The sequence below is a fragment of the Salvia splendens genome, chromosome 3 (genome assembly GCF_004379255.2).
Source record: "Salvia splendens isolate huo1 chromosome 3, SspV2, whole genome shotgun sequence".
Taxonomy (NCBI): Eukaryota; Viridiplantae; Streptophyta; class Magnoliopsida; order Lamiales; family Lamiaceae; genus Salvia; species Salvia splendens.
The window spans coordinates 38,447,093-38,557,801 of record NC_056034.1 but is presented as its reverse complement, the minus strand read 5'-3'; the positions used below and the strand labels follow the sequence as shown (position 1 = coordinate 38,557,801).

The following is a 110,709-nucleotide window of genomic DNA, read 5'->3' as shown; positions in this document are numbered from 1 at the left end:
ACCGTTTATGAAGCCGGCTTGGAATGCGGGCTTCGTTTCCCTCTTCCCCCTGCCTTTGTAGAGCTGCTAGATTTTTTTCAACTCCCTTTAGGTCAGGTGACTCCGAACTCTTGGAGGCACTTATCGGCCTTTGCTGCCGAACTGCGTAGGCTAGATAAGGATCTGTCTCTGCGGGCAATCCTTAATTTCTTCCAGTTTAAGCGGAAAGGATCTTGGTTTTACTTGATCCCTTTACAGCCTTTTAGGGCCTTCTGCAAAACCAAGTGGCCAAAGTGGCAACATCGCTTCTTTTTTTATAATAGGACAGCGGCTCCGGGCTTTCCCTGGAGAGGGCCGAAGTCCGTGATTCCTCATCCTCGGTTAGAACCGTTGGACGAGCTCGAGGGCGAGCTCAATAAGATTCCTATGATTAGGAAGCAGTACCTGGAGTCTGAGCTCGTCAAGGGCGACTTCGTGTTCGACTCCTCGTCTTCGGACGAAGAGACTGAGGGTGAGGAATTCTTTTTTATGCATTACTGCCTTGACGACGAAAACTAACCTTGTTTTCTTGCTTTTTGGCAGTGAACTTGCTAAACAAGCTCGGTCGCAAATCCTCCGAATCTAAGGAATCGGAGAGGCCGAAAACCACCAGCTCGGCGTCTGATGCCGAGAAGAATCCGAAGAGGCAAAAGACCTCTTCGGATCCAAAGAAGCCGGAGTCGACTTCGGCAAGTAGGAAGGGGAAGACCCAGAAGCCCCCAAGAGCGCCGGAGAAAGACGTGGTCTACGAAGAGACTGAGGGTGAGGAATTCTTTTTTATGCATTACTGCCTTGACGACGAAAACTAACCTTGTTTTCTTGCTTTTTGGCAGTGAACTTGCTAAACAAGCTCGGTCGCAAATCCTCCGAATCTAAGGAATCGGAGAGGCCGAAAACCACCAGCTCGGCGTCTGATGCCGAGAAGAATCCGAAGAGGCAAAAGACCTCTTCGGATCCAAAGAAGCCGGAGTCGACTTCGGCAAGTAGGAAGGGGAAGACCCAGAAGCCCCCAAGAGCGCCGGAGAAAGACGTGGTCTTGGCGCCTCCTTCGGAACACATCTGTGAGCCCTTTTTATGGCCCACGGACTTCGCCGAGGTGAATTCTCTTCTTGATTTTCTGGCCTTGCTTTTTTCCTGTATTTTTTGTGGCCCCTCGGTTGACTTTTTCCTTTTTCCATTTTCAGAGGAACGATATGCTCTCCAAGCTCGTCGCCGTTGAACTCTCCAAAGCGTCCAACGATTATGCTGAGATGCAGAGGAAGTTGGCGGCTGCTCGTCACCAGGCCGAACAGGCTAAGGCAGACTTTGAGAAGGCCAGAGCTGCTAGGATCTCGGCCCAGGATGAAGCCCAGTTTGCCAAAAACCAGCTCGTCATCCAGCGAGAGCAGACGAAACGGAGGGATGCTGCCGCCGTGGTTGCCCAAGGGGAGGTTCTCCGTGCTTTCGCGGAGAAACTCTTTCTGAGCAATCAATTTTCGGCCTTTGTCGGTGATCTGCTGAAACTGATGACCGATAATGCCGAGCAGGGGCCCGAAGTCGTCCTGCCGCTGTACGGCCGAGAGATAGCAGCTCGTCTCCAGAGTCTGCCGCTCCTTGAGGAGCTTGCTTCGTCCTCGGTCCTGCTTTCTGCTGACCGAGTTCGTAGTTGCCGAGCTGACTGGGACGAGAATATGGAGGCTATCTTTGCCTCCTTAGGGCCAGTTTCACCCGCTCCAATTTTCCACGGAGAGGGTGAGACCGAGCAGCTTGATCAGCAGACCGGAGACGGGCAGGCCGAGCAAGAGGTGCTGCTGATCGGTGATGGGGGCACCGAGCAGGCTGGGGGGAGCAGGGAGGCCGAGGCTGAAGCTGAGGCAGACAAGGAGAAGGAAGCTGAACCTCACCGAGGAGCCGGAGACGAAGCTGGCGGAGTATGATTTCGTCTCCCTTCTCTTGGTTTAGTTTCTTCCTTCTTGTAAAATGGCCTTGAAGCCCTCCTTGTGTAAAAAAATTTTTTCTTATGAATGAAAAAATTCTTCTTTCTGCACTTGTGTCTTCGTATAGCTTTTCGTACTCTCTTTTACTCCTGTTGTGGTTTACTACCTGCTCAGTAAACTGAAATGCCGAACTGACATAGGCTGCTTTGTATTCTTAACTCTTAAGGAGCTGGAGGTACTTCACTGGAAACGGCTGTACTCTTCCGCTTTAGACGAAGCTGAGAAAAAAGCCATAGCTGACCAGATGAAGAATGACGAACTCTTGGCTTGTTTAGTGAAGCTGGAGGCCGACAATAAGGACTTAGAGTCCGAAAAGAAAGATCTGGAGGCCGAGCTGAACACTGCCGTCGCTGAGAGGACTGCGTATGAGGATTTCATCAGCAGGCGCGGGGGAATGACCATCTCTGAAGTTCAGGAACGAGTTGACGAACTGTGGGAGGAATATCATGTACTCCGGAGGAACAATGCGCTGGAGAGCTCGGCTTGCCAACAAGTTGTGAAATCATTGCGGCGCTGGGCTTCTCGGTACGACATCGTTCTTTCCCGGCGTCCTTCAATCGAGAGATTCCTTAGGCATTTCCCGCCAACAGATGCTCATACTCCTGCTCAAACCTCTGATCCACTTGCTCAAAATCCTACTCCAAATCAGCAACGAACTCAGGAGCAACCGGAAACGTCAAGACGAGAACGGACTCAGGAGCAACCGGAAACGTCAAGACAAGGACGGACTGAAGTTCGTAGAGGAGCTGTGATTATGAGTGAGCAAGATCAACAAATGCTTCGTGAAGAGACTCTTCGCCGCCGAGGTGCCAGTACTTCCCGGACTCAAGGAAGAGGCGGTAGGTCGATCAGAGCATCTCGTCGACCTGCTTATTCTTCAGCTGCCCGGAACGCCCGAACTCGGCTTCACGAGGATTTTGTGAATAGATGGCTCAACTTTAGCAACCAGGGACAGTAGAATAGTCCTTTGTAATAGCGTAACGCCTTCTCGTATGGCAGCGGAGTTGTATGCCGAACAAGTTTTAATAAATGAAATCTTCATTTCGCTTCTATCACTGCGTATTTACAGCTCAGCGAAAAAATTTCATCGTGCTCGTCCTCGGTCTTATGAAGTAAAGTTCTTTGACCGGACTCGTCCTCGGTCTTATGAAGTAAGCTTCTTTGACCGGACTCGTCTTTGGTCTTATGAAGTAAATTTCTTTGACCGGACTCGTCTTTGGTCTTATGAAGTAAATTTCTTTGACCGGACTAAGCTTGTGTCCTAATTTGGCGAGTTTTATCGCGTGGATCGGACTTTCCCTTGTCCTAATTCGGCGAGTTTTATCGCGTGGATCGGACTTTCCCTTGTCCTAATTCGGCGAGTTTTATCGCGTGGATCGGACTTTCCCTTGTCCTAATTCGGCGAGTTTTATCGCGTGGATCGGACTTTCCCTTTGTTGAAGTTCGTTTCAGACGAACTGCTTGTTTCTTAAGCTGAATTGTGGTCTTGTATCCTCCTTAGAAGCTTGGACTCACAATCGTTGGCTTATATATGTTCTAAAAAGGGGATCAGCCTTCGAAGAACAAGATACCTCAGTAACATTTGTAAGAGACGACACGCACATAGACAGACAAAACGCACATAGACAGACAAAACGCACATAGACAAACAAAACGCACATAGACAAACAAAACGCACAAGTAAAAAACAAAGAAAGCACATACCCCTAGGACCGAACTAGACACAAGACTGACTGACCGGACTGTCTCTTACAAATGGAACTTCATGAGGTTGGAAATGTACCATGTTCGGGGTACTTGTTCTCCTGACATGTGAGTCAATTTATAAGACCCTTTGTCGAGGACTTCTGACACCCGATATGGACCTTCCCATGTGGGTTCGAGTTTGCCCAGCTTTTCTGCTCGGCTTACTTCGTTGTTTCTCAAGACGAGATCTCCCACTTGAAATTGCAGCTTTTTCACCTTTTGGTTATAATACCGGGCTACTTGCTCCTTGTACTTGGCTGCTTTTATGCAGGCCAAATCTCTTCTTTCTTCGGCCAGATCTAGTTCGGCTCTCAGTCCGTCATCATTCATTTCTGAGGAGAAATTTAGAGTTCGGGGACTGGGTACGCCGATCTCAACCGGAATCACGGCTTCAGTGCCGTACACCATCGAGTTCGGCTCCGGTGTGACTTCGGTCATTTCGCCTGCCTCTGACTCCGGCTGCTGTGATTGCTATGTTTGATGGTGCCGATCTGATTGCTCGGCACTTTTAAGCGCAATCTGCAAACACTCGCTCTTTTTTGATCACCTCGGATGACCGCTATCCCTCCTTTAGTGGGGAAGGAGTTCGGCGAGGAAGCCTCTGATCGCTATGATCGGGCTTCTTTTTGTCTTCTCTAGATGAGCTGTCTAAAGACCGTTTTCGACGGTCTGCCTCATCAGCACGAGAAAACTGGTCCGCAATGTCCCACATTTCTTGAGCTGTTTGCGGACTGCATTCCACGAGCTTTCTGTAGAGAGCTCCGGGCAGGATTCCATTTTGGAATGCCGAAATGACAAGTAGATCATTGAGATCATCTACTTGTAGGCATTCCTTGTGGAATCTCGTCATAAAGTCGCTGATCTTTTCGTCACGACCTTGACGTATAGAAAGCAGCTGAGCCGAAGTGATTCGGGCTTCCGCTTTCTGAAAGAACCTCCTGTGGAAAGCATCCATTAGATCTCGGTAAGATCTAATGCTGCCTTGGGGGAGGCTATCGAACCACCTTCTTGCGTTCCCGATAAGCAGCTCGGGAAACAGCTTGCACATATGGACCTCATTGAGACCCTGGTTCACCATGTTATACTGATAGCGTCCCAGGAAGTCATGAGGATTCACTAACCCGTCATAAGTCATTGACGGAGTTCGGTAGTTCTGTGGTAAGGGAGTTCGGGTGATATCGTCCGAGAACGGAGTCTTCAATGCTCCGTACATGGCGAACCCGACATCTCTTCGGTATGGAGGAGATGGAGTTCTCCTGTGATTCCGGTACCGAGGAGGAACAGGAACATGTCGGGGTTGAGGATTCTTCTTCCTGGAAGACACGGCACTACTGCGGTAGTGACTTTCATGTCTGGATGAGGAGGGAGAATCCACCGTTTTCGTCTCAGGCTTTTGGCCTGTTTGCAGGAATGTTAAGAATTCATCCTGCTTCTCGGCCAAAAACAACTTGACAGCCTCGTTCAAATCGGGCTGCTGGGAAGACTCGGTGCGATGAGTCTTTGAGCGGCTTGTTCCTTCTCCGTGAGAACTGGAAGTAGATTTCTCCCGAGGCTGTTTTCCAGACCTGCGGGCTGGACTAGCTTCCTCATGGTTATCACGAACGGTATTAGGGGTGTTACGTGATCTGGTATGCATTTTTTTGGTGGAAGAGGATCAAAAACTCGCTTTATCACAAATTTGGTTCTCTGTTTCCCACAGACGGCGCCAGTGATGGCTGGGCGAATTTTTGATGGTAGTAAATGCAGATAATGAATATAGATCACGACACAAGGAATTACGTGGTTCGATTTACTGAGGTAAATCTACGTCCACGGGAAGAAAGGAGGGCAAGATTGTATTGCTTGATCTGGTTTTCCAACTTACAAATACAGACTTGCTATATGATTTTTTACGTCTAGAGAGCTCTCCCCTAGTCTATCTGATCTAAGTTCTATTTATACATTGAACTAAGATCGTGGCTTGCATCACCACTAACTAGGTCGTGGCTTACATCACCACTAAGTAGGTCGTGGCTTACATCATCAGTAAGTAGGTCGTGGCTTACATCATCAGTAATTAGGTCGTGGATGTCGTGGAGGTCGTGAGATCCTGCATGGGTCCACTATCTCTTTGTTTGGTCCGCTATCCTGCATGAGATCCTGTATGAGTTGACACCACTATCTCCCAGTTCGGTCGAATAATGAGACCGAACTGCTGAACTATTGCCGAGCAGCTTTTGCCAATCTGAGAGTAGAGCTTGATTGGTCGGCTTTTACCGAGCTGTAGGCTGGGGCCGAAATCTTTGGTAATGCCGAACTGATACTCTTCCTTGGAGACCGAACTGCTGAGCTATTGCCGAGCAGCTTTTGCCAATCTGAGAGTAGAGCTTGATTGGTCGGCTTTTACCGAGCTGTAGGCTGAGGCCGAACTCTTTGGTAATGCCGAACTGATACTCTTCCTTGGGCTTTGGGCTGATGGGCCGTTACTGCTATTGGGCTTGTTTAGTACGTACCCCATCACACAGCAATCAATATCATTATAAATCTTTCTTTTCATCTAAAGGTTGATGAATTTGATACATGAATCCTCCCGTGATCCAGTAATCCGCTTCCTCTCTTCCTGCAGGAGCTCTCAGAGCTTCGAAATTTTTAATGTCACTTGCCATTTTCTCTAGTCATTTGAAATTTGGTGGGAGTATCTTTCAAGTTAGTATGTTCTACTTGGCCTTTCTCTGATGTTTAATTATCACAGTTGCCAATGCATGAAAATGGAATGGCAGTGTATGGCAATATCCTCATAATTGTAAACAGTTTATTTCATTTATTTGCTCTAGACCCCCTTTCACACATTTCCAAGAGTATCAATATTCACTTTTTGCTTGAGGGGGAGTGGCCTGTCTTCACCTGCCTTGTCTCCCGCTAATCTTGCATTAATACAAATTTGATGATTTAGTAGGTGGCCTTGGAATAAGAGGCACAAGTTATTTCCAAAGCTACATAATTTGATTTGGTAAATAGAAATAGAAATTTATTTTATAAACCAAGCTTACTATAGAATTTATACTCATAATCAATATCTAATGGTACAAAGTTTGTGTACCGTGGCTTAGTTGTTTCAACTGATTCATTATATATGGACTTGAAATTTGTCAATACCTTTTAAATTGATAATACTCCATATATCAACAGTGATTTTTCATATGACCGTTGTGATTGTAACTAACATGGTTGAGATGAAAGTGTAACTAATATGGTCATAAAGTGCGAATGGAAGGTTGAAATAAATAAGGTTGAAATTGCGTAGTAGTACTATGCTAGAATCATAAATGAATTTAAAAGTGCACCTACAAACTTAAATATTGGTGTTTAGAGCCCAAAAAAGAAAGGGGAAATTTTCAATTACGGTAAAAAAAATAGTATTATTTATAAATAATCACATAAGCTTTAATAAGAAATTGATAAAATAAGAGAGAATAAGAAAAGTAGATAACATAAAAGAGATATGGAAAATAGGTAAAAAAATTAACTGAAGATGAATCCTACTTGTATATACTATTAGTTTTAAAATAAAATGTGAGTAAAAAAATGTTAATAGAAGGTGGGGTTTATTATTATTTATGAAATATTGTAATCAATCTCCTGAAGTGGGACATCCATTTGATACTCACGGAGGAAGAGTAGAAATGTATATATTTGAACGTAGTAAAAGACTCATAATACTTGAAAGAGTATGGATTAATACTCCTCAAAATAGAAAATGTGGTGTGTGGCGGTGCGTGGGTAGTGTTGTCATTTAAAAAATACTCTTACGTAGTGAACCAAGCACTCTAGCAACTCTTTCTGTTCTAGTCTCTTCAATTTTATTCCAACACTCTCATCTTTCACTTCATTTCAATTCATGGCGTCCGGACAAGCAGATCAAGAACACCCACAGCCTCCCTCTCTTCAGTATCAGGTACCAAACAACTTGCAACAAAATTAATTTATATAAATAAGTAAAAAACAACAACTGATATGTCTCTCTTTGTTGCCACCTTTATGTTTTATAGCAAGTGTTCTAAAATCTCTTTCTCTCTTGATTTTCAGACATGGGTTCTGAAAGTTTCCATCCACTGTCAAGGCTGCAAAAGAAAAGTCAAGAAAGTGCTCCAAAGCATCGAAGGTAATACTAATGTTTTTGCATGTTTCAAAGGTTCAATTAATGGATGCTTATTCTCTGTTTAATCCTTGTTTTTAGGTGTTTATACAATAAATATTGAAGCGCAGCAGCAAAAAGTAACCGTGACCGGAAACGTGGATGCGCAGACCCTCATCAAGAAGCTGGTGAAGACTGGCAAACATGCAGAGCTTTGGCCAGAGAATCCCAAGCCCAAGGACAAGAAAGGAAACGACAAAGAAGCCGATTCAAAAACTGCCCAAAACACCGAAGACGAAGAGGACGACCCGCCGCCGGATAACGGCAACGTCAAGATCAGCTCCCCGCGGCTCTCCGGCGGACCTACCGTCAAGTTCGTGCTCGACCAGCCGCCGGAAAATGCCTCCGCCGGGGACAAGCCGCCGCCGCCTGAGAATAAAGGTAAAAAGAAGAAAAGGCGAGGGCGAAAAGGGAATAACAGTAGTGGAGGAAATAATAATAGTGCGGGAGCAGCGGGTAATGGTGCGGCGTCGAGCACAGGATTGGAGATTCCGAGGGTGGGAATCACGCAAGCCGTTGATCAAATCAATGAGAGCCCTCCACCGCAGAATGCGGCGTATCCGAGTTATGGTGCGCCGCAGCAAGCGTATGTGATGAGCTACAATGCGGCGTATCCTAGCGTGCCAGGTGCGCCGGGGTACTACGTGGCACCGTCGCCGTATGCGTACACGTATGGACCGGAGGAGTACGTGGCGCAACCGCAGCCGTTGGATTCGTTCGAGGTGTTGAGCGATGAGAATCCGAATGGATGTTGCGTCATATGATAGTTTTATGTGTTTTTTTTGCGAATGTATATAGAATTTTGAATATGTTAGTGTCTAATGTTGCATTAAAACGTTTTAATGCTCATTTTGCTGTGGAATTTCAGATTTAGTACTGCCAAACTTGCTAGGTCACATAAGAAAGGTATTTCCTGTGAACTTTAAAAAATGGTGAAGAATACCATCAACTTTAATAGAGATTTTAGTAGATGTGTGGAATTTTCATGAAATAAATTTTTTAGCCAAATTTATTAATTTTGGGAAATATGATTATAATTGTAGTTAGAGTTAAAACAACATTGCATTTTGTCCCATTTTCGAGGGTTATATACGACGTCATGCGAGCCACGTCATTTAAACTTGGCTAGAAAATTTATTTCATGAGAAATTTACGCATCTATCAAAGTTCAGGTATTTTTCACCATTTTAAAAGTTGGTGGAAAATACTAGATTTTAGGAAAAGTTCATGATTTTTAAGACTATTTTCCTATGTTATTTCGATTTATTATACTCACTCCGTCCCTGAAAAGTATGAATTATTTTCTTTTTAGTTCATCATTGAAAAGTACTCCGAACTTTCTGATTGAAATTATACCAACGAACCTTACTATTCTTTTTTATGAACATAATCTATTGGCACTAGATTGATATTTTATCTCATATTCTTGTATACTTGTGATAAAATGATATCTCAATTTATTATAGAAAAAGGACTTCTCTCGTGCTCCCACTGCCGCCGCCGCCTCCTCCCAGCATGCCTTCCTCTTCTTCTGGTCGGGTCAAATTTGGTTTCGGGTCGAATTTGGCCCGGTGCACCGTGAGGGTGAGCGTAGCAAAGTGTCCCTCATTATATATCGAAGTCCACAAAGAGGTTGGGTCACTTATCACATGTAGTGCAGTAAATAAATAGGAGATGGAAAATTATTCCAAGGAATCATATATGTATAGAAAGTGAGGGAAACTTTTGCAGGCAGATGATGATGGATGGGTGAGGAACAATTCAGCCTCACCAATCAATACAGAATATTCACAAACATCTCTACCCAATATTTTACCTAACATATTATACACAACTTGTTTTTTAACAACCTTAAAATAAAATCAGTAACATGAAAATTGGTTGGCAAATGCTCATTCAACAAAGCCTTTTTTTTACCTATTTATTCCCATAAACTTTTTGACAATTAAAAAAAAATCCAAATTTGTCACTTTTTGATAAATGATTTTCACTCTGTATACTTATTCTACTACACATTCCTTAAAAACCAATGTTGAAATCAAAGTGGGACTTTCCAAGGAGCATGATTAAAGCCAAGTAGCATTAGATCATGAACTATATGCCGTACAAAAAAGTGTTGATATCTCTCATTGAATGATCCAATGAAACACAAAGGGAGTGGTCTCTAATCTCTATTCCGCTCTCACCAATGCCTTATAGGTCGAGAAGTCGCACCAACACAAGGAATCGAGCATAAAACAAAAGGCAGCGCCTTGTTTTATGCTCGAAATAGATATAAATAACCAAAGAGAATCTTAGCATTGCTGTAACAGAACCACCTTTCTGCAAATATCATTTTTATCCATAAAAATATTCCACAAATTCAACATTCTTCATCATCAAGCTTCTTGACTCATAAGAAGATATATTCCTTCCACATACAAAAAATCAATGTGCAAATACACGATTTTTGCAATGAACAACACGTTTTAAAGAAGATATATGTACGAACCGAGTTTATTTCAAACCTTTTTGTCTAAGGAGGGAATCTAAAGCTAAGAAGCTGCAAAAAGTTTGACCTGAATGGTCTGTTTCACAGACACAGCGTTGACGCCTTCGACGTCCGTTTGTTCGTCCCCAAGACGATCACCATGACTGTGACATCGTCATGATATTTCCGCCTTCTGCCAGCAGGGATGCTCATCAGCTCTTCCATGCTAAAACCTGTTCCGTAATAATATAATATATATATTTAGCGCGATATTTTCAGAAAAGTCATGTAACTCATAAGAGACTTATTCAAGATTTTTGTCTAGTTCAATTATTGTTTGAAAAGTAGATGATGTAATATCAATATATGCAACAAATCATAGGAGATTATGCAAGTTTCAAAGACGATTATTTAATCTGGCCTACCATATAATATTGCTGTCAAGATCATTACAATATAATTTAGAAGGGGGAAGTCAATACTCAAAAAAGGAAGTGACGATGTCGTTATACAGGAGGCAACAACTATTGAACAACCTAGGTGACATAACTGAATCAAGTAGATCGAATTAAAAAATATTAGCAGAAGAGTATATTTTTATGATGATTGCAAGCACCGAATATTAAATACAGCATCATAGTCTGCAATCACATCAAACAAAACAAAAAAAATTTAAGTGGTGATCGCATACCTGCTGAATCTGCAGCTCTTGCAGCGAGCTGCTCGACTAGGAACTTCGCTGGATCGCCAGAAGGGTTCCTTAGCATGTACAAATGCACGAGGTTCACGACTTCATCATTGGTGAAAAAGTCAAACAAGCCATCGCTCCCGAGCACAACAAAGTGATCAGAGTCCGATACTTCATGCGCAATAAGAGATGGTTCCATAGATACATAAGGAGGACTTATGAGATTACGGACACTAAGAATACCCATCAAAGCATCATTCATGTCTTTCTGCAGAAAACAAGAGTTGAGTGATAATGATAAGATAAATCAAGGAGCAAAAGTTGACTCTACATATAAACCATTCAACGAACAAACTAGGTTGTCCAAAGATGTACCTTTTTCAAGTAACCAACTCCAAAAGCTCTCGTAACCTTAAGCTTTCCTTTCACTTTCCCAGCCACGAGCGTAGAAGGGTCGTCGGGATGTTCATTCAGAACTCTGATTCTCTCGTCTTCGTTGTCGACAGTATGACTATCAGTAAGCTGGACGGCTCGCAGTCCCTTGCTGCCCCTGGTGCCATTCCCTTTATCATAGGTAGCCAAGACTGCTCGACTATCACCAAGATTGAGCAAGTACAAGTTTTTTCCATGGAGTAGAGTGAGCAACACGCAAGATCCGATAGATACTAGATCAGGACGGTCATCCATTTCCTGTTCGACCATGTGAAGAAACTCACTTTCCACTTGATTGAGCGCATGTTGGAGGCTGCTAAGCACGCTCTGCTGGAAAAATCTGTTCCCGTTTTGCGTGTACAAACAATCAGTGCCTTTTGACAAATCCTGATCCATATCCCAGTCTAGCAAGTTGAGGTGAGAGGTGATTGTCTCATACAATGTTCCAGCCAGAAAATCAGCTGCGTCCCTTCCATTAAAGCCGTCGTAGATGCCACAGAAAAGCCAACCGTTCTCTTCAGAGCAAACAGCTTGAACTCTGTCTTCGCCAGCTGCCCCTCCGGCAATTTGTAGCTCCATTGCATTGAGAAAGCTTTCGCTTCTCGAAGGAGCGCTCATGGACTTTAGCGAAAAGGAATCATAATCAAGTGTCTCACTTGGTGAGGACGGGCTGAGGCTCAAGATCGTCATGTTGCTCTGGAAAGAAGACGACAGCAGGTCCATTTTCGTTAGAGATGGAATCCTCCGGAAGGAATTAGGAGAGTCCAGAGTCGGGAGTATCTCAGAGGCAATCAGCCCATTGCAAATATTTGTGTTAGCTAACGTAGCATTAGCACTCAATGCAGCACCAGAGAGGCAAGAGAAAGAACTATTGGCTCTTCGGAGTCCACCAGAAGACGGGATATCAATATAATTACGCCTATCCCAAGAACTATCATTCTTACCGTTGCAATGATAACCAAAACTGACTTTAATCTCTCCTTCAGAATTGCTTATGGTTTCAGCATGTATCATCATGGCTGATAAGGAGAAAAACACAAAGATCTTTATCAGTAGATTTCGTTTACGATAGGTAACAGGAGAAGAGGAAATTGTTACAGAAAATACATGGCAAATAACACACTTCTAGAAGACTTCAGCTGAATATGCAGATCCAGAAACTTAACGAGCAACGAGTTCATTATTGCTACAATCGAAAGAAATTGCTCTTTACGACAAGTACTGAACAGTCAACGGAGAATACATCAAGAACTATAGGGATATGAAATCTTGCTATGTCTCCAAATAGTCTGGTCCTATAAAAAGGATTATGTTACATGAGGCTGATTATAATGCAAAACTGTCAAACTAAAAACTTCATCAATATATTTGGGGATTTGCAGAGCATTGATCATCAGTATCTTACTGCTAGATTGCAACATACAATCAAGAAACAGGAATTTTCAGGTATGTGGAGTAATATTTTTGTCAAAATTTATTGAAAAATCTCCAGAGGATACAAGATCTAATTTTTAAGGATATAGCAACTGAAACCACACGATGTTCAGTAATTTATACACAAATCAAATGAAAATTCACACAATCCAAATTACTCCCTAAATAAGAACACCAAAAGGGCTAAACACAAAACACGAAAAACAGCAAAATAATCACTATATAAACACCACATCATCACTCCAGACAACAAAAAGAACTAAAATTTTACACATATTGCAATACACAACTCACCTTCTTGATTGTACCCAAAACCTTCAAACCTCGGAATGCCAACTCTCTCTCTCTCTCTCTCTCTCTCTCTCTCTGCGGTTGGTAAAGATGCAAAACTGTGAATAGCACCAACACACACTGTGTAGGAAAAGTGTAATAAAAGCACAAAGGCAAATATTTTTTGGAAGTATTAGGCGATACACGAGGAGTAATGAGAGGGAGAGGGGAAACGGAGAGGAGGGAGCGTGCTAAATATAGAGGAATTTTGAAGAGAGGTCAAAATGTGCTATGATTCATCAATACAGGTATCAAGAATCAGTCTGAATCCCTTATTAAAAAATTTCCCCCTTCTTTCTTTGCAAATAAACTTCTTTTTCTTCTCTCTTTTTCCAGATGCTCATCAATTCTCTGCAATCCACTCTTTTTCCTCCCTATCTCCACTTTCTCTCACCTCTCTCCTTTTGTTGCTTTGATCAGCATAAATAATATATAATCACCATAAAAAATTCATTCTTCATTATGTAAGTAAAGAATATTATAATAAAAAAAATCATCTTTAATTTCTTATTGGGCATTAAGTAACAATTAAAATCTAAACAATCATTAGCATTAATTAGATTTACGAAGATCTGGATATGCATTAAAATATTGCGTTTTTATGTGTGCAAGTGGAGTATACCAATTTATTGGTATGCAAGTAGAAGAAAAATCTTTCTTGTTTAATATCGTTTAAGCACCAACATAATAATTCAGCTTTTGTTTTACTCTATTGTTTCAATGAAAACATCTGACTTATACAAACTGCAAGTTTTGTTCTCGACATTTCATTCAAGGAGTATTTTCAACTATGTAAGTTTATAAACAAGATAACACCTAGTCTAATTTCATCAAGTGAAAAAGAAAAGAATGCATATGATAATCATATTTTGTGTCCCAGCGGTATGTATTTTCTAAAATATGTCAAATCGAGTACTTTTTTCAGAGCATCCGCATCGAGCGCATCCGCATCGGTGCTCGATGCGGAGGACGGCGTCCGTGCCGCTGGCACGGCATGCCCCTGTCCGCCGTTGTGCTCTTGCCAACAACACGGCTCTGGTCGATACATCGAGCATGTCTGTGCCGCTGAGCAGGGCGACGTGGTGCGTTTCTATTGGCCGTTGGCATTTTTTTCTTTTTTTTAAAATCGAAAAAATAACAAAAATAAACAAATATATTTTGAATTTTTTTTAATTTTTTTAATCTCAAAATCATCTATAAATACACGCATTCATCATCCATTTGAGCGAAATTCGGTCACGAGTAATGAGTTTTTTTAATTTTATGAATTTAATCATGTAATTTTTAAATTTTTGGATTTAAATTATGTAATTTTTAATTTTTAGGACTTTAATTATGAAATTTTTAATTTTTTAGTAATTAGTAATAGTATTTTAGGTATTTTTAATGCATTTTAATATTGTGGAAATATTTTTATTTAAATTGAATAATAGAATGGTGGGAACCTTGAGCATGTCATTGGGGAAGAGTAAGAATGTGGGTGTTGTGCTCTTGCCAAAATTGACCGGGAGTAAAAAATAATAAAAGTGGGTCCGGGCCCACATCCATGCTCTTTGATGGGGATGCACCCAGCTTCTTAAATCTGAGTAAAATAATAATAATAATAATAATAATAATAATAATAATAATAATAATAATAATAATAATAATAATAATAATAATAATAATAATAATAATAATAATAATAATAATAATAATAATAATAATAATAATAATAATAATAATAATAATAATAATAATAATAATAATAATAATAATAATAATAATAATAATAATAATAATAATAATAATAATAATAATAATAATAATAATAATAATAATAATAATAGGGACAAAAGATGATGGTATTCTGTGAAACTGAAGCCCCAAATTAAATGTAGAACGCATGTCCATGCCATTTATTTGTGGCCCATGTTTAATCAATCTCAAAGTAACTATCACAAGCATGGACTCTTGAGTAAGGATAACAAAATCAAGTCCACAAACTATTCTTCTTTTTATCGTCAAAGAAATCACATCATAAATTCATAATACACTGACTACTTGGGGACGTGCATTGAATGTAACATTCCGCCTAAAATTATACTGTACTAGTAGAAATAATGTGTGTAATTTTGTGTGGTTTGAGTTCTCCATCTCCTAACACAATGTATTTAGATCTCTATTAATATTATGACTAAAAAAATCCGACTTTTCAAACGCCCATCATCTTGATTCTACACTACTATCTCCACTAATAGATGATAATTATGGTCCATATCTGTAAAATGTCATCACGCATTACGTCACAAAAAAATGGCTGGCCTACAAATTCAAAAATTTGGCAAGAAAATCAGTTATGTTTAACATGGTTAGAAATTGTCCTACATACCTAATTTGGATAACTGATGGAAAATCAAATACGGACAAGAACTGTACGCGACTTAAACAACATTGTGTGTTAAGATACAAAACGACATTTCTCTCATCTCCCACTTTAACCCTAAACCTTATCTCTCTCGGTAGAATTGATTATCTTCTTGTAAAGAAGTGAAATGTTCGACAGGAAACGATCAATTTTGCCTTATGTTTCTTTGAAGTTTTTGGATATCCACCGTCTTATCAAGCCCAAACATGTTCCATGTAGATTGGACATCCACCGTCTTATTATTAAAATTGAAATAGGAATTGAACTAAATATTAGCATTCCTAATGTTTCTTACAAGTATTTACATATCTAGTCTTCATCAAGCAGCAAGCATGTTCCATGGAAGATGTTTCATGATTAAAAAAAACCATTAAAAAAATACTACTCCGTTATAGATGCCAAAAAAACATACTCCACTACTGAAAAGCACATGCAGCGTATATTGAGCACAAAATGTTGTAATATTAGAATTCAATGATAATGGCAAAAAATTGCATCCACATCAAAGTCACTAACACAAATTGCAAAAAAAGAGAAACATCCAAGATTAAGCTTGTTTTTCAAACCATGAACATAATAACGGTCTACTGTTGTCGGGCCTCGACTTTCTTCTTTTGCCAGAGGCGATCCAAAGCACTGTCGGCGTCACCCTGAAGTGAGAGATCAGGAACAAGTTAAGTTCCAAAAGCATTTTTTGATGTGGGGGCAGCATAACAAAACTAATCAATAGTGGGAGTGCATCAGGTAAAGAGTGAGTGCATCAGGTAAAGATGCATATTAGAAAAATTGTTGCAGAAACTGAGTTCATGATTCAGTTTGCAATATTAGTATAAAAGCAGTTCAGTGAACATATTGAACTCTCGATAAAAGGAGTACGTTGATGCAAACAAACCAAGTCCAAAAGCATTAAACTAGCTAATGTATACTAGTAATAATTAAAACATAAACTACACGATAACCGGAGAAATGACTTAAATAAGATTTAAACACATTTTATTCAAATTGTAGAAACAATGGACAAGTTAGTCTACAAATAAATGGCATTTAACATCACATGATTCAGCTAACAAAGTACCTGAGCACGGATGAAACCACAGAGGGCAAAAGTAGAGAATTGGCCAGTGTAAATGCCCCTCTCGTCGACATGTCCGATGTTAAGCTGCACGGAAGCATGATCCTTGGAGGTGATCAGACGGTTGGTAGCGGAGCTACAAACATAATAGACAAATATCAGTTTCTGGTCACAAATACAGACAATATTGGCACTCTAAAATTGTTATGACACTCCAGATTGAGACGGAAAAAAAAACTAAACAACAAGAGATGAAGAATTTAGAATGTAACATAAAAACATCAATGCACATGTAGTATTATACCATTTCCGTGGGATGTAAAGATCCATGTTTTGACCCTCTTCATTCTGCATTTTGACAGGTCTCTTCGAACACTACTTGGACTGTACAAAAGAGAAAATATTCGAATATAAATACATGTGGATAATTGGAAATATTGCAGACTATGAGAAATTCCAAACAGTCGTTCTAATTTATGAAGACATCTATCATAATGTATTCCAGGAGAAATTCAACTTCAATTATACGCAATAAAATCGACCTAAAATCAATTGGCTTAATTTTCAATTCCATATGAACATGATACAAGGCCAGTAAAAATTGGAACAAAAAATACGGGGGGGGGGGGGGAATTACCATGAAAAACTTCATCAACAATGATTGCATCTAGCTTGGTAAAATTCGAGGGCGTAAGCTTACCTGATTAATGTCTCAGCTGGTGAAGAAGAGCAGTCAACACGCAGCAGAAGATGAACGACGAGTAAAACCCTAATCTCTTGATTCCTGCAATTTATAAGCCCGAATATGCGTACTATGTATTGGGCCGATAATTAGGCCCAGATCTATACATTTTAAAATTCAGCCCATAATATATATTAGTAGTAGTACTAGTAGTTATAAATTTGAAAATTATAAATTTAGTCCATCTTTCACTTTGGGCTTAGATTTTGGATCCCTTAATTTTCCAACAATGTTTTTTTATTTAGACTATCTTCATCATACACCAAATCTCATTTTTTGTGTAAAAAAATTTTCCAATCATTTACACCATTTTTTAGTATGTACTCTCACAATTTTTTTCAGTACACTCAAATTTGGTGTTGTTCCCTGAATAAATGCAAACATGGGGTTGAATTAGCAGTATGATTGGAAAAGTTTTCTACATCAAAATGAAATTTGATGTATGCTTGGAGATAGCCTAAAATTCCATGCCTAAAAGAAATCAATTAGATGCAATGTAGACAAAGAGAGTATGTAGGATTCAATCCATAATCTCTCGGTTTGGAGAAACTCCAACCCATTATAGGCCTTGTGAGTGAAGTGTAAATAACTCGCAAGATGAAGTAGTACTATTAAAAATCAAGGTTTTAAAGTTATAATAAGACAAAGGATATTTATTGAATTAATTAGGAGAGATGATAAAGAAAGAATAAAGTATGAAATAAAGTAAAATAATAGAAATTAGATATTTTGCTAAAAATGAAAAAAAAAAAGAAAAATCAGTCACTTATTGTGGAACGAAGAGAGTGTAATTTTTCACTAGCAGGCATTGCATGAAAATTAAATTGGTGGAATTTCTTGCAAACATGTCATGGCATAATTTTACGTAAATGATGATTGCATTTTAACAATTTTTTCTGCATGTAACAATACGTATAATTTTGGTAAGCATCATTTTTACTAAACGAAAGCTCATTTTAATGAACTTGAAATGAAGTACAGAGCTGAACCAATTTGCATAATTGCAAACAATCTCCGACTAGAAAACACAGTTGAATATCAATCACAAGATTGTGCTCCTAGTGATTCTTGTATAGTTTCTCCTCAAAGATAGCACTAAAAATATCACTGGCACTCAAAAATAACACTCAAAGATAGCACTAGCAACTATCTCCTCCAGATTTTGGTTCTTCTTTAATCTTCGCTGGAGCTGAAGGCGATGGAGAGCCTTCCTGACCCATCTCGGTTCTAAGATCGTTGATGCTCTGCTCCAACTCATCAATCCGGTTACCCATTTCGTCAAGTGCAGCTTTGTTAAGGAACTCAAGCCAAAACTACCAATTGAACATGAATGGAAAGACAAAGATGCAGTGTTCAATTACCAATTTGAGGGCTCGTCTCTGATGCCATGTGTACCTTACGACTTGTATTGTTTAATGTAGTGAATGTTTGTCAAACATGCTTGAGATATCATGAGTACTACAGATTCCACGATTACCCATTTCCAAGATCAATCAATTATTTACTCTTGTGTTCATAAATAAAACCAGGCAGCATCCACAAAAAATGAAGAAGCAACTATGTATAGTACTGAAGGATATTTTTAGAGATGATAGATTCTGACATTGTGTGAAATCTTGATTGCTGCACAAGAAGAAGGTAAATAAAATAGGAAGCATCCAAAAGCCAAAATACATAAATTGAAACTTAGCTTTATAACAATAGTCACTCACCATTTGCTGAAGAAGATTTTGCACCTAAAAAGTCAAAAGTAGAAATATTAGCACAAGTAATACTGGCAAGTGGACAATATTCTAATCACAAACATGTGAGGTGGAATGAACAAATACTCAATCTTCCTCAGCATAAAAGAAAAGGCAACAAAAGAAAATATTCAAAGAACACAATGAGATGTTGAGACTCATCATACATGCAATAAAACAGAAACTACTAACGGAATACTAAACTACACTTAATTAATATCTTGAATGAATGAAAATTACAAACATATCAATCACAAATTTTAGCATGTGTGAGAGATCTTACAAATGCAGTCATGTCAGCGGTGCTTTGTTTAGCATCATCTTGACCGTCCTGCAATTTAAGTATAATATTATAAGGAATACCACAACGTCTAGTAAGTAAAGTAAAAGTTAATGTGACAGAACAGTTAAAACAAGCATTCATTTTGAAGACAAATGTTTTGTAAAAGAAACTATCAACTCGATATTGAATATCAAAAATTCCACTAGAGTGCCCCGTGGGTAGAACAAGAGTACTTTACGGACATCTTATAAAACTGTAAATATGAAATACTGTATATAAAAGACACGAGCATGTATCTAAGTAAGGTAGTATTCATATCATTAATAAGTGAAAGAAACACTGTAACCCTTTATCAGAACACGAGAAGTTAAGAACGCACTGTATGAAACAATTCCATCAACATCACATAATATGAGTTATGGCTTTCATTATACCTAACTCACTGAAGAAGAGGAAATTCAGACAACTCGTGATATCGCACAGATGTGTTGTATGGTACACAACAAAAATATTCTAATCATACAAATTATTATACGAACCATTAGATGCAAAATAAGAATATCAACTTCTATTTTGTGATGCACCCTTATTCTCCAACAACATTAGTCACTTCTGCATTACACCAATCCTCTGTAGTATAGGTAGATCCACAATCACAAAAAAAAAAGTAATAAACAATCGATTATTCAAATTACAGTTAGCTCAATTATATTGCCCCCATGCAACCTCGACATTTTCAATATGAAATGACAACAAATTGCACATTTTCAATATGAAATGACAACAATTTGATCAATTATGCAATCGAGCAATTCCATATAAATCACATCCAAAACAACCGGTGTAATCCAAAATGTATAAGCTAAACCGGTAAAAAGCAAACGAAAAGAGAATCCAGATGCACGATCAACGACTATAGATGGAAACCCAAAAGAGAATGATTGGGGGAGTAATTTACCATTCTTGGGAACGAAAGCCTTGCTGGAAATGCCCTAGAGAGAGAAATTGAGATAAAAGTTTGTTAGATTTTGAATTGTGAGATTTCAGTTTGTGACTGAGCTTTAATTTGAAAGATGATTGAGCTAACATGTTTTGGGCCGGCTTTCTAGTAATTAGGCCTTCATATTCGTGGGGGGCTCATATTTTTAAGAAATTAGGCCTTTATTTTTTGGAAGTTAATATTTTAATGAGATGGATCTAGTAACTATTTTTCTACTATCTCTCCTCTATTTAATTTTGCAGTAAATTTGTCAGCCCCTACCAAAAGACCAAAAGTCCAAAACTATCAGTATTGATAGTAATGGGGTGATTGTTTAAGATATGATCTATTGCTGAAAAGTTCAGCAATTTTCAACCCCTCTTCAAAATATTGCAATAATAACATATGTTTTCAATTCATTGCAAAGTAGACACATCTGATGTATTTCGACAACATTGTTTCAAGAGTGATATGCGGCACATTATGTCATTTTATAGTAGTAAATTTAGATTGTGTTTATTCCACTACAAATTTGAAGTAGGTGTTAAACGTGTTTGCATCAAAATTAATTTGTTGTGAATCTTTTGTCAATTAATTTACTGCATATGGCAGTATAGAATGTATAGATTGAAGCTTTTGCGGACACACACATCGAGTCTTGAGCTGGCAACGGGGGATTAAATATTAATGAAGCATCTTACTTTTGGCTCTTTATAATCGAAATTTTAAGATATGGGAACAACACATGCTGCTTTTGCTTTAGCATGCCCCTCCAACAAGAATACACGAATTATTGTTTTACCTGCCCAAACTTAGTCATTTCAATTACTGCTTTGGATCATATCACTCTACCAATCATTATGTATATTGAACACTTTCTTCATAAATTATCGCATAAATATGAAAAATCAAACCTATCACCTTTAAGAGCATTCACAATAGATGCCCTAGTGGGAGCCCTAGTGATTGCCACATTAGCATGTCCCTTTTTTCTGCAATGGTGGAGCCCCAGTGGATGTCATATTAATTAAACTTAATTTGCTTTTAATTTTTAATATTATTGTTTTTTATTTTTATTTTAAATTACTAAAATATCAAAATATATTATATTAAACACTACAAAATTTGAAAAAACAACTACATTACTTAATTAAAAAAAACTACATCATACTTAGCAAAAAAAGCATCACTAAACTAAATTACTAAATTACTTAAAAAAAACTTTAAAAAAACCAATTAGGGTTTAAATAATTTAAAAAATAAAATAAAAAACGCAAAAAACCGAAGAGATCGGGCTCGGGCTCGGGGCTGCAATGGATGCCCAATCAGGTACCTGATCGATCGGGCGCGAGATCAGGACGACCGATCTTTCTGTCGCGTGGCTCGGGCTCGAGCGCTTGCAGTGGATGCCCGAGGATGCCCGAGCCCGATCTCGGGCGATCGGACGTTAGATCGGGCATCCACTGTGGATGCTCTAAAGATTGAAACAATGGAGTACTAATATTTCTTTGATTTGGGGAGAAGGGTGTTGTATTTGATATTTAAATGCAAACCACTCTCTTCAAGAATCTGGCCGAGTTTTGGGGTGTTTTGAATAATCATTTGATATAAGGGATATAAATGTAATTATATTATAGTTTGGTTTTTATCATTAGGCGAGTTTTGGGAAGTTAAATTATATTATGTGGACATTAAATATTATGTGGACATTAAATATAAGGGATATAAATGCAATTATATTATAGTTTGGTTTTTATCATTAGGCGAGTTTTGGGAAGTTAATCATATTATGTGGACATTAAATATGTCAACCATTTAGGTAAACTAATTAATTGAGTCGTTTATTCTTGCAAACTGATATTAATCTCTTGCTATTAGTTGCCTCTAAGATTGTGTAGCTCCATTTTCCTTTTATATATTGATCTCCTTGGACTGCGCATTAACTTTCAAACGTTAATATGTACGTTAAATTTTTGAATAACTGATTATATCTAAAATTCAAGATATGAATGAAAATGGTTGTAAGCGTTTTTTAAACGCTATTCTCACTAAATAATGGTGTTTTTAAATAATCAATGACACAATCATATTGAATTATTTCCGTAGATGAAGGTTATAAAAGGGCATGTATCAACAGTATATTTCAGATTACCTTTTCCTGCCGTGAGTTTATAGCTTTTTCATGGATTGTTCTTGCACAAAAAAAATGATGTAATCAACATAGGACATCCATCATCAATGGTATATCAGTCTTACTATTTCTATGTTTAATTATCTTATACTCCCTCCATCCCCAATTAGAAGTCACTCTTTGACTGGACACGAGTTTTAAGAAAGTGTTTTAATGTGTGGTGTAATAAATAGTGTTAGGTAGTAGAATGTGAGACATCTTTGACTTTTAGGGTATTTTTGATGTCCAAATATAGTAAGTAAGAAGAGTGACTCTTAATCGGGGACGGACCGAAATAGAAATGAGTGACTCTTAATCGGGGACGGGGGAGTAGAGGTTAGTTTTATTAGGATTTCTTCTTTGCACCATAGAGATGTCGTGTAAATGTTGTAGATACTAAATACAAGATCCACACATGAGAGAATGTCGTCAATTTTATAAAGTTTTGATGTATTGTGTTGGAGGATGTAGGGTAGTCAACCGTAGAGAATTATTTTGATGTTTTCTGTTTAAATTGATTATGTAGAAGATATACAGAAATCTGAAGGGAAGATAAGGTGTTGGTGGCATCATTCGTTGTCGGCAAATCTTTTTGGCAATTATCATGCAGGTGTTGGATTCTTCTATATTTGGGACGAGAATGGATGGATGATGATTTCATTTATTTGTGTTATACCATATTAATGTATTGATTTAATCATCGTATTTTTTAGTAGGTTTTATAATTTATGGTGCGAATTATATATGTGTACAATATCGGCTCTTACTATAGGTTTGTTATTTTATGGTGATCCATTATGTATTTATAAAATAATTTTTGTATTGATGTATTGATGACAGGTCTAATAGTTCTTTTATTCTCTATTTAATTTTGTATAGTTTATAGCGTAGTAAGTCACAATGTGACATGAAAAATTTGTCAGATAGTATTTAATTATTTTTTTCGCTCAATTTTGTTTATTTCTATAACATAATTTATTGATTAATCGTTAACATTTAACAATTTTGTGTTGCTTTTTTTGATTTCATGATACATAACTTTTTACACTTATAGCCTATATTTTGTTAAGAAAAAAAATAAATGGTTGAAAATAGTTATGTTATTTAAGTATAAGAAAAAATAAGACATCTTAATTATAAAAGTAATATTTAAAAAAGTATATAATGGTGTAATCATGATAATTGTAGTGACAAAGATTTAAGCATAATTTTAGAAAATTTGTACTGTTATAAATTCATTATAGCGATAAAAGATTCTAATTATACTACATTTGTAGAATATTTTGAATTTAAGTAAAATTATTATTTAACTGCATATATTTATATAATGAATTTTTAGTATATATTTTATGCTTTTAGAATTCACATGATGATATGTGTATCATTCCGAAAATTATTTCACAGTGTAAAATAAGTATGAGGAAAATCAAATGGATCGTGCAACGCACGGGTGTGATACTAGTAGAATATAAAAAAGAAAAAAAGAAAAAATATAGTAATGTTTTTTCATTTTTTATTAAAATAAAATTATTTACATCACAAAATCTTTTGTAAATTACGAGTGTGTGCTTTCATAATCAGCCAAACGAGGTTCAACAATTAGGACCAATCAGTAACAACAGGTCACCGATTGCACTGCAGTATGCAACAGTTGATACAATCTCCAACTATTTACATTAAACTAAAACCCATTTTAGTGTAAATGTCAAATCAAATATTGTGATTTTGCTTCAAGCATTTTTACCCTAATCTCAAACTTAAAAAAATATTTTCTTATTATGTTTTTTTTTCAACACAAATTTGAAAATTTTTTAGATTTGGATTTAGTGCAAACTTAAAAGATAGGTATTTTTTCCTAAAAATTCATTATTGATTTTAGAGTATTATTTGAGCTAATTATGTATTGTATTTTAGATTTGAGCGTAGCATCAAAGATGGTATGATCACGGGGTCATCGGCGCCTCAAACAAAAACCAGTGTAGCAAAAAGCCATTGAGCACTAAAACCTCCTCTCCCACTCTCTCAGTGAAAACCCTAACTGTTTCTCTTTTTGGACGCGGATACATTCCTTGCTTCCTTTTTCCGATTTTAATTATTTTTTTAGGTAGAATCAGCTGAATTATTCTTTGCTCAAATGGACAACAATAAGCTTGGGGAACAGGACTTTTTGGTGGCCTCAATCTCGCAGCTCTCGATTTCCGGAAGCGCCTCGCCGCCGGTGGTGGCGCGGTTCCGTTCCAACTCGCTTTTATTCACCTACGAGTTCGATTCCGACAACGCGGTTCAGTTCGTTCTCAGCAACTGCCAGGTTCGAAGGTGTTTGTTTGTTTTATGTATTGAATTTTGTGGGCGGATACTAAGCCTGCTGAAACGAAGAATGTAGTGTGTGCCTGTAGTTATGTTATGTTAAGTTATCTGAATTGCATTGTGTGTTTGTGTTGTGTTTCATCCATGATTATGGTGAATTTTTTTTCTTTTTCTATTTTAACCTGCATTTGAACGAATTTTTATTGACATATTAAAATTTTCGACACTTAGATAGAGTTAGAGTATTTCAAGACTGTTTAATGTAGGAAAAATGGAAGAACTTTTTGTCGTTTTCCTTGTCTACGTTGTGTTTAGTGCATAAGCTCGTGGAAGATAAATGATATTTAACCAAAAAAGGTACTTCGTGTTAAGTATGTGAATGGAACGAAATCATGAACCTGTTTGGTATTTACTTATTTAAAAAATATAGCATGGAATTGACTTGTACAGTTCTTGAAAATGTTGACGAATCTATACTAATCTAAAGTGCCAGTTTGTTAAAAGGACTTATTTGCCCTTTTTGGCGGGAAACTTCAAAGCATCTTTATTTACCCTTATGGTCATTTTAAAAATGGGAGTTGCTGTGTACTTATTTTTTTTGTCCATTTAGTTGTTTATCTATTACAAATAATACACTATTAAATGCAGAAATTGTGTCTGCACATGTGAATCTGTGAAAATTTAATAAACAATGTAAATTCCATGTTCCCAATGCTGCTGATAGTTGTGCTCATGTTAATACACCACTCCTTCCATATGTACCTGATAATAAAAATCACATTTGTTAGGTGGTTGATTATATCTAAGAAATAAAGTATAATCATTCTATATAACCTTTTGTATTTCATTTGTGCAGTACACGTTGTGCAACATTTTTTTTAATTACAAACTCAATAATGTCACTGTTTGACTGACAGAAATCATATATTAAATCCAAATGCAAATATTGCCATAAAGAATCATGAAATTATTATCTTAAATCAATTAACTCTAAATGCAAATCATGACATAAAGAATCATGAAATTATTACCTTAAATAAATTCATAACCTTTGCACTTAGACGGTGAGAGTTTCAAAATTTCTCATCCTTAAATCCTTTGGTAACCTGTGTATAAACTATAATTGTTAGTATATTATCTTCTGTAAATCTGTTCCTAATCATTTCATAAAACTGTTATTGTTAATATAGTGATACAAAGTATCTAACCTTTGCACTTCAAACTGTGTAGAGATACATAGTTTCTCATCCTCAAATATTTGGTAATCTGTGCATAAAACTGTTATTATTAGTAAATTAGTAATACTAAAGCATAGATGAAAGCAATATACGTAAAGAGTGGTGTATTAACATGAGCACAACTATATCCAAAAGTTATAATACAGAAATGGTGTATTAATAAATATCCATATTGCTTTCAAAGATGTAATAGATCTATTAACTTTTGATTATCTAACCTTTACTTTCAAAAGTTTCCTAATCCTTTGTCTTAGTATTACTAATACAAAAGCAATTTTAGCCGTTAATATACTTAAACCTGAAATCCAAAATTGTGCTCTAGAATTAAACTAATTAATAGTGTATTATTTGTAATAGATAATGTGCTCCAGAATTAAACCTGAAAATCCAAAATTGTGCTCCAGAACAGTGTTGTTAAAATCGCGCCCCGAGCGCGCTTGGGTCGCGGGTCGCAAGGGTCGAGACCGACGTCGCCCCATTGTGGGTGGGTGGGTCGAGATTCAGGGGTCGCCACTGGGGCGGCTGGGGCGAGCGGCTGGGGCGAGCAGCTGGGTCGATCGGCTGGGGCGAGCGGCTGGAAGAAGAAGATCGTCGGCCATGGCAGCTCAGAAATGGGTCTGTGAGAATGAAGAGAGACGAAGGGATGAGAATGAAGAGAGAAGAAGGGGAATGAAGAGAGAAGAAGGGGGTTTACCGAGACAAAAATTTTAAAAGGAAAGTAGGTGGAAGCTATAGCTAGGGCTCTAGTACCTATAAAAGTTAATAATCATTTTCTTCGACTTCATTTTTAAATATTAGTATTAATATTGGTTCATATTCTCTATTCCTTGAATATGATTAGTTCCTATTTAAATAAAAAAATACCTTTAATTACCAATCAAAATTACATTCAAATCTAATTAAATATATTGTGATGTTCTAATTAAATTAAATATATGTTGATTTTTATTTATTGTGTTATGAGTTATGAATTATTTTGATATTTTGATCATTTCTATTTTCCATTTTATCTCTATTCACATGAATTGAGTCTACATTTATATTATTTGATACATTATAAACATTAGAGCAATATATTTATTTTATTTAATATTAAAAGGCAAAAAAATTAACCTAGCTTTGTGGGTCTCTCGACCCCGTCGACTCGTCGACCCGCGACCCGAATTTTCACCTCATCGACCCGGTGCGCCCCGCGACCCTAACAACACTGCTCCAGAATCATGTAAATCTGTTCCTAATCATTTCATAAAACTATTATTGTTAATATAGTGATACAAAATATCTAACCACTTTAAACTGTGAAGAGATACATAGTTTCTCATCCTCAAATATTTGATAATATGTGCATAAAACTGTTATTATTAGTAAATTAATTACTTAAACCTGAAATCCAAAATTGTACTATAGAATTAAACTAATTAAATCTGAAATCCTAGATTGATAAATCTGATCGATATATTTTGTAATCAGATTTAGAAAGTAGATTTGCATAGTTTGTGCTCTAGAATTGTGTATTATATTTGTATCTATTACCTTTTGATTAGCACCGATTTTCCACATCTGCAGGTGTAGCTGAAGAGTTTCTCATGGATGAATCACTCTTCTGCACCTTTCCAAGCTCTGTGTAGGTAGATACCAGCCTGTGTCGATATTTTCATCTCACTTTTTCGTTTGGGTAGAGAGGATGCAGCTGCTTTTTTTAGGGTTTCAATGAACCTCTTTTGTATTCCTGCAAAATAGGATTTCTTTAAATACACAAATATCCAGTAATAACACATTTATTGGACAGTTAAATGGGACATTTAATGAATGAATAGCTTTTAATGATGCTTTCGTTTTCCCAGATACAACTGCCACTCTTTTTAATTCCTTTTTTAAATAGCTGGGCTGTTTAATAACCCTGATTTTGTCAGATAGTCTCACACTCTAATTATAAATCTGTTAAAATATTATTTGTTATATATTTTATGGTAGATAAATGAAAGGTTCATATATTTCAATGCTTCATGTGAATGGAGTTATCAAATCATATTTTGGCTTTAGTTTTTCCAGAACTCTTACCATGCTTTTAAAAGATCTTCTTGGCATTCCTTTCCTTTCTTTTATCTCCTTCTTCAGTAGTATAATACCTGCACAAAAGTAGACTTTTATCTCCATCTAAGAAGTTTACTCCTTCAAGTTCAGGTACTTATTTAGCAACAGTATAAGTTCTCTATTTTGACTAGAATTTGACACAGATATGATTTTTTTACAATCTGTGAAGCCTGCTATGATTAATAATTAAACATGCTTTGAAAAAACAATTGATTTATGTGTTATGAAGTTGTTAAACGTTTTTGAGCCAGGTGTTTAAAGCCAGGTATGAATGCTTTCGAATTTTTTCTCAGATCTGTGTAGGTTTTCACCAATATGTGACAATCATGTACAAAAATCATGAATACAAAGGTTGGGAAAAGGATTTAGTTACCTTCAGTTTACGTCCTCTGTTAGTTTACAAACCCATATGACATTCCACCGCTTTCATCGGCGCCCTTTCCGTTCATTTTGTTGCCTCATATCTGCTATTGTACAGATGAGAACAGATCTGCTATCGTGTAGAAAAACAATGAGTGTTCTATGAGAACAGATCTGAAATCTAAATCAATTACGAATCGTTTAAAATTCATGAATCAAGAAATGGATTTTACCTTTAGTATAGATTTGTGGAGAAACTCTTCGATGTGTAGGAACAAATCCGTTTAGGGTTTTCGAGAGGTAGTATTTCGCTGAATGGAGTGAAACTACTTCATGGTGCGAGTCGATTTTAATCCGTCGCCGATTCATACAAGGATTATCACCGATTGGGGACTTTGTGATCATCATCTAATGGGAGAGGGATGAAGGATCGAACGCCGCTATTGAGGAGAAGAACCGATTCTGCAAATATCTTATTATTCGGTAAGTTAGGTTTAGTTGATTTAATTAATGAATAAATTAATAGCTTAAGGTTTAGGGATTAATTGTAGTTAAATTGTTTGGGACAATTTTATTGTTTTCGGCCTCTTATTTAATTTATTCTTTGTCCATTTTTTTTTATCTATTTGGGTTGTTTTGTTTTAGATTTTTTAATTGAAGGGTTTGGGCTTTTTTTAAACTTAATTTAGGCGAAATCATATATTTTTTTGGGTGCATCATATTTTCTGGGCCTGTTTTAATATAATGTATTTATATAAATGAATAAGAACTTGACAAATTTCCTTTGGCTGTGTCGTATGTAATGACCATTAACAAAAGTCAAGGTCAATCTCTGTCTCATGTTGGATTATTTTTACGAAAATCAGTCTCCAGTTATGGACAGTTATATGTTGTTATATCTAGAGTTACGAGTCGTGGAGATCTCAAGATTTTAGTTTGTGGAGATGAAGAGGATAATAGAAGCGATGCTACTGTTAATGTTGTTTACAAAGAAATTTTTCAAAACTTATGAACTATTGGTTGGTTTGTTGTTGTTTTCTAATTCTTCTATTTAATCTCTACTCAAATAACATGTTCTTTATTTGTGTATCTTTTTCTAACTAACTCATACTCATTGACCATTAGTCATACATCTCTTATTTGTCATTTATTTTACTCCATTTATATCATAAATTAAAATTGTACAAAATTGATTGCCGAATATGAAATATTTCATTTATAGTTGATGAGTAAATTCTTCATTTATTATAAATGTTTTATTTATAATCACATTTATGTTTTTGTAAATCTTTATATTATTTTTACTTCTTAATTTCTATATTTCATTAAAATTAATATTCATTATTTAAAAATTATATGCCCCGTGCATAGCACGGGTGTAAATACTAGTTTCTATATAAAAGGGAGAGTGGACTTAACTATTGACCCTTTCCTTCAATGTTTATATATAGTGGAAAACTTTTCTTTGATAACATATGAAAAGTATTGCGGACTTGTACGTATTGAATTCACAATTAGTTCAGTTTATATGAAGTTATCAAGACGGTTCATTTATTATGTTTTGGTTTTTATTCCAGCTTTACAAGCTTGGTCCGGCTCAATCATTATGTATGTCTGAAGCTTCCGATGCAAGCAAAGAGGTATGAGATATATCATTGCCTGTGTATCATATATGGTGTTGTCTAGTTCATATGCAAATGGAGGTGGGACTAGTTCTTCTCTTTCGAGGGTCAAAACCAATGCCTGCTTTGAACTTCCAGTGTTTTATCAATGTAAATAATTCATGAAGTATATTCCGAGATGATGAGTGGAGGCATGGTGCTTGCTCTATATTTGCCTCAAAGTGAATAACCATATATGATATATCACTGTATATTTGCTGGTACTCGCTAAAATATGATAACTTTTTCTCCCCGTTTCTGCATCATATATGAATGAGGTATTTTTCTGTTGGGGTTTGTCCTTTGAATCAGAAAAGCTATTCCAGGGGCATCACCATAGAGTTTAGAAATGAGGAGGAAAGTAGGGGCTTCCATTGTGCATTTGAGCAATGGAAGAAGGAAGTGGTTATTCAAGGTTGGTACTTGGTATACGAAATGAGGATGTGACCTCTTTATTTATTTTCTAAGTATTTGTTAGCTTGTTTGCTAATGCTCGTTATGTACTGGTTTATTTTATTCATGTAAAGATTTGATAATGCTATTTCCTTGTAAGATAGTTCAAACCTGGGTCATCTCATCTTGCATGTCTTGAGTATAATCAGCGTTGTTAAAAGTGCACTCCAGGCGTGCTTGTGGCGCGGGCCGCCAACTGAATCGCCCTGAGATGGCTGGGGCAAGCCATATTCACAGAGCGAGCCTAAGGCAACTTGGGGCGGCTGGGGCAAGTAAAATTATTAAATTCGAAAACCCTAAAGTCTTCAAATCTTATCAAATAACTCAATCATAATTAATGTTCAAATCTTATCATTTAAATCTGATCCTAATCCCTTCAAATCACCAAAAGTATCACCAAAAACAATAAATTTTCCATTTCAAAAAAAAAACTGCTCCAGCTCTCTCCCCTTCTAAAGACATTATTTATTCCTTATTACCCTCTTCTCAATTAATTCTTTCTTCTTCTGCTCAAATTCTTTTTTGTATAGCAAGAAAAGAAGAATTCTAATCTATAGTGTGCCCCAATTCATAGGGCGCACGCCCCAGATTTTTACATAATCGTCCTGTTGCACTCCACATCCCTAACTTGATTTCCATTGCGCTGTACATTAAATTGTTGTAAGTCCCAAGTCTGGTTAAATGACATAGGAAGTTTAGTGAAATAACTTGATTTCCCTAGATAATTCTAAATTCTAAATGTATGTGAGACAGTGAGAGATAAAAATGGAGTAAATATCGAGCAGATGGAGTAGGAAAACTCTCTGACTCATATGTCAATTCCTCTGTTCCAGGATCATGTTTGCCGAATGAAATGACATCATCATCTGCAAGCAAGTTTGATGATAAAATAGAGGAATCTTCTGCCAAAATGTACTTCCATTACTACGGACAGCTTCTTCATCAACAAAATATGATGCAGGACTATGTGAGGACAGGTTACTCTCTCCTTCGAGCTGTTCTGCAGTACCTTTTTGGTTTGTCATTTATATCCAAGCTCTTGTAACTTGTGGCCTTTTCATTTCCTGTCTAAAAATTTTGCAGATAAGTGCTTGTTGCATTTTCTTGTAGCTGTAGTATATTGTTGGAAACACCCCCTCTGGTGACATGGTTGAAATTTCTACTACAGGATCTTATTATGCTGCAGTTCTTCAAAATCGCACTGATTTCACCGATCGTGTAGTGGTTGATGTTGGGGCTGGTAGTGGCATCTTGTCTTTATTTGCTGCTCAGGTTCAGTGATACACCTGATGCTTTTGAAAACCTTGCATCATGAATATCAGAACTTTATAATCTATAAATTCTAATATGCTTTTCTCAGGCTGGTGCAAAGCATGTTTATGCTGTAGAAGCATCAGACATGGCAGATTATGCGCGCAAACTCATATCTGGAAACCCTTCACTCAGTGAAAGAATATCAGTAAGTGTTGTCCTGTCATACTTTTACCTGTTTGTGTGATTAACCATTTTCCTCTCCCATTATCAATTTTTTGTCACATATTTTTGCTTAATAGGTAATTAAGGGCAAAGTTGAAGAGGTTGAACTACCCGAGAAAGCAGATATATTGATATCTGAACCGATGGGTATACTTAATTATTGTTCTTCTGTCATCCATCATATGATAAGTCCCTTGATGAATGGAGATGTAGATAACTAGCTAAGACAAATAAGAAACACTAGTGGAGCGTTTTCTTTATTCAGAATGTGACCAAACACGTTTACTGAAAACTGACTTTGTTCTGCAGGCACGTTGCTAATAAATGAGAGGATGCTAGAATCGTACATAATTGCCAGAGATAGGTTCCTTGTTCCAAAAGGGAAAATGTTTCCAACAATTGGAAGGTAGGGGTTGCCCAAGATCCCACCTTGTGTTAATTGCTATTGTTACGGGTTTTGTCAATTAAAGGATGTTAGAATCATATATACTGCCATTGATAACCGTTTCCTTATAAAAAAGAGATTTTGTACTGCAGAAGTTTCCCATCTTCTTCCTCATAGATGGTCCTCCCAGACTGCATTTTCATCTTTTATGCAACTTAGTCAAGTGTTTGCAATACTACTAGATCAATTTTGATTTTAAATATAAACCTCCATATATATCTGCATAGATAATCTATAATCCCTGAATTTATATTTTCCTTACCCTCTTGTGCTGATATTTGTTATTATTTGCTATTGTAGAATACATATGGCACCATTTAGTGATGAGTACTTGTATATAGAAATTGCAAATAAGGTAAGCATCTCTTACTGCCATGGTTGTCTATAATTCTCTGCAAATGATCAACAAGAGATATCTTGAATAAATTTATTATATGTGAAGGTTGAATATGTTATAGAAGCTAAATTATTTATTACTTCTGTATCTATATTGTTTTACTATTTGGATAAGATACAAATAAATTTTTCTGTTCTCAATTCAGGCCTTGTTCTGGCAGCAACAAAATTATTATGGTGTTAATTTGATGCCTTTACATGGAACTGCCTTTCAAGGATACTTCTCACAGGTTCATTCTCATTCCATTTGTCTGCTTCTTTTCTCTGCATCTACTTTATTGATGTAGATTGTAGGCTTCTAATATCTGTTAAACCAGTCTTTTAGTTTTTACATGTACGAATACTATCGTCCGACATCATCAAAATTCATTTACTGTGGTGAAGAGCTTGATCTTCATTTTGTGCTCTCTATAGATTGTGATGTTTCAAGTATGAACTATAGATGCACTTTTTATTAGCACCTAATACTATACTACAAGTGAAAAGTGTAATTATAGTATAGTTAATGTTTATCATGTCCACAAAGACTAAAATGTAGACTCTAAGTATTATACTACTGAAATTAAACTTTATATACTCCCTCCGTCCCACCATAAGCTACTAATATTCCTTTTTGGGACACCCCACTCCTAAAGTGAGCCATTTCCTTTTTTTGGCAAAATATAACACAATTATCCTCTCTCTCTTCTACTTTATTCTCTCTCCACTTAACTATTTAAACATTATTTTCTTAAATTTTGTGCCCAAAAGATGTCTCACTTATGGTGAGACAGAGGGAGTACTATTTAGATTACAAGAAATAGTTTCGTCTTCGTCTTCCTTGAATGCCTTGATTCTTCTTGCTTGATTGATCCCAGAGCTCTCAGGTGAATTATGGATGTGTTTTGACTGTTGTATTAACTTATGGGAGACTTCAAGATATGTTAAAACCGAGCTTTGGGTCTTCTTTTATATTCTTTACTATAATCACGTTGCTGTTATCTCTACGATTCATCCTACACTCTTTCACCTATTTGGATTCAGAATAGTTAGGGATAATCTGTCCATATAATATATGTGATCATATTCAAATTTGACTCCTCTGAGAAATTGCAGCCAGTTGTGGACGCTTTTGATCCTAGGTTATTGGTGGCTCCTGCAATCTCACATGTGATAGATTTCACCTCTGCTAAGGTAAACGCCACTGGCTCCTCTAGCTGCTTGTATATATCATATTTGCATACATGATACTACATTTCTAAGATCTTCTATAGAAACAACTCCGCAAACAAAAGAAAAAGTACTTCTGTGGCCAAACAAAATTCTAAGCTGATGGTTGAAATGTCACTATTAACAGGAGGAAGATCTGTATGAATGACATTCCATTGAGGTTTGTATCTTCAACCGGCACCAGAGTGCATGGATTGGCCTGTTGGTTTGACGTATTGTTTGGTGGGAGGTAGTTAGTTCACTGCAACATTTGTGTGCACATCAGTACCTCGAGTCTGGCTCATTCTTACCTCGTCACTTTACCTCATTGGCAGCACTGTACAAAGGTGGCTAACAACTGCTCCAGGTGCCCCTGTAACGCACTGGTACCAGCTTCGTTGTGTTCTGGCCCAACCTATATATGTGATGCCTGGCCAAGAGATAACAGGCCGACTCCATATGGTAGCCCATAAAGCTCAGAGCTATACCCTTAACCTAACATTGTCTGGTGGGTTCTAAAACTCATTCTCAGCATTACCACAGTTTTTGTACTTGTTTAGTTACCTTCACTAACTATCTATTTTTTTGTTTGTTTCAATAGCTAAAATGTGGGGGCCTGGTGCAGAACAAGGAGGAATACTCCAGACATCATCCGGAAAACTTGATCTTAAAGAGCCTTATTATCGGATGTCTCAACCGCAGGCGTACCCAATGTCCCAAGACCAACAACCAGTTCAATTACTACAAACGCAGGTACTTATGATATGATGTTTTATTTATTGAATATACTTTTTACTCACATGCTGAATAAAATCTGTCAATTCATTTGTGCTTTTTTGAGATTATCTTGCATGTGCTATCAAAATCTATTTCAGTTGTTTAATCTCTGACATGAATGTCAGGTACGAAAGAAATGCAACACCCAGAGTTTTTATCTCTAATAAACAACATGATGTCAAATCTATAACTCCACAAATGCTTTTCTTACCAGATTTGCATACATAACATCAACTGAAACCTAGTTCGAGGAAAGCATGCTTTCCTCACAATTTCACATTCCACCATACATTGCACCACTAATCTTATTATTGTGGCTAAAACTTGCCTCATCTAACCAACTCGTAGTATTTAAAGTATGGCAACTCATCTTTGCTTATTGCAGGATTTACAAGTACAAACGCATGATGAAGGGGGCTCGAATCTATTGCAACAATCTGTGTGATCTTACGTATTATTGTAAACCTGTATAGCCTTAGCATGTACGAGATCCCAATAACTTATCTTGAAATTGTTTGAGCGTGCTTTCTCTATCAGTAGTTCGTTCGACATGGATTACTAATTTGTATCCCATCGCCTTGAGAAATAATGGCTTGTATCAAGTTGGCAAATTTTGAGCATCTATAATTTTTTTAGCGCTTGGTATGTTTATTGGATTTAACGTGTGTTTGCTAGAATTTATAAGATTTTTCTTTCGCGAGGTGTATACATTATTATTAAACCCGTCGAGATGAATAACATTCTGCAAATAGAATTTGTTCCAGACATAAATTTTGGGCTGTATTTCCTGTGAATAATCATGTTTCCACTTCTCAAATGAGAAAAATTCGAAACGTAAGAGTATCGAGAGATTGGCAAAATTAAGCTTCAAATATTTGCAGATTGATGAATCTGTTTCAGAAAAAAAATGTGTACTGTTCCACGGACTTATTATACCTCCACCACCTGCCCCTGAAACTAGCCACAACCCAAAGGCCTGCCACGACATTGGAAAATGTCTAACTAGCTGCAGCAAGAGCAGGAATTGGGTGGCTGACGACACTGTGACACCGGCTACAAAGCGATGGGTGGTCTTCATAACTACCAACTTGGGGTGAGAAATTCCAACATCTCTCACATTTTGACCCATCTGCACGAGACACACCGATCCACACCTTGCTTGTGTCATCAATAAGGTACTCTCCGGTGCAAGCTATATCATCCTCTTTCACATCGTCTATGGTGCGAAGAATCTCAACCTGCATATTCAGCACATTGAAAATTTCTTATCAGAGTTGGACAGAATACAGATAATTACAGCGGATGCAGTTATAGTCTTGCTCATTCAACTATGGCAACGTATTGGTACCTGAGATGTCAAGAAGATCCGATGCAACGTGTCAGCCTCATTCTCGGACGAGCACAAACTAACCAGTCTGGAAACCAGACCATCATCAGATGCATAGAGGTAGGCCTTCGCCTCTAAACTAGAGCCGATCAACTTCTGTGTACGAGCTACCTCGAGCACTTTGTTCACCTCATTTCTCAGCTGGGAAAGTCAGCTTGAATTAGATTATGTGACATGATATAAGTTTCTAGTCAAAATATATGCTAAAAATCCACCTCAAGAATCTTCCCCCAAAAGATGACGTCGTCTTCAGGGAATGCAAGATGTCTTTCGTTCGGCACGGGCCATCCTGCCTCAAAGACAAAATTTGCAACATGGCCTTCGGCTGTAGTGAATGAGAAAGGAAGATTCTGCCATACGTCCTCAGCTAAATGCGGTAATATAGGAGAAAGCACCCTTGACACGGAAAGCAACTGTGCAGCAAGGACTGTTTGACAACTCCTCCTTGTAGAGCTCGTGGTTCCCCTGAAAGTGTTTGACAAATTGAGGATTGGAAAGCAATTACTATTAAGTGATGAATTTCTTCCTAGGCACCAACAGTAATGAGGAGTGAAATGAGATAAATGCTAACCCGACGTAAAGTCGATCTTTGGCGACATCCAAGTAGAAACTTGAGAGATCAATAACAACAAACCGCTGAATGATCTGTTATGGTAGAAAATAAAATATGAGGATTACATAATTCAAATTTGAATATCTGTAATATATATTTTCTAAAGATGTACTTTTACGAAATGAGCTTGAACAGAATTAATAGCAGTGACAGAATATACCTGAAAAATCTTGAAGAACTGGTAATTGTCATAGCTCTCTTTGATGTTCTTCACGACATTTTCAAGTTGAAACAGCGCGTACTGATCTATCAACGGGAGCTCACTATATGGAACAGCATAACCAGCCTGCAGAAACCAATAAAATTAACAAGGACAATCATAAAGGGTCGATGAAAAACTACATATCTATCGCAAAGTCTACAACCTAAGACAACAGTAGCCAGGCGTTTAAAAGAAAAAATACATGAGCTTAAAGAGATGGCGTACTTTCCAATCGTGCAAGTTGCCCAGGAGAAATCGCAAGGTTCCTCTTAGTTTCCTGTATATGTCCGACATTTGACGAAGGACTGTATTTCCAATCATGACATCACCGGAATAATCTACACTGGAGACCCATAACCTAAGTACATCTGCACCGAAGCCCTCCTATTGAAGGCAATCAAGGTAAAATTCAGCGGTTCGTATAATATAAACTCCCGAGCAGCATATGGTCATTCCTACCTTCTGGCCTTTTCCTCCTTCAATCACAGTTCTTGGGTCGACAACATTGCCTACAGATTTACTCATCTTGAAACCCTTCTCGTCAAGTACAAATCCATGGGTTATGACGCCACGATATGGAGCCTTTCCTGCAATTTTAAAAGTAACATTTCTTAGGAATATAAGCCTCTAATAAAAGAAAGACAAAATAAGACATGCCACGGACAACAAACAAAATCTAGTATCATTGTCACAAAAATCACTTCAATCAACAGCTTAACCTAAAGTACATGCCTTCTTGCTGCGGGTCGTGATTGTTCATAAAACAGTTTCAACTTACATAATCGGAACTTCATAAGACTAAACAAAACACGGCATACTAGGATTATATCCAGCGGCGATAGTCAACTAGAAATGTACTACTAAAATGTCAGACTAGATACATTGTTGAAGATAAATGTACACTTCTTACCATTTGCAGCAATACTTGTCAGCAACGAACTTTGGAACCAGCCACGGTGTTGATCTGTACCCTCGAGGTACAAATCTGCAGGGTAACTAAGACCACTTCTCTTACCCAGTACTGCAGCCCATGAAGAACCTATAATAAACCAATGTAGTTAGTATTCAATCTTCAAAGAATGGTGAGCACTCTTTACACTGATAAAAAATAACGTGCAAAAGGGAAGACCTCTACATTTTTAGCTGATTTAATAATATTGTGTGCACAAATATCCATAATTGGATGCACTCAAGCAATAAATATAGCAAGAAAAAAATACTGCTTCGGTCCCACAAGAGTATGCACTATTTTCTTTTTAGTCCGTACCATAACAGTATGCACTCTCTAATTTAGGAAATTCTTTTCTCTCTAATAAGGAGGGACTCATTCTCCACTAACAAAAATTTAATTACTTTTTCTTTCTATCCCTCTCTTACTTTACCAATTGTGAATTAAAGTTAAAGCCAGTGTCCAACCAAGAGTGCATACTCTTATGGGACGGGGGGGGAGTATATGGAATGGATTTCCATATCACCATAAAAGAAAACATCCCCAATGCATCCTCATCAGCAGACATCATGCTTGAATGCCAGCATAAAATGGAGATGCGCCCTTTAAAATCCAATCAGCACTTCACCACTATCTTACTTTTTTATCTATCTTTAAGACTTTAACTGGGAATATGTCTAGTGGGCAGTATGCACATCAGAAATGTAATAGGCATTACTTAATAGTCAAAGCCTTGTAAATATATAAATAAAAATATACTAATCACCAGAATGGTTGTATACCTGAGTCAAACCAAACATCCATTGTATCTGTTCCTTTTACATAGCTGGATGCTTGGTCACGATACTTTTCTGGAAGCAATTCCTCTACCTTCATGTACCACCATGCATCGCTCCCCTTTTGAGATATTATAGCTGCCAAATAAATAAGTGTTAGTAGATAAGTATGCAACCAACAAAGTATGTTTTACAGTGTATTGATGAAGAGAGCAGAGCCTGAATTTTTTATACATTGCAATTGTATAGGCAAAATTCCAAGAAAAATACATCACAATCAACAACTAAGTTAAACACATAAATGTGAAAAACTGAACAGCTGATAGCCCTTACATTTGATATGATCTATAGTTTCTTCGTTCATCAATGGTTCCTTCGATTCCACGTGATAAAAAACTGGAATTGGAACACCCCAAGTTCTTTGCCGCGAGATGCACCAATCAGAACGACTTGAAGTCATGGCCGAAATTCGATTTTCTGCCTATTAATACAATATGGGGCTAAGTGACAGTGAAGCTTGATAAGATTAAAAAAATATATCCAACCCAGACTTATCATCGCAAATTAGTCTTTAAAAGGTAAGACAAACAGAAAGTAACACATGCGAAAGCTGGCTAATTACCTGTGAAGGAATCCAGGTTACTTGGCTAATCGAATCCATTGCAGTCTTACGGAATCCTTCTACTGAAGCAAACCATTGTTCAGTTGCCCTAAAAATCGTAGGCTTCTTTGTACGCCAATCATATGGGTACTTGTGATCTGCATTTGTCAAGTGTCAGGAGAAGAAGATCATACAACTACAACTTTAATTATTGTGATACGAGCAGAGAAGAAAAGAATAATTAGGCAGATCACGAAGGCAAGAATGAACTTACTATATGGCTCAACCATAATCATTGATAAGTTTTCGTCCAAGCACTCAATAACAGCAATATTTCCGTTTCCAAGTACGTCAAGACCATTAAATTGTCCAGCTTCTTCGGTAAATTTCCCTTCGTCGTCTACTGGGGAGAGGACCGGCAAACCATATTTAAGGCCAGTCACATAATCTTCCTGTCCGTGGCCAGGAGCAGTATGAACTAGCCCTGTTCCTGACTCAGTCGTGATGTAATCCCCACCAATGATGACTGGGCATTCTCTGCTCTCTACGGGGTGAACATACCTGCAATTCTCTAGCTCTGCACCTGTAACTGTTGCCTTCACGGTAAGCTTCACACCCCATTTTGCTTCTAGAGTTTGCACAAGGTCTAATCCAACAATTAAGTGCAGGTTTTCATTTTCCTTCAAGATTCTTCCAATTTGTTTCTCTTTATTGGCTGAAGATCCAATAGTTTCCACAGAATTGGAATGAACTTCAACAACAGTGTATTGAAGCTTTGAATTCACAGCAACAGCTGAAGGACGAAAAAACATCATTTATATAGCAGAAATGTACATAAAAAGAAGCAAGTAAGAAGAATATTGTCATAAACAAGCGGTGTATGTATTGCAAAATGATACACGGACTTTTCATTTTGATGATGATGCTAACAAATAACACAGCAGGAATGAATTTCTTACCAGCATTGGCAGGAATAGTCCATGGAGTTGTAGTCCATATGGCCAAGCCCAAATTGGGCAAGAAATCCTCTAACAGTTTACATGAAGTTGTGCCAGACACTAATTTAAAAGCGGCATACATGCTCTTTGAAACATGCCCCTCAGGATACTGAAGATCATAAATAGTCAACATTCTGCTTAAAAGCGAAAGTTTTGAGCAATTCTAAAATTTTCTCCTTAGTCAGTGATGGATACCAAAACGATGAAGATGAGTGAAGAGAAAAGATTTAATACCTCCAATTCAGCCTCTGCAAGAGCAGTTCGAGACGAAGGACTCCAGTGTACTGGTTTCCTTCCTCTATAGATATACCCTTGCAATGCCATTTTCCCAAACACTTCAATCTAGCATAGTTTGTGTAGACCAAAAGGGAAAGATGATAAGAACACTCCAGAAACAGTAGGAATATGAATTGAAGATTACAGAGAAGCTTAAACTATATAGTAAAGATATAGATACATTCATATAGACATAAAATACCTGAGCAGCTTCATACTCTGGATCCAGAGTGAGATATGGATTCTCCCAGTCTGCCCATATGCCATACCGCTGTAACCAGTGTAATAACATTTGTCATCCACTGAAGATAAATCCATACGCTGGTGGGGGAGGGATATTTCACTTTTACACAGTTTTTCAAAAATTACCCAACACATAACAAAAGTACTTTTAGTGATGTAGACCAAAACATTTTGACTTAGATGGAAACCAATAGCTTAGCAACCATGGTTAGCCATGTAATTCTATCTAAGAACTCGATATATTGAGATGCATGAATTAAATAAATAGAATTAAGACGAAACACACGGAAGCAACAGATGAAATTCAACCAACTGAATATAGTGGAGCTTTGAGGGACAAATAGTATGATTTCCTGCTAAGAAGCACAGTATTGAAGCATAAACTTTTCTTTTCATTCTGCTGATATAACATAACCTTAAATGCTGCCAGCTGATTTTTGACAGTTGATTTAGCAAATTTTGCTGCCTTTGCTCTCAATTTTAGTGGTGTGAGCTCCTTTCTAGCATCCTGATCCAGAGACTGCAAAACTGAAACAAATCAACAAGCTTTGTCATCCCACTACACTACCTATTGTTAGCAAACAAACCTAAAACATGACTGTATGAACAAACCACGTTGGTAATTAGAGAATAGATTCAGCCCCCATATGCATCTACGTAATGCCGTCAGTTTCATGCATAAAAAAATTACCTAAATTCCTACTAAGCCTTGCAATCTTAGATCAGCCCCTATACTTTGTCTAGATATAAAAACAGAATTTATACCTACAGTTCTACACTAAGTCTTAAAAGCGAGCTGTTTTGGCTTTATTTCTGCACACCTGAGGATTAGAGAATTTCCAAGTTACGCAAGTTTAGTAGAATCATCCAGGAAAAATTTCCCAAGGGTTTCACAAAGGAAGGCGGTGACACTTGCCTTTCAGTTCAATTGGCAACCCATGGCAATCCCAACCAGGCACATAACTGACTTGGAAATTCTGAAGAAGCTGAGAAAAACATATGTTTGTTAGGCACATAAAATTTTTAAGAACGAGCGACGGTACACAGCCATATAAATGCCTACAAGCATTCATGAAAGGAAAATACACAAAGTTCAAGAATATCCCAAAAATTCTGTCTTGTTCATGTGTATCAACATAAAAACAAAAATAGCAGTCCAAAATTACCTTATAGCGGTTGATAATATCCTTCAAAATCTTATTCAAGGCATGTCCCATATGTAAATCCCCATTTGCATAAGGAGGCCCATCATGGAGCACAAAGCTTCCCTGTAGAGTTAATCAGTAACAGCCGGTGTTTACTTACTAGATATCCAGATCATCCAATGGAGAAGAGTTAGATGCAACAAAGAAAGATGCAGAGGAAGTTACCCCAGTATTCCTGCTGGTAACCCTCTCAAACACCTGATTTTCATCCCATAATTTTTGTATTTCAGGCTCCCTTACAACAGAATTTGCTCTTAAGCCAAATGCAGTTTTAGGAAGGTCGATTGTGTGCTTGTATTTGCCATCTCCCTGTTTTTCCCCTGGAGAGAAACAACTACAATATCAATACAACGTAAGCCCAAAAATCATGATATATATACTCGTGGCAACCTTCAGACTTTTTTGCTGCCATGACAGGTCCACGTGATCTTCTCTTTAATGACGAGCCATATTCTTGACCAGAGCAAGTAGAATAGCGGGTCACATTTAAGAGGGATAAGACTCTCGATGAAGAGCTTCTTCGTAAATGTAATAGGCTGGTAGCATTTGTATTCCAAAAATATGAGTAATTTTGTAGCAACGGAGCCTGACCAAATCAGAGAATCCATATTAGATGCTCCAATTATAGAGACAACGTTGACAGTTAATATTTCACAGTGAAAGAAGCCAAGCTGTTTCTGTACATGTAAAAATTCAGCATCAATTAGCTAAGAAAAACACAATACACAATATCTCCTTCATTCCCATTACAACCGCATAAACTACACTATGGAATTAATCCCCTTTTTCCTGCACAATCCATTTCTACAATCCACCAAGAATAGAGAGATAACAAAAGCTCTAAATGGGATTAAATGATCGGAATATCCAAATACTCCTACCCTGCAAGAACATTTCTGCGCAGCCATTTTGGTGAGGGAATAAAAAGTTGTGGGTTTAGTGAACAGGGTGGAGTCCATTTCTACTCGCTCTCATTTCTGCAGTTGCATCCATTACTCTTCCATTCAGGAAAAAAAACACAGACGAGCCCCGAATATACCTGATTAGACTGAACTGGTTTCTTGTAAAGTTGGGTTTTTTTAAAAACCTTGAGGATAAAATGCAGTATTGGTGATGATTGACGTTCCAATTTGGACCCTCGGTTGGATTGGGCAAGGATCCCCGCTGTGGTTGGGAGCACAGCAGGGTGTGCGGTGCATAAAACGGCGCCGTTCAATTCCAATTTTCCACTGTCCCCACCAGTCTATTTTATTTTTCTTTGTTCCAGTATTATTATAAAACTAATTTTTGAGCAAATCTTTCCAGTAAATTGATATAGTTGGAGTATTATATTTGTATTGTATTCTTAACAAATTATACTCTAATTTAAATACTTCTTCGTGTGGAAAATTTAGAATTATACTCCATGATTTGTATCTTTTTAATCATTTTATTTTAAAATATAATTCAATTAAAATTTTAAAGTGAATATCTAAAGTGATTATTTAGTTATGTTTAGCCATTTTCTTCATAATTATACACTTTATAAACTTAATTTTTCCCACATAAAGAAGTTCCTATAGTATTTTCTTTTAGAAGTAAATAAAAACATAATAAAAAAATGGATTTTAATCAACCTTGCTAATTAAAAGAATCTCCAACAATAATTGTGCAGGGAAAGCTAATTTAAATTACAAAATTTATTTAAATCGTAAATTATCATAACCGTGTAGAGTATAGATGACAAATAAATTTAAAATAAATTATGTGGAAGTATAACTAAAGGATGAAAAGTTAGAGACAGAGAAAAGATAAGAAAGGTGATGGTATTCTCGATTGCATTCTGCACTAAAATTTTAGAGTTGATTAGATCTTGAAAGAGAGGGAGTTGTTGATGGATGAGAAGCGTGATGTGAGCTGGTTATATCTTGTAGTAACGGTCTCTTTATTAAAATTTTGAATATATGGTTCGTGATCAAATAGTTAATAAGTTACAATAATAACTAATAACTAAGACCATTCACAACGCTGTCACTATAGTATCCCTTAATCGTCCCTTAAAATACTATTTGCGGGGTCCACTTTACTTTTTTACTCCATCCCTTAACTAGGGGACGGAACCTGCAACCCTCCGTCCCTTAACCGTCCCTTAAATTATTATTCATTCAATTTCATTTTTTTATTTTTTTCCAACAAATTCAATTAATAAAAAACACACTTCATTAAAAATAAAATACCATTACAACATTAAAAAAATACAACTTAAAAGTTAAAAAATTAAAAAAAAACACACAATTAAAATCCTAAAAAAATAAACGTGGCATAATTTAAAATACAATTTCATAGAAAATAAAAAAACTACTACGCCGGCGAATCATCCCCCGAAGGCGGTGGAGGTGCACTAAAGCCGGTAGGAGGCGGAAGGCCAAGTTGTGCTGTCATAAAGACAATTACGGTCCACTAGGCTTGGTACTGGACGGGCGTAAAGTGGGAAGTGTCCGCCATTGTGGCGGTCATGTACATGGCCATAAGGGAGTTCGAGCCTCCCCCAAGCCCGAGCCAGAGCCAGACTGGCTTGATTCGCCTCGGCCCTTCCTCACTCTAGCCGCCTTTGCCGCCTTGGTCCCTTGCGGCCGACGGCGCCCACTGGAGGATCCCCCCGGCTGTGCCCTCAACCTCCTGCGAGGCACCCTCTTGTGCGGCCCTCGCCGGGATCACCAGACGAGTATTGGCCACTCGCTGTGTGCTTCGTGCGCTTGGAGGTTGAGCCCGAGCTGGAGCGGACACCGCCGACCCACCTTTCCTCGTCCTTGACGATCTGCCAAACATCAACAAATTTGAACTGTTTGGCGGTGTCGTCGTGGAAGACGCGCAAAGCTGACCTCAGAATGTCGGCGCCCGTGGATCCGCTTTGGTACTGAGCCGATTCGTTCGCGTAGATGCCGCATAATCTTTTGACCTCTCTGTCGACTCGGTCAAAGTGAACGCGGAGCATCTTATATGTGCGGCGGCGGGAGCCCTTCGGCTTAATCTGGTGGTAGGCCTCGGAAACCTTTTCACAGAAACACTTCCGGCTTTGTTGATTCCCGGCGATGAGATCGTATGAAACACGGATCCAGGCGTTGTACACCGCTAACGTTTCTTCCCTCCTGTACGGATTCCGGCCTAGATCCTCCTCCTCCTCGCCCGCCTCCGCCTCTGCCCTGGAGCTTCCACCGTCTCGGCCTCCTCCCTCGCCTCGGCCTCCACTCGGAGTGGGTTCAACGGAATAATCCTCCCGAATCTGGGATAATCCATGCGAATACCACGGGGCAGATGGACGGGCGTATGCATCCACGTCAAAATTTGGTGGTTGGTACCCCCCGGAAGTCGACGAACCCTGGGTGCTCGGCGTCGACGAACCGGAACCACCCAATGTGTTGTACATGCTCCCCCAGTCACCGAACGCGTTGAGATCCCACGAGCCGGAGCCGCCACCGCCGGTGTTTCCATCGCCGGACATTTTGTGATGAGATGTTAGATGAAAATTGGAGAGGAAATGGAGATGATTTTGGGAGAGAAGATGTGTAGTTGTATGTGAAATGACGATGAATTAGGTGTATTTATAGAGTAAAAAAATAAAAATAATAAAAAAATTAAAAAACGGCTAATTTAACGGTAACATTACCGTTTACAATTTTAATTTTTTTTTAAAAAAAATCAAATTTTAAAAAAAATAATTTTTGCGTCAGCGTGACGATGCCCACTCGCGGGGCGGCGAGTGGGCGCGCCACGCCGCCTCGGCGCTTGGAGAGACGGCCCGTCACTCGTCACGCCGGCACGGGACACGGGACGGGATCGGAACGGGCTGGGGACAAGACGGGGCGCCGCAACGAGTCGCGCCGCCGTCTCGTCACTCCGTGACGGAACGTGGGACACCCGCGTAACGCGTTGCGGGTGCCCTAATATCAATTTTGTATGTTAAAAATATCAACATAAACACATAAATTTATCAATATTCTTGTGTTGACAAACTTATGTCTTTATGTCAATATTTAAATTTACATGTTGTATTGATATAATATGTCTTTATGTTGATAATTTTAATACACAGAATTAAAAATTATTAATTATTACTATAAATTAGTTAGCACAACCCGTTCTATTATACTACTAACTTATAAGCGTGGTTTCTTTCATTCATTGTGCTCTCTTCTTGAATGGCTAGAAACGAAAATTAAGTACTACTATTACTTTGATTTTTTTTCCTTCACGTTTAAAGTCACTAACTTACTAGTCTCATTTAATTGGATACTTTTTGATGCGAATATTTAGAACTGCTCAACATTAAAACATACTCCGTCCCACTTACACTATTAATTATGATTTTCTCAAAACACATGAAAAAAATTATATATATCACATAAAATGAGACAGAGATAATTTATACAAGGCCAAATTATTATCAACATATATGTTATATTTATTTTCTTAAAATTTAGACACATATAAAAGTAAATTAAGGGTCTGCATGAACTTGAAAAATTATGTATACTAGATATCAATCTTTAAAAATTATGCATACTGATTAGTGATAACTACTAGTAGTATCAATCAAAATGTGAGCTGGACTACTTCTAGTAGATGCCAAAAGTCCAGGGTTGAATCAATAATAAAACAAGAAATATGGGCCAATTCACCGCAAAATCCAAAACTTTCAATTGCTTTCTTCCACACTATGAAATGCCCCACTTCATAAAATCTGGAACCAATTCTGTGTCGCATGCATCCTCATTTTCCAAAATTCTCCACTGAATTTGCATCTGCGCACACAATTCATCGTATGTATTTGTTATGGAGCCTCCGCCACCTCAATTATTGCCATCGCAACCGCAGCATTTCTCCGTCAGGCGATACAACCACCGCGGCGAGGGCGGCGGGCCGGTGGAGATGACGAAAGAGCACTCCCACCCGGATAATATCGAGAGCAGCAGCGCGTCGGAGAGGCGCGGCGGAGGCGAGATGCGCCGCCCCGCGTTGGATTGCAACCTTGCCTCGCTCTGCGATCATATCCAGTTGGAAGGGTTTAACAACGGCGTGTTCTCCGACGTCGTTTTGAATGCCATGGGATCCACCTATCACCTCCATCGCCTCATACTCTCCCGGAGTTCCTACTTTCGGTACGTCTTCATTCCAGAATAGCGTAATCTGTTCAAACATGCCTTCGTTCTGCAGCTGCAATAACTATTTAATTGAGGTTGGAAATGAAGTTTCAATTACTTTTATGTCTATTTTCTGGAGTGAATTATGCCTCCTGCACTTGATCGCATACGGTATCTACCTAAACTGTTGTGTGCAGGAACATGCTCCAGGGACCTTGGAAAGAAGCCAACGCTCCACTTTTAACCCTGAATGTGGATGATAGCAATGTCAATGGTGAAGCGATGGATATAGCTTTGGCCTACCTCTATGGTCATTATCCCAAGCTTAATGACAATAACGCCTTTCGGGTTCTAGCAGCTGCTTCTTTTCTTGACCTTCAGGTAACTAATGGCAACCAAATGTGTATGTCTCAGCTTTGAATGATACCAAATGATCTTGTAGAATTTAGTGTGATAAACATTTATAGTTGCCCCTGTGGATATCTAACTCGATTATTGGACTGAATATGCATAACCAAAAATTGTCCTGGTCTATATGTAGCAGGGTAAAATTTTGTGCTTAGTTCTTCAAGAATTGCATTTCATTCCTTTTGTTTAGAAATGTGGTAGTTCCATTAGTTGTCAGAACTTTATCCATTAAACATCGCACATAAAATAATTTTTTTCAGCCACTGATTTCAGTTACTACAGGCTCACTTGAAAGTCTTGAGCACATCATTTTTTTTAACATCATACCTTTTCAACCAAGTTTTGTTTTTAGATTTACGTACACACGCACCTTAGATTACTCGAACCCCCGACTTATCGGTTGGAGGGGAGTGTCTCACCAACTGTGTTGCACTTCATCGGCAACCAACTTTCCTTTTGATTTTTCATAAATGCAAATAAATAAGGTGACTAAATTTTGTGGATGTCAATATATATGTAAATTCTGTGGTGAGGCTGATGTGGGTCCAATAGCTGAACTTGAAGCTGTTATCATTGCCAATAGCTCTGTGATTGATCTTCCTTCTCATTGATGGGAAATGCTAGTTATCTTTTAACTATCTGCTCCGCAAGCATCGTTTAAGCTTGTTTCTTAGACCTGTAGTGGCAATTGATTGTGGTCTTTGTGCACTGCCTTTACCTACAGGATTTATGTGCTATTTGCACAGACTTCATTATTGCTGAATTGTGGTCTACCAACTTCTTAACTTATCAGGTCTGAATCCTTTTGGATATAATAACAATTATAGCATTTAGTCACTTGGATATAAGCATTTATAATGGAATCTTTGATATGCAGGTCTTTGCTGAGAGCCAAGATTATGGCTCACATGGGGAACGTGTTAGAAATGCTTGTTGGGGCTACCTTTGTCAAAGTGGGGCTCAGGAATTGAAAGAGGTAAATGTGCCAATCTCCTGACTCTGTAACTTAGCAATGCTGTTAGCTTAAATTTTTTTTTTTCATTTACCTTCTGAATGGTGACAGAATATAGGTTTACCTTCTCTTTTCTAAGAGTCTCCTATCTGTGTCAGGTCCTCCCAAAACTTTCCTCTCAAACATTGCTTGCTTTACTCACCTCAGACGAGTTATGGGTGCCCAATGAAGAGAAACGGTGAGGAGAACTGCAGAAGTAATTTAAAAGTTATTAGGAAGGCTGAATATCTTCTAATCTTCTCTTTCTTTATCCCCCCCCCCCCCCCAATTCTGGAAGATTTGAACTGGCACTATACACTCTTCTTGCAAAAGGTACACTTTGCAAAAAAAATCATGAGCAGGACAGTGTAGGTTGCAAGGTCATAGACAGTGCTGATTCTTCAAGAGTAAGCAGAAAATATGTTGGTGATGAAAGCACTAATGCTTTGCCGGAAACTAAAAAAGAACACAGAAAATCAAAAGATGAAGCTGAAGGCCAGTACACTGCTCGTAAAATTTTAGTGGAGCTTGCCGACTCCATAGTGGATTCTCATTCTAATGTCGGCAACTTTGGTGAAGCCCGAACATTATATGGTGAATCTAATTTGGATTCAACTTATGATTGTAGCCGTCAATGCCCTTCATCAAGCAATACACTTTATGCGGATGACATTAGTGCTTCATGTTCTTATTCAACTGTTGGACAGAGTGAATTGGCAAGCAGTGGTTTGGCGTTAGAAGGGCCTCCGGATGGAGATCCATGCTGCCAACTGAACAGGAGCTGGGCACCAGGAAATCAAATGCACTGCATGTCGATGAACTCTTCCTGTAATATGCTGATGCCTAATGAATGGGAAAGATGTAATGTGTCATCTTTGACATGGGGTGGTAGGACTGTGGGCAGAAGAGAGGTAAAACGTTGCCTAGAACGGCACTGTGGGATGAGCAGAGAAGACTATGATTCTTTTGTCAACATTTTTGAAGGTGGCTCTCTTTTATACTGTAATATGTCCTTTGAGGTCCTCATAAATGCAAGAAAACATCTTGAAGAAATGGGATTCCCTTGCAAAGCAGTGAATGATGGTTTATGGCTGCAGGTATATCACTGGTTTCTTGCATATACTCTCGTCTAATAAATATAATACTCAGTTGACAATGTGAACTGTCCATACGTATGGCGCACTTGCTTATCTTACTATCTAAGCTGGCTTCAGCTCATTGTGTTTAGTTATTTACGCTATTTAACGTGCAGTCCATTTATTTCACTTTTTGCATCCTTGGAAGTTGGAACTTGTATTTGCTAAGACACCCACTTTTGATAATTTATTTATATTTCCTCTGTACTGAAATCTTAGACACGGTTTCATCTATTCAGAAACTACTCATCATTGTCTGCATTTCATAGATGCTCTTAAGCCAAAGAGTGCAAGAAGTTGGTGCTGATACATGCAGAAACTGCTGCCGCGTTAGTATTGCATGTATGTGCAGACAGCCATTTGGATACTCAACTGGAGTTACTGCACCTGGGTACTACATGCAAGATCATGAGCACAATAATCTACCCCCAAATGAAATTGGACATGTCTATATCAATAGTTCTGCTCAAGGCGAAAGAAACGGCCTTTTTAGGCCAGTCCGTGTACATGACAGAGGCCCTATTGATGGACTTGCAGGCATTGGCCGTGGAAATACATTTGCGCCTGTGGCTACTTGGCCACCAACTCGTTATGTCTTCTCTCGTGTTCCATTTGGTATTGGCAACCGAAACAGTCAGCAAGCTCCTGCCAATGATGGACCAGATAATAGACCTGACAGCAATGCAGACCTTGCTGGGGATGGGTTAACTGTTTTGGTTGGGCTCAGTATGGGATCAAACGATGCCACTAATGTGCATGAGGTGCATCTAGGAAGAGAATTTGAGACAGGTCAGCAGAGCAGGCAGGTGGGGTCTTTTACCCCTGGATCAACTGGGTTAACTACCAGTGGCATTCCCATGCAACTGATAGACTCACCAGAGCATGCTATGGGGGTTGAGTGGGAGAATGCAAATAGTTCTATACCATTGGACCTGAAAACACCTTTGAATCACTTCCCACCACTTCGTTTTGCGTAAGTTGTACCTTGTTCTTGCATATCCATTCTGTTTTGCCCTTTTAAGAATCTCCCTTCCATTTCATGGTAATACAGTCCGACTGGTGTTTCAACATATGATGATAGTTGTCTAACTGGTCCTATCTACTTTTTTGGCAACTCATATACTTTTTGGAAAAGTAAAGCCTTATATTTCTCTTCAGTTTTGTTCTGGAGAGTAGATGAACTTATGCATTACAGTCGAATAAATTTATTCTACGTTTGATTTATTTTATTCATATATAACTTTTGAATTATCTAAATGTCTGATATTTTGTAGTTGATCAGATAAGAGTAATTGTATGTCTTCTGATCATCGGCTGCTGGCTTTTTAGGGTCGAATTCCAGGATGTGCATAGACTCTGTGATGGCCAAGTCAAGCACTCACCTGAAGCATTTTATGCAGGTTCCCTGTGGAAGGTTTGACAAATACATTTTCTCTTTCAAATCTGTTTTGTATTATTTTATTTACTTTTTTTTAAAATCTTTTTTGATCTCAAAGGTTAGTGTCCAGGCTTTTAGTGATGAAGATCCACAGGGACGCCGTACACTTGGTATTATGCCTGAACCTTTTGTAATAAATGAAATAATACCTTTGAAGACATGCCTTGTTCCAATGCTGTTCTCTCCTTATTGCATGTTACTCAGGCTTGTTTCTTCACCGGCGCAAGGCAGAAATCAACGATCCACTGAGAAAGGTACTCAAAAGTCATGTTTGTATGATGCATTTTGGGCTGCAGACACAATCCTAAAACACATTTTGGACCAGATCATTTCATTGGCTGAAATGTGACTTTAACATTCTTGGAGAACCTTGGTCTGTAAGAACTTAGACAGCATGATATCTAAAACGAAACCCCCTTAAATTTTCTGATATTCGCTGATAACAAACATTACCAATGATGCTCGTGGATAGTGGCGTCTTATTGTTCAGAGCTTTTCACACCCTCCCTTATGTGCTGTTTAGAAAGATTGAATAAAAACTGTGTTGCTGCATTCAGATGAGGTCTGAACAACTGTCTTACTTATTTCATGAATAAGTAAATTTATTGTCTTTGCTGATCGCAATAATGATCAACAGAATCTTATGATAAGGCCAAACACAAGATAATTTATTGTGTAAAAATTGTTGGATAATGTTTAGCCCTTATATCATTGGTCTTGCATATTTGTATTTTATTTCCTCTCTCTTCTCTAAGTAATGTAAAATGATCATATGTTATTAAAACGTAATCCATACTATATCTTCTGTCTTGTGATCTCAGGTCCATATGTATGTTGATTCTAGGGAAAAGGTTACTGCTAGATATCAGGTGAAGTAACAAGCCTGTTTCAAGGATATTGTACCATCAGTTAACAGGCTCTTGTGTTCACTAGTTGCTTTTTTTTTTTAATATATCTTTTGAGCTTTCAGTTGATATGCCCGTCGAAGAGAGAGGTGATGGTGTTTGGGAGCTATAAACAAACGGGCACGCTTCTACCAAAAGCTCCAAAAGGATGGGGTTGGCGTACAGCTTTGTTATTCGATGAGCTCAGCGATCTACTCCAAAATGGAACCCTACGAGTTGCGGCTGTAGTGCAGCTTATCTGAATCTTTTAAAGGTTATTAGTAGCTGCTCATGGTATTGATTGGACTTTATTTCACCACATTAAGGATGTTACTATATATCATACGACTCTAGTTTTAGGTGGGAGTACTAGAGTGAGTTCAGTTTTGTTTTTGTCCAGAGTCGCATCAATGCTGAGCAGTGAGCTCATACATACTCATTTTTCTTACAGTTTTTGCAGTTACATTGTGTATATATGATCATTCAATTGAAAAATAAGGCTGTTGCCTTGGTGCATCAAAACCGGAACACAACGTTTAAAATCCAGCCGAAGGTGATAGTATTATTTCCATGATATCTTACTAACAAAATGTATTTTGCACCCACCAAAGTTTAGTTGATGCGTGTGCGACTGACATGGTCTCCCAAAAATGTCAAAATTTTAAGACTTACAATGAAGTGTCTTAATTAAAGATGCGATTGACACAGTAAATGATTAATGGCCTCTCAAAAATGTCAAAATTCAAGCACAAGATTAGAAGAATTTGAGAGAGAAGGAGAGTGGGAAACAGTGGGAGATCAACAGCGACCATAGCTCGGCGCCGTCATGAAATGGAAGAAGAGTTGTCGTCGTCCCCGTCAGGAGAGAGAGTAGAGTCGAGAGGGAAACCACAAAATAAAAATGGGTAAGCCCTAATTGCTGTTTGAACTTAATTGAATTTGACTTTGTCAAAATCGGATAATAGCTGATACCCGAATTTACAGAAAAAACACTATTTGAACCCGAACCCATTATATGATTTTTCGGGTATCGGCCTATCGGGTGCTCAATACCCGATAATTTTCAGGTCAGATCGGGTTTACCCCATCAAAACATCCCTTTGAATTCATGAAGAAGAAAGTAGAATGCAGGATTTGCTAAAAAATAGTTTGAGAGGAATATCACTATTTCAGTGCATAAAGACAAATGCTCATTGATCTCATACATATACACATCAATCGAACTCTCTAGAATCATTCTCTAAACTGTGTATTACAAGATAAACATATACTCCCTTCGTCCCAAATAATTTATCCCATTTTTTTCATTTCGGTCTGTCCCACATAATTTGTCTCATTTCACTATATAACATTTTTGGTAGTAGACCCATATTCCACTAACTCATTCCTACTAACTTTTTATTTAAGTTCAGCTGACAGCTTCACATTGCAAGCAATAGCTTGATCATCTTTGCAATGCTCTCTAGCACCCCATACTTGATAACCGAATTGACAGTCTAAATTGTGAAATGGTTGTTTTCTTTTTGTCTTGTTTGGCTGTTAATGTAGTGTTTTGTTTCATGTTATCTTTAAAATGTGAAATTGAAACCTATATTTGACTTTATATTGCATAATTCAAAGGTGTTGAGATGTTGCGCATCATTAGTTTTTAGATTTTTTTGGGTGATAAAAGATCGATTGCAGTCGGTGGATTACCATGCATCATCGCTCAAGAGTCGCTACACCAACTTCAAAATTCCAAATATTCATTCTGTGTGTTAATCTTATGTGGTGTGACAATGTATCATGATAATCCTTGCAATGTATCACTCGACATATATAGAATGTTATATAATTATTATTTCGATAGATGTTGACAACTTGAGTCAAGATCATCCCATGCATTTGAATATTAAAGATGATACAAATTATTTATTTTTCTATTTCATAGATACGGATAATGAGAGACAGTTAATATTTTGCTAGGAAGTGATGTTGAGATAATGAGAGACAAGTTAATGTTTAGCTAGGAAGTGATTGTAAAAAATCATGGATTAAATATGTCAGGTCAATGGATTTTGACCAAATAATAAATGTGACGAGACATTTAATTTTGTGAAATTAAATGACACAGCGTCTATCTATATTTTACGTAGATAAATGTAGTATATTCACTTTCTCAAATCCGATTTCCGGTGAGTGAGAAATAGTGGATTAAAGTTGGGCATAATTAGCTTTTAATTAAAGCTTGAAGTTGGAGCTTAGGGAATAATTAACTAGTGTTAATTATCCCACATTGGAGGATTAATACATCTTTTAATGTGTTTAAATTAAGTGACTTTATGTTACTTAATAATTATAGTGGACCAAGATGGGTGAAAGAGCTCACACGCGCGCACACGCGCACGCCGCCGCCGCCCGCCTGCCCGAGCCCGTGCTCGTGGTCGCGGGCCGCGGGCCCCAACTTAATCTTTTTATACCACCGCAGAGTCAGCTTCTCCCTCTCTGCATTGTCTTTCTGTCGAAGCTCTGCCCTCTCCACCGAGAGCATACCCGAGCGTATCTCGTCTTGCGGGAAGAGGCCTCCTCGACTCGGCTATCATACCATACTGGTTTAGTTGCTTCATTTTTTAAGTTGTCATTTCAGTTCAGTTCTTTCTTCTGTATTCCTTCTTTTGGATTGTATTACGCCCGGTTTTGCTATCTTGTAATCCAGAAACCAACAGTGATATTGAGTTACTATGGAAATGTATGTAGAAATTAATATGCCCTCGAACTCAAACTAAATTTGAGAGGCAGAAGCGCAAGACTAGAGCACGATGTGATGTACTATATCACAACATGCCACCTGAGGGTGAGATATTTAATAATTATGAAGACGAGCAGAATAGGATATGCATAAATATACTTCATCCTTCCACAAAATAATGTCCCAATTTGCAATTTTGGGATGTCCACAATTTAAAGTCTCACGCTCCCATTTTAGGTAGTGGACTTCACGCTCCACATTCTACTTATAAAACTAATTAATATATAAAAGTGGGACCTACATTCTACTCCTATTAACTTTTTTCATCACTTTCGTTTACATTTTTTAAAACTCGTGCCTGCACATCAAAGTGATACTACAAAATCGTGGACGGGGGGAGTAATTTGATATCATGCCTTGAGAGTTATGTGGTTGAGGTGCAATAAATGGATGGGCTGTTGGGGGGGTGAGCAGACCGAAAATCCTCGTTTCAAGAACCATGATACGGGTACCACTAGCCTACCCCCTATCCATGAAGAGTCCGATACTACGGAGACAGACATGGTGATGGGAAGAACATGCGCGGATGAAGAAGAGAGAACAAAGGAGTTCGAGACAGTGGAGCGAGAGGAGCTTGCGCTGATGGTGGTGACTTCAGTTCACGCCCACGGTCGTCCGGAGAAATATGGAGATTATGTATCACATTAGAATTGGTTATTAGTTATTTTATTATTTTTCCTTGTTGAATTGTTTCCTTTTTAATTTATTTCGTTAAACTATTATGCTGAGCATATTTATAAGCTCTTTTATAAGTTTCCTTGGTTGATTTTTTTTTCTCGGATCGCATAAGAGAGTTTAATTGATAGGACTTGGGGTCCCATCGTTGAGAATTGAGCACCTGCTTTGTGAATGTGAAATGGAAAAGATAAACCTAGAGGCAAGCTAGGATTAAGAAAACTAGGGTTTATAAGATTTTTTTTTCTTATTCCTCGATAATTTTTTACTCTCTAATGAACTCTTTATATATAGAGTTCGGACCCTGGTTGATTCAACTCTACGATTCGGGAAAGAATCAAGAAGAAAATCGGAAAAGATTTAATAAAGCTAAACTAAATAATTGTTCGAAAAGTAAGGAAATAAAACATTGAAATAAAACATTGAAATAAAATAGATTGCAATTCTAATGAGATATATGAAATCCTTGAACTTGGCGGGTCTAGAAGCGCTCCTCTTTGAACGTTCCTTCCTTGTCTGCGACGGGGTCATCCACTTTCTCTCTCACCCTCTTGCCGGTTCGTCTTCCTTGCATGGCGTGGCTGGTTCCTCCTTGTGCGTCTGCATGGCAATCTCGGTTGGGTCCCCTATCATGAACCCTAGGGTTCTTAGATTATAAACGGGCTTCTTATTTTTAGTTAATTGACCCTCAAGAAATAACAGAGTACCTATGATGAGGTATTTAGGAATTGCGGATGATACCTAATTTCTTACTACATTAGTATTGTAACACCCGTACTTTTTAAGTACTAAAGTAATATATGTCATGAGATAATTAATAAAATTTTATCGTCATGCTATGCTTCTCGTTAATCTTTCTTTGGAATGAAGTATAGTATTTATGTGTTTTGATGTGGAATGAGACGTCCCTTTTAATTAAGTGTGGAGTTTTTTTTAGGAGACGTGTTTGAAAGTCTCGTTGACGTAATGATGTTGATATTGCTATCCTTGGCATGATTGGATGAGATGGTTGAGATGGATTTTATAGTGCTTGGATGATTTTAATTGTTGCGTTGGACGATTGAGGAATTTATATTTGGAACAACAACAAATATTAATTGTTGCGTTGGACGATTTTAATCTTTGTTGGAAACAAGATGATGAAATTAATTAAAGTTTCCGTGAATTTTAATTAATAGAAAAGAATGCGAGAATGTAAAGTATATATATACTTGGGCTTCTCAAATAAAAATTTGAGTCCAATATTCTTATAAGAAAAAAATGGCTTTGGGCTATAACAATCAAAAAGTCTAACAAATAAATAATTATACAAATTTGGGTTTTGTAACTAAATGAGCCCAAAACAAATTTAATTAAAGTAGGGGAGCCCAATTCAATTCCAAAAATATGGGAGCAAGCCCAACACCTTTCTTCTTCTTCTTCTTTTTCTTCATTCTTGGCCGATTCTTCCACCATGAGACTCTCCATTTTCAACTTCTTCACCTTCCATCTCCCTCAATTAATTCTACAAATCAAAGGCCACACATTAATCCTTCATGTATCCTCTCCTCTAACACCTCACAATACAATTTACAACAAGCAAATTGAGAGAGAGAGAGAGAGAGAAAGAGAGCCAAGAGGAGAAAGAAGTGGAAGGAATTGCTACCATTTTTGTTTTCTCCACAACCAAGTTACATCCTTTGAGGTGGTTCGCACGTCCGCTAAAGTTGGATCGAGAAGCTATTTAAGGAAATTCTACTAGAATAATATTCTACTAGACTTTGATGGTTAACGAATTCGGGTATAACTAGGGTCTAAGCCCTACTTAGGCTAGTGCACTGATGGGGATCGTGAGCCGTCCTTTGGGTCGGCCGGTCCAGTGATCGAGTTTGTGGCCACATTCTCGTTTCACATGATGGTTCAGATATGGTATATGATGGAGGATGACGATGACATTGTCCGCGCGGACACTATTTTTTTTATTTAAGGAATGATTTTAGTGTTTCTCGGCCCTTTTAAAGTAAAACCCGAGTTTCACTCAATGATGGCTGACATAACTTTATCGATAAAATGTATTTCGGGCATGAGTTCACTGAGTGCATCAAGTACTCAGCCCCTGCATGTGTTTTCCCTATGTGCAGGTTGAGCGTGGACGGGAGACGGAGGATGTTGAGCATTGGACCGAGACCATATTCAATAAACGTTCCGGTTGCTATTGTGTCTTCATACATAGTAGTAGCTAACTCTTAAATGCTTCCGCTACTCTAAGTTTTACGAACTCCTATGTTTTTCTTTAATCCGTTGGACTATTTTCATTCGAACTATGTTGCTTCGTGATCTAAAACTATGATTTGATAATGAAGTTTCGACTGTTGATCTGCATGTTGTACCCCTTTTGATTGTTTTCCCCCTTCTTCCTTGCTTCTTAATTCCCCCATTAGTCGCCACCCACCGTGCTTTCTATCCTTAGGAAGTGCGGTCGTGACAGAATGGTATCAGAGCAAATTTTCCTTCCGCTCTGGACCGAGAGTCTTTTATTCATTCTAGTCTAGACTCGTTTCGCCAGACTAAAAGAGTTTTCATTGAAGGCTCAACATTCCGTCTCGCCGCGCTCAGCAAGGTAAAATGTTTTGAAACGAGGCATGTTGGATGTGAAGATGAATGGGATATGTTTGAGATGTAGACTTCAAATGCCTTAGATGTAGGCTAGTCATACGCGCGAATTACTTTCGTTTAAAGACGATATATGTATCGATGAAACAAATGGGGCATAGGAGAGAGCGAATCCCAAGGGATGATGAGATGACGAGACAAGGATAACCTTGTGAAGCGCGACTTGCACTAGATCGAAAGATTGACGAGATTGCGAGTCACTACGTTCCTAATACACGAAACATTTATCCTTAGATGATAACTTTAAAAGAAAGAATCGTTATGACCCTTTTCCTATGGTAACCGGCAGGTATACTCATGGTAGCACGTATGACGTTCTCTACGCGTATATATCCTTCTCTACCATGTTTTGTTTCTTTTATTCGATTCGTTACTAAGGAAACTTACTTTCATGTAGATGACGATTATGATTCACACACCGCTAAGGGACAGGTACGTCAAGAATGGGCTGCGAGCTGTGGAAATGTACCGGGGGTTCGAGAGAGACGAGAGAGCCCCTTTGATGTCGTACATTTCCGACTACTCTGCACTATGGAGGGATGCTCATGGGTGTGGTGTGAAACACTACGAGGGCATAAAGAGGTTGATTGATGGTTTACCGACGCCTTGGAATAGGTGGGCCGATGATGCCTCGCGGCCATACCTTTGGCATAGGCTCCCCGACTATAGTGTGCAAGGAGATATGCATGGTTTCGTGAAGGTTCTTTTGGAAGCCTTAGTTGATGCTCGTGACGGACCGCCGCCCTATGCCCCACCTAAGAAGGAGGCATCCTCATTGCGTCTCAGCCCCTACAGCGGGGGTCGATACGAGAGTGAGACGCCGCAGCCAAACTTTCCCAAGAGAATGAGGCTTGGGATGAGCACTTCTGCACCTCTTGCGACGGAAGTCCTTGTTGTCGATAAGCATATCGACGTAGCTACATATGTGAGAGAGAACGATGAAGAAGAGGAGGAGGAAGATCCTCTTAAAGATGAGGAAGATCCCATAGAAGAAGAGGATGACCCGAACGAGGATGAAGAACCCCTTGAAAGGGAGATTGAAGATGAAAACGAGGGTGTGGCGAATGTTGAGAGAGCACCCGAGGAGTAGAGTTCCTCTTTCTGTTTTTCTTAGTTTTATGGATGTTTTGTTTTAACGAACTACGTAATAATTTCTTTTGAGTTTTTCGGTTGTACTTGTTGCAAAGACCTTGTTGAAACACGTACTTGTTTTAAGTTATGAAATTATCATTGCTTTATTGTTTTGCTCGTGTTTACTTTGATGTGTATGGAAAACATGTGAAATTTCTTTTGGAAAGGTTGTGTGGTGTGGTGTGGTGATGGGTAAATTCGGACAATTATACTAATGCGTGTGTTAAACAGAATGCCTCCCAGACGCGCAGCAGTTCATCACGAAAACGAGGCCAGCAATGAAACCCAAAGTAGTGTAAGACCCAAAGGACAACCACCACCACCACCAGAACGAAACATCCAAAAAGAATTTCGAAAAGAGCCCCCTTCCGTGTTTGATGGAATGGATTCGTGCCATAGAGCGCATATTCAAATTCCTAAGGTGCACTGATCAGGAGCGCCTATCATGCGTGACCTACCAGCTCACTGGGTCCGCCAAATTTTGGTGGGAGACCAAGCAGCGAACGATGACGCGTGAACAACTAGACGCCCTAACTTGGGAAAACTTCAAGGAGGAACTATATGATAAATACATCCCGAGGAGTTACCGTAAGGCTAAGGAGGCCGAATTCTACAATCTGAAGCAAGGACGGATGACAGTGACTGAATATGACCGTGCCCTACGCAACATGTCTCGATATGAACCAGAGCAAGTGAATACCGACGAGAAAATGGCGGAGAAATTTTGTGCTAGTCTGAGGCACGAAATAAGAATGGCTTTGGCATGCCGTGGAAGGCTCTCGTATGCCGAGTCACTGTCTCGTGCGTTGGATGTGGATGAGGCAATGCCACGAGAAAAGACAGCAACGCCTACTACCCCAACACCACCTACACCACAACAAAATTTTCGGGATAAGAGAAAGTGGGACGAGAACCGAGAATCCTTTGACAACAAGAGGTTCCAAGGTACCCCAAACTCTGCACGGGGCAAGGGAAAGCAAACTACTCCATACCAAGGTGGAGAGTACCGTCAGAGAGCACCTCCCTGCGCCAAGTGCCAAAAGAATCATTTGGGGGAATGCAGGATCGGGACTAATGTAGGCTACAAATGTGGTGGAGTTGGACACTTTGTCAAAGAGTGCCCGAGCAACAACAATGTTGGAGTCGGGGGAACACCAAATGGGCCTCGAGGGAACCCTACACCACCTCAGCAGCCGCAACAGCGTCGCCAACCATATCCCACACAGGCTAGGGCCTATGCTTTGGGACGCAAGCAAGCTAAAGCCACACAGGGAGATCCAAAACAGGATAATCTGGCAGGTATGGGAACACTACTTGACATGCATGTTGCTGTTCTGTTTGATACGGGTGCATCGCACTCCTTTATATCCCACTCCTGCGTGGATGCTTTAAAACTTCCTATTGATGAACTTGAACATAAGATGAATGTGAACTCACCAGTAGGAGGCCTTATAGACATTTCACAATCTTGCTCGAACATAGAATTTGTGGTGGGAGAACTTAGCTTAGTAGCTCATAACCTACATGTTATGCCAATGGAAAACGTTGACATTATTCTGGGGATGGATTGGCTAGCTGAAAACTATGCCACTATTAGCTGCCAAGAAAGGCAAATTTCGTTACAAAACCCGGGAAAGGAGCCCACTACCTTCCACGAGATTCCAACAAATCAACGGACTTGGGTAATCTCGGCACTTCAAGCAACTACGATGATTAGAAAGGGGCATCATGCCTATCTTGTTTACCTGCAAGGGCATGACAAGAAAGAAAGAAAAGTTGAAGATGTGGTTGTAGTACGTGAGTTCCCAGACGTTTTTCCCGACGCTTTGTCAGGACCGCCGCCTGATAGACAGTTGGAGTTTACTATCGACCTAGAACCAGGAGCCGCACCAGTATCAAAGGCACCTTATAGGATGGCACCTAAAGAGTTGGAAGAACTCAAAATTCAGTTATAAGAACTGTTGGACTTGGGTTTCATCAGACCCAGCGTATCGCCTTGGGGAGCACCTGTGCTATTTGTGAAGAAGAAGGACGGAACGCTGAGAATGTGCATAGACTATCGGGAATTGAACAAATTGACTCTCAAGAACAAGTATCCTCTGCCGAGAATAGATGACCTGTTTGACCAGCTCAGGGGAGCAGGGGTTTTTTCGAAAATGGATTTAAGGTCGGGATATCACCAATTGAAAGTACGAAGAGAAGATATACCCAAGACGGCGTTCCGAACATGATATGGGCATTATGAGTTTGTAGTAATGCCGTTTGGACTAACAAATGCACCTGCGGTATTCATGGACTTAATGAATCGAGTATTCCACCTATACTTGGACAAGTTAGTCTTGGTGTTCATAGATGATGTGCTAGTTTACTCGAAAAATGAAAAAGAACATGAGGAACATCTAAGGATCACTCTAGAGACACTGAGAACAGAGAAACTATGCGCCAAGTTTAGTAAGTGTGATTTCTGGCTAAAGGAAGTGAACTTTTTGGGGCATATTGTGACGACCGAAGGGATTCGAGTTGACCCTGCAAAGGTGGAGGCCGTACAACAGTGGAAAACGCCAAAGACCCCAAATGAGATTCGAAGTTTCCTGGGTCTGGTAGGATACTACCGAAGATTCATCGAAGGATTTTCCAAAATTGCAAGACCGATGACCCAGCAACTGAAGAAAGGGGTTAAGGTCAATTGGACGCCTGAGTGTGAGACTAGTTTTGAGTTGTTAAAGGAGAAGTTGACCACTGCACCTATTCTAGCCGTGCCAGAACCGGGAATAGACTATGTGTATTACACTGACGCGTCTAAGGTTGGACTTGGGTGTGTACTGATGCAGAACGGTAAGGTGATTGCCTATGCTTCGCGTCAATTGAGGCCACAAGAGCTAAACTACCCCAATCATGATTTGGAATTAGTAGCCGTTGTGCATGCTTTGACGATTTGGAGGCACCATCTCTACGGAGTTCGGTGTGAGATTTTTACTGATCACAAGAGCCTAAAATACTTCTTTGAGCAGAAGGACTTGAACATGAGGCAACGCAGATGGCTCGAGCTAGTCAAGGATTATGACTGTGGCATTAACTATCATCCGGGCAAAGCAAATGTAGTGGCAGATGCACTAAGCCCGAAAGCCCAACCACAATTGGCTACCTTTCTCACAAAAAGATTTGATTCGCGAATTTAACAAGATGCGGTTGGAAGTGGTGAGAGCTTCGGAGACCGTAAAAGGAAAAATCGACACCTTGGTAATCGTACCCGACTTGCGAACGAGGATAAGAGAAGGTCAAAGAAATGATAAAGATTTGGAGAAGGTTCGACTAAAGGTGAGGAAAGACGAGCAAGAGAAGTTCCGAGAAGAGGCTGACAATGTCCTCACCTACGAGGGAAGACTATGTGTGCCGAATGACGAAGGACTTCGAAATGAAATTTTGATTGAGGCACACGAGACTCCATACACCGCTCATCCTGGAAGTACAAAGATGTACCATGATCTGAAAGGATCATTCTAGTGGGATGGGATGAAGAGGGACATAACTTTGTTTGTGGAGAAATGCTTGGCTTGCCAACAAGTAAAAGCTCTGCATCAACGACCTTACGGGAAGTTGCAACCGCTAGAAATTCCGGAATGGAAATGAGAACACATCGCCATGGATTTCGTGACGGGTTTACCAAAAACTCGATAAGGGAATACTGCCATCTGGGTAATCATAGACAGCCTCACAAAAAGTGCACATTTTATACCTATTCCTATAACTCATGGATCCGACAAGCTAGCCCGAATTTATGTGAAAGAAATTATTCGGCTACATGGAGTGCCAATAACAATCACGTCAGACCGAGACACAAGATTCACTTCGAGATTTTGGATAAGTCTGCAACGAGAGCTTGGTACTCGATTAAATTTTAGTACTGCTTTTCATCCACAAACCGACGGACAGTCCGAGAGAACGATCCAGACTCTCGAGGATATGTTGAGAGCCGTAGTTCTGGACAGAGGTGAAAATTGGGAAGTCGTATTGCCGTTAATCGAGTTCGCCTACAACAACAGTTTCCAGGCAACGATAAATATGGCCCCATATGAAGCATTGTATGGGAGGAAATGTAGATCACCACTCTACTGGGATGAGGTTGGTGAAAGAAGAATACTTGGGCCAGATTCGGTAGAAGAAATGATTGAGATTGTTTGACAAATTCGTCAAAGGATAAAAGAAGCTCAAGACAGACAGAAGTCATATGCTGATGTCCGGCGTACCGATTTATAATTCAACGCTGGAGACAAAGTGTTTTTGAAAGTATCTCCGTCGAAAGGGATAACGAGGTTTGGCGTAAAGGGTAAGTTGAAGCCACGTTACGTATGGCCTTATAAAATTCTTGAGAAGGTGGGACCCGTAGCGTATAGGTTGGCACTACCACCGAGTTTTGGGACCGTACATAACGTTTTCCATGTGTCGCAATTAAGAAAGTACGTGTTCGATCCCAAACACGTGGTTCACCAAGAGGAAATGATTTTGAATCCCGACTTGAGTTATGAGGAGAAGCCCGAAGCTATTCTGGACAGGAAAGTGCAAGAATTGAGAAATAAATCAATTGTGTCCGTGAAAGTGCTTTGGAAACATCATGGTCACGAGGAGGCTACTTGGGAACTCGAGGATAAAATGAAAGAGAAATACCCGGAGTTGTTCGTTAGAGATGAGTAAATTTCGGGACGAAATTTCTGTTAAGGTGGGTAGAATGTAACACCCGTACTTTTTAAGTACTAAAGTAATATATGTCATGAGATAATTAATAAAATTTTATCGTCATGCTATGCTTCTCGTTAATCTTTCTTTGGAATGAAGTATAGTATTTATGTGTTTTGATGTAGAATGAGACGTCCCTTTTAATTAAGTGTGGAGTTTTTTTTAGGAGACGTGTTTGAAAGTCTCGTTGACGTAATGATGTTGATATTGCTATCCTTGGCATGATTGGATGAGATGGTTGAGATGGATTTTATAGTGCTTGGCGCGCATAAATCGAGAAACGGTTGAAGAATTTATATTTGGAACAACACCAAATATTAATTGTTGCGTTGTGCGATTTTAATCTTTGTTGGAAACAAAATGACGAAATTAATTAAAGTTTCTGTGAATTTTAATTAATAGAAAAGAATGCGAGAATGTAAAGTATATATATACTTGGGCTTCTCAAATAAAAATTTGAGTCCAATATTCTTATAAGAAAAAAATGACTTTGGGCCATAACAATCAAAAAGTCTAACAAATAAATAATTATACAAATTTGGGCTTTGTAACTAAATGAGCCCAAAACAAATTTAATTAAAGTGGGGGAGCCTAATTCAATTCCAAAAATGTGGGAGCAAACCCAACACCTTTCTTCTTCTTTTTCTTCCACCATGAGACTCTCCATTTTCAACTTCTTTACCTTCCATCTCCCTCAATTAATTCTACAAATCAAAGGTCACACATTAATCATTCATGTATCATCTCCTCTAACACCTCACAATACAATTTACAACAAGCAAATTGAGAGAGAGAGAGAGCCGAGAGGAGAAAGAAGTGGAAGGAATTGCTACCATTTTTGTTTTCTCCACAACCAAGTTCAATCCTTTTGAGGTGGTTCGCACGTCCGCTAAAGTTGGATCGAGAAGCTATTTAAGGAAATTCTAAGTTTTGAGGTGGGCTTTATTACTTAAACTCCTTTATTTGCAATGATATGTATATGGTGAGATAAGGGTGGTTTGAATGTTATGTCATGCCGTATTTTATGTTTTGAATTGCCTATCTGACTATCTACTAGAATAATGTTCTACTAGACTTTGATGGTTAACGAATTCGGGTCTAACTAGGGTCTAAGCCCTACTTAGGCTAGTGCACTGATGGAGATCGTGAGCTGTCCTTTGGGTCGGTCGGTCCAATGATCGAGTTTGTGGCCACATTCTCGTTTCACATGATGGTTCAGATATGTTATATGATGGAGGATGACGATGACATTGTCCGCGCGGACACTATTTTTTTTATTTAAGGAATGATTTTAGTGTTTCTCGGCCCTTTTAAAGTAAAACCCGAGTTTCACTCAATGATGGCTGACATAACTTTATCGATAAAATGTATTTCGGGCATGAGTTCACTGAGTGCATCAAGTACTCAGCCCCTGCATGTGTTTTCCCTATGTGCAGGTTGAGCGTGGACGGGAGACGGAGGATGTTGAGCATTGGACCGAGACCATATTCAATAAACGTTCCGGTTGCTATTGTGTCTTCATACATAGTAGTAGCTAACTCTTAAATGCTTCCGCTACTCTAAGTTTTACGAACTCCTATGTTTTTCTTTAATCCGTTGGACTATTTTCATTCGAACTATGTTGCTTCGTGATCTAAAACTATGATTTGATAATGAAGTTTCGACTGTTGATCTGCATGTTGTACCCCTTTTGATTGTTTTCCCCCTTCTTCCTTGCTTCTTAATTCCCCCATTAGTCGCGACCCACCGTGCTTTCGATCCTTAGGAAGTGCGGTCGTGACAAGTATTATTTTTAAATATGAGTACGAAGTAATTTAATCTTGATTTTAATTGTGATTTTAAATAAATAAACTGTAGCAACAGAAAAGGCGATGAATTTACTTCATCTGAATGCAATATCAATATTTATGTTTTACGAATCATTCTCAGAGAAATTAACACTCACGTTTAGAATTCGAAATCCCTTTTCGTAGCTATTTCCATAAGCCTAATCCTTCGTCGATTGCTCTCAAATTCTTGAAATTAGTTGCTCGTCAGCGACCTCTCCCTCAAAAACCCTAATTCGCCTCAAATCCGCGACAATTTTCCGATCAATCTCATCTCGTGCATACCCCTTTTTCCCAAATTCAAAAGCCTCACGCCGATTTTACCGCAAAATATCGAACGTTTCGATGATTCAACGGCTGGGGTTTTCACCTGAGTAGTTGCTTGGATAATGGGGGCTCTAACCAGCAACAGGAAGCGAGGAGACGATTACTTCAAAAACCTTTTGTTTGATCAATCGCACGGCCACATCTCCAAAAAACCGAAGCTTTCAGCTTCTATGAGTCAAACTACGGCGGATACTAATCGTGCGGCGGCGGCGAACTCGTTTGCTGCCAGAATTGCTCAGTATCCGGATAGGAAATTGGGGTTTCCGAGAAAAGTTCACGCCCCAGTTAACCATAGATTTGGAAGTTCTTCTTCTAAGAATACTGTATCTGCTGCTGTTGGTTCTAGGGAATCCCCATCTGATCAAATGGGGAAATTTAGTTTTCTCTCGCGGCTTCTAAACTTGGAAAAACTGAAGGATTCGGCATTGAGATCTATCAGGCATATCGTTCCAGTGAAACAGAAAGAGAAGGAGGTGATTGAGCTTGATAGCAGCGAAGACCAGGATTTTGATGCTGTCTCTAGTGATTCTAGCATAGAAGAGGTGGAGATTGTGGATTCCCAGGATAGAAGGTGGAACGGGGGAGAATGGGTTGTGGAGAAAGAAGTGCGGTCTTTAGATTCTTCTGTGGTCACTGATGTTAGCAATGCGGGAAAGGTTGATGATTTGAAGAATAATGGATTGTCGTTGTTGGACCCAATGACTGATGATTCGGAGGTGCCACTGTATAAGAGATGGTATGATAGTATAAAGAAAAGCGATGCTAAGCTTGCCCACATAAGTTTTAATATAGATTTACAAGAAAAGAGGGCTCAAGGGTTGCAGTTATTGTGGCCTCCAAAGAAAGAAGAGCCTATTAAGAAGGTGGGCTTTGGTTTTACTGTTCTATCATTTGTGAAATTGCATTTTTAGTCATATGTTTTTAATTAGGTTGTACTTATTTGTAGGATGTGACTGAGGAGTGCTTCGTGCCTCTTACTCATGACGAAAAGGATGAGGTTTCTTGTGCCTTGTCTAATTCCTACAGGTTGTTATTCCTCTTCTATTGAAATGGATGTCTTTCATGTGCTTTTTAGTAGAATCTTATCTTTGTTCGGTATTTGCAGGAGAAAAGTTTTGGCCACTCATGCGAATTCAGGCATTGATATTTCTGGAGAAATACTACAGTGTTTGAGGCCCAGAGCATGGCTTAATGATGAAGTGATTTTTCTGTATTTTTTTGCATGAATTTCATAAGATTTGGTGGAGATACGCCGAGGCTGTGATTAAATATATTCTTGTATTGCAGGTCATTAATGTGTATCTTGGGCTGTTGAAAGAAAGGGAAAATCGGGCGCCAGAGAAGTTTCTGAAGTGCCATTTCTTTAATACCTTCTTCTACAAGAAGGTTTGCTCATCGCTCATGGATCCATTCTTTAGCACCATGTCCCATTTATTAAATTGTTAGCTTGACATACCTAATACACGTTATAGTTTCTCTTCCATACGAGAAGATTACACTTACTGCCCTTAACATTTAGAAGTGTTATTCTAAGTCTAATTATCTAAAGCCTTGTATTGTCACTTGGTGCTTTCTCAGCTCAATGGTCGGGGTGGCTACAATTTTCAATCAGTTCGAAGATGGACTACACAGAAAAAGCTCGGATATAGTCTTTTAGAGTGTGACAAAGTATGTTTCTGGAATTTTCATTTCATTATAAGCTTTTATTTGTCAAAGTCTCTACTTATCCCTTTGAATTAATTCATTCGTGGTGCTGTTGCTTAATTTTCTTAGATTTTTGTGCCTATCCACAAAGAAGTCCATTGGTGTCTGGCAGTTATCAACAAAAAGGATGAAAAGTTTCAGTATCTTGATTCGCTTGGTGGTCATGATTATCAAGTTCTGAATGCACTGGTATACTTAATTCCTTATTGAGCTGGCTGAACTTAATTTCTGTATGTTAGTTTATAGCTTATTTTCGTTTTTCTACAAGTTCAGCTGTCTGTAGTTCATGCTAGATCTATTATGCATGCATATGTGGGATATTTTTTACTCTCTTGTATTATATATCTGTTATATCACTGTCTCAAAATAGCTTTGACGTTTGTAAGTAGCAGTTATGGGAAAAATAAGGAGAGAAAGGAAGGAGGGAGAAGGGGGAAATGAATTAATTGATGCATTAAAGGTGGAAAATAGATGGGAGTTGTAAAATTGAACTCTGGTTGTTGCACCTATTGAATATATATCATGAAAGCTATTATGCATATTTGTATTTTCTCATATTTATGTTTAACTTTTTCCGCAAAATCTGTTTCTATATATTTTATTCACTGTATATATAATTAAGAAGTCTTGCAGTCTTAATTGCATTCATCACACTCCCTCATTCTACTACTTAGGTCAGGACTCGTCTAATCTATTTTTCTTTTTTTCGGTGGGGGAGAGGAGGAACTGTGTGTAAGATCACAATACTGTAATTTATAAAGTAACCCTTTTGAGAGTGGAGCAGTATCTGATACAGAAGATATGCATACTTAGTCAGTGTTAGTTAGGATTTGATTAGATATTATTTATTAATTTACTTCTTTAATTAGTTAGTTGTTAGATTTGAATTTTGAATTAAGTTGTTGCAGATTTCTCTCATTTTGTAAGTCTATATATTGAGGCTCTTAAGTGGTGAAAACGATCTTTTGGAGAGATAAGAATTTAGACGGCGTAGCCGTGGCCTCCTTCGTGAGGATTATTTCTTGTTCCAGTTTGATTAGTTATATTGAGTTCCTTCCCTTTTTCGTTTATCTTCTTGTTCATTAGTCTCGAGCCTTTACTCCTAACAGTATCCATCCAATTTGCGGGGAAAATAATCCATTTATGTTACATCATCATTTTGGAGCTATAGTCTTCGGTTGCTCTCTGAGGATTGCATCCCATGTACGTGGCATTTAAGCTACGTAATGTATCGATTTGTTCATAGTTTTTTCTGGTTTCTGTAGTTTTTTACTATGGTATGACTCTTTTTGAAGTTATAAATGTAGGCCAAGTATTTTATGGATGAGGTGAAGGACAAGTCTGGAAAGGATATTGATCTTAACTCATGGGAGAAAGAATTCGTCACAGAACTTCCAGAGCAGTTAAATGGGTAACTTGTGAAACTTTGAAGTATCTTAGTTTTTGTGATTGTGAATGTGAATGTGAATGTGAAAGCTTGAATATATATTGGCATATAAGAGAACAAATTGATATAGCTGAACTAATGTGAAATTGAACTAGCAATTCTTGAATTAATCTGTCGAAAGTAGTCCTCCCTTGTCCCCCCATACCGTTAGTATACTCAGATATCTGTTATTCTGTTTTTTCATCATCAATATTTTGCATGGTGTTATGCTATTGGTGAAGGTACAGTAGAAATAGGGTAAAAGCTTTGCTGTATAAACCTCTGAAACTTTGTGGCTCTGTGCACATATAACGAAACAAGATTATTTTTTTACTTAGTTGATGAATAATGTAATTTTTTTTATTATTATAATAAATTGCTCGTGGACAGGTTTGATTGTGGTGTGTTCATGATTAAATATGCCGACTTCTATAGCAGGGATATTGGACTTTGCTTTAGCCAGGTAAACACTTCAGTGTAGCTTATAAAAGAAGCTCCATATTTGCCTGCTTTTCATCTTGTCTGTGCCTGACATCGGCCTAGTGGTATACACAGTACTGTATATTTAATTGCTACAAAGATAATGACATAATTTATTATGATTCATCTGCATCATATTCCTGCGTGTTAAATTGGGCTTTCCTCGGATACATTTTCAAAAAGTGAGCTTATTATTGTTTACCCTTGTTTTGAAAAGTGTTTTCTCATCTGTCATATTAACATAAAAGTCATCACATTTCCTTCCTTTCCTTGGCCACTGTGTAGCAGTTCACTTCAATTTTTGTGTGGAAATGTACTTAGTGTCCTCCAAAATTGAACTTTCCTCAAGGAATGAGTAGAGCGCTTGCAAGTCACCTTGTTATGTCACGTCTATTTTTCAAATTTTAAGCGTAACTGAGGTTGATTTGATTGTTTTTTTGGCAATAGGATGATATGCCATATTTTAGGCAGAGGACAGCGAAGGAGATTTTGAAATTGAGAGCAGACTGATGAACAGAGATCTGACTGTTCATTTGCCCACACTACACTTTTGATGGCTCCATGGCAGAAAATCATTGCTAGATGAGAATGTTAGAAATTGGATTATCATATTGTAAGATGTGCTTTCTGTAAAGTACAAGTTCACATTGTGGTGCTACATCATTGCAAATTCAAACCCTGCAGTTGCTGAAGTTGCCAGCCTCTTTCATCAAACTTGCTTGTAAGCTTCAGCGAAAGCACCGAAACTGTACATGAATTCAAGTGTTGAGCAACATGGCTTGATGGTCACCTGGTTGGTTATAAAAAGTCGATCATTAGATTATAAGTTCATAACGATAGCCCATTCCTGAGTTGGTCTGAGAAGATCTACTCATTCTTTTTTTAAATTTTACTCCAGTGATGATTCGCCGCTGTTTTTATTTCACGTGATGATGTGTCCATAGTAATTTTGCAGTTTAGCTATCAGTTTTTTATTTTTATTTTTTTGGGGGAGGGGGAGGGGGGTTAAGTCTCTGAAATGTCTTAGTCTGAGTGTTTTTCTTTACTCAGGAAATGTAACTCCATGTTTGATAAAAATTGATGCGGCTAATGGAGTGATTTTTCTTGTATATATTTTTTTGTGGATATATTTTATTATACAAAAACAGGAGGAAACAAATGCAGCTATTGAAATTTATTTGAGTAGAAGCTTGTTAAAAATCCATCCATTCCATTGAAATACTGAAGATTGTTAATGACAATGGATCGAATGCAAACGACGAAATACAAAGCAAACAAATGTAAATTAGAAGAAAGGAAGATACATTTCCAAAAAGAATCTCATTATAAAATATTGAATTCATAACATACTGGAACTCGAAGAAATGTACAAATTTGCTTAGCATTAGATGTGCGACAGTTGCAGCACTAATTGCACACTGATGTGATGCAAATTGCCAAACTACCGTTAGTTTCACAATAGATTCCTTCAACAGTTCTTCAGCATTTTATCTAAGTCGCTTTCTTCTGCTTCACAAATACAAACCTCATCTGGACGATTCGTATGTATAGTTGACAGTAAAGGTAGGCTGTAGTCGGTACAATAAACAAGAACAAACGTAAGTTTCCTGGGCCTCTGTAACTGTTCCTTCAACGGGGTACCCTTTTTCGACTCAATATTTCCTGCTCCCTTAGCCTGTTCTGGAACCTGGCAAGGCGAGCTTGAAGGCTGACGAGGCTAGCTGCTTTGCGTGATAGCACAAAACTCAGTTGCGTCACATAGTTGTCTATATGGGAGCCTGGTTGATCCACTTCCGCTAATAGTTTCATTTCCTGCCACACAAAGCAAACAAGAAGTAGCTATCTTGATATCACTGCTTAAAAATGAAAATATATAAATATAAATTTTTTTTAAAAAGGATTCAGATTGACATCAAAGAAGAAGAGAGAACGACTATTACTTCACGAACTATCTCCATAGTATCTTCAATCTCCTTGCGGTGGGCTGTAATGAGGGCAGCTTCTTCCTGTATTCACACAATAATTAGCAACATAATCAAAGATGAGTTTATAAATGTTTGATGCAAGAACCTCATCATGTATCGAGAGAGACTTTAGAGCCAACCTCGAGTATCTCATTAATACTTTCATCACGAGGCTGCTCAGGTTCAGGCTTAGCAACGGGGTTATTTGCATTAGAGGTGTTCATATTTTGTTGCTTATAACTGGTGGGTGACATTATATCCATATTGTCGAAGTCCCTTCTTATTCCAAGCCCCTGCTTTTCGAGCCTATCATCTCTGTAAGCTTTTTGCCGAGGTGGAGATATTCTCTGCACCTTCTCGTCTACATCAGTCGAACTCTGAGTGTATCCAGCAGAAGATGTCTTCTGACTGGTAGAACCCCTCAAAGAATTTTTAACATCAAACCGTTCCTTTTCCATACCGACCACCCCGCTCTCATCACGACCATTTATGCTAAAATTGGAAGAGAAACTGGAAGGCAGTTTTTCTTCCTCAGTAGAAAAATTGTAAGATGAGGTTTCCTTCTCCGAAACTCTTCTACTTGTATCCATTAATTTAGATTCTTGATGTTGCTCATAAAAATCCTCTGCCTCAGCAGCAGCAGCAGATGAAGCTGTAGCTGATGAAGGTTCCTTGACGTTTGATGGCAATAAACTAGATTGATCTTTCCTTGGGTTCCCACTTTTTGAAAGACTTTTAACCCTGTCAGACGATGACGATTTGTTAGCTTACATTGTGAAAAGCACATGTGGGTCACACTGATAAGAGGATGAATGACAGCAGCGGCCCAGGGGGGACTCACCTATCAGCATATCTCAAAGTGTTGAGTGTATGCTCGCATGAACCAGCATTTGGAGAAATGCAAGAGATCATAACAGTCCTTGAGTTGCCCACAAAGGAGTCACGAAGAACCTCAGTAAGCTTGCTTCCTCGGAATGGGATGTGAATCTGGTCATTGTCAAGAGCACGAATGCATTCCTTGAGTGCCAGTAAACTTTTGTTGATTTCTGCCCCTTCAATCCTGTACAGGAACAAAGATATAATCTGAATAAAAAACATCACCAAATCCTGTAATAATAGGATGATCTTAGAATAGAAATTTTGTACTACTACAAAATAAACATGTCAGTGAAAACGTAGGAGTATCAAATTAACTATACTTGCAACAAGTAAAAGACACTCGTCAAAGGAACATCAGAAGTAATGTAAACTGAGAAATCTAACGGTAAAAGTGGAAAAAATTACACTTGGGCAGCATAAACAAGTGCATTGAAAAAGCACGGAAGCACCTGCTGGTAACAACAGAAATTAATACCGTGTTTGTCGATCATTATCTGTAGTGTCAGCACCCCTCTCACTACCAGCAAGATCAATAAAAGAAATCTTGCCTACAACCTTCCCAACCCTGGATTCATTTCCATCATTATTGTAATTATTCCTCCTAGATTCTTTCACCTCAGGATGCTTCTTCACAACCAGTTGCAAAATAGCATGGGATCTCGAAGACTCCTCATTAGCACCTGTAGAACCGGTGCTTCTAGAGGAATTTCCCCTCTCAATATATTCTTTTACAATAGCTACATCAGAGACTTCAAATTCCTGCAGTCCAACAATGCAGACTTGTTGTCTGCCATCTTCTCTCATGCATAGTTTCCTACATAAGAAGAATCCAAAATCAATCAACATTTTGATTTTAAGAAAGTTAAGTAATAAGGATATATTATGTATACTTGGTGATCATTTTTTTTTTGGATATGAGGCTAAGCTAATTTCATCAAGGGTCATTTTGTCATATTGTCTATAACAGAAGCATTTCTCAAGGATAATTAATTTAGGAATAATTTCTCAGACAAAATTTAAAAAGATCCACTACTTCAATACAAGTAATACCAAGTAAGAGTATTAACTTCCTATCGCTCAGAAGATCATAAAGTTTTCCTCCATATATCTCAAAATAGCTTAGCCACAGCTTGAATCTTTGATTACGATAAACTGGCTGGTGCAGCAATCTCACAAGGTGTTCAGCTGCTCTAAGAGGTAGTGGCTGCATGGTGTATGTCTTGCCACTTCCTGGTAAAATGGGAGACAGAGATTTGTTATCTACCAGTATTTATAGGATCTAAATTACAGAAACAGATAAACATTCAGCAAAGCAGACATAAATAGATTCAGAGAGTTCAGTGTTTCCACAACTGGAAAGCTCATCTAAACTAAAATGATTTTTAGGAAGAAATGTTCCAAAGTGCTAATCATACAGATTCAAATTCAAATATATACAAATGATTGCTTACACCAATTATTACAAGTAGAAATTATGCATAGTTAATATTCCATTCGTTATCATAACAGTAACACAAACATAGATTTTTACAAATAACTATCTTAATGCCATAGAATGCATAAAATTGCGACAAGAGCTTGGCGCAAAATGGACCATACTTGAATAAGACATCTTAGGATAATATAATAGTCTAGAATTGGATCGTCCAAGCATATTTCTTATGATTTATACACTAAAGCATTCTTCCTAACTCATCAAACAAATCCTTCTTCCCCCAAGCCCACTAAAATTGTGTTTCCTAATATTTCGTCCAAAAACAACAAAAATAACAGCTGGAGCTGTTGGACCTTGCCAGTTTAATGATTTTGAAACTTTTTGCTGCTTTGTTTACACGTAGTTGAAACAAAGACAATACTAAATGACCTTAAGAGAACCCCACATTACATTTGGAATCCTGCACATACACCAATTATCCACGATCAATGAACTTTCACATGCATCAATAATAATGCAATACTACGAAGAACACCAGTATGATTTGAGGTCTTATACACAGCAGTATAAATATAACAGTATGACTGACACAAAAATAGGTAATTAAGCTAGACTGCATCCAGAAGAATGTCTAAACAGTGGGCAAATAGATAAAATGATGAATATACTAGTAAATCACACAAAGGTATCACAAACTTGTATATATGCATTCCTAGATCAGTGCTAATGGACACACCTGTCTGACCATATGCAAAACATGTTGCTTTCGTACGTTGAAAAATGGTAGGAATTATTGGTTCGACAGTCTTGCGGTACACCTGCGTAGACATGTAAGAAGAATCTTAGTGGATGTAACAAATTTTCGTCCCAGGCTCCCAGCTTCGAGCAAGAGTTTTCATCCAAGAATATATTGTTACCTCATCATTTGACACTTGCTCATCCAGGACAGCATCAAAACAAAACTCGTGCTTCTCTATGTATGCAGTCAAATCAACCTTCACCATAACTCTCAACAGTGAGTTCCCAATGTCAAAAAGTTAAAAATAAATAAATAAACCATCAACCATAAACCCAGGATTCTAACTAACCAGCACCAACATAACAAGTATAATAATGTCTCAAGATGCCAAAACATTTCCAAACCTTTAACTTGGGTTCATGGACTGTTAAATTGGCATCATCATACACGGCCACAACATCATCCTCTTTGCGAGCAAGTTCCTTCTTGTTTAATGGCCTCTTACGAACCTTAAATCAAAAGAAAAACACACACTTTATATTTGATAGTGAGTAAAGTTAGTGCACCAAATAGCACAATTGTAGGTAATCCAAAAGAACCAGAGAGACTTAGCATACCACAACTTTAATTTTAGCCACATTGTTTTCCCTTGTGCTCAATTCTTTTTCATTAAAAGACCCGATAGGGGCTTCTGCATCCATCTGTCCCCTTTGCTGCCTGTTGGCTACCCCAACGATATCAGTTTCAAAGGCTTTGGTCACAGCAGGCATGAAAGGAGATGGATCAAATGGCTCCGGGATAACATGCTGAAAATAAGTAAATGAAATTGTTCACTACTAAGTACATATATATGGTTACAACTATAAGAATGAATATTTTAAAGTCAACATTAAGTGTAGCATACATCAGATAAGAGCTCTGTGTCATCCATAGAATGTAAGTCCAAAAGTCCAGCTCCAAAATCGCCCCTGAACTCGGGAGAGTAATAACCTTCTGTTGGAGTAAATGCACCTGAACTCTGGGCAGTTGGGGTTGGGGTATAAGGCTCTGAAACAGTTTCACCATTGAAGTTGAGATTCCTCATTAATTTGAAGAGCCTCTGTTTCTCTTCTGCAGATTGAGGTCCATAGCCCTTCATACACCATCAGATCTCCCAATTAATTGTAAACACAAGCCCAATATACACAGATTGTTATCAATACATTAATTAACACAATCCCAGGAGCATCCTTAACAGAATAAGGAGTGCTGATGGTATCGTATGGTTTTAATCTACACTCAATGGTGCAAGCAAAATGAATTCAACCAGAATTCTATAATGCAACTTCAGCGCAGTGCCACTAATCCCATACAAAAAGTTTCAGCAACCGATGCCCAAGCTCCTGGTTTTCCACATCCACACACTTTCTGGAGGAAACCCATAGCTAAACCGAAAATGAGCAAACATTATTCCAAATAAAAAATCTTCACCTGCATCAGGAGGTTAGGGAGCTGGCGGTGATCAACTGCATTGGACGACATTGGAGAGGCCAGATGCTGCAATCCAGCAGATTGAAGCCACCGCGCCATCACCGCGTCCCCCGCATCTCCGCCGGACACCCCTGGCCCTGCATTATCATAGAGAGTGGTGGCCGCCGCCGCCGCCGCGCTGCTCTGCTGCATCTGGCCAGCAACGTGGCGCATCGATCTCTTTTGCGGAGCCAATTTTTAAGATCTAGTTTTCCACACTTCATTCAAATAAATACAACAAAATTCCAGAAATCAATAACAATAGATGATCCAACCACAAAAACATCAGCCAGAAAACGAATTTAACAACAAAGTGGCACAAAATGTAGAAATCATACGAAGAATGGGAAATCGGAACCAAAAGGCAACACATCAACGCGCTCCGCACCAGAAAAAAAAAAACCAGAGTCCAATTCCAATCCCCTTAATTTGCGCTATAAATTCCCCAATTCACAGCGTCTACAATGATATCCTACAAAGATCATAACCGAAACAAAAAAAATTGCATTTCAATAAGAATTACACAAAATTCAAGCAATGCGATGGATGAAACAAAACAAATCAGCAGAATCCTACCTGAAACAAAATCAATAGAACATGGAATGCATACGGATCTGAGAGTTCTATAAAGAAGCATTAAAACAAATAATTTTGGGCGGAACTTCCTGCAGATTTGTGAGATTGCTTGAGAGTGGAACGGAGCGTCTATATATGATGATTATATATTTATTGTATATCTACATTGCTTTGTATTTCCAAGTTTTCTTTTACTGTTGGCGGATAAATTATTCATCATTGAATTTTTAGGATAATATATACACAGATATACGTATATGAATTTGCATGTATTCTCACAAAATTTGTGGTGAATTTTTTTGAAATAAACAATTAATAAACGTAGCAGTTGAAAATCAGACATTTGACAGATTAATAATGGATAATTCATTTCATAATATACTAGCAATAAATAGGTGATTAATCTTCATTAATCATCACATTTATTTTGAGCTTATTTTAGAACACCCAAATGATCTTAACCTCTCCAAAATAAAATGTATGGTGAGTATTAAAATCGTATTGCTCTATATTCTCTTTAAAATAAGTACTAGTACTATAAATCATCATAATCGATTTGATCATTGCCAAAATGATTATGAAAATAGATTTTTGTTAACGCTCAAGCTAAGTGGTTGCTATAACTTATTCACCATTTTATTTATTTTGTACTATTAACAAATGGGTATGTTGATGGCACAACAAAACATACGAAAAGTTATACTATTGTCACGTAAATTATCATTGAGCTGCTGCTATCAAGAATTGAAATAGACAAGCTACTCGACAAGATCAAGAACTACTAAATGGACTATACCCATCCTACCTAAGTGGAATATAATGTTTTCACCAAATAAATCATAACATGCATATTTATGTAAGTATATTTGCTTAGAGCTTCAAAATGCCAGTGAAGCATCATATGTCGACCTATTATGACGGTAACATAATTTATGGAGTATTAACCACTAGTTTTCTATATCCATTTACTTTAAATCGAAAGACAATTATACTAGTAAAATATGAGGTTTAATTTTGTAGGTCTAATTAGGGTCTCAACTTCTATCAGCAAACTCGTACTTGTAGATAGCTTAATAATGGTCGTAATAATAAAATCATATTATTATTATTATTATTATTATCATATACTCCTCATATCACAAACGTAGCATCGAATATGGACTTTTAGACTTGTAGATACTAATTGTAACTTTATGGTTTTAATTTGTTGGGTAGGATTAGGAGTACTAATCATATTGAATCAGATGGTGCTACTTGAATCAAACTAATTACTAGCTAGCATTTTTTTTAATAATTGGTACCACCAAACTTCACTTTCCCTTGGTAAATCTTTTGATTCTGGCAACTTTTTCGTCCTACTCAATTATTACCTCAAACAAATTTAAAAAAATTGAATTTAAAGGGTCTTCAGCTATAGAAATTTGGTTGTATTTATAAACTTCAAAAACGAATTTAGAATATAGCAAGTATATAAATATAACAGAACATGCATAAAATTGAAACACCACATTTTTGCAAAGAGTATTACATGATAAAAACACACCTTTTATATAAGTTTTTTATCTTATAATTCTAAAATAGATGAATTGTCCACCTTACTAAACTATCCCTAACTTTATTAAATAAGAACTGATAAATTCGGATACCAGTTTAAACATTCTGGATAATTAGAATTCTTAACATTGAATCAATATTATTTTTTCGGTATATAAAATTATACAGTAACTCAATCCAACCTAAAAAAGGATCCAAAAAATATGAATACGTATTTATTACTTATTTAATTTCACCCCAGGAGGAGATTACAAATTTACCCTATGTCGAATTAATTTACATATTTAATGTTTGGTCCCCATATTTAATTATAATTCCAGCACAGAATCGAAGAAATTGGAGTTGTGGGAGCAGACAATGCTGCCTTTTCCAAGATGCATGGGATAATTACTCTCACATGCCCTACCATTAATACATTGGATTCTGCTACTTAGAGCATCCACCATGATTTTCGCTCAGCCATAGCCCAACCATAAACTCTTTCTGTCACATCATCAGCACTAAAAATCCTCCTGGCACATCATCAGGACAAGCAAATAGCACAGCAATAGCCTAGCCACATCACTCCTAATTATATAAAACAAATAATAATTGACAATCACACAAAATACGGAATTAAATTTACGACACGGATACAGGAAAATTCAATAATAATATTAAAATTTTAAAAAGTACATTAATTAAAAAAACACACTTCATTAAAATTAAAATAACATTACAACATCCTCATTAATGAGTTTGTCCCACATCGAAAGTGGAATATAAAACATTCAAGGATGTCTCTATAAAGAGAAACAACCAAGAATGAGTTTGTCCCACATCGAAAGTGGAACATAAAACATTCAAGGATATCTCTATAAAAGAGAAACAACCAAGAATGAGTTTGTCCCACATCGAAAGTGGAACATAAAACATTCAAGGATGTCTCTATAAAAGAGAAACAACCAAGAATGAGTTTGTCCCACATCGAAAGTGGATCACAAAACATTCACGGATGTCTCTATAAAAGAGAAACAACCAAGAACGAGTTTCATAAAAAACATTAAATAAAAAAAATTAAAAAATCCGCTGGACGATGCGCTAGGCGATCCGGACCCTGCAATGGCGCCGAGCGGATTGCCCAGCGCATCGCCGAGCGCCCGTATATCGCCTAGGGCTAGGCGATTTTTTTTTTCGGAAAACCGCTAGTCGGGGCTCGGCTAGGCGGTGCGCTAGGCGCCATTGTGGAGGCTCTTACTGGGACACAATTCATATGATTTATTTGTTTTTTTATCGATTATCAATTTTTGGATGAATTTCTACTGCCAACCAACTTATACAGTATCTGATTTTTTTCAGTTATATGAGTTGTATTTTTTATATCGTTTGAACCCATGTTATGGATTTTAGTGACTAGTAGTATGTTTTTTCTTCTCCTATACAACAGGGACATAGACACAATCTTGATATTTAGTGAAAATATTATTTTATTACACATTTAATTAAAAGATATATATTCTTGTTAATGTATATATAAATGGTCCTTTTCTAATGCTTATAATACTATAATCCAAAATTATGACTAAATTTACACCCTTAGATTTTAAAATGAGTGGATGAGATTAAAGCTCACAAATTTCAATAAATAGTAGACAAAATATCAACAAGAGGGTAATATCGTCATTATGTTATCATATGATCATTTTCGTGGTTTTTTTATATCAATATAGTGTATTACAAATATCAACAATATGACATGAGCATATCAACACAAGTACAAGAAAATATCAGCACAATTTTATTGATATTTTAGATACAGTATATTGAGATTTCTTTGTGCATTTGTTGATAAAATCTGCTTATCAATATGTACGAAAATTGAAATATAAATTATCAAATTTCATCACCCGAACATCGTCCGAAAATATGCAATTGAGATCTCGTTGGAATCCTTATAAAATTATCTTTAATTTCATATATTTTTTGCGGAAAAATAATTTAAATCGAGAGAGTTACGTTAGTTTAAAGTTTTGAGATGATTTCGATGAGATAAAATTGACATTAATACCCTTTAAATTTATTTACTAATTATTTAAATTTAAAATATGATACACTTCTAATTATTTTAATCATTAACCATTGGATCTCTTAATCTAATAGCTAAAAATTAATCTTATTTTTAAATTGTTAATTAGTTAGCAATTAATCATAACCCCGATATATAAATATTTGAATACTTGTCGTTGTCCTTTATTTGATACGCTTGCTATGCATATAGGTCACATTTGTTTGTACTTTCTTGGGCGGTTTAAGTATTAGGGTCAGTAATAAATGAATTAACTTCAACTTCTTTACGTATTGTTTGATCTAAATTGAATATAAGATTTATAGTTACATGCATAAAAAGTATAAGTATAGTCAGAGAAAAAAGAAAGACATTCGTGAATTATGTATAAGTATGTATTAATACAAACTCGCTTTGTCTGCATAAAATCTTCCATTATTATTGTTTAATTAATTACGTCATATCTAAATGAATATTTTGCCTTTTCTATTTCAAATTTATAACTCGTACGTTATTGATTCGTAAAATTGTAGCACCAAGTCCCTTAGTGAAAGCACACCCAACACGAACCCAGATGCCCCTCCAGGTTTTGTCCCGGAGATCTACGTTTTAACCAACGAAGTTTGGTGCTCTCACATGTTTCTTGAGGACAGAGACGGAGCCAGGAATTCTAGATGGATGAGATGAAAATATACATAAAGATATTTAAAGGATTTAAGAAAGGGCATATGTAAAAAATTCAAAATTATGATTAAAATAGCATGGTACTCCCTCCATCGGCATTAGGAGTCTCATTTATGGCCGGCACGAGTTTTAAGAAATGTTAAGAAAAGTGGATGGGAAAAAGTTAGTGGAATATGAGTCTCACTTATATATATTAGTTTTAAAGGAAATGTGAGTGGAATATATATGAGACCCTATTATTATTTATGGTACTCCTAAAAGTGAACCGGGACTCTAATTTGCGGAGATGACTAAAATGGAAAAACGGAACTCCTATTCGATGAGAGAGAGTACTTTAGATGGGGCATTTGCTCCTCGTGGAGCTACTTTAGATCCGTCCCTGTAGTCGAGGTCGAAGCCTCTGACTATGCTTAATTCGATTGAGGTCTCATTCTCATTATTTCATCAATTCTGATATTTCTGTCCCTAGAGTTATCTCATCTCTTTCTGACTTTAGCACAAATTGAATTTAACAATATTGAAGAATACAAATCGTACCCCATCCCTCTTTGTTCCTTGACCAACAAAAATTAAATAATTCTAAATAAACACTGTATTGTTTTCTATAGAGGGAAAAAATGATTTTGAATTATAGAAAATTTTTAGTTGATATGCTCACGTCAGATGCATGCAGCACAACCTCTCATTCCTTGCGGTAAACATCTTTATTTTATTTTATTTTATTTTATTTTTTATTTCAATAAAATATTGCTTTAACTTAAAGGATCTAACTATTAAATAGTATGGTGGTATTTTCTATTTTGAATATGAATTTAGTCCTAGCATTGCCCGACTTGATTTGTCCTAGTATCCTTTTGATTAATTTGCATTCTCGTCATCAATTTCCTATTTCGTTTTTGAATTCATAATTATTTAATCACATTTTTGTATGTAATTAATCTAAATATATTTTATTCGTGTACTTTCTCACTTTAACATTTCAAGAAGAGGTAGTTTTCTAATTGGACATTTAACTTTGATTGATATGGAACGACTTACAAACCTAACCAAAACCATGTGGATTTGTAATTAATCGGCCACTAGTGTTTAATTTTTAAGTTACTTGACTTGATATTTCACTTTCACATTTCTAGGACTATTTTGATTGATTTGTATAGGATTTGAATGATTAGATTTTGTAGATGCTATTTCTGAAGTACTAATACTCAGAAATGCTAAGAGCATCTCCAGTAACGGCGTCAAAATCGCGACGCCGATTTTTCGATGACGCCGGTTCTGACGCCGAACCATTGGAACCGGCGTCGGCGAAATCGGCGTCAAAATCGGCGTGGCCATGCCGATTCGCGCGATGACGTCGGTTCCGACGCCGATCCTCACGGCGCCATTGTGGGTCCCGGATCGGCGTCAAACCGGCGTCAGATTTTTTTTTAATTTTTTTTCTTTTGAAAACACTATATATACGCGCTTTGAACGTTATTTTCATTCGCACCACTTGTTTTAACGAGTACTCTCTCTCTACCTTACTTTCTAAACAAGAGCAATAACGAGCAATGGAGAACAACTATGAAGGTACTCCAGTGACTCCCGGGGGATGGTCTCAGACTCCCCCGCCTCCCGGTGTAGGGTCTCAGACGCCCCCGACTCCCGGGGTAGGGTCCCGTACTTTCCCGGCTCCTGGGGCAGGTGGTTGGCCTCCGATGACCGGGTACTACAACATGTACCCGTGGCAGCAGATGATGCCGGGGTGGGCACCCGGCATGCAGCCCCCTATGCAGATGATGCCGGGATGCAGCCACCGGCGCAGCAGATGATTCCACCAGGGCAGGGGACGCACGGGGGGGGACAACGCCTATCGGTCGACCTTTGATTTTTCCACCTGTTCTTCGCACACATCGACCCCAACGGATGCACAGTATACAGAGACCTTCTCCTTAGCGGACTTGGGTTTTGATATTAACGAGGTTCCGGAAACTCTCATTCAAAGCCAGGGAGTAGGGCGGGGTAAGAAGAAGGGCAAGTCCAAGAAGGTCGGCGAGTCGTCGCAGCCGGAGGAGGATAGCCGGGGCCGGAGGCGTGGGTGAGTGTCTGCGACGATCCTCTCGTTTCGAACAACCAGAGGATCATCAACTTGTGGGCCAAGATAGCCGTAGCCTACAAGGCATTTTGCCCTGAAGGGAGACCGCGCACCGGGGAGGAGTGCCGGAAGTGCTGGGACCGAATCAGGTCTGGCATCTCTCGATTTTCGGGTTTGTACGCCAACGCCCTCCGCATGCAGACCAGTGGCCAAACAGAGGAAGACTGCAGGAGGATTGCGGAGAGAGCCTACCCCGATCCGCAGAAGAAGTACTATGAGTTCACCTACTGGAACTGCTACGTTGTGCTCAACGAGTCGGAGAAATTTCGGGCAGGCGTCGACGCTGGCTGGCCGAAGAGGCAGAAACTGAACTATACCGAAGATTATAGCGGCAGCAGCGGTGGTTCGACAGACCTCCCCGAGACGGCCCAGGAGGTCCCGACTCCTCGTTCGTTCGGTCGCCGACCTCGCCCGGTTTTAGCCTTTTTTTTTTTTAAAATTAATGTACTTTTTAAGTTTTAATATTATTTTTCGAATTTTCCGTATTTGTCTCGTAAATTAAATTCCGTATGTTGATACGAGTGTAAATTAAATTATATAATTGTTATTAGTGATGTGGATATGTAGTGTGAAGGCTATGTGAGGGCTATTTGATGTCCAGTTGATGTGGCAAGCTGATGTGGCAGGAGAATTGTAGTGCTGATGATGTGGCAGTGTGAAGGCTATGTGAGTGCTATTTGACGTCCAGTCTTACTGGAGATGCTCTAACCATTGTCGGCTTCCATCAAGAAAGTTTGCATCTGTAATTGTATTTTTAAAATAATCAAGACATAGTGATGGTTTTATTGTTTTTCTAAAATGTTTGTACATTTGTGGAATGCTAACTTCATCAGTTTATCTTATAATTTGGGGACCAATTATATATAATTTCAGTTGACAGTCAAATAATTTGGGGACAAGGACAACTATGTATAATCATGTTTTACTACTATAATTTAGTGGCACTCATGTTTAACCTTTTACAATGTCGAGGTGCATCATACTGCAAATAGTATTACATTTGCTATATTTGGAAGTAAACCATGTTAGTAACGTAAACAAATAAATTAAAATACTCCAACCATCCAAAAATAGAACGTGAAAGTCAAATCTAATGTCTAAACAAACTGCACATATATGCACATTCTATGATTACAAAATGCTGTAAAAATTGTACTCCATATTCTCACACACCACACATTATATCAAATGCAAATAATCACCAAATTTAAATCTGGATTCTTGATTTTTATGTATCTGCTAAAATAATTTCGATTCACATTTGTTTAATGGGCTTAAACTATAGTATAACAAACTGAGCTATATGAATATGTATAAAATAATTGGACTATTGGAGAATGTGAGAAGGTGGGCGGCAATATCTTTTTAATAACTTTTTTTTTTACTTACTTTATGAGTTAAAAAAAAAATTAAGTTTGGTTTTAGTCTTAAAAAAATATATTCCAGGGATCTTAATTCTTAGCAAGAAAATTCAGAATTTAGTATAGTCAAATTTTAATGACAGTTATAACTCTCCTACTTAAATTCTTTAAAGAAAACATTTCAAATTTACAAGTAAATAAAATGGCCTTGAGGAAAGTTCTGAAAATAGATAATCTCAGGATTGAAGCCTCAACCAAAAATCATACTCCTATCAAACAAAGCCATAATACAAATACATATGCAATTGATGGAACTGTATGAAATAAACTAGGTAATCTACCATATCAAAATAGTAGCATTTCTTTAAAAAGGAAAATAAAATATAAGCAAAACAATCTCTGCAATTACAAAATAATAATCTCAAACCAATAAACTTAAGCAAATTTTATGCTATATAGGGAGTGTAAAAGTTTGGTAAAGAATCTTTATGCCATAAAAAAAGAAAGATGCCTTCAGAAGACTTATAAAGAGAATCACAAGCATATGCTGCAAAGATGCTCACATTCTAAAACACAATTTTTGGATAAAATTACAAGTCATAACAAATTAAAGATAAACTTGAAATAAGCAATAAAACATGTTGTCAAAACTGCAATACCATACTTATAATATTAAAGTCCACACAAATTTGGGTGTCTAAACGAGTACAGATAGAGGCACAACATAAAAATATTGGCTATAAAAAACACTCAACACTTGATTTCCTTCAAACCATGGGCGAAGTACAAAAATGTTGGATCGGTAGCACCTTCCTTGTAGTAAGCAAACACCAAGGAGCTATCATCGTGCATGCTCTCTCCGACAAAACTAAGACAATAGAAAAAAATTTACATTAGGTATTCTAGCATATTCACTCAAGCAAAACACAAGTACTGAAATTGCAATCTTAGCATAAATCAAGACATATAAGTTTTGGTTCATTCTTATATATGTGTACCTAGACATAAACATGAGATAGGGAGAGAATTCATACAATTGAAGATCTTTGAGTTTAGAGACAAGATACTTGGTTGCACCCTCAATGGATTTTTTGAACTCTTCTTGCTTCTCTGCATCGAGCTTAGGGGTCAACGTTTTGATGTACTTCTTGATATACCCAGTGAATTGCTTCTTGTCAAACGGAGGTTGCTCCTATAGAAGATATTGTTCGTACTCAGACTCTGAAATCCGAAAAATTATTGTCAATCACGTTTTAAAAACTACAGAGGCGAACCTGCAGCCTGAATGTGTCAACAATGTCGACCACTTTCACAGCTTGGTCATCAACACCTTCATCTTCGCCAGCACCTTCGGCAGAAGGGTTTGCCCCAATGTCAACATCAACTGCTCCAGTGACTACCCACTGCATATAAAATTAGTCAAAATAGAGATTAGACTAAACTAACAAGCAAATCATCGCAAAGTAAATAAGGTATACCTTTCCTTCGACTTCCCACAAACAGCCATTCTCGATTTCCTTGTATGGAAAAGAGTCAGAGAGGAGTTCATCACCTACAAATAACATAGCTTATTTAACAAACCAAATATACTAAAGCAACAACATATCCAACACAAATTCATCAAACACAAGCACAAGGTAAATAATTAGCCTTAGTTCAAAATGTATGAAGTAAAATAAATCTTAACAATCTGAATGATAGCAGTAACAATGGCAAAACTAAATCTTTGGAAGCTCTTGAATCATCAAATAAACGCAGTGAATATCAAATCCTAAGATATTAAACCTTAAGATATAAACAAATCTAGAGCGCGTAAATGTTAAACCTTGAGGTAGAAAGGTCTAATCTTTACTATAAAAACCTTAAACCAAAATTAAATTCAATCAGAAACAGATCTATCACCCAGCAACGAATTCAATTTGAAGCACCAATCAAAACTCACTACGAAACAAGATAACAGCAGCCGAATAGATCTAGACAAAACAATAAACAAACTTAAGTTCAAATTAAAAACAAGCATATTAATATAAATTAAAAACAAGATTGACAATGTTACCGGTGAGTAAATCTTGATAGACCAACATGATTGCACAATTTTCAGCCCTGAATCAAGATTTAGCAAGAGACTGTGAAAAGGGAATTATCATTAGCGAGAGATTTGGTATATATACTCGAATTCTATTTTGCACTATTTACAAGTCTGCCCCGTTTTCTAACTTGACTATGGGCTTTGGGCCTTTTATATATGGGCCGGAATATAACGTTACGATTAGGGATGTCAATGTAGCCCGTAACCCGTGGGCTGGCCCGAATAGCCCACCAAATTTATAGGGTTAGGGTTGAAAATTTCTAGTCCGATAAAATCAAAACCCGATTAGCCCGCACCCGATTAACCTGTAACCCATTAGGGCCAGACCCGAAAACCCGATGGGATGGCCCGAAAACCCGATAAAATTTCTATTATTCTATTTTTTGTACACCTAATTCGACATTTCATTGATTAATTTTAACTAAAAAATAACTTTCAATTTTATATTAAATATATAAATTATATATTGAATTTTTATTAATATAATAATTGATAAATAAATTAAAAACTTCAAATTCACAAAAAAATATTTAAATTTCTAAAACATGCATTAAAATTCTACCAAATATCTCAAATATTAGTATTTGATCATGTTTATGATTGAGTTTACGCATATATCTCAAATATATCATAATTAAAGTATTTTACATTGTATGAATATTAGTAATTTTATTTATTATTTATTGGATTGATCGCATGTTAATATTATCGGTAGCAGCCCGATTAACCCGCTGGGCTAGCCCGAAACCCGAGCTTTTAGGGTTAGGTCCGAGCTTTTATAACCCGAAAGAAATCACAACCCGATTAGTCCGCACCCGATTGACCCGCAACCCGACGGACCGGCCCGATTGACATCCCTAGTTACGATAAATTCCTATTCAAAGACATACTAATTCACATAAGTGGAAAATTAAATTTATTGTGGGAACAGATTTCTAATTATTGACACAAACTCAAAATCTATTGTAGGAAAATAACATTTATTGTGGATTTATGATGAGATTTGGCTGTTACTTGGCTGGTTCTCTTTGAAATTTATTATAGAAGAAACACTAACAATTTAGCGTTTAATCTTTTATTTTTGTATTATATTTTCATTTCATAATTTCTGATATCTCAAATTTTTAGTCATGTACTAATTTATAGGAGTACGAGTGGACATGTTGAAATAATTAATGGAATAAATTGTAACTAAATCAATTTACAAAATCCTCGCAATATAATTTTATTTTCAAAATTATTATTATGTTTATATTTAATTTAAAAATTGTGCTTATCATTCTTAAACTTATGATGATTGGTATTTGAGCTCCTAATATTATATTTGTGACTATCTCATTGAATATAATTAATCTGCTTTTAAAAACAATGTTATAATAGTATATTTTACAATTTTTAATTCATGTATCAAAATGCAAATGTTTGTCTTGGAACCCATAATATAAGAAATCGTATTCTTAAATATTTTATTTTAAAAATAATATAGAGGTGAAATTGGTGTTGAAGAACGTAGAAGATTAGCGATGATGGCCCCAATGGTGCACTACAACCACAACAACGTGCTGCATCCTCCAAATTATGGAGCCAACATTTGGGCCAATACCCGAGTCATATAACGGCCCGTCTTTAGAGCTTACACTGACAACAAACCCGAGTGAAGACCGATCCCAAGAGGAGCAACATGGAAGGCATGAGGGTCACTCGGGTCCTGGAACAAATTTAGGTTTCAGGTACCCCTAGATTAGTTATATGTTGGGTTTGTACCATTAAACAAAAAATGAATTTTGTAGTTAGCATGTAACATTACATTTTATCTTGTTTACTTCTTTTTTTTATCATGACTATTTCTAACATTATAAAATACTTTGTTTTTCTTTTGTTCATATTCATAATGTGCAAAATTATATGGAAAATAAATGCCTTTGTTTGTGTCTAGTGCTTAGCACATTTAGTTTGTGATTTATCGAAGATTTTCAAAGTACATGTATATTAGTTGTACAAATTTGGAATCCACGTATTTTGGATAAGAAATTTAAGTTAGAACTATCGATAACTCCTATGTTTCGTTGAGTGCGTTTACCTCGCAAATATTGGTTTGAAGTTCAAGACGGTCTCAGTTTTAGCTCTCCATAAAAAGAATTTGAGATGTGCATGCATAGCTACTGAAATTATATATTTATATATTGAAACATCAAGCAAGGACACAATAATCCATTGGCCTTTCATACACAAAATTGGCTTTGGGATTTTTATATGAAAAACATATTAATCCATGTAATTTCGAGTCCAGGATTTGAATTCGGACTAAGATTTTTTTTTGAGTTTGAGAGAAAATCATACTTCAAAAACTGGAAATTTAACTTAAGAAATTTTGGAAATATGTTTAAAATGTTTATTAGTCCCAACTACAACACTACAAAAAATGCGCGTTTTACTAGCGGACAAAATCCGACACTATTAGTTGTAACAGAATATTCGCTAAAATAATTATAGCGGAATCAATAGTGGATTTTTCAATGAATATTGGTGCCACTGCCAACTACAATTAATGTCCCGTTCAACCTAACGCGCACTCACGGACAACATTGACATATATTCCCGAATAACCCCATTTTCTTCCATTTTTGTTCCCACATTCAACAAGAGAAAATAGGTGTTAGAATTGAACAGAATCCTCGTATCCAAATAAAAATAAAAATAAAAATAACAAAAGAAAAAGAAAAGCAAAAACAAATAAATAATTCATGATTTCAAATAGAAAGATGTCAAGTGCTCGTATGGTTGAGGCCATCCACATCCCTGTCTCAATACCGTCTCATCCCTTAACTATTCATGGACCCCACTGCATTTTTTATCATATCTCTTAACTAAGATATATTATCTGCATCCCTCCATCTCTTAATCATTTCATCCATTAACTACTCATTCAATTTCATTTTTTATTTTTATTTCCAACAAATTCAATTAATAAAAACACACTTCATTAAATAAAAGAAAATTACAATTTAAAATCCTAAAAAAAATACATAATTAAAATCTAAAAAAAATAAAAAATACATAATTTAAAATACTAGAAATTAAAAATTGCACACTTAAATTATAAAAACTATTCCGCCGGCGAATCGATTTTTTTTTCCGTAAAATCGATTTAAAAAAATATTTATTGCGTCAGCATGACGACGCCCACTCGCGGGTCGGCGAGTGGGCATCACGCCTCTCGCCAGACCCGCGAGTGGGCATCACGCCTCTCGCCAGACCTCGCCAGCTTCATCGAGGCGAAGGGACACGCGACGCGACGGGAGGACTACATCACTATCTCGATGCCGGCTCATCTCGCCGAGACGAGCCTGAGCTCGCATCGAGATAGCGATGCAGATGCTCTGAAAGTTGCAAGATAGCCATGTCAAGGTAACCTAATAGGAGTACGAATCATGCAAAGGTTATGGAGGTAAGGGAGTAAAAATATTGGCCTAGGTAAAGGCTAAGAGTAGCCTTTTGCGCAAACCTTCAATCCACACCCAAATAGAGTAGCAAAAAAGGAATTTGTAGAGTTATTAGCATGTAATACGGCGATAAATTTAGCTCTCTTTTACAAAACATTTTATCAGCCATTTTTGGAGACATTTCTTTCTGGCATAGAGATCAAGAAGAATTGCGTAAATGAGTTAAGTAAAAGAATAATAAAGTAGGAAAGAAAAATGGTAGATAAATAAACAGATAATAAAATAAGAGAGAGTAAAGTAGGTGAGAAGAAATGGGTCGACTTTACTAAAAGAGAAATGACTTCACTACTATGGAACGTACTTAAACTATACGGAAGGAGTATTTTTTAAAATTCATATCATACTATCAAATACTTCTATGGACTTGCAGTCGTGGACCAAAGGAAACTATTTAGTATTTTATTTAAGACTAAAGTCCCTTTTTGGTCCTTAACATATAACGATTTTTTGATTTTGGTCCAAAACATTATCTTTTGAATTATTCGTTCCCTCACAAATAAAAACGGGTCACATTTGGTCCATTTTGGACGGAATCGTCAAATTTTTTACGGTTTTAAATATCGGGTCACAAATCCGTCACTAACCCGTCACTAATTTCGAGATTCTCCACCGTTTCGCACTTTTTCTCGTTCAAATCCCTAATTTCTTCCTCCAGCTTTCGCAGCTTGCCCGCCACAATTGTCGCCTCCGACTCCGCATTTTCGGCGGCAACGCGATTGATTTCGGCACTTTCACTGCCGAAGAGGACTTTTCTGGAGAAGCCGCTCAAGGGTTGGGAAAAACTGCGAGTCTGTTCATCGGCGGTTTCTGCGGATTGAGCCGAACGTGAGAATAGGCTCTGGGGAATTGAAGAGAGGTGAGTAAATTTGGAAGGATTGGATGAAATGAAGAAGGTGAGAGTATGATTTCTGACATGAAGAGTGGGATGATTTTGAGCGAAATCATTGAGGAAATATAGCAGTAATTGGAGAATTTGCAGTGGAATGAAATTCAGGGTTTTGGCGAAGAAGAAGAAGTATTATGGGGTTTACCAAACTAAAACGTCGTAGCTTAGGAGATTCGCCGCGGCGGCGATGAAGCTGGATTTTCCGGTGCCGGATTGGCCGTAGAGGAGATAGCTCCACTTCCAAACGCAGCCGAGCTTGTGATAGTACAGTTTAGTGACAGATCTGTTTCTCCCAATTAGTGACGGATTTGTGACCCGGTAATTAAAACCGCCAACAATTTGACGGTTCCATCCAAAATGGACCAAATGTGACCCGTTTTTATTTGTGAAGGACCGAATAATTCAAAAGATAATGTTTTGGACAAAAATAAAAAAATCGTTATATGTTAAGGATCAAAAAGGACTTTAGTCTTTATTTAAAATAGAAAAAATGGAATGGAATGGAAACGACGCATTTTGATTCTATAGATGCACATCAACATGCGAGTCGGTCATGGTATTACGGATCCAAGACTTACATAGGTAAATTCCATTTTCATGGCATTTCTGATTGATGATGCTAAATTCTTAGTGAATCTGGGTGTGCGCACGGGTTTTACATTTCATTGAGCCCTGCTTGTTCTTTGTTCATATTGTTTTGCACTAATTAGGGTGCTTCATTGCTCATTTTAGTTAAGATCCTGATCTGGGATTTTGTTTGTGTTTCAATTAGGGGAAATTGTGGTATTTTTGGTAGATCGAAGGTGAACTCGATGCAGTGGGAGTGTGGGTGAATTTCCGAATTAATGATTTTGTGGATTTTCTAGGTTTGGGCTCCCAAGGTTGAATTTCAGGACTTTTTTTTGGAGCTAGGCTGTTTCTGTTTGTATGCTTGAGTAGGTTTATTGTTGGGGGCAACTGAAATTCGTGATGGATAGCAACAAAGACGAGGCGTTGAGATGTGTAAACATTGCGAAAGAGGCAATTGCAGCTGGTAATAAGCAAAGAGCCGTGAAATTTATTGGAATTGCTCGCCGCCTTAACCAGAGTTTATCCGTGGATGATCTCTTGGCCGCCTGTGAGGACCTCGATCCGTCTTCTTCTGCCGGCCCATCTAGTAATGCGAAGAAGGTTTCCACGAACGATAAGGGTGCTGCTAGTTCTGATTTTATTTCAAACGGGGAGAGGAATTACACAGAGGAGCACGTTGTATTAGTGAGGCAGATCAAGACGAAGAAGGATTACTACTCGATTCTCGGGGTGGAGAAGAGCTGTTCGGTAGAGGAGATTAGGAAGGCATATAGGAAGCTTTCTTTGAAAGTTCATCCTGATAAGAACAAGGCACCGGGTTCTGAGGAGGCTTTCAAGAAAGTTAGCAAGGCTTTCAAGTGCTTGAGTGAGGATGAGTCGAGGAGGCAGTATGATCAGACCGGTTTTGTGGATGAGTTTGAGCATAACCAGCAGTATCAGGCTAGGAGGAGGCGGAGGAGAACAGGGAACGACTTCTTTGATGATGAATTTGATCCTGATGAGATATTCAGAGCATTTTTTGGTCAACGTGACGCCTTCAGGAATGCTCACGTGTACAGGACTAGAGCGCATACTGCTGCTGCACATCAGAGGGAAGATTTGGGTAACACGGGCCCTAGTCTTATGCTTCTTCTCCAGTTGCTTCCGTTTTTGATAATCGTTCTGCTTGCTTATCTTCCATTCTCGGAGCCTGACTACTCGTTGCAGAAGAACTATTCTTACCAGTTTAAAAAGATGACAGAGAAACATGGAGTAGAGTTCTTTGTCAAGTCATCTGAATTTGATACAACCTATCCAGCTGGAACCCCTGGTCGGCATGAAATTGAGAATAACGCTATTAAGGATTACAAGCATATGCTTGGACGTTACTGTCACATGGAAATGCAGAGGCGTCACTGGAATAGGCATTTCCCAACTCCTCATTGCGATAGGCTTCAAAGTTTTGCCTCATGAAGGTGAGTTCAAGTTTTTGCATGATGTTGCTGTTCATTCACTTTCTGTTAATATGTTTCAAAATCTTAAATGCTGCGTTTGAGAACTGGTTTGATTCAATATGGTGGGAATATTACTTATGTTGCACCAATCATATCATTGGAAGTGGTTCAAATTTCTTTTGCTTGGTGCTCAATCCTATCATTGGAAGCAAACCAGTATCCTGAAAAAAATAACAGAGCAGAAAAAACAGAAATACCTTTAGTAGGCCCTTTTGTTTTGACCTATTTAAATGACAAATTGAGCTGTGGGAAAAGGGTGGATGGGTTTGGAGGGAGAGAGATTGGTTGGGCTCTACCAAAATTCTCCATTTGTCTGAACAATGAACATGCATGGATTACATTCAATTGGTTCACGAACTAGATAGTTAGTGGGGCTAACTTGTTTCTAGTGAATCTTTGCTGCAATAAAGTGGATTGATCAATTGTTTGTGTGTTAGCCTAGTGTAGAGTGGTTAATACTTGAGACCAAAGGTCTTGGGTTCAAGTCCATTGTGAGGTGGCCCTAATTCTGTCTGGCCGATAAAAAATGGATTGGTCAACAGCTGCTTCTGTAGGCAGATTGAACCCAGTATAACTGTATAAGAGAAGTTGAGGATTGATATTAGATTGTTAGTGTGTTCGTTTATGTAGTTACTACGTTGTATAAATGTGTATGCTCAAGGCCTTTATCAGTTACAGTTGCATCAATTAATACTCTGGTTCAGAGGAAAAAACTAATAGAATTGAGCACCTGCGAGAGATCGTCGTTGAGAAAGAACTGTTATACTTATCTGGAAAGCTTATGGGTTGATAGGAAATAAAATTTCTAACCACATCCAATTTTGTGTATCACCTTTTATTGAGTGTGGAGTTTTGGATTAATATAAGAAGGTGGAAGTTCAATTAATTGTTACCTATGCGGTGGTGAGAATTTACTTTGTCAGATCTTGCTTTGAAGTGACAGAGCACCTTTGTATATATATGTATATGTATACATATTGAGAGGATTGGGTGAGAATGAAAAATTTAGGGAAGAATTAAGTACAATTTTCATCTCTTTAATCGCCAAGATCTATGGTGGATGGTTCGAACCCTATTTGGAGCGAAAATTTTTTATTAACTCATTTGTTTCTTGTTCGTTGAATTTTTGTGGTTATTCATTCATTTTATGTGTTTGTTCGTCATTCTATTTTTCATGAAAAATCTTATTTTCACTGCCAATGCAACTACTTCATACTCTACGTTGTATACAACTGTTTTAACTTAACCCTATATATATAAGTTTGACTTTTAGAATGTCACTAAAGGGCACGGGCCGGAATTTAGCATTGAGATTATGATTTTCTGGAAGCTTTCTGTGTTTTGGAAGTAATACAGATGACCTAAAAGCAAGTATATTCTCGTTGAGATTGCTTTTCCCTTGGCCAATCAAACAAGAATTTGATGCATCAAAGTCTTCAAACAACGTAAAATTTATTGAAGCTGTTTCTTGATTGAATTTAGTCTCAGGGATCTGCGAGGCTATCAGCTGTGGCCTTATGCTTCCTACTGTATTTTCTTATAGATGTTTTAGGCTTTTATAAGGTGTGAAATATTAACAGTCTTGAAGAAACTTGCAAAGCCCCTTTGGAGTTTCTGGAAGCCTACCTACCTTCCTTTTCTTGCTTTTGGGACCTCTATAAATGCTTTCATCAGGTTTTGGACAATTTCATCATCGTTTGAGCTCCATCTTTTCATATATGCATACACCTTCTGAACTTAGTTTTAAGTCAAGAATAGCCTTGTAAAGATGTACTGTATAACATTGATGTCCATTCTTAAAAGCCACAGCAAGCAATTTGCTGCCTTTATGCTTAACACTGCAGGCTGTTCTCAAATTACTGCTACTTTTGCATATGCTTACACATTCATTATGCGTTCTTGCTCAGTTCTGCTCTTAGACTTGCAGAAATTCACAATTCTAACTGTATAGTATGAGCAGATCCTCCAAGTTGATGACCTCCCAGTTGGAGATTCACACATTGTCACATGCATGGATTGACGGAAATCCCTCGCTGGTAGTAGAACTTGAAAGAGGCTTTCTTCCTCTCGTTTCTAATTCGAGCTCTTGGGCATGAGCTCATTGTTGCCATTGGACTTGAACGAGGGTTTTTGTCTGAGGAAGGTCTTTTTGCAAGGGAACCATGCGATAGTTAGTCATCATTTCGTTTATGTATATCAACATTGCCACACACTGCGATTTTAGCCAATAATAAGGTGAGGTTTGAGAGCTTTTTGTTACGCCAAATTGGCTCCTTCTCATTTTAATCTTGTATTATTTCATCATCTTTGTTTGTCTTCACAAGTATGGATTTGGTATTACAGTACTGAAATGACTTTATTTGATCGCATATAGTATTTCCATTATAGTAAGAAGATACAGGACCTCACAAATTAAAATAAATAGAAAATGAGAAATGAAAGGGAAGGAAATGGAAATAATAATAGCCTGGTTTAGGTTGAGGTATTATCTGAAATGGAAGCTTCAACAACCGGTAGCTGACTTGCTAACACCGATATGGAAGGACGATAATACCCTTCTCTAGTGTGTATTTTCATTTATAATTAATTGTTTACGAATAAGCATTTTGTAATACTCCCAAGTCCCACCGACCTATTCTACTCAAAGTGATATAGTATTTTCTAAAATGGAAATAACGTCATTTTTATTTTTTTTCTCTCTTAATTATTCTCACTCTTCTTAGAGCATAAGAGCATCCCCATCGCCACTCTCCGAGGCGGACGTCGTCCGTGCCAGCGGCGCGACACAACCCCGTCCGCCGCTTTGCTCGCGCCAAATGCAAGGCGCTGCTCGATAATAAGAGCACGTCCGTGCCGCTGAGCAGGTCGACGTGGCAGCGTGCGATTGGCCAACGACAATGCCGTTGTAATTTCTTTTTCCTTTTTTTTAAAAATAAAAAAATAATATAAAAAATTTAAAAAAATATATTTTCGGATTCCCAAAAAATATAGCCGTTTATTACCGTTTTTTTGAATTTTTTTAAATTTTTTTAATCCAAAAATCATCTATAAATGCATACATTCATCATCCATTTTCTCATACAACACATTCATCATCCATCTTCCTCTCTTACTCAAACCCTCTCTAAAAATTCAAAAATGGATTTCACCGATATCATGGATGAAGCGGAGCGCGAAGAACAAGAATACTATGAACAATATCGTGCCGCCTATGAAGCCTATGTCGACGCCGCCACCCCCACCCCTCCTCCTCAACCAACTAGATCAAAACGCCGCTACATTCCTCGTGACCAGAAGGGAGCCCATGAAAGGCTCGTTGCCGTCTATTTTTTCGACACGTCGCGGTTTCCGGAAGATTACTTCCGGCGCCGTTTTCGCATGTCAAAACGGTTGTTTATGCGTATTGTCAACACATTGTCCGCCCGTGTTGAATACTTTCAATCACATAGAGACGCAACCTGTCGGCAAAGTCTCTCGGCGTTGCAGAAGTGTACTTGTGCCCTCCGACAACTAGCTACTGGGCAAACGGCTGACCTCTTCGACGAGTATTTGCTTTCTGTGTGGGGAATTCCTTCGGGCACCCACCACCGAAGATTGTCAACGGTTGCTTCATCTTAACGAAACAGTCCACGGTTTTCCCGATATACTTGGCAGCATTGACTGCATGCATTGGAAGTGGAAGAATTGGGGCAACACTTAAGCGGCCACAAAGGCGGCGGCCCAACGCTTATCCTTGAAGCGGTCGCCGACTACCGCATATGGATTTGACATGCATATTTCGGTGTTGCCGGATCCAACAACGACTTGAACGTGCTCTATTCTTCACCACTCTTCAATGATGTTTTGAATGGTGTGGCATCGGTGGTCGACTTCACCGTCAACGAAAATCCATACCACGTGGGTTACTATCTCGCCGATGGTATCTACCCAAGGTGGTCGACTTTCGTGAAGACGCTCAGCAATCCGCAAGACCCGAGACGGGTTCTTTTTGCGAAGCGTCAAGAGTCTACTCGGAAAGACGTCGAAAGAGCTACAAAAAGACCTAATCAAACACATTTTGGGGAAATTCAGCGACGAGTAGTGGGTTTTTTTAATTTTATGAATTTAATTATGTAATTTTTAATTTTTAGGACTTTAATTATGTAATTTTTAATTTTTAGGATTTGAATTATGTAATTTTTAATTTTTTAGTAATTTGTAATAGTATTCCAAGTATTTTTAATGCATTATAATATTGTGGAAATGTTTTTATTTAAATTGAATAATAGAATGGTGGGATCTTTGAGCATGTCCTTGCGGAAGACTATGGATGTGGGTGTTGTGCTATTGGGGAAGAGCAGAGAGTAAAAAATGAATAAAAGTGGGTCCGGACCCATTCCATACTCTTGCCTAAAAACATGGATGGGGAGGCTCTTAGCGATAAGGATCCCAAAACCAACCACAACCCAAAATTTCTGAATTGACTAAATTACCCTTTTGATTCAATTTCTCAAAAATTCAATATGCTCCCAGATTATGTGCTCCATTCCAAATTCAATCGAAATATCACACCACTTCGCCGCCTTCGCCTCCACTGTACTCTTTCCGTCACCTCACGAGGAACCGTCATGGAGGCAGCTGCCGTCATTGTCTACATGGAGTGGCTAAAATAGTAGATAAAAAGTTCCTTGTTGGAATCGTGCTTAGTCAAATGTTTTTTGACTAATAATAAATGTTACAAGACATTTAATTTTGTGAAATTAAATGCAACAGCGTCGATCTACGTTCCGAGAAAATGATCGTAGTATATTCATTTTCTCAAATCCGATTCCCGGTGAGTGAGAAATAATATATTAAAGTTGGTCACAATAAAGCTAGAAATGAGCTATGTGAAAAGACTAAGGGATTAACTAACTAGGTGTTAATTATCCCATCAGTGATGATAAACTTCTTTGATGAAGTATTTAATCAGATGAATTATCATGTGTAATAGTTATCGTGGAGTAAGACGGGTGACAGAGCCCACACGCGCGCACACGCGCGCCGCCGCCGCCCGCCCGCGAGCCGCACACCGTGCACCGTGCACCGTGACCCATGACCCGTGAACCGTGCACCGGGCACCGGGTGCCGGGTGCCTTGTGCCTTGGATCTTGGTTCTTGGTCTTTGGGTGGTCTTTGGGCTGTTCTTTGGAGCTAGTCGTTGAGCGTGGTTCGTGCCCCGCTTGTTCATTTTAGACCAACCTAAACTCCACGCTATCCCCGACGGGTCCTAGTCCACGTCATGGTCCCGCTGGACCCCGACGCACAACGGAAGACAAAAGGTCCCCGCTGGACCCCGACTCACAACGAGAGTCAAAAGGTCCCCGCTGGACCCCGACGCATAACGGGAGACGAAAGGTCCCCGACGGTCCATGGTGTATCCCGTCATGTAGCATGTCCAAGTGTGTCGTGTCTCTTCAGCTCCCACTGGCTAGTGCACCAGTAGTAACCCCCGGCGGTTACAGTCAAAACATCATGGCACACATGATGGCTGTTGACTCCATCAATGCTCCTGCGGGTGGACTTGGCCTATAAATATGCAGTCACTTCATGCATTGCACACAATTAGACACACAACACATTTGCATAGCTTTCTCCCTATCTCTGCATTGTCTTCCCGTCGAAGCTCTGCCCTCGCCATCATCTAGTTCGCCGGAGCTTGTTCCGTCTGCGGTGCTGCAACAAACAAGACGAAGCCGTTTTATCTTTGGGGACGACACGCCAAACCGAGAGCACTACCGGGGCGTATCTCGTCTTGCGGAAAGAGGACTCCTCGACTCGGCTTACATCTTTACGGTTTATTGTTTCGAATTCTTCTTTGTAATTTCAATTCAGTTTATTTCGTTTAAATTCTCCATTCTTCACTGGGTTGTATTGCCCGGTTAGTGTATCTTTGTATCGCAGTTAACAATCATTTTCGACAACATTCCTATCCTTCTACAACCATTTGCACCAATAAAGCAAAGATCAAGAATCTTGAACTGAGAAAAGAAATTATAGTTTTTTTTAATTGTGTGAGCATCACAAATAACTAGCAGCATTACTGAGAACGTCAAATATATTGTCTCTTCCAAAACTAACTTAAAGAGCGGCTGGAAGAGTAGAGTGGGGGCGGAGGCATCGAAGAGCGGCGAAGAGTGGAAGCGGAGGTGGCAAGAGTGGAGGCGGAGGCGACAAAGAGGCGCCGGGAAGAGGAGGTGGCGAAGTGGTGTGAGAGCGCATAATCTAGTTTGAAGCGGAGCTGATTGAATTTTTGAGAAATTGAATTAAAAGGGTATATTAGTCAATTTATAATTTTTGGGAGGGAAATAATAAGAAAAATAAAGAGAGAAAATATAAAAAGGTAAGAAACTCTTATTCTTAAAAATTCGTATGTCTCGAGCTTATATTACGAAAGATCAATAAATTTAATCTCTAATCTTAAAAGATCAACAAAATTGAGACTGATATTCCTGAATCTTTCGTTTATGTAAATACTATACATATTCAATAATACACGAGCTATCTTTAGGGCACCCGCAATGCGTCTCGTTGCAGGCTCTATCTCGTCTCGGAGAAACGAGACCACATCGAGACAGCGTTGTGGGCTCCATCTCATCCCCATCCCGTCCCCATCCCGTCCCTTGTGTCGCCGCGGAGGGAAGTCTCGCGAGACAGCTCGCCACGCGCGTTGGCGACGTGGCGAGCTCCGGTTCGTCCGTGACGCCCACTCGCCGGTTCTTCTGCTTTTTTGAGTTTTGATATTTTGAATTTATAGAGAGTGAGCGAAAGATTTTAATTTATTTATTTTTATTTTTTTAGGATTTTATTAATGTGGTTTTTTTATTTTTTTAGAATTTTAAGTTGTAATTTTATTTTATTTAATGAAGTGTGTTTTTATTAATTGAATTTGTTGGAAATAAAAATAAAAAATGAAATTGAATGAATAGTTAAGGGATGAGATGATTAAGAGATGGTTAAGAGATGGAGGGATGCAGGTGTTGTCTCTTAGTTAAGAGATGGGGTGAAAAGTACATTGAGGCCCATGAATAGTGAAAAGATGAGACGGTTAAGAGACGGTTAAGAGACAGGATGACCGAGAATATTTTGAAAAAGCAGTGCGTTCAAATCCCATATTAATTTCGACCTAAACCCTTTATTTTTCACTGACACTGAAAAAGAAAGCGAAAAACACAGAAACCAGAGTATGATAGAAGAGCAGCGCGCCGGAGCTCTGCAAGCGCTGGTAATGGTGGTGCCGACATTGCTCGGCGACCAAGGCGAGGCGCTAACGGAGTTTATCGCGGAGCTGCTGAGCCCCGTGTGGCTACTGCTCCTCTCAATCGTTCTCCTCCTCACCATCCAATTCCTCTCCTCTGACACAGGATCCTTCGTGCCGCCTTCTCCACCGGCGAACTGAACTCCATCCACCGGGCCAGTGGATCGCCCGTTGGCGTCCTAGTCCGGTAACTTATGCTTTTCGATCTCAAATCGGAATGCATTTTCGGTTGATTTTGGGATCTATCTTTTGTTTCTTCTTTATTTTAATTTTTTTGTTGAATTCATAATTTCTTTCTCTTTATACTTGCAACGTATAGTGCTGATGTACGGATATTTACTCCTTCGTCGATGTTTTGAGCATCCACAATGACGGCGAGCGGACCGGCTAGCCGATCCCCGGCGCTAGCCGGTCCGCTCGCCGAACCATTGTAACCGGCTAGCCGAATTTCAGCAAAAAAATGGGCGAGCGCACGCCGATTTCCGAGCGCTGGCCGATGTGCTCGCCGATCCGTTGGCCGCTATTGCAGGCTCCAGATCGGCGAGCGGATTTTTGAAACACTATATATACGCGATTTGTACGTCATTTTCATTTGCCCCGCTTGTTTTAACGAGTATTCTCTCTATCTTAATTTCTGTACAAGAGCAACAACACGAAATGAGTAGCGCGGGTGGTAGTAGTGGTGGTAGTGGTGGTAGTGTTGGGGATGCTGAGGAGTACGAACGGCGAATAAACGAAGCGTTGGAGGCCTATACGTCCCGTGAGATAGACCGGCTGTTACAGAGGGCCTTGCAGCCTGCGGTACCTCGACCTCGACCCGTTGTCCACAGAGTAACCGATTGCAAGTTGGATTTCCAACTCACCGATGTCTCATATAACTTGAAGATATATGCTGACTGCGACTTCCGAGTATTCAAATTTGCAGCGTAGTCCGAATCGCCGTAACCAACAAGAACGTCGTCTTCTTCAACTTCATGATTTGCAAACAACAGACCATAGCTTTATGTCTTCACCGGATACCTCAATATCCATTTTAATGCATGCCAATGCTCTTCGCAATGATCAAGCATATATCTGCTGGTTACGCTAATCGCATGAGCCAAATTCGGTCTCGTGCATACCATAGCGTACACGACACTGCCAATAATGCTAGCATATGGTATCTTTGATACCTTCATCATTTCCTGATCATTCTTCGATCTCTGCTCATTTGATAATTTGAAATGCTGACTTAGGGGAGTAGATACCTGTTTTGAGTTTATCATTTGGAATTTATGCAGCAACTTCTTGATGTAACCTTGCTGTACAAGCCACAAGCTTTTTCTGCCTCTGTCTCTAATTATATCCATTCCAAGTATCCTCTTCGCATTCCCTAAATCTTTCATCTCAAAAGCCTGCTCGAGCTCCACCTTGACTCGATTAACCTCGGCTTTACTAGGACCAGCAACAAGCATATCGTCCACATACAAAAATAAGTAGGCCGCACGAGAGTCATTCTTATACCTTATGTAGACACAATTGTCGTATCATGAGCTTTTGAAACCCATCTTATGCATCTGTTCATTGAACTTGAGATACCATTTCCTACTGCTATGTTTTAGGCTGTACAGACTTCTCTTAAGGAGGCACACTTTGTCTTCATCTCCTGGCTTAACATAGCCTTGGGGCTGTTCCATGCATATCACCTCCTTTAACTCCCCATGTAGAAAAGCCTTTTTGACATCGAGTTTGTGTAACTCCCAATCTCTATGACCCACTATTGCCAGCAGTATTCTGGTGGATGAGTGCTTTACAACCGGGGAAAAAACCTCATTAAAGTCTATCCCTTTCTCTTGTATAAACCATCTGGCCACTAGCCTCGCTTTAAACCTGACACTATCACCTTGCGAAGCCTCCACCTTCCTTTTATAGATCCATTTACAACTGATAGGTCTCTGCTCAATTTGTGACCTCAGAACCAGAATCCACGTCTTATTTTTTAGCAAAGATTTAATTTCCTCATTCATAGCTTTTATCCATTTCTCTTTGTCCTTGCTGCCAATACCCTCTGTATAATTTGCAGGCTCATCAAGCTCCAATTCCTCTGCCACACACAGAGCATAATACACAAAATCTGAATCTGAAAACTTTGGTGGGGGTCTTATATTCCTTCTTGTTCTGTCCTTTGCTAGCAAATAAGTATCAGCTGGTTCATGTAATTCTTCTAATGCCTCATATTCTTGCTGAACAGACTCTTCTAGCTCAACACTTTTATCGATGTCTAAAGTTGATCCTCCTGGATTCATACTTATATTTTCTGATCCCTCACCTTCTGCAGGGTTAGGATTAGCAGCTTGAAAGTAAGGCATTTGTGACTCCACAAAAAAACATCCCTGCTGATCATGATTTTTTGTTTCCCTGCCTCTGTGCACCATAGTCTATAACCTTTTACTCCGGTTTGATATCCCAAAAAAAAATGCACTTTAAGGCCCTTGCATCCAGCTTCCCTTTACTAGCATGAACATATGCTTTATAGCTAAATACTTTCAACTTTGAGTAGTTTCCAAGAGTTCCATACCATCTATTATCTAGAGTATCAAACTGAATCACTGAAGAAGGACATTTGTTGATCAGTTTGGCAGCTGTGGAAACTGCCTCTGCCCAGAATTTCTTAGGGGTTCCAGAAGTAATCATCATGCATCTGACCCTCTCTAGTAGGGTCCTATTCATCCTTTCGGCCGTTCCATTTTGTTGAGGGTTAGCAGGAGTAGTCCTATGTCTTCTTATTCCTTTGTCACTGCAGAAATCCTCAAAATCCTTTGATAAAAACTCCAAACCGTTATCAGTGCGCAAACATTTGAGACCATGTCCCTTTTCAACTTCAAAGGCCTTACACCATCCTTTGAATTTCTGAAAGGCTTCAGATTTCTCCTTCAAGATGAACACCCAAACTTTTCTACTATAGTCATCTATGATGCTCAGAAAATACCTCCCACCACCTATAGAAGAAGATTGTGCATGCCCCCATAAGTCACTATGACAATAATCAAGAGCCGTTGTAGAGATATGCTTTCCTGTATTGAAGGGAAGCTTCTTGCCTTTTCCTAGCAAGCATGGTTCGCAAGTTTTCGGAAAATCAGTGCCATTACCACGAATGATCTGTCTTCTCACCAGCTCCTTTATTCCTTTTTTACCCACATGCCCCAACTTCTTATGCCATATACTCAAATCAACAGATTCAGTGACATGTAGATTACCAGTAATAGTCTCAGCCTCAAGATAATATAAGTTGTTTCTTCTACTAGCAGTCATGATGACATTTTTACCATCTAACACTTTCATCTCCCCTTGCGAGGACAAAAAAGAATATCCCTTATTCTCTAGCATTCCCAAAGAGACTGAATTTCTTTTTATGGTGGGGATATATCTTACTCCAGTAAGTAATTTTACTGATTCATCATGCATTTTAAAACGTATATCACCAACGTCTTTAATAGAACATACCTGCTCGTTGCCAAGAACAACTGATCTACTCGCCTCTGCAAGATTTTCAAACCAATTCCTGTGAGAGCATATAGGGAAAGAGCACCCTGAATCCATGATCCACGAGTCTGCAATTCCCTTCTTCGTGACATTCAAAATTTGTGCAGGCTCTAATTCCTCAGCGCAGTCAGCAGTATTATTTCCACCTTCCTCCGCTTGCTTTCTCTTCCAAGCGTAACAATTCTTCTTAAGATGGCTGGGTTTTTTACACCAGTGACAACTCCTTGTTTCCTTCTCTTTGTCACTTGGTCTCTGAGTGAGGCTTTCCAGCTACATCTTTCCCCTTATACTGCTCTTGTTCTTGAACTTCTTGACCGTTAATGCCTCTGCCGAAACCTCACGAGCCGCACCCGAGGTCTTGTCAAGTTCCTTTGTTTCCAGAGCACTGAACTTCCTCTAGTGTGATGCCCTTTTCCCTCCCATACAACATAACGTCCTTGAAATGTTCATAGGACCTAGGGAGGGAATTAAGAAGTAGGATCACCTTATCTTCATCATCTAACTTTACCTCCACGTTCTCCAAGTTATCAATCGCCTTGTTAAAATCATCGAGCTGCTCCTCAACGGGTTTCCCTTCTTGAAACTTATATGAATAGAGCTTCTGTTTGATGTACAACCGATTGGCCAATAATGACTTGGTCATGTAGATATTTTCCAGCTTCTTCCATACTCCATATGCCGATTCTTCCTTCGATACCTCCCGCAAAACTTTATTGCTAAGGCATAAGACAATTGCAATGTGAGCCTTCTCAAACAACTCAGTTTTCTTGAGCAAAACCTTCTCGCCCGTCTTTTCATCGATCGCCGGTTTCTCTGATTTTATAGCCTCGGCCAATCCCTGTTGCACAAGCAAGGCCTTCATCTTGATCCTCCAAAGGCCAAAATCGTTTCGGCCGGTGTATTTCTCAGCTTCTACTCTTGGCATCGCCATCTCCATTTCCCAACAGACGACGCCAATTTGAAGAACTCAAATTAAGATTGATAAACAGATAACGATGCACAATTTACGTGGTTCGGTTCTGAGGAACCTACGTCCACGGACGGAGAATGGTATGATTTTATTCACAATGCAACCAAGAACAAAATACAACACACACCTCAAACTCTCTCGCTAATCTACTTCGAATCGAAGACTACCTCGCTCGATTGAATTACAGAATAACTCTCCTGGAATGTACAATGTGTGTCTCTCTCTCATTGTTCTCTTCTCTTCCTCTTTTGCACGTATATACACTAGATACATAGAAGAATCGGGGCTGTTATAACTTCTCCCAATTTCAACCTCTCTTTGAACTGAACAGAGAACGTGTGAGCTGCAAACTTGATTTGCTGGTCTTGGGCCTCTGACTTGGGCCTTCAAGGATGGGCCTTGATTAATTCAGCCACGACCCAACAGATTATATTAACAATTTATTCTTAAGTAAATGTGAATCTCGCCGTTGCCGGCCATTTTAATTTAGTGATTCAAGTCTAAAATAGTCAACTTAACTTAATAGACTAATAGCGACATCTTATTGAAAATTTAATTATACGGGAAAAATACCAATTTAATAATTAATTCAGTCAATTCTGTCTTTCTCTAATGGTGTTTCTTTTTCTTAACGATACTTACTTATTTCTTTGATAAGTACACACTGACTATGATCAAATATAAATAATTTTAAACGCAATAAGAGAGCATATAAGGACATTATTATTTCGTTTTTAATTTATTATAGGAAATTATAAGGATATTAGTATTATTTTGTTTTTAATTTATTATAGGAAATTTAGATTTTGATATGAGATAGATCATTGTAGATTGTTTAATTCATTATAAAATCCGATTTTTTTTAATGAACTAAAAATGATATTATATTTCCTTTTTACAGTGAACTAGGAGTATTTTTCCTGCAATCTATTTACTTAAAAGCCCTATTTTTATGGGTCCATATATCACCTCTCTTATCTCTTTGATACTTCACTCCAAATCATATTTTAGTTTGAGCTCATTTACAAGGAAAGGATGTAGTCCATTTCATTTATAGTAGTATTTCTTTAAACTTGTTATTCATGAGCGTTGATTATTGAAGTTTTCAGGCGGAACTCGTGGATTAGCGGTGAGATAGATCAACGTCAACCCTTCCGCCCACCCATATTCGACTCTGGATCCAAGCAACTTTTAATAGTTAGAGGGTATTTTTCGTTGTCGGCGAAGTTGAAAGCTCAAAATAATCACAATTTTTAATTTTTATGTAAATGTAATGGATGGATGGAGAAGATCATTTATGATGTTAAAATGTCCAACAGTTTACATTCTAAATGTCTACACTTAGTTGTTATAAGGTATTTTTTTAGTAAATGATAATTATGTCTTGACTCATGTAAAATAGAAATATAAACGGAAAATAAATTATAGCGAATATAATAGAATAACTATTTTTTTAGTTTTTACTATAAGTATAATGAGGTGCCATCCTGACAGGATGGAACAGCTCGCTCCATCGAGCATAATTGAGGATGCTCTTATATCTAAAAAAAATACTTCATCCGTTTTCTAAAAATAAAAACTTTTGAAACGATACGAATTTTACTATAAAATTGATAAAGTAAAAGAGAGATAGAAAGAAAAAAATGTCTTGATGAAAAATAGTCACATCTCATAGAGAATTTTTCCCTAAAATAGAAAGTTTCTATTTAAGAAATAAACTAAAATGGAAAGAGTTTCCACACAATGCAACGGTTTATAGGCTGGTCAACTCAACATTTCGACAAATATCATCATGGGACTAGTCAATTTAAATTCAAATCTATAACTTCAATGATATTTATAATTTTGTTGATATAACTGCATTATATCCTTAATATTTTGTGATTTTGAATATATATCACAACTGCCATATCACAATTCACAATGAGAGTTTCACACGAGATTTTACCTAATTTTGAAATCGTAACAATAACTAGTACTCGAACTAAAAACGAAGAATGTCACGCCAACATTCACTGAAACTGAAAAATGGACACAATTGAAACTTAGCATAAAAATCATAAAAAAAATTTATAATTTACAGAAACAAAATGTAGAATTACCATTTTAGCCTCCATAATCGCACATGGAATAAGCACACGTATTTTGGCTAGGGCACTCCTCAAAACAAGCCCCGCAATGCAGAGGATTATTTATCGTATCCACGCAATTTCCCCCACAGCAAGCGAACCCGAATCCGCAAACCCGCCCGCACGACCCGCAGTGATGCGGGTCGTTCATGATGTCCTTGCAATACCTCTGGAAACAGCATGTGGGTCCGCCCCACCGGTTTGCATGCGGATCCAAACACACGGCCGGGTCATTTGCGCACCACACAACCTTTTTCCTCCCCCTCAAGAAATTCAAGTGTGTAGGAAAATCCTTTTTGATATTTTTTTGGGCACAAACATGGGATGTTGCAAGTATTATTACAAGGATGAATGTGTAGTGAAAGAAATGGTGATGATGTTGATTGAAAATTGGGCTGTTTTTTCTCCATAATTGGTTTGCTACAAGCATGGAAGAAGGAGATGATTAATGGAGTCGCATTGGAGAGACGGATTAAGATGATGTATGTAATGAAATTTGAGGAAAATTAATGGAGCTTTTTTGGATTTGATCTTTGCATATATCTTGCTTAATTAAGGATACTATCACTTAGTAGTTAGTACTAGTACAACTAATTAAAAAAATATTGTGGCGGTAATAATTAATTAGTTTGAATCATGGTATAGCGTAAACCAAATTAGGTGATGATTAAATTAAAAATGTAATGTTAAGTGAGCATGCATGATGAGTGATGACTGGGATACATAACTACTTTGCGTGCATGAAGCAAAATAATATTATAAGATAATTAATTAATTTGAAGACTAGAAAGTCAGAGATTCCAGAGCATGTACTAACTACTCAATTTTTCTAAGGTAGTAGTAGTTTCTAATGAGATCAGCATGAATTAATCAGGATTAATGAAAATTGAATCGCGACTCTTCAAAAAAATTATCATTTTATTATTTTGTTAAAGATTTTAATGTGACTAAATTAACTTACATGATAGTTGTTGTTGTTACCAAATGAAGCCTTGGGATACAATTGGTGCTGAATTGTTGTTCTATAGTGTTAAAGTGAAATGCAGTCTATTCTATTCATAAGAAAGAGCCAAGACTAATGGGATGTAAAAGTTTGAGCAAGTAAGAAAGTGTAAATCTCAAAAGAGGGCCAAAAAAAGTAAGAGTTTGGCTTGTTTCATGAAAAATTTCAAACTTGAGTGAGGTGGGCTGTGACATATTATAATTATTGATTTTATTACTGTAAAAACTATGTGGGGCTAAGTTCTTGGATCACTACTATCTTGTAGCAGGGTTTTATGAAACCATATTTTTCAATTGGTAATATTATGAAATTATCTTTTCAATTTATTTCCTAACTATGGTTCTTAATTTATTTTATTGTTCTTGGGACGCCTAAAATATTTTAATTATGCCTAGTATTTGATGACTCTTGAACTCAAAATTAGAATAAAACATAAATTGGAAATCCTAATACAATACAGATGTTAAGGGGATAATCCAAAGTGATAAGTCTAAAATTAAATGTTTATATGTTTTAGAAATTAGTCTGATATCTACTAGGCAACTTCAGGGACAACGAGTTAAGTTAATAGGTAGAGTCTAGGAGACTTGTTCAGCTCATCGTAAATGTACAATTTATTCGATGTGTTCAACGTAAAGGGAGTGTCAAATAAATATGACCCTTAATTGCTTAGATTTAACTTAAGAATTTTTTTGAAGGATTTAACTTAGGGATTTAGTTAGTTATAAGTGTAGAAACATCCAAAACAAGTTATGAGTATTTCTTCTTCTATAATTTTTCCACAATTTCTATATGTGTCGAGTCTTTCCCAGCTCAAGTCAGCTTTCAACAAAAGTTTTCTTGATTTTTTCTTGTTTTTAGAGCAATTTTAGTTATACTGTTCTTTGTGGGATCAATACTTATTGTGCTACTTTTAATCTTGTTTTCTTGTATATAGGGAGTAATTTTTAGGAATTTTTATTTGATTGTGGTATAATTTTAGACCCTAAAAATCACGTCCACCTTGAAACTAAGGTTGAATAATTTACAAGAAAATATGAAATCGGTTATCCTCTTCCAACTACGAATTTGCTAAATTTGGATCAACCTTAGGTCATTATTACATGCGTTGAACTGTATAATGTACACCATTTAGCCACAACTTTGAAGTTTTGTTGAATCATCTCAAGTATGTGGCATTACACAAAAGAGCAGTGAACTTCAAAATTGGTCCTTAGAAAATGAGATTCACCCGTTTTAAGTTTCTGAACTTGAAAAAATATCACCACAGGTCTCTGGAAAGTCATTAATCACATTTCATGTCTTTCATTTATTTTTGCCCATTTTACCCCTAAACTCTTTTAGAGAATACTTTATCTAAATTTTTTATACTTAAAGAATTCAAATCTAGTATAATAAAAATATGCAATACATTTTACATATTTATATATACTATGTATAGTACTCTCGAATAACTGAATAAGTGTCCATGTTAGACTACTAAGGTAGTATTATGACAAAACTTTTCCTTTAATTTTACCATTGTCCTTTTAGTTTTTGAGCAAAACTGAAAACTTTCCCATTCCATCTGTTTTGATGATGAACAAAAAATCATGGTGTGACCCTGGCCCTATGATTGGCAATAATTTTGGCCACTAATTAGAGCACCGCAACGCGGGCCGCCGGCGTTCCGCGTGCCGTTCCGCCGGAACGACTTTGCAGCGGAATGCGTTGCGGAGCATGGTTTCGTCGAGGTTCTGTTCCCATGCCGTGCCGGGTGCCGACGGCACGACTCGCGGCACGGTTTGTGCCGCCACGCGCTTCGGTGACGTGGCTCTCCCCCGCGTCGTGCGTGACGCCCACTCGCCGGCCCGCGAGTGGGCGACGTCACGTGCTGACGCAATAATTATTTTTTTTTAAAAAAAATTGATTTTATAAAAAAAAAATTAACGGTATTATTACCATTTTTTTCCGTTTTTTTTTTATTTTTTATTTTCTTATTCTATAGATACTCCTAATTCATCCTCATTTCACACACAACTACACATCTATTCTTCCTAAATCAACTTCATTTCCTCTCCAATTTTCATATTCAATCTCTTCACAAAATGTCCGGCGACGACAACTACGGCGGTGGCGGCTCCGGTGGGTGGGATCTCAACGCGTTCGGCGATTGGGAGACCACGTACAACACACTTGGTGGTTCCGGTTCGTCGACGCCGGGCACCCAGGGGTCGGCGACGCATACGCTCGATGTGGATGCATACGCTCGACCCTCCGCCTCACGGCCTTCTCAGGGATTGTCCCATATTCGGGAGGATATCCCCATTGAACCCACCCAGGGAGGAGGCCGAGGCGGTGGAAGCTCCAGGGCTGCATCTG

At 38.1% G+C, this 110,709-nt stretch overlaps 10 protein-coding genes, 1 long non-coding RNA gene and 1 pseudogene across 23 annotated transcripts; 5 read left to right on the top strand and 7 right to left on the bottom strand.

The window, feature by feature from the left end:
- Window positions 1-7,460: 7,460 nt before the first annotated feature.
- On the top strand, window positions 7,461-8,871 carry LOC121793902 (heavy metal-associated isoprenylated plant protein 36-like). Its single transcript, XM_042191924.1, has 3 exons — window positions 7,461-7,674; window positions 7,806-7,881; window positions 7,957-8,871. Exons 1-3 carry the CDS (start codon window positions 7,618-7,620, stop codon window positions 8,676-8,678), a joined length of 855 nt encoding a protein of 284 aa, XP_042047858.1. The 5' UTR covers window positions 7,461-7,617; the 3' UTR covers window positions 8,679-8,871.
- Window positions 8,872-10,285: 1,414 nt separating this feature from the next.
- LOC121795958 (probable protein phosphatase 2C 40) lies at window positions 10,286-13,685 on the bottom strand. Its single transcript, XM_042194640.1, has 4 exons — window positions 13,233-13,685; window positions 11,448-12,523; window positions 11,076-11,340; window positions 10,286-10,617 (listed from the first exon to the last, which is right to left on the bottom strand). The coding sequence occupies exons 2-4, from the start codon at window positions 12,519-12,521 to the stop codon at window positions 10,487-10,489; spliced, it is 1,470 nt and encodes a 489-aa protein (XP_042050574.1). The 5' UTR covers window positions 12,522-12,523; window positions 13,233-13,685; the 3' UTR covers window positions 10,286-10,486.
- Window positions 13,686-16,117: 2,432 nt separating this feature from the next.
- Window positions 16,118-17,516, bottom strand: LOC121793719 (40S ribosomal protein S21-2). Of its 2 annotated transcripts, none has more exons than XM_042191762.1 (4): window positions 17,448-17,516; window positions 17,052-17,131; window positions 16,751-16,883; window positions 16,118-16,325 (listed from the first exon to the last, which is right to left on the bottom strand). In XM_042191762.1, exons 2-4 carry the CDS (start codon window positions 17,099-17,101, stop codon window positions 16,260-16,262), a joined length of 249 nt encoding a protein of 82 aa, XP_042047696.1. In that variant the 5' UTR covers window positions 17,102-17,131; window positions 17,448-17,516; the 3' UTR covers window positions 16,118-16,259. The 2 variants fall into 2 exon arrangements, with proteins under 2 accessions (XP_042047696.1, XP_042047697.1); XM_042191763.1 differs by having other exon boundaries at window positions 17,385-17,451.
- Window positions 17,517-18,422: 906 nt separating this feature from the next.
- Window positions 18,423-20,584, bottom strand: LOC121793640 (heat shock factor-binding protein-like). The gene is made up of 5 exons (XM_042191676.1): window positions 20,473-20,584; window positions 19,515-19,562; window positions 19,202-19,225; window positions 19,070-19,112; window positions 18,423-18,771 (listed from the first exon to the last, which is right to left on the bottom strand). The coding sequence occupies exons 1-5, from the start codon at window positions 20,473-20,475 to the stop codon at window positions 18,629-18,631; spliced, it is 261 nt and encodes an 86-aa protein (XP_042047610.1). The 5' UTR covers window positions 20,476-20,584; the 3' UTR covers window positions 18,423-18,628.
- A 4,018-nt stretch (window positions 20,585-24,602) lies between these two features.
- Window positions 24,603-35,719, top strand: LOC121795956 (annotated as a pseudogene).
- Window positions 25,488-29,144, bottom strand: LOC121795957. 3 transcript variants are annotated; one of them, XR_006049666.1, is made up of 9 exons: window positions 28,896-29,144; window positions 28,676-28,792; window positions 28,270-28,337; window positions 27,742-27,937; window positions 27,322-27,442; window positions 26,588-26,825; window positions 26,179-26,236; window positions 26,002-26,076; window positions 25,488-25,732 (listed from the first exon to the last, which is right to left on the bottom strand). It is a non-coding gene; the product is annotated as an uncharacterized LOC121795957 (long non-coding RNA). The 3 variants fall into 3 exon arrangements; XR_006049667.1 differs by having other exon boundaries at window positions 27,322-27,436; XR_006049665.1 differs by lacking the exons at window positions 26,588-26,825; window positions 27,322-27,442.
- Window positions 35,720-35,812: 93 nt separating the features above from the next.
- On the bottom strand, window positions 35,813-43,483 carry LOC121795954 (isoleucine--tRNA ligase, chloroplastic/mitochondrial-like). Of its 3 annotated transcripts, none has more exons than XM_042194637.1 (22): window positions 43,190-43,466; window positions 42,699-42,894; window positions 42,474-42,628; window positions 42,270-42,371; window positions 42,020-42,089; window positions 41,519-41,631; window positions 41,063-41,131; window positions 40,819-40,926; window positions 40,546-40,693; window positions 39,861-40,379; window positions 39,608-39,744; window positions 39,319-39,466; window positions 38,992-39,123; window positions 38,171-38,299; window positions 37,720-37,847; window positions 37,486-37,644; window positions 37,219-37,344; window positions 37,017-37,090; window positions 36,661-36,910; window positions 36,407-36,586; window positions 36,045-36,296; window positions 35,813-35,923 (listed from the first exon to the last, which is right to left on the bottom strand). In XM_042194637.1, the coding sequence occupies exons 1-21, from the start codon at window positions 43,265-43,267 to the stop codon at window positions 36,057-36,059; spliced, it is 3,261 nt and encodes a 1,086-aa protein (XP_042050571.1). In that variant the 5' UTR covers window positions 43,268-43,466; the 3' UTR covers window positions 35,813-35,923; window positions 36,045-36,056. The 3 variants fall into 3 exon arrangements, with proteins under 3 accessions (XP_042050571.1, XP_042050572.1, XP_042050573.1); XM_042194638.1 differs by having other exon boundaries at window positions 35,813-36,296; window positions 43,190-43,285; window positions 43,348-43,465; XM_042194639.1 differs by having other exon boundaries at window positions 35,813-36,296; window positions 43,348-43,483.
- A 3,505-nt stretch (window positions 43,484-46,988) lies between these two features.
- On the top strand, window positions 46,989-52,807 carry LOC121795953. Of its 2 annotated transcripts, none has more exons than XR_006049664.1 (12): window positions 46,989-47,446; window positions 47,626-47,809; window positions 48,561-48,629; window positions 48,714-48,812; window positions 48,947-49,026; window positions 49,126-49,924; window positions 50,233-50,936; window positions 51,293-51,377; window positions 51,465-51,511; window positions 51,606-51,655; window positions 52,223-52,270; window positions 52,372-52,415. XR_006049664.1 is itself a non-coding variant. In XM_042194636.1 (12 exons), exons 1-12 carry the CDS (start codon window positions 47,121-47,123, stop codon window positions 52,546-52,548), a joined length of 2,673 nt encoding a protein of 890 aa, XP_042050570.1. In that variant the 5' UTR covers window positions 46,992-47,120; the 3' UTR covers window positions 52,549-52,807. The 2 variants fall into 2 exon arrangements, 1 of the variants encoding a protein (XP_042050570.1); XM_042194636.1 differs by having other exon boundaries at window positions 46,992-47,446; window positions 51,460-51,511; window positions 52,372-52,807.
- Window positions 52,808-66,149: 13,342 nt separating this feature from the next.
- Window positions 66,150-71,139, top strand: LOC121795952 (ubiquitin-like-specific protease ESD4). 4 transcript variants are annotated; one of them, XM_042194633.1, is made up of 9 exons: window positions 66,153-67,281; window positions 67,365-67,444; window positions 67,524-67,617; window positions 67,706-67,804; window positions 67,997-68,086; window positions 68,192-68,311; window positions 69,430-69,533; window positions 69,939-70,011; window positions 70,476-71,139. In XM_042194633.1, the coding sequence occupies exons 1-9, from the start codon at window positions 66,481-66,483 to the stop codon at window positions 70,536-70,538; spliced, it is 1,524 nt and encodes a 507-aa protein (XP_042050567.1). In that variant the 5' UTR covers window positions 66,153-66,480; the 3' UTR covers window positions 70,539-71,139. The 4 variants fall into 4 exon arrangements, 3 of the variants coding, with proteins under 3 accessions (XP_042050569.1, XP_042050568.1, XP_042050567.1); XR_006049663.1 differs by lacking the exons at window positions 69,939-70,011; window positions 70,476-71,139 and adding an exon at window positions 69,232-69,325 and having other exon boundaries at window positions 66,150-67,281; window positions 69,430-69,530; XM_042194635.1 differs by lacking the exons at window positions 69,939-70,011; window positions 70,476-71,139 and having other exon boundaries at window positions 66,150-67,281; window positions 69,418-69,533.
- Window positions 71,140-71,313: 174 nt separating this feature from the next.
- On the bottom strand, window positions 71,314-77,320 carry LOC121795951 (kinesin-like protein KIN-13A). 2 transcript variants are annotated; one of them, XM_042194631.1, is made up of 14 exons: window positions 77,131-77,320; window positions 76,943-77,026; window positions 76,516-76,772; window positions 75,950-76,177; window positions 75,663-75,851; window positions 75,450-75,554; window positions 75,224-75,301; window positions 75,043-75,124; window positions 73,939-74,101; window positions 73,347-73,685; window positions 72,834-73,052; window positions 72,133-72,733; window positions 71,969-72,034; window positions 71,314-71,840 (listed from the first exon to the last, which is right to left on the bottom strand). In XM_042194631.1, the coding sequence occupies exons 3-14, from the start codon at window positions 76,726-76,728 to the stop codon at window positions 71,658-71,660; spliced, it is 2,466 nt and encodes an 821-aa protein (XP_042050565.1). In that variant the 5' UTR covers window positions 76,729-76,772; window positions 76,943-77,026; window positions 77,131-77,320; the 3' UTR covers window positions 71,314-71,657. The 2 variants fall into 2 exon arrangements, with proteins under 2 accessions (XP_042050565.1, XP_042050564.1); XM_042194630.1 differs by having other exon boundaries at window positions 76,893-77,026; window positions 77,131-77,319.
- An 8,228-nt stretch (window positions 77,321-85,548) lies between these two features.
- Window positions 85,549-87,100, bottom strand: LOC121793525 (translationally-controlled tumor protein homolog). Its single transcript, XM_042191548.1, has 5 exons — window positions 86,964-87,100; window positions 86,386-86,459; window positions 86,182-86,310; window positions 85,942-86,099; window positions 85,549-85,775 (listed from the first exon to the last, which is right to left on the bottom strand). The coding sequence occupies exons 1-5, from the start codon at window positions 86,989-86,991 to the stop codon at window positions 85,658-85,660; spliced, it is 507 nt and encodes a 168-aa protein (XP_042047482.1). The 5' UTR covers window positions 86,992-87,100; the 3' UTR covers window positions 85,549-85,657.
- A 4,785-nt stretch (window positions 87,101-91,885) lies between these two features.
- Window positions 91,886-95,817, top strand: LOC121795949 (chaperone protein dnaJ 49-like). Of its 3 annotated transcripts, none has more exons than XM_042194627.1 (3): window positions 91,886-91,967; window positions 92,158-93,409; window positions 95,409-95,817. In XM_042194627.1, exon 2 carries the CDS (start codon window positions 92,355-92,357, stop codon window positions 93,405-93,407), a length of 1,053 nt encoding a protein of 350 aa, XP_042050561.1. In that variant the 5' UTR covers window positions 91,886-91,967; window positions 92,158-92,354; the 3' UTR covers window positions 93,408-93,409; window positions 95,409-95,817. The 3 variants fall into 3 exon arrangements, with proteins under 3 accessions (XP_042050561.1, XP_042050562.1, XP_042050563.1); XM_042194628.1 differs by having other exon boundaries at window positions 91,890-91,967; window positions 92,252-93,409; XM_042194629.1 differs by lacking the exon at window positions 91,886-91,967 and having other exon boundaries at window positions 91,974-93,409; window positions 95,400-95,817.
- The last annotated feature ends 14,892 nt before the right edge of the window (window positions 95,818-110,709 follow it).

Bases quoted from the DNA above. Each gene is read 5' to 3' on its own strand.
- LOC121793902 (XM_042191924.1), top strand. From the start codon at position 7,618: ATGGCGTCCGGACAAGCAGATCAAGAACACCCACAGCCTCCCTCTCTT. The intron at 7,675-7,805 runs GTACCAAACAAC...CTTGATTTTCAG, and splicing joins CTCCCTCTCTTCAGTATCAG to ACATGGGTTCTGAAAGTTTC. The intron at 7,882-7,956 runs GTAATACTAATG...CCTTGTTTTTAG, and splicing joins AGTGCTCCAAAGCATCGAAG to GTGTTTATACAATAAATATT.
- LOC121795958 (XM_042194640.1), bottom strand. From the start codon at position 12,521: ATGATGATACATGCTGAAACCATAAGCAATTCTGAAGGAGAGATTAAA. The intron at 11,341-11,447 runs GTACATCTTTGG...TGTTTTCTGCAG, and splicing joins GAGTTGGTTACTTGAAAAAG to AAAGACATGAATGATGCTTT. The intron at 10,618-11,075 runs GTATGCGATCAC...ATTACGGAACAG, and splicing joins AAGAGCTGCAGATTCAGCAG to GTTTTAGCATGGAAGAGCTG.
- LOC121793719 (XM_042191762.1), bottom strand. From the start codon at position 17,101: ATGCAGAATGAAGAGGGTCAAAACATGGATCTTTACATCCCACGGAAA. The intron at 16,884-17,051 runs GTATAATACTAC...TTATGTTTGTAG, and splicing joins CTTTACATCCCACGGAAATG to CTCCGCTACCAACCGTCTGA. The intron at 16,326-16,750 runs GTACTTTGTTAG...CTCTCACTTCAG, and splicing joins GTGGTTTCATCCGTGCTCAG to GGTGACGCCGACAGTGCTTT.
- LOC121793640 (XM_042191676.1), bottom strand. The intron at 19,226-19,514 runs GTAAGATCTCTC...TTGACTTTTTAG, and splicing joins CCGCTGACATGACTGCATTT to GTGCAAAATCTTCTTCAGCA. The intron at 18,772-19,069 runs ATATCCTTCAGT...ACAAAGCTGCAC, and splicing joins AGAATCTATCATCTCTAAAA to TTGACGAAATGGGTAACCGG.
- LOC121795954 (XM_042194637.1), bottom strand. From the start codon at position 43,267: ATGGACTCCACCCTGTTCACTAAACCCACAACTTTTTATTCCCTCACC. The intron at 39,467-39,607 runs GTAATTAGCCAG...TTGTATTAATAG, and splicing joins TAACCTGGATTCCTTCACAG to GCAGAAAATCGAATTTCGGC. The intron at 37,091-37,218 runs GTATATTCTGTC...CTACCATAACAG, and splicing joins AGTTCTTCAAGATTTTTCAG to ATCATTCAGCGGTTTGTTGT.
- LOC121795953 (XM_042194636.1), top strand. From the start codon at position 47,121: ATGGAGCCTCCGCCACCTCAATTATTGCCATCGCAACCGCAGCATTTC. The intron at 51,512-51,605 runs GTATTATGCCTG...CATGTTACTCAG, and splicing joins ACAGGGACGCCGTACACTTG to GCTTGTTTCTTCACCGGCGC. The intron at 51,656-52,222 runs GTACTCAAAAGT...TTGTGATCTCAG, and splicing joins TCAACGATCCACTGAGAAAG to GTCCATATGTATGTTGATTC.
- LOC121795952 (XM_042194633.1), top strand. From the start codon at position 66,481: ATGGGGGCTCTAACCAGCAACAGGAAGCGAGGAGACGATTACTTCAAA. The intron at 68,087-68,191 runs GTATGTTTCTGG...TAATTTTCTTAG, and splicing joins GTCTTTTAGAGTGTGACAAA to ATTTTTGTGCCTATCCACAA. The intron at 69,534-69,938 runs GTAACTTGTGAA...GCTCGTGGACAG, and splicing joins CTTCCAGAGCAGTTAAATGG to GTTTGATTGTGGTGTGTTCA.
- LOC121795951 (XM_042194631.1), bottom strand. From the start codon at position 76,728: ATGCGCCACGTTGCTGGCCAGATGCAGCAGAGCAGCGCGGCGGCGGCG. The intron at 75,555-75,662 runs GTATGCTAAGTC...TTTTGATTTAAG, and splicing joins TGGCTAAAATTAAAGTTGTG to GTTCGTAAGAGGCCATTAAA. The intron at 71,841-71,968 runs GTAATAGTCGTT...TTTGTGTGGCAG, and splicing joins CTATGGAGATAGTTCGTGAA to GAAATGAAACTATTAGCGGA.
- LOC121793525 (XM_042191548.1), bottom strand. From the start codon at position 86,991: ATGTTGGTCTATCAAGATTTACTCACCG. The intron at 86,311-86,385 runs GTATACCTTATT...TTTTATATGCAG, and splicing joins TGTGGGAAGTCGAAGGAAAG to TGGGTAGTCACTGGAGCAGT. The intron at 86,100-86,181 runs GTTCGCCTCTGT...TATCTTCTATAG, and splicing joins TTGACACATTCAGGCTGCAG to GAGCAACCTCCGTTTGACAA.
- LOC121795949 (XM_042194627.1), top strand. From the start codon at position 92,355: ATGGATAGCAACAAAGACGAGGCGTTGAGATGTGTAAACATTGCGAAA.